The 144,179-nt window shown below is 42.7% G+C and overlaps 4 protein-coding genes and 1 long non-coding RNA gene across 15 annotated transcripts; 2 read left to right on the top strand and 3 right to left on the bottom strand.

Moving 5' to 3' along the window:
- Positions 1-1,848: 1,848 nt before the first annotated feature.
- psma8 (proteasome 20S subunit alpha 8) lies at positions 1,849-5,468 on the bottom strand. Its single transcript, XM_071491237.1, has 7 exons — positions 5,253-5,468; positions 3,851-3,977; positions 3,481-3,605; positions 3,176-3,298; positions 2,963-3,082; positions 2,433-2,495; positions 1,849-2,348 (listed from the first exon to the last, which is right to left on the bottom strand). The coding sequence occupies exons 1-7, from the start codon at positions 5,352-5,354 to the stop codon at positions 2,253-2,255; spliced, it is 756 nt and encodes a 251-aa protein (XP_071347338.1). The 5' UTR covers positions 5,355-5,468; the 3' UTR covers positions 1,849-2,252.
- Positions 5,469-6,050: 582 nt separating this feature from the next.
- On the top strand, positions 6,051-16,599 carry ss18 (SS18 subunit of BAF chromatin remodeling complex). 4 transcript variants are annotated; one of them, XM_071491233.1, is made up of 11 exons: positions 6,069-6,246; positions 6,731-6,807; positions 6,904-6,988; positions 8,002-8,158; positions 8,995-9,225; positions 9,402-9,572; positions 9,890-9,967; positions 11,674-11,796; positions 13,600-13,730; positions 14,182-14,244; positions 15,020-16,599. In XM_071491233.1, the coding sequence occupies exons 1-10, from the start codon at positions 6,178-6,180 to the stop codon at positions 14,197-14,199; spliced, it is 1,140 nt and encodes a 379-aa protein (XP_071347334.1). In that variant the 5' UTR covers positions 6,069-6,177; the 3' UTR covers positions 14,200-14,244; positions 15,020-16,599. The 4 variants fall into 4 exon arrangements, with proteins under 4 accessions (XP_071347337.1, XP_071347334.1, XP_071347333.1 ...); XM_071491236.1 differs by lacking the exon at positions 9,890-9,967 and having other exon boundaries at positions 6,051-6,246; XM_071491232.1 differs by lacking the exon at positions 14,182-14,244.
- Positions 16,600-38,581: 21,982 nt separating this feature from the next.
- On the top strand, positions 38,582-129,084 carry znf521 (zinc finger protein 521). 7 transcript variants are annotated; one of them, XM_071490838.1, is made up of 9 exons: positions 38,582-38,747; positions 46,708-46,761; positions 53,579-53,779; positions 78,186-81,691; positions 81,873-81,957; positions 82,341-82,373; positions 109,835-109,966; positions 116,686-116,801; positions 127,616-129,084. In XM_071490838.1, exons 4-9 carry the CDS (start codon positions 78,542-78,544, stop codon positions 127,643-127,645), a joined length of 3,546 nt encoding a protein of 1,181 aa, XP_071346939.1. In that variant the 5' UTR covers positions 38,582-38,747; positions 46,708-46,761; positions 53,579-53,779; positions 78,186-78,541; the 3' UTR covers positions 127,646-129,084. The 7 variants fall into 7 exon arrangements, with proteins under 7 accessions (XP_071346939.1, XP_071346938.1, XP_071346941.1 ...); XM_071490837.1 differs by having other exon boundaries at positions 46,705-46,761; XM_071490835.1 differs by lacking the exon at positions 38,582-38,747 and adding an exon at positions 38,754-39,490.
- Positions 76,390-91,423, bottom strand: LOC139628783 (uncharacterized). Of its 2 annotated transcripts, none has more exons than XR_011692858.1 (3): positions 88,588-91,423; positions 76,633-76,810; positions 76,390-76,521 (listed from the first exon to the last, which is right to left on the bottom strand). It is a non-coding gene; the product is annotated as an uncharacterized lncRNA (long non-coding RNA). The 2 variants fall into 2 exon arrangements; XR_011692859.1 differs by having other exon boundaries at positions 76,633-76,794.
- A 6,954-nt stretch (positions 129,085-136,038) lies between the features above and the next one.
- Positions 136,039-142,392, bottom strand: LOC139629800 (histamine H3 receptor-like). The gene is made up of 3 exons (XM_071492644.1): positions 141,966-142,392; positions 141,003-141,169; positions 136,039-138,573 (listed from the first exon to the last, which is right to left on the bottom strand). The coding sequence occupies exons 1-3, from the start codon at positions 142,201-142,203 to the stop codon at positions 137,821-137,823; spliced, it is 1,158 nt and encodes a 385-aa protein (XP_071348745.1). The 5' UTR covers positions 142,204-142,392; the 3' UTR covers positions 136,039-137,820.
- Between the last annotated feature and the right edge of the window lie 1,787 nt (positions 142,393-144,179).

Below are 144,179 nucleotides of genomic sequence, written 5' to 3'. Positions count from 1 at the left end.
GGGATGCAAGTGTCTGTGTGCTTCTACCCTTGAAGCAGTTGCCTTATTTGGACCTAAGGACATTCTGCGCTGACAAATTTTAAACATCCCAGGAGGGGCATACTATGAAATATGGCTACAGGGTGGCACATTAGAATGACAAAAATGTAGATCCTCAAAGTGAAATCTGCTTGTGACTTGGAAATCAGCTAGAGAGGAGAGTAATGGATATTGTTAGAAAAGGGTCAGACTATTGATGTTAGATACAACCAAATACTTAAATCGGATGTGAACATGAGGAGTGTTTTTTTCCCAGTATTTTGTTCTATATTAACTACAACATGAGAACGCCCTTTGCCCAAAGTACATGTGCATGACAGATCAAGAGAAAAAGAGATGCGGGCACTGTTTTAAAAAATCTGTTGTGTGTTCACATTAATAGTCTTTGCTATGCGTATGTGCAATTGGCCTGTGAGCTATGTGTGTGTGCGTGCATGTGTGTGTGTGCATACAAACAGTGCACTCAGTCGACAGCCCGCAGCAGCGTGCATTCTTGCTTGGAGAGTACATGTCCTCGGGCCTCGTTCCTCCGTCGATGACCTCTGGTGAAGCCATTATTTTCTGCATTAATGATGAGCAGCAGCCAGTGATGAGAGAGATGGACTTTGTCCTGAGGCACAGTAGCGCTGATTATGGGCAACAACAATGCCAGCAAAAAAAAAAAAAAAAGAAAAAAATAAATAAAAGAAAGAAAGAAAAAGAAAACTCTTCCCACAAGCACTTCAAAAGCGGCAACACAGAATAAGCTGCTCTTGCTCTATTGACAAGATGGATCAGATAACCTCTGTAGCCAGAGGATTAGCCAGAATAAACTTTCAGAAAGACTACCTATAACTAACAAACAGGTAACTGTGACAACATAATCGTACCCAATTCTGACCTGAAATACATTAGTCTGTAGCAATTAGCTTAGAGTGGAAGGGCTGAGAGTGAGCCATATAAACCCCATCTTTTATTGCCCTCCTAGGATTTAATGACATCACGTATAGGATGTAATATTAAGAGGCTTAATTGATCCTGTGACATCAGCCCAAAACACCAACCTGTAAGACTCACAAACAAGACAAATTGCAGACAAAGTGCAATTGCTCTAGTCAAGGCAGCCAGGGCACCCACTCAGGAAATCCTGGCTTGGGGAGATGACTCTAAATGAAGGACTTTACCATTCACCATTATGTCTTTGGTGAGAGTCAGAGGGAACCCCCGGGGCTCTTCAGCACAGCACGGCACAACTTTTCAAAGGGCTCCAGATTAAAGTCACTGAAAGTTCCCACTGGGGTCTGAGGCCAGGATCCCATTAAGCAGCCCTACCACACCGCCGGCCATAATTGTGTCGTTGAGAATTCAGAGCAGTGGTTGCTTGATAAGCGAATTTAGGGTGAAATAAAAAAGGAGAAGCAAAAAAGGGGTCTCATTGGGCCACCATTAGACACTTCATTTGCTCATTGCTAATTTGTTTTAAATGACTGAGGGAGAGGTGAGCACTTTATAAAGCAATCTGAGCTACCTTTTTTTTTTTTTTTTTTTGCCATTTCCAGGTCTGTGCCACAGAATGCTGATAAATGAAAAACACTGGCGTTTATAGCCACACACTACACTGCCGCTGGTGGTGTTTTAAACTGTAGTTATCTTTATCGCACTCCTTGCTTTGCTGTAGGATAATCAATAAGTCCCACTACTCTCATCTTGAGGAAACCGGTCAGTGCATCGCTAGTAATGAAAATTATTTCTTGATCTTATGAGTACACATCATCTAGTAAAGCCGACAGATTATTTACAACTACTTTTATAAATAACATAAAAAGATGCTACAAACAAGTCAGCTTTTATTGAGTATTTTGTTTCCTTGTGGTTATGAATGTTACAAACGGTTTATTTCAACATTTGAAATTCATTACCATCAGAGCCATTTGGTGAATGATATAAAAAACTTCCTGTAAGCATAGATTGAGATCTAAACCTTAAATTGAGATCGATGGACCTGCTTTTACACATCAGTCAACTCAATCGCTGGAAGTATAGGAACTAGTTATTCTTTGTGACTGGTACAGTATCACTCAAATGTGTGCAAGACATCAAAAGATCTCAAGTTATGATTCAGCTCTTTACAATGAAATAAATGAGAGTAAACCCTCTGAACCATACTAATATTTGCAACCCAAATATGCTATTGTCATCCAAGTGCAATACAGAAAAACTCTTAGTTAATTGCTTCAGGTGGATTTTTTCTGCTTCTTCTTCTCTGCCTCTTCCTCTTTCTCCTTCTCGATCTCAGCCACCAGCGTCTCAATTTCCTTGGATTCCAAAATCTGCAAACCGCCAAGAAAATTAATTATTAGCCTATAAAATAAAAAGGTAGAGAACAAAGCAAAAGATAAATATAAGAATATCACCTTCAGTGGCTGATTCCGTCTGATAACAGCAAGTTCAATATTCTTTCCTCCTGACTGGACAACCTATGACAAGACAAATACTTCAATGTGACAATACATATACAAGGCAAAATTTCGGTCTACTGAAATACAGCTTTATTTTATTTGCTTCATAAGAAAACAAAAAAACTGAAGGAAGGTTCTGCTGAACACAACAAGTCAAGTCACACATAGTAACGATTCTGGCGGATCACTTTGTGGTTCACATCTGGCAGCAGGTGGTGCTCTTTGATAAAGTCAAGACTGGATTAAATTCACTGTGGTAGGTGTAATTACATTGGAAGTGACAATTTCTCCAGCTAATTTTTCACATTTACATCCTGTCTATTTGTGATATGCTTAATATAAAAATGCCTTTAAAACATATGTGTGTGACAGTGGGGTAATCCTATTGTAAAACAGCTTCGTAATTATTCAGTATCATTATATGTAGTTCATGACAAAGTGTGCAGTTTCAAATATGTCAATGCAAACACTAAATATGACCTTACCTCAAGCAAAGCTTTGATGGCCAACTTGATTGCCTCATTGTCCCCAGCAATGGCTTCATCTGTGTAATTCTTCTCCAAGAACTCCCTCACAGTTTTTGCGCTACGGCCGATTGCATTTGCCTGATTTTTTCAAGAATAACAAAAAAATCAATTAATAATCAGTTTTATACCGATAACAGAGTAATGTAATGGACAAAGAACAAACTCACTGACCTTCCAGGCATGGTAGGTTCCTGATGGGTCTGTCTGATACAGCCTAGGAGTTCCATCGTAGTCAAAGCCAACAATTAACGCAGAGATGCCAAATGGCCTGCGCCCATTGCTTTGAGTGTAGCGCTACAAATATCACCAATATATAGACGGTTGTTAGTGGTAATTCTTAAAAATATATTAGCCAACAGCAACCAGGGGGTAGAACACAAGAGCTGAAACTGATGTTCTTGTCTACTGAATGTGAAATCCTACAGATGCCCTTTAGTAAATAGTAAACACAAATTAATTGTAAGAAGGTTAAATACCTGTTTCAGTGTAGCTATGTAGCGTGTGATGTATTCCACCGTGACTGGGTCCTCAACAGTTAGCCTGTGGCTCTGGCACTCAACCCGAGCTCTGTTTATCACAATACGAGCATCTGCTGTCAGGCCTGAAAATCATTGACAGAGGTTTAACAGCTACACAACATGCAAAGAAAATACAACAGGAAATTCACATAAAAATATCCTAATATATGGCATTGATATCTGCAGTGATGTAGTGTTTGTAAAAACTGAGAGTTCTGTCACAACAAATTGAGCTGTCACAACATAATACTAGGTGCAGTCTACTAGTCAGTGTTACATAATTAATGCATTATTAGGTTTTTGAATAAGATAGTATTTTTTCAGGTACCTGCGAATGCCATGCAGACATGCTCATCCAGCGCACATATCTTGCGGACAGTCCTTTCCTCCTGCAACTTCGCTACAGATTTCTTCTCAACACCAAGGACAACAATGTCTTTGCCTCTAATTCCCACCTGCACAGAAGATAAATTCAAATTAATTTAACTCCCATGGGCTGGCAACTGTCAGTATGAAATTAAGTAGTAAAGAGAAAACATTCAGAATTTCAAATCAACAGACTTAACAGACCAAGGCCGTGTCTCAATGAGGTCACGGGACAACTGAAATCCAGAACAGGTCTTTTAACTTCATGTTTGGTTTCTTGAGGGTATCTTGGGTTCCTCAGAATTTTCCACATAGCTTAAAAAAAAAAAGTTTCCTTCAAGCAGGCTTGAGGAGCTCTAACAGCCTCAACAGTGCCAAGGATCACCTTTCAATTTATTGATAAGGCATGAGAGTTATGAGGTGATGTAAACTAATCAACAATTTCAACACCAAACTGATCAAATGCACAATAAGACCACAGTATTCACATGCTCTGCTCTCAAGAGAAAAACTTAAACATAGAACTGCTTCAGGCTTAAGGTTTTAAAGAGGGTATTTTGCTTATTTCCATGCCCATCAGCCACACTCATGACTGTCAGGTCAGCGCATTACAACAAAGTTTATTGAACAAAATTAGCTTCCCAGTCATCAGATTACTCTCAAAACAATATCAATTTACAACTTGTTCAACACTTTTTTTGGATTTGAGAAGTTAACGAAATAAGGGAAAATTCAACGGATTTGGATGCAATAGCAAAGTCAAATGTAATTCTACCTGAATTTCCTATACAAGCTACAAAATTACACTTAATATTACACGGGTTATCTGTAACAGAGTGAGCTGCAACTACATTGATTTAGTGCCTACATGACTGACTTGAAGTTAGTAACAGACCTACCGCTGACTTCAGTGCACTTGCAGTGCCACATAGCATCTGGGAATTACATATTTAATAATAACATAAGCCTACATTTTTGTTACCTTTTAAATACTTGTATTATAATGTATTATGGTGTTTATGGATCCAACTTCGGTATGTTTCTAGAGCAACTTGACATTATCGCACTGAAACTGAAACTATTGTGAGAGTGACACAGCGACAAAATGCTCGCTAATGGTAACTTGCTCTTTTCACTTCCAGTGACTGATTAATATTTCATATATTAAATAGGGAAGTAGCAATTCAGCTGTCCAACGAGTTGGTTAAAAAAAATCACAACACTTGGGTATAATACATGTGTTAAATAACGAAATTTGCTACATACATGAGTAACATCATTGCCTGCTACTCGCTAGCTTAGCTGGTTGGCTAACTACCGCTAGCGAACGTTAGCTTTAGCATTAGTTTCATTTTAAGACTTACCGCTGTGGAACCCTTTTTTACAGCTTCTTGTGCATACTCCACTTGAAAGAGATGGCCATCAGGAGAAAAGACAGTGATAGCTCTGTCATATCTTGCCGCCATCGTACTGCAAGACACGCACAATTACAAGAAAAGGACAGAATTCAATCAAATGATTCAGCTAGTTAGCATCAAACCACTCAGTCTATGATGCTGCCGTGTGATGAATACTGCGCCTGTGCATGACCTCTGAACTCGGGCGATACCAACACCAGAGGAAAGTTGAGATTATACAGAAGAAATACTCTGACTTTTATTTGCGCTAGCACTCTACGAAATAAATAATTTTATTCCGAAAATAAAAGTATAAAAAGGTTTCAATAATAAGTTTCATTTACTCGGTCCATTTAATTAAGCTTGCGCAATGTGGAATGATGGTGCAATATGGGTGACTTTTAAACACATAATACTAGAAAAAATAAACATTGTCATCAGTTAGTATTACCTAAAATTTCCATGAATTTTATCGATATTATATTTTCAAAAGTATATTACAGCCCTGACTGTTTCCCCTTTTCATTGAGCAGTCCATTTCCCGTTGCTTCTCTGACTAGATCTAGACTGTTCCACTATATGGAAAATAGGTGGAATTGTAATTCAATGAAGCCAAAATGTAGGTGCTTCCAACTATAATAATAAATGTGTATTGAATATTTTCATTTGTTGTAACTGAATGTAAACATCACGTCTTCACGTGTAATCAAAATAAACTATACTCATAAACTAGGTTTTTAAATGTCGTGTATCCCCCCCAAAAATGGACCGCTGCATTACGAAATTGCATCCTATTCTGAACTGTTTGATCTGAGTTCTCCCGATTTGTTAAGTGTGTTAGCTACTTTTGACTTTTATGCTCTAGTTCATTTTCATTCAATAGAATATCACCATGTCGGTGGCGTTTGCACCTCACAGGCAGCGCGGGAAGGGTGATATAACACCCGCCGGAATACAAAAGGTAATTCATCTTTTTAGCGCGTCGCAGAATGGAGGCTGTAGTATGAGACGCTGCTAGCCTTTGAGCTAATCAGTGTAGCAGTGCCCATCCAAGTCCAACTGTGACTAGATCGGAAACATTGTTGCAGGGTCAAAGCGCGGTGAATATGAACCTCCCTGGAGTCAGGAGACCATGTGTAGACAATAGCTTTTAGGTCGATTTACCGAACTACCGTAGAATTTTATTTCAGATGAATGGAGGCCCGCGGGTTCGTTAGCTGGGGACAGCTAGCTAGCAAGACGCGTCTTTTGTTAGCTAGAAACGCACACTCATATTTAACAAAAACGCCCCCCCATCCTCCCCGTTCTTTTCAAATTGCGAAAGAATAACCATCAGAAAGCAAAGGACTAATCACACAAAATAATTTGGTGTCATTAATTCAACATGATGTGTTCTTACATCTAACATACACATGTGATATAAATCTCTGCATTTACTATTGCAGTTACTTGACGAAAACAACCAGCTGATCCAGTGTATAATGGACTTCCAGAGTAAAGGCAAAACCGCAGAGTGTTCACAGTAAGTTATGAAAGTTCCCTCTTTGTCTCCACGTTACAGTAATTTTAAGCTCACATTTGATTTTGAACCTGTAATGATGACACTCCATCTGCCCAGGTATCAACAGATGCTGCACAGAAATTTAGTGTACCTTGCAACGATAGCAGACTCCAATCAGAACATGCAGTCTCTCCTCCCTGCTGTGAGTATTGGTCCTTGCTGTTTGTTTTGAGTGAGTGAATTGTAAATAACAGTGTGACTTCTCTGCCTCATGTAGTAATTAATGTTGAGCTCTCCTATTAGAATATGTCACTTGGGATTAGTTTAGATGAACAACATGAGCCAAAAAAAAAGAAAAAAGTTGAGAAATAGTGATGTTGAACAGAGAGATAAGCACAATATTACATTAGATATGAAAGTGTAATTTAGGTCACTCTAGCAGACAGCCTTACATGTTTATTTTTAAGAGTATAATTTCTCACATTAAATATATTAAATACAAATATGTTATTATTATTATTAAATATGGCCTAAAATATTTCATGGCAAATATTCTGTTTACTCCACCATAACAGGTAAGGGAAATCCACCAGTTTTTAACATTAAGATAAGATTTTCTTGTGACAGCAGTATGAAATATATAAAAACCAGAATTTATGGAGCTTAACTCCTACTAAAGGTGAAAAGTCTTAATGTCTTTGCCCTTTTTCTCTTGCAAGTCCCACAACTTTATGAGTAGAGTACCCCTAAGAGAATGAGTTTCCCACAGGAGATGTTGTTCATGCACTTTAGTTTGCAAAAAAGGAATAATTGAGGTTCTTTATACAAGTGTTTTTATTTTCATATATCATGTCATATCATATGTAAAGCTACAATAGCCCAGATTGGCGTTACAATTACTTAGGTAATAATAGCATGTGTTCATTTTGCTCCAACTTTGGATTTTTTGGCTGTCAAGGCATTGTCCTCAACACCTTTTTGTAGTCTTTTATGATCACCAGGCGTGACTTAATTGGCTCTACTCTATTCAATGATTATACTAGTATGAATTGTACTACGTGAGAATTTATTTTCCCTTTTTAAATTTGCAGTATCTTTTTGAAATTTTAGTCATCCTGCTTTTTTTTCTTGAGTTTTCTCCTTTTAGTGGCACAGGCTCAGATGTGTTTCTAGCCAGCTGATGTGTGTTTTTGTGTTTGTGCTGTGCGCCTGCAGCCGCCCACTCAAAACATGCCTATGGGCCCTGGTGGGATGAACCAAAGTGGACCCCCTCCTCAGCCTCCTCACGGCCACAACATGCCCTCTGAGGGTATGGTCAGCGGTGGCCCTCCAGCCCCACACATGCAGAACCAGATGAATGGACAGATGCCTGGTAAGTGACCCCCCCCCCCCCCCCAAACATCCCTCCTTCGTCTTTCTCTCTTTTCTCTCTCCCCTTCTTCTTCCTCAGTCCCTGTCTCACTTGGGTTGCCTAGCAACACCACAGAACCATGAGGGAGGTCGCTATGCTGAAGGATGATGTCACCCATTTGCCAGCTCTGGTGGTCTTGGACTTGTACTCCATTTGATTATGCTTATGCTCTCCTCCTCAACTATCATGGTTTGCTTTGTTGGGCCCACATTTGCAATGTGGGCTTTATTTGGTTTTTGTTTGCACATTTAAATATTTCATTATGTTCTAAAAAGATAGAAATAGCTTGATAGTGTTTTTCTGTTTTTTTTGTATGGCACAAAATTTTTTGTAATTGGTAAAAGGTGAATATCTAGGGCACTTTATTAGAAACCAGAAAATGAAACCACTATATTGTTGTTTTTGCACTGGCACAGTAGTGTTCACTTAAGCTGTACCATGATATGCCATTCTTTTTTTTTTTTTTATTAAACCTTACACCACAGAATACACATTCTGGCTGACAAAACACTGTGAGTACATTGGTACCTCCTGCACAATGAAAGGTTTGCCGTCCATCAAAGCTCCTTTTCCCTTCATAACTTTCCACTGTTTAAATATTGCAAGAGAAGATGCAAACACAAATGAACTGATTAGAAAGAGGTGCAGGGAATTAATTAAAGTTACTTACAGTTGGGGTGAATCCTGAACTTCAAATAACTTCCAATTCAATATGATTTTAAATGTTTACCAAATGATTATGTCGGGTTTTTTTTTTTCAGTGGGATTCATAAATCATCTCTGCTGTTATTTTTCAGGGCCAAATCACATGCCGATGCAAGGTCCCGGTCCAGGCCCCAACCAGCCCCCAAACATGCCCAGTGGCTCTATGAATATGCCCCCCAGCAGCCATGGCACGATGGGTGGTTACAATCACACCGTCCCTTCCTCCCAGGGCATGCCAGCTCAGAGCCAAATGAATATGACCCAAGGCCAACCCATGGGAAACTATGGGCCACGGCCAAACATGAACATGCAGCCCAATCAAGGTAAAACAGCTCATTTATTAATTTCCACTTGGTTGTATTGATGTCCAGTGCCTTATCACCTGCTTTGCTGGTGCACGTTGCACATCATTCGCGGGCATTCAATAAACCATGTACTGTTTGTATGGGTTTTCTGTCTTGTACAGTTTGAGAGTTAACTCTTTGTTGGTGTACCACAGGCCCCATGATGCACCAGCAGCCTCCCTCCCAGCAGTATACTATGCCTCCTGGTGGTGGTGGACAGCACTACCAAGGACAACAGAACCCTATGGGCATGATGGGCCAAGTCAGCCAAGGGAACCATGTCATGGGCCAGAGGCCAATGCCCCCCTACAGACCTCCACAGCAAGGTATACCCCTCAGAGTGTGTCTGTTAAGTGTGCAAGTTGTGAGTGTTGGTTTTTCTTCTCCCTAACCCTCCCTCCTGCATTTCTTACTATTGTTCCTCTCAATTTCCTTTATTTCCACTTCTGTAGCCCGCAGACATCTTGATGACTAAAGATGCGACCTAAAGCCTCCAATTATAAAATTAGTCCAATGACCAAAAGAAAGCTTTCTAACAAGAACTAGCGGCAAGGATTCCATCCTCTCTGCTCTTCCCCTCATACAACCGATCCAACAACACCTTGAATCTACTTGTGTGTATGTTGTGTGTATGTGTATGTAGGACCCCCTCAGCAGTACCCAGGGCAGGAAGACTACTATGGGGACCAGTACAGTCACGCAGGACAGGGAGCCTCAGAAGGTAGGAGAACCCTCCAGTCGCTTGGAGAAACCCAACAAAAAAATGAACCCAGGAGTTGTGTTAAAACACAAATGATGCAAAGAGACTGCGACGAAGGCAAAATTTCAGTTTCTTCATTATTTTCTGGGAAATCAAAGTGACTTTGGGCTCTAACAAAGGAAAAGTGGTATTTGGTATTTGATTTTTGAGGGAAAATCCACATACCAGAGCGCACCCTTTTCCAAAAGGTGCCACAGTCCGTGGATAAGTTAGCACCCAGTGTTGTAATGACATCCCCCAGTCGTGGTTGGTGCTCTACCTTGTGGGTGTGAAAGAAAAGTCAGGGACAGAGTCTTGTGTGAGTCTTGATAGTCAAAGCTGTGTCTAAGTTGGACAAAAGGTAACAGATTGTCACAAGTGATGCCTTCACATCAGATGGCATTTTTGGAACAGTTGCCAGTAAGTGTGTTCATGTACTACAAGTGCTTCTCTGTGTGCGTACAAAAAATAAATAGTCCATGTGATTTGTAGAAGAGCAGTGCTAGTGACTTAAAAATCACCAACTTTTTTTTGAGAAATATGTTACCACTACATTATTCTACAAATTAAACAGTGGACATACTGCCAGTTTTCTCCATCTGGGTGATATAATAACATATTATTACAGAGTAGCAACACTGAAAGATTAGATTCATATTCAACAACTCCTTTTCTTTCTTTGTCCAATTAACATTTACTTTTTTGTTGTTTGTTTTGTTTTTCCCTCTACTGACTACGCTTTTTTCCTTTTGACCTTTCAAACACAAGTGTTTTCCTTTTTTGAAATGAAGAAAATCCAGCTACTTTGGGGAAAAAAAACACAGCTGTCTGGAAAACTGCTGTTACCAAGACACTGCAGTGTATTGTGCACCTCTGAAGTCTACAATAATATGATCAATTTCATCTTATCCCTCTTAACTACTATTTAATGTATTAAGTTAGCTCTGTTTTCCACATTGAGCTTATGTAGGTCGTAATGATTACAATTTGCAGCCACCATATCCTGAAGACAATGGTAGGCTTTATGTGAATTCCTCACAACACTGCTACCACTGAAATCTTGATAACGTCGTCTAATATGTGTGCTCATGACAATGCTGACATAATTTTCTTCATTTATTTATATATATATATATATATATATATATATATATATATATATATATATATATATATATATATATATATATATATATATATATATATAATTTCGATTAGGATGCCTTTTTGCTACCATTTGCTTTTGAAAAGTATAGCGTGGTAGCTAAAAACCTAATATCTAAACGTTCAATATCTTACCAACTTAGACTTTATACATTACCTGATACTTGAAGTGTTGCAGCACACTGACTGGGAATTAAAGCAATCAAAGCTTGCTGAGATATGCAGATCAAGATTCCTTTCTTCACTTTAACTTGAATGTCTGTAATGATATAATGTGTATCATTTATCTTAAATAGTACTGGATTCTGTTATACTTTTGCTGCTAGTATCTTATTAGATGCTAGATGTGTATGCCAGCCAATGTTGTTAGTGGTGCATCTTAAGAGAACCATCCAAAAAACTGGAAAATTGTTCTCTTAAGTAATGGCACAGAAACAAGCTCTATGCAATGTCTAGCTGTCTGCTTTGCTGCTGTGATGTAGTGTCAACATGTTGCTCACTTTGCCTGTTGTTGCCCCCTGAAGGTAATGCCCAGTATGGCCAGCAGCAGGAAGCATACCAGCAAGGCCCTCCCCAGCAGCAGGGCTACCCTCCTCAGCAGCAGTACCCGGGTCAACAGGGCTACCCACCACAGCAGCAGGGTTACGGTGAGTTGCCGAGGGGCACATATTTTTCCTGTAGGAGGCGCTGTCAGCTCTTTTTTTAACTGCTGCATGACAATTCCTCCTGAGTTAGTTGGTGGCAACTGCCCCTTGGAAATATGCCTGAACCAAAAGATGATATCCAGAGCAAGGAATTAAAGGAGCACCTTAATTAATGGTTAGGAGCTTGGTGGAAGAGCAATTTAATCAGTAATGGTGTTTGGCACCACATTAGCATTTCTCATGGTGCCTCAGTTTGATATGACACACTGTTCTGAGGGAATGGGAGAGGAGCTTTGGCTGATGGGTACAGACACTGGGGAAAGTGTGTGTGTCAACTGCCAGCCAACCGTTTTTGAGCTCCTTGCATTTTAACACTTTTGGTAAATAACTGAGCAATCTGTAAATAAATGATTTTACTTTTTTTTTTTTTTTTTAAATGCCTTTGTTTAAACATTTTAAGACAGTTTAGCCATCACCACACTATGGAGCTCATGACAGAAGAGGCAAACTACAAATTGTAGGAAACAGTGACAGAAAAAAATCTGAGAGACAAATATTTCTTAATTTACTCATAGCTGTTCATGACCTTTACTTTCTAACATTCGTAAGTATTTACACTGAAGTCATGGCATAGATATTTAACCATTTAATCACAATTAATACAGTTTAGAATATCTAGAAAATGTTTGACTTGTAGTTTAAGTAATGGTGTTCTTACAGCTCTTTAGGCTTTTTTTTTTTTTTCCCCCCTCATCCCATTTTTCCCTGGAACTTTCCATCACTCACCCTCTGTCTGAGCCAGAGCTGATGTTAGTAATGAGCTAGCAGAGAGGCAGAGGCTGTGAGGTGAGATCCATCTGGCACACACACATGCTTTCTCTTGCAGACCCCCACAAGGTTATGCTCAACAGTATAAGGCATTATGAGCGACTAACGATGCTGCGTGGGCCTCATTTGACTCCAGCCCCTGTCAAGCTTTGCTGGGTCCTTCACAGCGCCTGCATAGATAGTTAAAGTGTATGGGGGCTGATGAAGTGAATTTTTTTTTCTCCCCTTTTTTTTTTAATGAAGCCTGCTCCTCTAATGAAGACCAACAGAATCTCCTTGATGTCTCCTTGCATTAGGGAACCATTGCCTGGCTCCGACCTGACTCACTCATTCTCATTCATTACTGAGTCAGGCGTTGTGGAGGCAGCCTAAACAAATGGGTCTGACATATCCACATCCTCTCTTTGTCATCCATCAGCTTTTTTTTATTGCAGCCCATTAGTGATAGTAAACTAACAGGGATTCCCCAGAGTTCTCAGAGTAACAAGTAGAAAACAGAAACGGTTAATGAGCAAAACTTGGGCCATTTTTACACTTGGTTCCTTTGTTTGACACTAAAGTTCAACTGTCCCACCTCTTTCTAAGCAGGTGACAAGACCTGCATTGAAAAGAAAAATCACAATATAACCTGCATACACGAATAATCCTCCTGCTAGAGTGCAGATTGTCTTATGATTAAATGCAAACTCTCCCATGTTTATACTGGAACTGATCATTTGGGTGGGTTAAGGTCTAAGGTAAGTTTTTTTTTTTTTTGGTCCACATTACCAGACTTTTAGACAAACCGCTCCTGAATTCAAAAGAAACTGCTCAGTGTGATCAGCACCCATGTGGTTCCAGAAACAAAACATGCTGATGATGACAGATTAGAAGCAGCTTAGTTCTGAGTTTTTGTCGACAATGCTCAACAACATTTTCAGATTTTTTTTGGGCATACATCATTTTACATTTAATTGTTCAATGTTTTTTGGTTTGTAGGTCCCACCCAAAGTGCCCCAGGACAGTATCCCAACTATCCTCAGGGGCAGGGACAGCAGTATGGGGGCTATCGCCCTCCTCAACCTGGACCCCCACAGGGCCAGCAGCAACGCCCTTATGGTTATGACCAGGTGAGTATACCCACAACACAGGACAGTCACAGAGACTTGTCTATACATCGGTCATAGTTGTCCATTATTATGTTTATTGCAAGACTTAGTTGTATATTTTGTGTAATTTTCAGCGAGACCAGAGATCAATGTGAGTGAAGTTAGAAGGTTAAGATTAAAAGGTAGTATGTTGTGCATGCTGTCATCATATTGCGGGTTAATTCTGTTCTTCCCAAAAAGAGTGTATGTGTTACAAATGTCTTTCACTTGTTAACCTGAGTCTTATTAAGTTATCCTGGCTAATGTGGTATGCCATTCCAGTGAAATATGAGGGCTTTAAGAGGATTCTTCCTTAAACTTGATGCAGACTGCTCTAGTGTTGAAAGGGAGATCTATTTGTTGCCCTGTATTTCCTGTGGTCTTATGTGGGGACCACAGCTACACTTTGATATCTTTATCTTTGAATATTCAGGGGCACATGAGGAAATAAAGACCCGGGGATTTGAACCCCTGACTAGCTCTGTAAGAAGCAAAGGTAATGGTTGCTGTGAAGACCTCAACGTCCAATCTAGACGTTTGACCACCTAGCCTTAATTTGCATTTGTTATGTTTCTTCTGTCTCTTTTGTCTCTATCCTTCTTCCATCTTTCTCCTTTTCTTTCTTAAGTTTTTTTTGTTTTTCTTTCTTTCTTTTTTTTTTTTTTTTCTCTTTTGATTTGTTATTAACCAGGGGTCGAATTGTAAGTCATGAGGTCCAGAAACACAGCATGCTTAATCTGCAGTGAGACAGCCAAAAGCTAACCTGCTTTAGCTGTGTCCTTAATTTCTGCAATTTACTTCACTGGTTTTGATTACTTTTTTGCTTATAAAAAAATAAAAATAATAAATTCAGATGTTATGTATATCAGATTGTCAAATAATTCCAAATTTGTTTCCAGTGTATTTTTCCATTAATGCCAAACACATACTTCGACCCCTGTTTAGATATGCATCAATTACTACTGTTCTTACACTGAATTTGTCTCACTTGAAACTAGTGTCCACTATTTTTAATGTGGAATATTGTCCTCAGCCATGCTGCTGCTGAAACCTGAGGTATCAAGTTAGAATTTAGAGCTCACAAGTTGTGAGGCCATGCTGCCACCTGCTGGTCAATACCAGCAAATGCAGCCATAAATCATGGTTTGCAGTACGTTATGGTTGAAACCACAGATGTTTGTTTGCACCCTATTGAGATCTGTGAATATAAGCTTTTACTTTGCACTTTTGAGAAGGTGAGTAACATGTGTCTGTCACATTTCTCTCCACAGGGCCAGTATGGAAATTACCAGCAATGAGAGATGGTCACAGCAACCCACACAGCTCTGCTCTGATCTCTGTCTGAGTTTTGACCTCTGGTCATCCGCTCAGCAGACTTTAATGATGGTTGCAGCTCACTGAGATTTCTCTCTCAGACACGAACATACAACACTCAAAAATACAAGATTCCCTGTCTCTTTAGGCTCTTATCTTTGCCTGTAAAATGTATTCTGTTTATCATGTACATTGACTTGATAATGTCAAAGTTCATGACTTACCCTCTGGTCCAGTATGTCTCAAAGCAGCAATGCCTTAAAAAATGGAACTGCCTTATCCTTCAGCATTGCAGATTGTGAAATGAGCTAAAAAAAAATTTTGGATATCAGAGATGATTTAGATGTACAGTTTCAATCTACTGTGGTGCATTGTTTCTCTATCATTCAGCTCCCTCTTCATAAGAAGCAATAATGCCAGCAGTAGGGAAATGTGTGGGGGCTTAGAGATGAAATGATGCACCTGACAAACTTCCCGCTAGGCCATGGTACATGTCTTGATGTATGTGATGATGTAAAAATATATTTTATGCTTTTTAGACCAAGCTAACTTTGTATAAGACATTGGAAACTAGTACTAAAGCTGTGTTGTTTATTTCATAAAGTGTATGTGTCAATGTTTTGGTTTTTTTTTAATGATCTTTGATGATGATCCCATCCAGCACATTTTGTTTTTTTCATTTCTTTTGTTGTGTTGAATTGTATAACTATTGAATTGGATCTGCTACTTCAGTAACATGGACAAATTCTTTGTGTAAAAATGGAAAATGAATTGACATGCAGAGAAAAGCCGTGAAGGACAAATGCCAACAGCAGACCTGGAATTGGAGAATGTTTAATGTCTGAAATCATGTGACAGTTGCTATATTCTGTGTTGAGCTGCGTTTTTAAGTCAGTGAAAAATATATATCAAATTGGGATCATGAATAGATCACCTGACACAATAATGGCAGTTGCTCTTCATTCAACATGTGCTCAAAGAGGTGATATGTAGCAGATGCAACTGCAAACTGTAAGATAATGCTCTGTGGAGCCTTTTTTTTTTGTCTATACAAGCACCTCAGTCTTGTCCATTGACTGCAAAGTGGTGAATGGGAAAGATGAAACTTGGTATAATAAATATTTCTGACAAGTAGTTTGTTTTGTTAGTCTTGACAATGCTGGAATCCCTTCTCCCCTTTGAATAAATGTCTAAGTTGATGTCATTCAAATAGTGTTGTGTGTGTGAATAATAAAGATTGTTACTGTCAAATATGTAACATAAGATGTGAAAATAATGTTCTGAAATGGATTCCTTAATTTCACAGTAAAGACTGGTTGTGCAGTTTTATATCACTGGCTTGATATCTGTTTTATGGTGCATACTTTATTGATCCCATATGTACAGCAACATAAAGAAGAGGAATCCCATGTCCTCTGGTATTGTTTATATATGGCTGTTTTAATATTTTGCATTCTGCACCCCATCCAAGTGGTGGTCACATTTGTGTCATGGCAATGTATAACTGTACATTATAATAAATTGGAAGACGCTTTAATATATTTGGACTTGTGTCATTTGTAGCATTTGACCTTACATTGAGATGCTGTTAATTTAAAAAAAAGTACAAAATCATTCACCCCGATGACAACATAAACAAGATGTGCACTATTGGTGCCGTCATAATGTGACAGTATGATATAATTGTTTTGTCTTTATTGCTATCTGGTAGTCAGTTTCCAACTGATAATGACCCTGCCTCGCTCAGCAGCGTGTCTGCTTTGTCCAGATGCATCCAGAGAGGTCCAGAGCACATTTACACCCAAAATTACCTTCCGTGTCCCTCTCTCCCCTTCTGCTCCCTCCAGAGAGGGAGAGGGACTACCTGTCACATTGGGGGGAGTGATACAGATGGTGCGCCAGATGTGTGGCCGAAGCACGTGATGGGAGAGTGGTGCTGGTGTTAAGAGGGCCACAGACTTTGGGTTGCCTTGGTGCCAATGATGAGTGTTTGTGTGTGTGTGTGTGTGAATGTGGGTGAGTGCAGCAGAAGTGCTTTAAGAAAAGCAGGAATTGTGAACTTGTCTGCCTATGTATAAAATGTGTGCATGCTCCTGTGTACATTTGTGTATAATGCTCAGGTTTAGTGGCATCTCCTAGTCACCCCACCATCCTGCTGCTCCACAGCTGGCCGCCCCACCCTTCCCAGCTGCCACTGGGGCTCCCCCTGGCCCCTCTGCTTGGCAGAGCCGGCGTTTTGGGCGCTCCCCCACCAGTCCTCCCTGGCAGCTGCTGCCCTCAGCTGTGCTCTCGCAGACGGTATTGGGGTCGGACAAAGTCACTCCTCCTGTGACTGTGTCTGGGGCCGTTGGGGGAGGATGAAGAGGTGGCAAGGAGACTCTTTCCTCCTATGTAAGAATCTCCTTTAAATGCTCATGAATTTAAATAGATGGGCACATAACTTAACACGAGGCAGTGGTGGAGTTCTGGTTGAGTATTAATACATTTGTGGTAGTTTATTAATGATTAACTTAAGTAACTTAATATTACGTGTAGTCTTACAAAAAAAAGATACCTTTGGCTGTGTAGTTCTAAATGAGTTATTAAGAAAGCCTAGGGGAGAGCATTACTCCATGTATGTTCTATGATAAGGCAAATAGTATGAAAAAGTGGCAGGATGATTATCTTGTTCAATATTTTGATAATTATAATTCAGGGCACCTTTCAGAGGAGGCTCCTAAGCACTGAGGGGAAAATGACATTGTGATCATAGCTGGCAGGCAAGATGTGATCTCTCTCTCTCTCTCTTTCTCCATCTCTCTTTCTCACTAACTCTCCCTTTCACTCTCTCATACCCACACTCTCAGTGTGACAGAAAGTCTATGGGGAGGTATAAGAGGTAGTTATGGGGGGAATGCAGCAGCCTCCACAGTTTAATTGGAGATGTGTCACACTAAATAAATGGTGCAAAAACAAGCGCTGACTGGAGGCTTGAGGGAGGGGCCCTGGGGATGCAGCCTGTTTTATTGGGCAGGAGCTTTGCACCGCTCCAGGGTGAAACGGGGCTATGCACTGCTGAGATACCCTCCAACCACCAAACCACCAGGCCTTCCAAAGACTACTGTGGAGGAAAAGACAAAGGCATTCGTTTCACTCTGCAGAAAAGCATCTTATTGGTGCAGATGAGAAGGTGTCGGTGAACTTGGTCAGTGACCTGATTGCTCCTCCTGCAGTAAAGGGCGTATCGTCATCCTCATCTGCATTTTCAATTTCTGCACACTGGCGAACAAATCCATAATTGTAAAACCTTGAGTAAGTGCTGTCTGTCTCACTTGCTCCTAGATCTTATGTATGTCAATTTATGTTTTGAGAAGACGCCAGCCTGCAGCCTCCAGCCAATCCCATTTTCCTGCGTAATCCATACATGACCTCAAAGTTACCAGGAGAATGTGTTTTCCAATATTCCATCAATGTTGATATAACTGTTGTCTCGCTTTACTTATGCAGTGTATGTGCATGTGTGCGTGTGTGTGTGTGTGTGCATGCGTGTGTGTGTGTGTGCATGCACCTTAGATTCCAGAGTTCATGGCACGAGTTTTGATTTACCTCTACAGTGTGCCGCAGTAATTGGATGTGACACCATTCTCTCTGCTCTCCCTGGGGGGGATATAACAGGAATCTGACTATTATGGCCCCAGTCATGAATATGTCACGACAGCTGCAAACAAAGGCCTGTGATTTGGATAAGACTCCTCTGTATGTTGTCTCTACACTGATATATGAGATAAATGCTGCAAAGGTAAATGAGTTTTCTGTGAAGCAATTTGCAGTGTTTACAAAGAATGATTAATTGTCATTGTTTGGAAAAAATAAAACTATGGTAGAGATGATGCTCAATATTACATGTTCATCGTTATGCCTCCCAGATATATACTTGCCTCCCAGATATTTGTGAAAGCTATTATATCTAGTTTCAAAACAACTGAAAAATATTTTTTGGACCTGACATACACAAACAGGGTGATCCCCTAGAAAGACATTGTTTTGCATGCACATGACGTGCAGTGCTTTGTTTAAATCCCATCGTTTGTTGAGGGTTTAGCCATCAAATCAAATTGAGTGTGCTGTTTTGTATGTGTTCTAGCCTCATAAAAGTAGTCTCTGGGTGAAATAGCAGGTATGCTGATATCAGTATTCCCACAGCCTGCATAATTGCTGTAATTTGCTTTCCCTTTGGGTAATCTGTAAACATGGCTGTTTTGATGTTTTTGGCATCCTCCATTGGCTGAGCTCTCTACTCCTCCAGTGGAGCCCCCATCCCAGCCCAGGGTGACACAAATAGATCCTTCCCCAGAAGGCGCACGTAGTTCCACACGGGCACAATCAATACAGCCCAGTCGTCACTGGTGCTGTGGCGGTATTAAAAGCACCCCGTGAGCTGGTTCTCACCACGCCGGTGTTTTAGGGAAATAAAGCTATTGATCCTCCAGGGCCTCTGGCAGAGCATTAACCTGGGCCCACAAATTAGAACGTGCTCATCTGGACACATCTGCCTGCAATGTTCTCAAAAAGCCAGTCCCAGTGAGAGAAAAGGAAGGACGCGAGGCCTGCTGCTTCCAATGATGAGTAGAGCGCTACTTGACGCCCATGTCGGAGCAGGGGAGGCATCTGGATGCCCAGGACTTCCATTAGAGGCCCAGGATGGTGGCATCGGTCGATGTGGTAAGGTTTGGTTGGGGGTACTCCATCTCAGATCAGTGTGGTTCCTTCCCCCTGATGTAGAGAGAGGGGGGGGGCTGACCCACAGTAAACCTGAGCTCCTGACTGGAAGGACAATGAGGGAAAGGGCTACATGTTCCAGCAGTGTCAAAGACGCTGCCTCTTTGCCTCTTTTGTGCAATTTTCTATCAAAAATCAGAATTTCTATAATATCTCACAGATACATCCAGAAGAACTATTCACACTTTCATACAGATTCATTCTAAAGCACTTAGCAATCAGTAAATATTCACTGATTTATCTCCTTATTTGAAATAATACACAGCAACTGTTGGAGTTAGCACAACAGTAAGCTGCAATTTCCCATGTTTTGATTATGTTTTTATTTTTTAAAACCTTAAACTACTCTTCATTCAGTGGTTACCATGACACTATTAACCATGGATACAAATACCACTTTCTGGGGTGTCGTAAAATTCAGCGATCATATTAGACAAGGAGATCAGAGTCTGGATACACAGAGATAGGAACACAGGCACAGTTATATGCATCTACATGCACATAGTATTGTACAAGACCTACTTACTGCTATTCCTTCGTTTTAACCATGTTTCCCTGAATGCAACACAGGTATGATAGTTGACCCCAGTCTGACCCCTTCACTTTTCCTTTTGACACAAAATGTGATTGAAGTGTGAAATTTATTTTACCTTTAGAATACATTTGAATGTCCTGGACGCAGCAGAGCTGTTCTATGCTTGAGAAAGATTTGCATGATTAGTGTTTACTGATCAAGAGAATCCATGTGTCTCTCTTAACAACACATCTCACCAGCTACATTCACACAGACAGAGACGCTTTGGAAACTCTCCCTCTTTTTTTTTCTCAGCCTGCCCTAACAGTGGGAAGCTTGGAAGTTCTCTGCCCCAGTTCTCCATGTCCTTGAGAGTTGTGCCTTCGGGCCGGGGCTGGTGGGGTCCCGCGGAGCACAATGTGTGCTTCTCACTCAGGCTCCTGCTGTACTCTGCCGCCCCTGCATGGCTCTGGAGAGTTGCCAAGCTCTGAGGGGTTGTCCGTGTGAGTGGGGGGATCATGCACGTTACCACAGAACCGCTCCAAACACCTCACTTCCTTTCCCCATGACAGTCGGCCGGATATAAATCATATTCCTGGATTGGCTGACTACAGTGGGATGCTTGGGAAGACGTTGTTATGAATAATCAGACTAATTGCAATAAACAGTGTGAAGTGATGTGCAAATGACTGAGGATCTTGTTGTTCCACATTTGGCTTTTGCAAAGGTTAAACCATAGAGTAGACTGTACGATGCCAACTTGGTGAAGTCAACAAAAGCCTTTGTGTTTGCATGAAATATGAAGAAAATTGAATTCTTCCTGGTAATGTTTTGTTCAACATTATTTTACTTTTGACTGAATTAACATCAAAAGAAATTGTAGAAGGTGGTCATAATTTGTAGCTGTATGTGTTTGACAAATCTCTTTATATTTTATTCAGTACGTATGCATTGTTTTTTTTTTTCTTTTTTGTAATTAATATGGATATTGGCCAAGAGCAAAGATAAAGATCCATTTTCTAATATTTTGTCCTTGGATTGTGCACCCAGGGAATTCACTCCCCTTTTTCTCTTTCCTTTCCCTGGCTAAGGCATGGGGAATTGGTGGGATGAGAGGCTATTCCCTAAATAGCCCATGGCAAGAGGTATCCTGATTAGCATGCTGCCTGCTCTCTGGCAGCGGTCCTCCAGGCCACCAGCGCTATCACTTACGTGCTGTTTGTATTTGTAGTTGATAGTGTGTGCTGTTATAATTGGAATGAGCTCAGGAACCTCGTTTGCTTTTGATCCGCTGCCAGCCACTCAGAGTGCTACTGGGCCACAGCTCTCACCTCAACACTCCCAGTGGATTATGGGAAACTGCAACGCTTATGTTCTAAAAAGCGCCTGACAGCATCTCACTCAAGGTCGAACAATACAATGGTAAGTGTGGGGAGTAGAACAAAAAAAAAAAAAAAAAAGATGGAGGAAAAAGTTGAACAGATATTTGATGTAACACTGGGTATTGAGTCAGGAGCTGGGAAAATGGTATTTCAGACTTGTGAAAGGAAGAGTCGAATATCAAAGTAACTGTATGATTGTTTGGAGTAGTTTCAATAACACACAAGGATATGTGGCATTACAATTCTCAGAAGACCTTATAACATAATTCTGCATTTTTATGAACAAGCAGTTGATGTAGAGATGTAGATACAGGGTGAATCTGTGCACTCAAATATATAAACACAAGAAAGGGCTTTTTCACAGCAGTCATTTTGACTCATCATGGCTGGAAAAGCACTAATGATAACATTATTATGATTTCAGTCCTGGTTGATTTGGCGACACCTCTGGTTACTGATTGTAACAGCAAATGGATTTTAATAGTCCAGCAAACACTCCTTTAGCAGTTGCTCTGTAAGATACACAACAGTTTAAAGAGCAGCCACACACATTCATATTGTTTTAATAAAGAAGTCAAAAATTGGTCTTTTCCCATCATGCTATGAGCAACCATGATGGCACAAGTAGGTTTCCACACAAAACAGTGGAGTTGCAGGTGCACAACTGTCAAGAAATTACAAAAATGATCATGTCTTGTTTTGTAGACTCACTCTTGACAAACTATCATTGTCAGTGCTAACATCAGAGACAAATAAATCACTTTTCCTTTCACTGCTTCACAACAAAAGGCACAGCAAGTTTCACTAGTTGAATGCTTTTAAAGCAGCAGAAGAGAGGAAATATTGGATATTGGATGCTGGATTAACAGTAACAGATCATACAGCTGTGGAAGAGTTTACAGCAACACCAAGGTTGATATTAATGAGATAAAAAAAACATTATGACACTGGATTACGTGCGACATAGTTTCCTGTGAATCCCCTGTGTGGTAATTTGAATCCAGTACAGGAATGGTGGACTGGAAATGAAAACTATCATAATGAGAGGTAATTACAGAATGTAAATACACTGAATGATTATTGCTGAAAAATGTCTACCATAAACAGTATCAAAAATTGCCTGTGATTTCATGAAAATCTTGTTATTATTACAACTTTAGCGTGAGGACATAACAGTGTGATAGTGAGGCAGCATGTACAATACCAAGAAACTGAAGCGGTTACATGTAATTCATCCACCATTAGTTTGATTATTTATACCTGTGCTTGTCCCATACTGCGACTTGTTCAAATTTCTTCAGTGGAAAGATCTATTACAGCAAGTCCCATAGCCTATAACTTATCATGCAACACTAAACACATCATAATTCTGTGATGACTCAACAGGCATGAGCCAAGTTCACTCTTCACAGAATCACTCATCTGGAACTCACCATCAACCATAATGCCAGACGTGAAGAAGACGCTGTAATGATGTATGCCTGTGGATCATTTTCTTTTCGCTCCACGACATTTCTACAGTTTGATCTGCCGGCTCAGCACTTTTCCAGAGTGGACCAACTCCTGAGACTTATGGGAGTTTGACACTCCCTTGCTGCCAAATGCCAGCAGGCCGATGAAAAAAGATATCTGAAACTCCTAAGTGCAATATTTAATCAAGCGCTGGGTTACATTTGCTGTTTGATTAGGTAAGAGAATTCCACCTCCCAGAGTCTGTGATTGCTTTGAAAATATTTGGCCAAAAAATTAATACTCCTCTTTGAACTTTGTGTTCTCAGCACTAATACCCCAGCACCAGTAACAGTTTATTATTGTCATGGTTACATTTGTATTCTGTTATAGATGGCCCCAAGTTACTATTTTTCTCATCTTAGATTATTCTTTTTCATCAATATTATTGTTCATATTGTTCTTATTTTATTGATGTTGCTGTTTTTTCTTATTGTTATTGTTGTCCTCTTCATTATAACCAATGTTTTATGACCATAAGTCCATCTTGTCGCATCATAATCACCCAGGACTGCAGAGAGTCACCTGAGAATAACCTTGATGAGCTTGTTCCAGGAGGGCATTACCACTGGTTAAGTACAAACACCTGCTAAAATATTGGCAATTAGGACATAATTAGCTGCTAATGTATTTCTAATCCGAAGCGGGCCATAGATTTGTCTTTTTTTGCGTAGACTCCCTTTTTTAATGTTCTCAGTTGTTATTGTTTTCCTCAGGTATTTGTATCCCGAGAACATTGACTAAGTGCCCTAGTTCATCATATGCAAATGGCTTATTAATTACACATGCATTATGCCCGTATTCAGAAGACATCAAAGGGCCTGCGAGTCTTCAGATGGTCCCCCTCTGTACCACACTCAGGTTACAAATGCCTGCGTGTGCACTTTCCTGCATGCCTTTTCAGGCAGAATAACTACATCCTCAATTAAAAATTTTCACAGGAACCTCTCTCTTCTTGCCTCCCAATATTTGAGAAAGACCTCCGGTGGTCTGCGGTTGTTTGGTAACCGCAAATTGCAGATAATCATTTGAGCCTAGATTACATAGCGTTATTAGAAAGCAGTGAGACTGTGAGTGTATCTTTGAAGCAAAGCCAAACCAATATTTGCTTTACTAAATGAGAAATGTCTATAGTCGCGTGCGGCCTTGCTAACCTATTCCAAATCTTTCCATTGATCAGCTCCTTGATCAGTATAACGGCGATTCGGTATCAATGCTTCAGCCTGAGCTTCAGACATTTCTGTTCTGTGCGTCTGCATGTTTGTTCTGTCTATTCCTCCCTGGTGAGTTCTCTGTTAACAACCCATAGAGCAGGTGTCAGAGTGTGATTTATACAACCTATAATGCCTCACATTGATTAGCAATAGAGCTCTAATGGGATGCCAGCTCTCAAACTCAGGTTACAAAAAAAAGCAAAAAAAACACTACCTTGGTAATGCTGTTCTATATCACTACGCATCCTGTTTTTGCATAAAAATCAGCAAGGCAACCTGTCCAATGAGATGGCATGGAGGGAGCTGGTGTGTGCAATCACTGTAACCCTGGGCAGTCCTCTTATCAGTCTCTGGTGGCCTGCTTTGACTGGGTGCTGCTAGCATAATTAGCACAGCACTCACTTTGATGATAAAATGGGTAATAGACCATTCCTTCCCTCCCCTGCCTACCTGATTTCACCATCGTTTATTGATCCAATTAAAATAATTCAGCTGTTAATGGTGTAGTTTTTGTTATGGAAAAGAAGTTTTGATTAAAAATACTTAAGAAGATAATGTGTGTGTGTGTGTGTGTGAGCGTGTCTGCTGATACAAATCCAAAGGTGTATTTCTTGCATCTGTTGTATTGATGCTATTAGAGCTTAAAAGTGTTGCCTTAATGCTGAAAATAAATGTCTTCTGAAGTCACTCTTGAGATGATATAACATGTTCTAACTACCCAAAGCAGCTTAAAAATGTCACTGAATATTTTGCAATAATGCAGAAGTGCTGTGGATTACTGATACTGATGCGGAGCAATTTTTCCTCCTCATGCACAGGAGCATATAGTGTACATCAAAGCCACCAGGTGGGGCTGATTCTTTCACAAATGACTCCCACTTTAGGTGTTTTTGTTTAGAATCACAGTAGAAAATGCGCAAGTGAAGTCTTATTCGATGGCATTTTTCTATGGCAGCTCCAAAACTATCATTTCTCATTAGGAGACCAAACTGTTTGTGGTTGTCCTCATTACTAAAAAGGTAGAGCTCTACCCCCAAAGGTAACTTCATCAACACCAGAGACAAATCTATCTTAGGTGCTCTATTTATATTTCTGACTCACTGCCACAAAGATTTATTCTGCACTCCTGTCAATCCATCTCTCTAATGGGCAATGGCATCCTTTTTAGTTTAGATGGCTGGTGTGTGTGTGTGTGTGTGTGTGTGTGTGTGTGTGTGTGTGTGTGTGTATGTGTGTGTGTGTGTGTGTGTATGTGTGTGTGTGTGTGTGTGCGTGTGTGTGTGTGTGTGTGTGTGTGTGTGTGTGTGTGTGTGTGTGTGTGTGTATGTGTGTGTGTGTGTGTGTGTATGTGTGTGTGTGTGTGTGTGCGTGTGTGTGTGTGTGTGTGTGCACATTCTTTAGCACCAAAAAAAAAAACCAAGAAAAAAAACAAGTACCTCGAAGTCACAGAGCCCGTCTCATCTCTAAAGAGAGTCATCTTTAGATAGAGAGCTCAGATGTCATGTAATTAAGATGATAAAAAAAGCCCATTTGCACTTCCATGGGTTATTTATGTGGACTAATGATGCTCAGATCAACTATAAGATGTCTGCTAGTTATGGGGTTAATCTCCTCATTCTCGCAAAAGCCGTGAAGATAAACATCTTTACACAGAAATGGGCTCATGAAAATCCCCAGAGAACTGCATCCCAACTTCATAGGAAAGTTTGAAGGACCAAAAATAAAACTGCTGTGCAGACTAACATGGTCATTTCTGCAAGATCTTGAAACAAAGCTGAGAAACCCAGGCACTGCTAGTTAAAAAAAAAGTTTCGCAATATAGGATCCATTGATAAATATATCGTATAAACCAAATTATATATTTACATCACAAAAAATACAAATGATTAATATTTAAAATATGCAGCCAAACATTATTCAGGTCTACTGAATGCAGTCAAAATATAGGGCGGTTATAACACTGACATTTTAGGGTAACAAATTAAAGAATAACCACAAATCTACTTGAGCAGTTTTTAGATGTTTAGTATAGTAGAACTTACATTATATCACAATAGAGCTTTATATTTATAATTGAGCTTACTGTGTATTTGTTATTTTGTTTTTCACTATTTCCAGGCCTTCATCAGCACAAGACATCAGATAACTATTTATTACATTCAGGGAATCTTGCTCACTGAAACTGAAGATAGAAAGTTTTCATCCAACATCATAAGTTGTTTGTTGTCACTGAGGGTCACTGTTATTAACTCTAAATTAAAATCTTTAATGACTTCTGAGCTTCACAAATTGATGAATTCCTGACAAGGAGCCTGGGGTTCACCTGAGTGTATGGGTGGTAGAGGTCCTCCTAATACATGGGATGTGTAAATGCCATGCCTTCTGATGACTTCATCATGAATGCTCTGATCATTACATTGTCATTAGTTAGCAGACATGGCTGCACCTCGTTAATGCACACAAACAATCTGAGGAGCAGCAGATAATGTTGTGTGGTGGTGGTGTTTAATGAGGGTCCACATTTGCATAGTGGCCTCCACCCCCACTTGCATTCCCACCCCACTCTCATTTATAAAAATAAATCACATTAGAACATCACCGGCTAATAAACTCGACTCCGGCCCACATCCCACATCCCAGTGATAGCCAAGTCTCAGTGCAGGAAATACACAAAGCAGTCTCTCAGGATTAGAGAAAACCTATTATAGAAAATTCTCATATGGCACTGGAACAGTCTTCATATTAACACTGTGCTGCTGAAGTAAATTATGCCAGTTGTTGTGCATGCTACAATCAAATAATTTATCAAGGAATCTCCTTTGGAAGTTGGAGCAAATGTTGAAAGTCAGCCTATCAAATAATGCAACCACTTAGAAAAGTCAGATTTAATTACACATCCTATCACTGAAAATAGAAGTAAAATACGAGTGTTTGATTTTGAAGTAGTTTGTAATCTTGATTGCACATAATTGTACAGGATACCACCTGAGGCGAGCTAGTTTCAGTGCCATTTCTGCATTATTGAAAAGCTTTGATTTTGTGACGAAAAGATTGTGCTTTGATTATGAAACAAATGCAATTAATAGCAGCATTTTTACATTTTGAAGTCAAATAGCTGAGCCTGTTTAATATGCTTCCCTGATACCATGCAGTGCTGACTGTGAACAGCACTGCCCAAACTAGAGAGGTCAAGAGCTACAACCTTGTAAGAGTGCTTTGTCTTGTGTCGGTGTGTCTGTCCAAGTGTGCACACATTTGTGCCCCCAAGTCAAAACCCGCTAAATAAACAGTGTGTTTCCTGATGCCTAACGGTGTGCACGGCCCATGCACTGCTGATGTCAATCCACACAGGACTACCAGTGGCCCCACTTCGCTCACTTACTTACTCTTTGGCTCACTCCATCCTTCCTTCATGCTCAAATTGACACTTGGTGCAGAGGCAGGCAGACAGGGGGCCTCTCCGCCCTGCGCCTCCAGAGATGTGGCCCAGCTGTCAGCCGTCTAATCCAGTCCAACCTCCCCCTGAGCCAGGCAGGAACTCCAGGCTGTTCCCCCTCATCCTCACGCCTAGAGGCACAGCAAACAACTCAAACCTCGTCAACACTACACACAGCGGGCTGGGAGGGGAGCACTTTACTAGTCAAATCAGTCTTGCCCACTCTTCATAAATCAAGCACAACCATGTGACGGCACCCTCCAGAAGCCACGTGATGTGTAGGAAAGACAACAGGTTAATGACATTGTGTTGGCATTATGCTGGAAATTACTGCATCATATACCACATAATAATTTGACAAGAAGCCACCATGAGGAAGTTGGGATTTTGTGATATCTAATTACGTTGTGTTGTTTGTAGCACAACTGCTACTATTTCCAATCAGCTCTCACAATCTGAACAAAGAATCCCCTTTCTATGTCATCTCCCTCTAGGTGTTACTTTTGGCATTGTTACGATGTAGACAGTGGTACAGAGAAAATTGGGCATGACTGAGATACTATCCAATACACTGCTGTCTTTCACAGATACAGTAATTTGACCTGAATTTGAAACTGTATGTTAAAGTAAACGTATGTATCATATCATATTATATCATATCATATCACAGACAAGTTGATAATGCATAAAAACAGCATTTCAAAAATCTGGATTTATGTTTGTGTGATTTGTGAGTGCTCGTGGCACAGTCCTGGGCATGTGTTTTTTCAGGAGTGTGTCTGTACCTTTCGTGTTGGCTCCCCATGGCATTCCCAATATCAGTATTCCTGTAGATGTGTTTGATGTGTTTGAAGCCACGTAGCATACCTTGGAACATGACAGTAAACATGGCAGAGGCTCTCCCTCAGTGGAGCAGTGATGCACGTCACCCCTCAGAAGTGTGTGACGGGTGTACAAACCAAACCCACCGGGCCACATCGTCTCCTGGGATTATCCCTTACTACGCTGTCTCCCTGACTGGCTGCATGTTGCTCAATGCTACGCTGTTCAGAATAATTCCTACCTCAGCCTGGAAAACAAAAGAGCAGACTCAAATGGGAGACGAACACAGAGGAGAAATGCAAAACATGGACTAGTGACAAGTTATGGAACCCACTTAACGGGTTATCTGACCCAGCAGCAGCAGATGTCATGATATATCCTGTTCTAATGTTTTCCCTGTGTTTCATCCCTGGAAAATCACTAGTGTATGTTTCCTGCATGCATCCCTGGGGAAATTAAGAGGCACACTATGTATCTCGGGAGGATTCCCCCAAGAATGAGAATAAAGCAGGCAGCATGAAAGAGTAGTGTTGGTGTGAGGGAGCTATTGGTCTGGCAAAGAGATTGCCAACACATCAAAATAGCACGGGTGTTGAACAAGACAGAAACTTACACCATTTACACCTGCCACAGAGAGAGAGCGCGAGTGCCATCCTGACATGGAAAATTTTCATAGCACCGCGCATACACACCGCATGAAGTGCAAGAGTTGACGCCTCATGTCAGACTGAATTTCATGAGGTGACATGTACAACATGTTCACATGACAGAGGTGCTTTGAATGTTGTTTTTTGGGGGGGTTGGTAAGATAAGTCATTTGTATACAGCAGCAGTGTATAATGTCACACAGGCAAAGCTTTGAAAGGAGCATCCTATCATCTGGGACAGAAAAAAAATGGAGTGCATCAACAGTTTGACAAAATAGTCAATTGTCTAAAATATCACCAAGATTTTCTCACTGTATCTGACACTGAGTACCAACAGGACTAAGAGTGACTTTAGGACATAATGAGACTTTATTACTCAAAATAGTGGAAAATTGTCTCTGGTCTCACCAAGGACGTCCTGTAACAGCAGACATATGGCACTGATTTATCAGCATCCATCCAGCAACAGCTTTAAAACACTGGAAGACCTGTTTTTAAGTGGTAAACCCATCTAAATATTCATAGAGCAAAATTTTAAGTTTTAGAAGTGTCTTAATCTGGGGACCAAGAGATACAGTTGAAAGAACCTTGAGTTAATGTCCAACCAAAATTTAACTGCATGTTGTTTTCTGCTGCAGCATAAACTATATACCTGCTCTGTAAATCATATGTCCAGTGTTCTTCTTTTACAAAAGGAAAATCCAAAGAAACCAGGGAGAAGATATATATATGTCTTGTATTTTTTTTGGTTTCATGATTGTGCCCCTGTTTCTTTACATGAATCTATTGGCAATGAATGAAAACCACTGTAACAGCCTGACATCAGCCTGCTCCACAAGAGCCACAGAGTCTGAACAACCACCCACACTAGATTTCCTGCTAAAGTCTCATTCTTATCCATCTTACAAACACGGACACACATCTTGTTCAAACACTCACCAGGGAAAAGTGCACTGCTACCATCAGTTTGCAGGCTAGATATCTAAACTGATCTGCTCAGCTGCAGCACATTAAAAAGCACATTTACCTGCAAGTGTCACTTTGGTTCTGTTTTAATGCTGGTGTGGTTCTTACTCGCCATGACCACTGCAAACAACAAATTGTCTTTCCATGCTTTATTAGATGTAATGAACATTTTTTTACTTTGACTTTGTTCTCCCACTGGGACAATATTTCATATTCTAATATTCCCCCAAATATTTTTTTCTGACTTTTAATAATGACATAAAATTACAATACATTTAAAGTAACACTAACATCATTTCTTCATAACAAACAAGGAGGACTAAATCTGATTTCAGTTGGATTCTTTTCCTTTTGTCTAGGTCATAGATGAACTTTCATGCCATAAAATAATAATAATAAATAAAAATATAATAAATGATAATAATGATTTAAAAAAACAACTAATGTAACAAAGTCCAATAAGATGGAAGATCTAAATAAACATCATACAAAAGAAATCTTACAGAGCTGTATCACAAATCCATGCTGCTGTGCACAAAGAGCAAAATGTTATATTTTTCTAAACATATAATAATTATTTTTTGTATGTGGTACCTGATATGTACCTGGAGCTGTTTCACCACAATCCAATTTCTCAGTTTTTCCTGCTTTTTCAGGAGCTCCTCTATTTCCTTCATGCATTGTATTGTTGGAGAATGGTGTCCATCAACAGTACACTCAGAAATCAAGGACTTTGTAGTGTGCATGTTGAATGTTCAGAGCATATTTTATTTTGTCACTTTAAAGCAAGACCACTCTACATACTCAAAACCTGTTTATAATTTGTAGTATGGATTAGGGACACAGCCACAGATTTTGTTGTTGCTGTTTACTATGCTAAATATCTTTTTCTTATTTTCAAGATGACTTTTAATCTTTTCTATATTAACAGGATCCCTGAGAAAAAGTGAATGTGAGACAGAAAGCAAGACAGGGGGACATGAAGGGATGGAGAGGTGGTGCTGGAGGAGGAGGAGGGCAGTTCATTGAGGTCAGGATGACAGTAAAGAACAGATGAGATAGGGCGGCTGAGAAGCATTTTGTAGGTGGGATGTTGGAGGAGTGGGGTGGGTGAAGAGTGGAGGGGAGTAGAGACAGAGAGACGGGGGGAGGTGGTGGTGGGAGAAACTAGGCCAGTGTCCAGACTCAGAGCACCAAAGGCCCCGCGTCCCCTGATGCCCCGTGTCAGCCCTTTGACAGGAGAGATGGGACTTTAACACAGAGTTTTTCACCACCAGACCCCCCCCCCATCTCCTCTGAAGAATATCCCTCCTCCTCGACACGCTCACCAGTCAGAGTTTGAGGAGAGAAATGCACTCGTTACAATAAGGAGGGCACATGGCATGGGACCTGAGGCTTTGAGTGCCGCCTCCTCCACACTCTCAGTAGAATTAGGCTCTTTCCTGCAAGTACTGTGAATTTCCAAAGTTGATGTGGAGTAAATAGAATTTTTGAGGCAGGTTCACCCTGCTTAGCTCCATGACCATACAATCTGTTTATCTGCTTGTTGGCCATATAAAAATAACAAGCTTATTGAACATGAATGCATGACTCTCTGATAGCCGAATTTGAATATTCCTCCTCATCCCTGCAGTCTACTGAGCTCTCTCCTACCCCACAGATAAAACAGACTTATTGTCAGCCTTAATCAGGTGGTCTGTTACCTTGGCAATTAAAGCCTTGTTAGAGATATAAAACCTTGAGACTCAAATGGAGAGTCCCTGGCGAGTCAAACCACTGAGCAAATCCTTAAACCAAACAACCTTCCAGTGGGAACACTTCTTCTCTGAGGATAGATGTTTAATTATCTCTGCTTGTTTGGTGGGGGGGGGGGAGGTAAAACCGTTTCACTCCCTCTTGTTTGTCTTAAAAGCTCATGAGCATTTATTGGAATTAATTTAAGTGGCGATCAGTGCGCTATGTTTGATTGTCACAATGCATTGACCTTAGACAGTGAATATTAGAAATAATTTGTGAAACAGGGATAACTAAACCATACGATGAAAGTGAAAGAAAGTACACAGATTAAATTGCTTCCCTTTTTTTTCACGAATATTAAACAGATTTAGTTTTGTTCATTTACTATAATGAATTAATCTTCAAAATATTGCTGCTGTGTGATCCATTCATCATTTATTCCCAATTGATGCAAAACAACTATTTCAATGTTAGCTCTCCTAAACTAGGCCAACTATTTCCCCGAATGAATATTCTTTTGTTGAAAATAATACTACATATTTGGGAAATTTGATGTGATAATTCATCATTATTTAATGATCTCCCTCAGACAGTTACATCACACATGGTGCAGTCAGCCACAACAGCTGTGCAGGATCTTGATGGGCTAACTCTCTGAGACTCAACATCTCTGCGTGTTCGGTCTCACATAACCCTCTGACCTCTTCTTTGGTGTCCACTTTTTTCACCTCTGAAAGGCCATTTCTGTTCCCAGTCTTGTCCACTTTCATCTCACTTTTTTGTCTGTTTCTCCTTACCTCGCTGACATGCTCCTCTAAATGGGCCTGGCATGCATCCCACTATCTAACGAAGGCATGTGTGTGTGTGGGCGGTGTTTAGGGAGGTGAAACCTTCTCTGGGACACACTAATCAGCTCCAAACCAAGGTCTGGGCAGGGAGGCACTGGACAGGTGAGTGGAACCATTCGCTACACCCCCTGGCTGATACTTAGTGTGAGGGTCAGATCAGCTCCATCCTTTACGCCCTAGTCACTCCTTCATCCTGCTGTCCCCAATCACCTGGCTTCCATCCCTGGTCGCTGGGCCCTTCCTGGTTCCCTCTGAGGAAGGAAATAGTGAGCAGCTGCTCTACCTTGGGAGCAACCTGAACGCACCTTCTGCCGGGCCCTGTGTGTGTTAACCTTTTCTTTTAATTAACACCGTCCCAACTCCCCAACTCCCACCACCGTGGTCCGGAGAGAGGTTCTCGGGGCTTATGCAACTGTCAGGGATGTGGGGGAGTCATCAGGGAGCAAGGAAAGGTGGTGGGCGGGTGGGAGTGATGAAGGTGAGAAGGGTGAGGAGGAGGAGGAGGTGGGATGAATAATGCGTGCATGGCCTGGGAGTGAGGGTTCTTCTAATCCTTCAGAGCCTTCTTTATCCGCATGCCTTCACACAACTACAACGCAGCAGTCGTCCTACACAGCTGCCTATTTTCCAGGGACAATCCCGACATAAATTGGACAGGCTGATGAGGAGATGGCTGCTCTTAATTTGCACTACAGCTCATTACCCTGCAGGAGTCAAAGAGTCAAAGAACCTTTCATTTGTGCTCTAGTCACTGGCTACGCAATTGTAGATATTTGTAAAAACTCACAGAGGCCTAATGGGTGGTTACATTTAGAGCAGTGTAGGTTTGTTCTCTTGGTTACAAAAGCTATATATTCTATTTTCAAGGAGTTAAATCCTCATTACATGCAGAAGCAGTACGCACATGCCTATCGCCATGTTCTTGAGTAATGATATACATTTGTTTAAAAAAAAGAAAATGTTTTACTAATTCAGAGGACCAGTGAACCTGGAAATCAGACCCTGGTACCACACCGAGGTGAGTCTGGTGTAAAATGTTCTGAATGATAAGGAGCTCTGTAGCACAGTTACGTGCTGTAGCTTAGTGAACCACCAGCGTATAGAGAGGTGAGTAGTCTTGATCTCATCTTAAAGTGTGGATCTCCTAATGAGAGAGTGGTAATGAGCAAGGAAAAAAAATCCCTCTCATTTCAGTAAAAAAAAAATAATAATAATAATGTGTTGAAAGGTTTGCTATCTCTTCCTTTCATCTTGTGTGGCAGTGCCAAGTGGAAAATGTCCATCTTTCACTGGGAGATTTTTATGTTCGTCTTGGCTCATGGTAACACCCCCAGGGGATCCACTTTCTTGGCATGTTCATAGTGGTCACCATTTGCTGGAGACAGGCTGTGGAGGTCAAAGCCATTTGAGAAGGACATAAAACCCCTAGAATGATTTTTGATCACACTATGAAACCGTCCCATTGTGGTTGAATGGTGTTCTTCATGCCAGTAACATCTTTGTGGAGGTTATTGTCATGACATGCAATTTAAAGTTGGTCTAAAGGAATAAATCTACAATCCATAGGTGGATATTATATTAATGCAGCCAGCTGCTGAGTGAGTGTAGATGTTATAATCTAGGAATATTATCATTTCTACCAATCAGGTAGCCGATGATGTGAAATGGCTTTCAGTGCAGGATCCGGTGGCACAGGTGACGATATTGTCGCTAAAGCAACGACAACGCCCTACAGCTCAGATCGTGATGTTGCAAGTGAAGGCTACATGAGTCTAACATCTTGTGACCGCAGTTTTATGATGGAGTAAGTAAGGGGAAAACTGCCAGGACCTTCTCCTCATGAAGACCCAGAGCAAGGGCACTGTCTCCCCAGCCCCATAGATCAGCCAGCCCTGAATGTCAAACCACACAGCAGCCGCTGCAGTGCCAGGAGTCCCCCTCTCGCTCCCTCTCTGGCCCGTGATCTGCTGTCTGGTGACACCACTGTGCTAATGACCCGGTTTGGGAGTTGCTCCATGGGGCTCCTTGGCTTGGGAAGATGGAAGTTGTGGATATCCAGCTGGAAGGTCACTGTTGACGAGGACCACTCACTCCACGTTCCCTCTACTTTGTTGACATCCTTCAGTTTGAAAGGATGAGACACGGGGCCTGTCGCTGACCATCCTATTGAGACAGGCGTGCATTTACTTACTGGCATATCAGGAATATTCTAACACAAAAACAAAATCTAACACTTTTTTATGTGAACTACATACATGTGATCATTTTTTGCTCCAGTGTTTAATTGCTCAACAATTTGGATAACAGTGGAGTTGGAAAGCAGCACTCACGCCTTGCTTGCCAATTCTGATGCCTTCTGATTGTTAGCTCTCCATGTTGTTTTTGTTCTTTTTTTAATCAGTTTACTGTGAGAATATGCCTCAGTGCTCAGAGAGGGCAATGTTTTCAGTCACTCGCTTTTTTTTTTTTTTTTTTTTTTTTCTCAGCCTCAGGAGTTTGGCTTGTTGGAGCAGAGTGTAAAGTCCCCGGGGAGCGCTCCTCTGGTGATGGGGGCACTGTCTCGACCTCACTCATGCCTGGTGTGGGTGGCATCCAACTAGGGAGACACACAATGGAGAGCAAGACTGAAGATGGTGATGCTTCTGGTGGACTCTCCCAGGACTGAGCCTTATTCTCAGGGTCATGCATTCCAGCAATCTCTGTAATTATAAGCAAGTAAGAAAAAAGTTGAATCTTCTGCCTTTCTCAAAATGAACGTGCCCCACTCCTCAAGGGAAACATTCACATCTCTGAGTTCTAGTAGCTGGATGGGTTTTAATGAGGCAAGTCAAGTGTGTGTATGTATGTGTGTGGCTGGTGTACATGCATGTCTGTGTTTCTGCCCTCTTCTAACGAGCGTAATTGACCGACTGTGCTTTTAAGCCGTCGTTTTTCCACCATTTGTGAGAGTATTCTACTAAATAGCCTTCAGTGATTATTATTTCTGCAGGAGACACTTCATTGGGATTAAAACTTTCTCTGAGTTTTAAAGTTCAGTTTCTACTTGTTTTTTTTTTTTTCTCTCTTTTGGACATTGTGCTGTCGGAGCCAAATGGACAGAGGGCGAGGAGGCCACAGGTCAAGAAGAACTGCTGAAGGATCCCACCACCCAAGGGCCACAGATTCCACTGGGGAACATTTCACCCCGCTGAGAGGCAGAGTGAAATCTCTGATGCTGCGGCACGCACACATGCTGTGGCGTCTCGATGTCTAACTAAAAGCTATGGGTGGTGAAAAAAATCTCCACAGAACTGCTCAGTTTTACTACAAATACTGTGGCAAGAAGCTTGGGTGATCTGAAAACAGGCTGCGCCTTTCTGTGTTTCATGGCATTCCAATGGCTTGCAGTCTGAATGCAGAATTTCTGAAGGACAACACAGTCGACTAAATAAATCAGTAACTTCATTTTGCAGTATTAGATATTAGATATGTACGTGCTGAGTAGGAATTTGGATGGCATTGTTTTTTCTGACAAATATATCACGTTTTTTTTATTTATCTTCATTTGTTCCCTCTCCCCCCGCCCGCTCAGAGGTGAGACTTGAAACAAAAACATTATTGTTGATTTTCATTGTGCCTATTTGCTCTCAGAAAATTTATATTTGATTCTCCTTTCCATATTTATAATGTTATCCCTGAGGGACACAAACCGTGTCAGACAGTTTTTGGAGCATCATGAGCAACCTTCCTCACATGAGGTTTCTTCCACTTGAAGACAAAAAAAAAAAAAAGACAACCTCTGAGCAAGAGTGTACTGTAACTTAGAGACTGAGCAGTGCAAGCACTGAGTCAAGTCAAGCCTTTTCCCAGTTACTTTGTCACTAATGAAAGTAGCAAAGAGCCCTGGAGGACTGAAGAGCACTGTTTGTTTGTGTTTGAGAGAGCATTCGAGAGGTACGGGGGGGAGGCAAGGTGGTAAAACTTTGGGAGAGCCGCCTGACAGAGTGCTGAGACAGAGAGAGGGGGGGGACTTTGGAGCATTGTTAAGATTGAAGTTTTAAGGCAGCTGAGACCTCCTGACAGACTCCAAGCACCTACAAATAGATGTTTCATATGTGTGTGTTTACCAGCTTTACTGTAGTTTTTGAGGGCTTTGAATTTACCAAAGCACATCACGTCAATCTATGTCATACTCTGTTTTATTGATCTTTTGCACTCATTTTATGGCAGCTTGTGGGTGGGGAAATTATTTCAAACGCAATGGGTGTGGATTAAATTACAAGATACAAATTGAGCAAACAGCCTTGACATCATATGTAGGTCATATGTCCCCACTTATTATGTTAAATTCTCACATCTACCACTGATTCGGGAGAGAGATGCAAAATAACAAAGGTTTTTTGGGGTTTTTTTTTTTGTTTGTTTTTTTTTTAAAGGCTCAGGTAATGGCTGTCAACTCATCTGTAGCTCCGAATTTTCTATTACATTTAGATTACTTTGGGCCAGGTGATTACCTTAGATGTCTGTAACAGTATATGGCCTCATTATGAACTCCAAAGTAAAAGGTGGGAATACCCTATAGAATAAGTGCAGCCTTATTATGTACTCACATCATTAACTTTTATAGTTATAGTTAACTTTTATAGTGAATTTTCTTTAACAAAGTTAGATTCTGGCACAGTAAAGGCTATCAAAGGTTGTTGTTAATTTTCTTCTCCTACACCAGCCTGTATTTGGGAGTTGCCCTATCGACTGCCTCTCCTTCCCTATAGGTCTGCAGTGAAAACCTCGCTTTTCCTCTTACATCTGTCTCTGTGAAACCGCCAGAATAGAAATGCATCAAAAGTGGAAAAAGCGGTTGCGTGACTGTGATTTTTAGATGGGGCCCCTGGCAGAGGCTACCTTCAGGCTGCGGAGGGGGGAGAGTGCAGAGTGAGAAGCCCACTGCAGGACTCCTCTCTGGATCTCATTTTCACATAGCAGGGGTAGTATGGGGGGCCTGGACATCCACATGCAGGTGAGGGTGTATACCCACGCACTGTTGTGAACATTTTGATGAGGGATAAAAGAAAGAAAGAAAGAAAGAAAGAAAGATTGTATGATGTTTTTACACAATAACAGACATGCCAATTAAATAGCTTCAAAGTTTGCAGGCTGAAACTAGTCTGGTATTTTAATACTGAACTACACCTGTAATGAAAACTAGGTAAAAAATAAATAAATAAAATAAATAAACAAACTATTTCTTCAAGAACAATATTAAAGGTTAGAGGCTATATTATTTTTGACATAACCAGAAATATTATTTTAAACCTGAGAAAATAGATACTTCTTTATAAATAACACACACATAATTAGTGGGATGAACTCCTCCTCTGATTGATAGTGCATGTAAAAAAAAAAAAAGAAAATCTAATCTGTACATAAACTGATCATCCCAATATTCTCTGTGTGCCATTAGATGTCATATATGTCAACTGCCACACAGAAAATGTCTTTCTGCTTAACCATTTCTACCAGAAGGGGGACCAGTCCGTCTGCCGTAGACGGAGAGTGGCCGACGGCGAGCTGAGGCAGAGGAGACGCCAGGGTGAGCAAGCCGACTTTGGGTTTAGAGTTCGACTCCGGATCCGGGGACCAGCAGATCCAGCAATCCGCATCTTGCCATGATCCCTAGGATTTTAATCATGCCTCTCTGTCTGTGTGTGAGTGCAGGCAGGCTGACAATGATTTCCTCAGTGATTACGTACAGAGCGAGTCCCTGCGGGGTAGGGGCCCCCTCTGGAGCCATCCTGATGGCTTTGGGGGCCTTGCTTCCATTTTCCATTATTATGTGGACTACCGGAGCGACAGCGCAGTCCAAGACCTTGCAGGTTTGTGATGAGGAGGGAGCTTCCATCTTCTCTCTGCTTCTTCATCCTCTTTTAAGAACAATTTAGACGCAGACTTAGATCAGATTCCGAACCTAATTCATGATTAGCTGACTGGAGTGAGAAAAGGAAGAGTCTATAATAGTTTTGATGCTGTTAGGTGGATATGAAGTGAAAAGTGTAATTATCATTTTTCCGCCTTTTTTTTTTATTTTTGGTTTTGTTGCATTTTTTTTTTTTTTTTTTTTTTTGCACTCTCACAGGAGGCGTTTTGCTGATGTCTTTCTTACGCGGATGCATTTGAGATGAGAGGCGAAAAGCAAATATTCCGCTTTTATTTCTAAACGAACATCATGCCTGCACGCGTGTGTGTTTTCCCGGAGAATGGAAGCGCATGACGGGATAACCAGACCCTCACACTTTGCCCGATACCCAGCTCAACTACTAAATAGTGTCGCCTATATACCGATCGGGCTAATTGGATTTTATAACATCCACCTACTCATCACAAAATAACAGCAAAAAAAAAAAAAAAAAAGAACTCGTGTTGAGACCGCGCGGCAGGGGCTAAGTTGCATCTCTCTGTAATGGTAAACAGGCAGCCGCGATTTCGGCCAGTGGAATTTAGAGAGACTACACCTTTAGACTATCCCGTTTTACGCAAATTGTCAGACAGAAACTGAGCAACTTCAGCGTTTTCTATAGGATGTCGCGCCGCAAGCAAGCTAAGCCAAGATCACTGAAAGGTAAGTGATAAGCCTGTGTTTGGTGGCTCTCAGAACAATTTTTTTTTTTTTTTTTCATTTTTAAGGTGATGACAAGTCTGGACGAGCATGAACTGAACTTATCGCTCACTGAAATGTAACTGTCTTCCCTCTTTTTTTTTTTTTTTACGCATTTTTGGAAGTGTCCTTCCTCTTTATGTTTGCGCATGAAATCGACTGCATATAGCTCTTACGTACTTAGTATCGGAGGTGGGGTGGGGTGGGGGGGTGGCGGGGGGGGGGGGGGGGGGCTGGTCGCTTTCAGTTCACACTGTATTGTAATGATAGTTAAAAAGTGCAAGGGCAGGGCATGGATCATTCAGAGAGCAACAGTGCAGCGCGACGCCGGCAAACATCTGGATGTGTTAAAGACGCTCCTGGTCGGAACTTAAGCCGTCTGATGGAATGGGGTGCAGAGTCACGTGATCCCCCCCCCCCCCTCCACACACCCCCCTCCTCGTCTGAGAAACTAAGGAGGAAACATTTCGTATGTTGTGGAGGGGGGGGGGGGGTGGCTGTGATGTATGTGTACAACAGTTTAACGTGAAATTAGAGATGGGATAAGTGCTGAGTGCTAATTGGACATGTCCATTAGTAAGTTGCAAACATCTGGATTTATCAGCTATCAGCTCAAAGCAACAGTAGTAGTGTTTTTTATTTCACAGTAAATCTCAGCGCAGCATGTCAAGTATACACACAGTAGATGATACACATGATTTTTGTTCTTCTTCTTTATTTTGTTTCCTCCTCGCCTCCTTTTTGAATCAGTTGGATTGGTGGTAATTTGATTGTGTATTTGTGTCTGAGTGCACATGTGCATGTGTGAGCGGGTGAGAGAGGGGGAGGGAGAAAGAAATAGAGACGGAATGAGAGAGAGAGAAAGCGAAAGAGGGAGAGGGAGCACTCTCTCTCACACACTTATTCATGCACTACTTTTCTCTGTAGCCTTTTGGTGGGGGAGCTGCTGGGTTATGGAGGTTGAGCTCCAGTTCATCTGGCAGGCATTGTATTTTGCTCAGCAAATAATTGTCCACAATTTCACATTCCCAGCTTGTGGTCTGTGGACCCCCTTTCTCTCTCCCCCTTTCGTTCTCGGAAGTCTTCATCTCAAAGGAAGATTACATGGTCTGCGGTAGTACATTCATGCAGCCACCATTTTAAATCAATACCCAGGAGAGGGTGGAAATGTGAGTGCATGCACATCTTAAAAATTGTCACATTCTGTTTCCAGCCCTGCACTGCTCTATTCACAGTAAACAGCTCTATACATAGATTTCCTATTTTCTGAGAGCAGATTGGCATTGACTGTTTTTTTTTCTCTTTTTTTTTGTTAGTTAGTGTGACATTTGCTATTCTCAAAAGACACATCACTTATATATAATCGTCTCCTGCCAGCATGCCTGCATGCTACAAGTGTGTGTGTGTGTGTGTGTGTGTGTGTGTGTGTGTGTGTGTGTGTGTGTGAAAGAGTGTGTGTGTGTGTGCGTTCAGAAGAACATCTGTTAAGATTCGTGTACATCTATGAGTGTGACAGAGAGGGATAGAGAGTGAGCATATCAGTATGCAAATGAAGTCAGAATGATGACATTGTTTGTTTTGTTATTGTCTCTAAAATTTAAATTGGAAAAATGTAGCGCACAAAACATCCCGACTTTTATGTCTTCATTCTGACTGCTCAAGCGGAGCAGAAATGCAGATACGTCATAGATATTTCCCTGTTTTGGATCAGGCCCAAGGAAGGCCAGGCAGATGTTATTTATTGTTCTTTGTCTATCTGTTTCCTCAGGGAGACAGATACACTTATACAGATGTCCACAATAACTTTCCTTGTCATTTTTTTTAAATAGTTGCTTGACGCTGCATCCCCCACCTTTGTTTGTAGAAGACAGGAATTATCATTTTAGTTGCAGGCTTTTTAAAAACTATATTATTTGAAACAAAAGTGACAGCTCTAAATTTGTGTTTTCGTGTACATGTTTGTGTGTGTGAGCCTGTGTCTGCATGCACTGTATGTTTTCGCGAAACAGAGTGGGGTTACAGAGTTCAGGTTTCACTTTTATAGGTTGTCTTCTGCTGACTTGAAGCGGTGGTCAATGTGGATGGTGCTCTTTTTATTGCACAGAAAGAACACTTTGTTCTGCAGAAGGAAAAATAAATAGAGTTGCCGATGGAACAGAGAGGGAAGGTAGAACGGGCATCATGTGCGGCGTTTGAGGGTCTGGTATGGATAGTATTGACATGGAGTGTGTGTAGAGATGAGAAAATAATGCTGTGACAGTTGGCACTCTTTTTTTTTTTTCCCTTGTGCATCCCACACGCGCGCGCACACACACACACACACACATACACAACACACACAACACACACCTCCTCAGTCTTGGCTGCTTGTGGGAGTCAGAGGTTATGTTTTTGGTCCCATCGAGGAAAAGGGCAACATTACAAGTCCCGTTTCAATTAAGTCTGAGAGACAGATCCGGCTACGTTATTGCTTGGGGGAATAAATGGCACAGGACAAGACCATACATCATTCGCTTATATGCAAACACTTCACCCCAGCCACTGACATTTACTCAATCCGGAGCCTTCTACATTTCTCAACTGTAGGCACATTGTAATTTTGTTTTGATGTGCAGAGGCTTTGGGTCAGCACATTGCCTCAGTCAGTGGTGAGCAGCGAGGAAGGAGGATCTCACTCCAAATCCTGCATGTAGCGTGTGATGACTGCCACGTTGCCTGTCCTACAGCACTTCCTGAATAATGTGAGGCTGCGTTGATATTTTCATTCGGAGCACAAATGACACTCTCAAGCTTCAGTCCCGATGTGTTTATTGGCTGAGGTGGAAGTTTCCAGGTCTGTCATCTGCATATATAAATATATTTTCTGGGCCATTTACTTTAAGCACAGCGGTTGTCATGAAATCATTGCTGTGTCATGTATACCTTAAATATTTGATGTTTTTGCGGAGCTGAAATTTGTCACCATATGAGTGAGCACTGGAGTTTAGCTTTGCTGTACATGAAAGGAAATATTATATTTACGCTTTAAATATAAACCTCACAGATCATTTATGAAATCTGTGAAGGGCACATTAAAAACAAAGTCAATATAATAAGTCTGTTTTAGGTTAAAATTCCTCTGCTCAGACATACACAGATTTTCATGCATTTTTATTTTCCTCTGAATAAAACTGCAACTGAAATTTGACGTGTCAAGGAAAACTAAAACAGCTATGTTTTTTTTTTTTTTATCCACATTTGTCATAATTTGAAGCTTTTTTTAAAAAGAAACTTGACTGTCCGTTATGCCCACAGATGCATAACCACTCCCCCTTTCAGTCCTGACTTGTGTAAGTAAAAAAAAAAAAAGTGATGGTACCTTTAAGCTTGAGTTTTTTTGCGAGGACAAAACTACTCAAAAACTCATTCATTTCTTTATTTCATACACACACTCTAGTCATCATGTTTAAAGTTAAATGTAATAAAGGCGTCCTCTTAATTTGAACAATTACAAATGCAGAGAAGTGCCAGTCTATTTTTTCTCCCCTATTAAAATGTCTACTAACAGTTGCGTCATTCCTGGTTTATAGTTAGCTGCAGTATTCCAGTCTGTTCACAATTAATGATCTGTGGCATAACACCCATTAACACTTTTCTAATGTGACACAAAAATATGGTTAGTATTATCATTAAGGAAATTATGATGGAGCCGTAGAAAAATCCCATTAGCACGGCTGTCAGTGCTCTTGACATGCGGCTCAGTGTGTTGGACTGGGTGTCGCGGGAGCTGGCCGATATCTCTTCTTATACCATGGCATGTGTCTCTCTTGTTGTCATGGATTGTCTGCCACATGGAGAAAGAGTTCTGATTCAGAGACAATGATTGATTCCCACCACTGCTGCAAATGAAATTATACGTCGCTGGGCTTATTTGAATCTGTCTCGTTGCCCGTATAAATAGCACTAATTTATTTATTTATTTTTTTTTTTTTGGAAGCTAAATTTGCAATAATTGCGTAATGGGATTATTGATTCATGGCATTTTTAAAAATATTGCTACTAGTGGAGTGCTATTTTTTAGAATAGGTGCTCTTATGATTTGCTTACAGTATATGGCAATATATGAAGGATTACAAATATTATGCAACCTGATTAACATGCTCCTCTATTGCAAATTATTTATGACACTAATCACCAGTTCAAATAATGCTCATTAAGAAAGTTATTCATGTGCAGTGTGTGTCCTCCTCCCTCCCTTCCCATCCCTAATTGAGGAGGGTTGACCTCTTGACCTGAGCTAAATTGAGTTGTAGTCCCTGTGGCGAGCGTCTCCTTCCCGGTCAGTCAGGGCGGATTACACAGCCATTGTGTTCGGCACTGTATCGTCCAAGCTGGCTGTAACCAAGCAGATGAGTCACGCATATCCAAGAACACACTCAGGGCTTTTTTTTCTTAATGTATGAGAAGTGCTGCGAGATACCCATACACACAAGCAGACACACACACAAATATGTGGCAAAGCTCTTTTAAAAGCACAAAAGATGTACAGTATATATGCACACATTTGTGTGCGTACTGTCTACACACACTTCACTCTATTCTCTTACACAGCAGGAATTCGTTTGATGGATTAGGAAAGGTCCAGGCTGCTGAGTTTGTCATGTTTTGCTTATTCATGTCTATTAAATCATTAGTTTTTGCGGCTGTGATATTTCGTAGTCTGTGCATGTGGTGACCAATCTGTTTTATAAATTTTGTTTTGTTTAGTATAATTTGTTTTTTTCTTCATGTTTTGTTTTTGCCTCTTGTTTTTGCTCTCATATCTGTAGTCAATTAATTCATGCTGAAAAAGGAAATGTCCCGTCTTGGGGATTGTCACTCACATTTTAATGACAGTTACTACGTTCATTTTTGTGTGTGGCCAGTGTGTTAATTAGTGGCCTTTAATGCTGTGCCACTTGTTGTGGGATTATGTTTTTCCTGCTCCGCGTTTTGAAAAATCAAAGGAGCAGCGCTGAAATAGTCCCAAGTGTGTTTGGTATTGTATCAACAAAACCTAGCAGCATGATTACAGTTTGTCACCGACTGAGTGATACACTGTACCTTGTCAAACATTAATTAACTGATAGCGGTGACGCATTAATAACAGTGTGGACTGAGGTATGTTCAGTTGAAGTTAGAGTCATTATGGGGTGATCATGAGCCTTAGAGTATATTAATTAAAACTGTCCGGCTATTTGTATTTGTACTGTGTTATGACTGTTGATCAAATGTCCAGCTAGTATGAAGCATCACAGGAGTGTGCCCTTACCTGACAGCTCACCCTCTATGATCACTCTTAGCTAGCTATTAATTATCTAGAAGACAGGTGCAAATGAGAAAAGAATTTGCACCGTGATGGAGGTTGTTTACTTTAAATGACAAAACTTTTAATAAGTTCACAGTGGTGACAAATCATCACAAACTGCCGTTATGTTTAAGTTCTTATGGCATTGTAAAATAGAATTTTCTGCCTCAACTCCCTCATCTCACCAACAGGGATGGTAATCAAAACAAAAACTCCAGCTCCCACCACCAATCTCTGATAGAACCATGGGGGATTTATTAGGACCCCCTATCCCTAGCCCATTTAAATGATCCTAGATGCAAGGCGCTCAACAGTGCCGGAGAAACTCATTAAGCTCTCAGGGCGTCAGTCACTAAGGCCTCCTTTAACAGGACAAGGTTTCTGTGTTGGCTGCAACAGTCCTCTTTGGTGGCTCTGAGGGATGTACCTCCATGGTGTCCAAATATGTCTGTTCCATCACTTTTAATTGATTTAGCTAATTAATTGCCAGACCCATGACCATTTGTTTAGCATATTTCTTCAGTGAATCAATTATAATTGTTGCTAAGGGAAATATTTCTGATCAGAGACTCATATTTGAATAATTATTGACATTTCTTTGTAGAAGTTTTTTGGGAATAAAAATCCTCTTGGAGGAATTCCTCAGGAATTCAGTTTTGGCTGGACTAGGCCCGACAGCAAAACATAGCTGCTCCGTCGTTTGCCGTCTTCATAAAAAACAGCTCAACACTTTCCTCTTCATTTTTCACTGAGGTTTGACACCCTGCTTGACACTGACTCGTGCTCCCCTGAGGGATAGGCTTCTGCCACCATAGGATCTTGCCTTAATTATGCAAAGTACAGGATATTTTGTGTGATTTTAAAAGTGCGCCAGTTTCTGCTTTGGCAGTCACTGCCACACTCCCCTACTGGGAGGTCCTGTCAGACTCCCCCTTCCTCTTTGCCCAGGAAAATGAAAGGCTAGAAAGAAAAGACACAATGGAGAATGCATTTCAACTGCAGGGGTGGAACGCAGAGGCGTAAGAAGTCCTCAGTGAGACCCTCATTTTACATGGAACAGGTGGGAGACTCTTTTGTTCTCTTCCCGCTGTTAAAATCCATTTCATTTCTTGTCCTTGACATGCCACAAGGAATTCTCACCAGTTCCAAAAAGGCTCCAATGTAAGAGGTTCCTACCTTTTACTAAACAGAAGTCGTGTTTTTCAAGGCCAGTGCTGTTGTAGAAAAAGTCAAAAGTGGACCTAATGAGCAGATCTGAGTGCTGATCAAGCCGTCACCACAACCGCCATCCTGTTAAAGAGCAAAAGCACTTTGCAGCTGCTTTGGCTGTTACGACACATAGTGTGAATATATATCTTATAAATCTTGTAATTTTTTCTTTGCATTTAACTTTGGATCACAGTTTTCGGAAGGTCCATATCTGTCCTGGCGTCTACAAATCTTCTTTTTGATATCCATCTAATTCCACTAACCAAGGTACTATACAACCTTCTCACTAATGCAGTCATCAAGGTGTTTTTCACTTGGTCACTGTTGATGTTGGGAGGACGTGTCATGGGAGACGTTCATAATTCATCACGTCATTACCCAGTCCAATATGTTATTTACGTGGGTGGCTGTTTGCCTTGTTGCCAAACCTCATACATATGAAAGGCTTGCGTGGATTCCCAAACCACAGGTTGAGCTGTCGAAAGCTGTTGAAATCTCCTGGAGTTTCCATACAGAAAATCTCAATAGTAAATAATAAAAAAGAAGGAAATCTCAATGTGTCTAACTTGTTTTTCACTGTTAACTGTTTCTTTCCCTCTTTTTCTCCCCTCCACCCCAACCCCCCTCTCTCTTTTTCTGGCAGTAGAAGACAATGTGACAGAGGACCAGCACAGTCCCGGGCAGACTGCCATTCCAAGCGGTAATGCTCCATTTCATATTTCATCATTTTCGGCTGGAAAGTGGATCATGTGTCTGTGTGTGTGTGTGTGTGTGTGTGTGTGTGTGTGTGCGTGCTTGTGTGTCTGCCTGTAAAATCTTTGTTGGGTTCCGAATGATAGAAAGTATGTGTTTCCTGTTTTTGAGGTTTTCATACTGTAAACTGCATGGTTGCATGTGTTTTTGTTATCGAGGGGTCGAGCGGTGTATAAGCTCTTGTTTGTATGTTTGTGTGCGTGCATTCATGCAGGTGTGCTTATAGCTGTCCTTGTGTTTCTGTGTGTTCCTGACGTTTTTTTAGACTCTTTGTTTCCCAGCCTTCTGTATGATGTAGAATAGAGCTACCCAGATGAATGTGTCCTGTCTCCACGTGTGCCATTCACAGTGGCCCTCCAGGAACAGAGCGGTAATTCAGGTCAGGCTAGCAGAAAGCCCCCTATGAATGAAGCCTGCTCCTGATGCACCACACTGTATATTTTCATTTCATTTGTCTCTGGTAAAGGTTAAGTCTCAGGTGTGGTTATTTTAAACCCGATATGGATGGTTTTGCCCAGCAGGCTGGGGACCCTGGCTACTCCTAGGCTGCCACATTAGTCCAGCATTTACCCACAGCTTTCTGAGTGCTCCTATGTGAAATACAGGAGCTGCATGCACCACTGCAATAGATTCCTGCTTTTCTCAGCTGCTTATGACGACGGTGTTCTCAGTTTTGTTTGTGATCTCTCTTTCTGATGTGGTGTTTTCAGCTGTATGTGTTCAATCAACCCTTTGCCATATAATTGATCAGAAACTTTTCACATGTTTGCTCATCCCTGCAAAAAGCAGAGTAACACCTATCCGCTGCCGTGTTAATGTGTATTGATAGGTATTGGTGGGTGGTTCTGTGGAAAGAAACTGCCTCCTTAGCCCATCCAACCCCAGCTCAAGGGATGAAGGACTGGGCGTAAGAGGCAGACTTGCCTCGGAGACCTCCTGTCATCCAGAGCCAAAGCAGAGCTAATGAGTGTGCCTGATTACAACGACCCCCTCAGACACACGAATCTCCCCTCTCCCCATCCCTCCACCATCTCTATCTCCAGAGTGAGGGGAGACAGCCGCCACATGATCGATGTCTGCCTGTGGAGAAATCAGGAGGGCGCACAAATTAATTTCTCACTTTCCTCATTTGACTTCGTCTGACTGATTTATTTTTTAACCCCCTCTCAGGATGCAGCTTGACGAATGGTCAATGAGAAAAGAGTTGTTTGTGGCGGTAAACTTTTAAGAGGATGTGAGATTTCTCTTGCTGTTTGCCAATTTGTCACCTCCAACTTTTTTTCTTTCTTTTTTTTTTTTAAATGTTTCCTCACCGCTTGTATATCACATGGTCTTTACCATGGCAGCAGTAATCCATCCTTATGGTGTAACCATCGCTCAGACAAACCCTTTTTTCAACATCAAATTGAAAAGCTTACCTGCTTTTCATGCATTTTGCCACTTTGACGGACACGGCCACAATAGCCATTAGACTCCTGACAAGCTAAGGGCTTAATCAGACACGGTGTCAAAATCTGACTCATGAGTCGACCCCCAGTTGTGCTCTTCTGTGACTCTGCAAGTGTTCTGCAGGCCCTGCATCCTGTTTCTCATTCATGTTTGATATGTTGCAAAGGCAAAGGAGAAATGCTAACAAAAGAGGCCTTCTACAAGATAGACAGTATTATGCATAGTATAGAGGGGCAGGAACAGTGTGATATCTGAGATTTAATGAGGCAGTGCGCTTTTTTACCCAGAGAGTGTCGAGCAGGCTTAAGATCTGCAGCTTGGCTTTACCACTGCGCTGCCTGTGTGTAATTATAACCACATGCCCCGTGCTTTTTCTTCTCTCTTATATATACATCCCTTTCTTTTTTCATTCTTTCTTTCTTTCTTTCTTTTTGCTCTTGGCTATGTCAGATCGAGGCTGTTTTTTTGGAAGAGGGTGTCAGCTTTGTCAAAGTGGAGTGGACTGAGGCAAATAGAACCGTTACAGAGATCTGAAGGGGTGTCTGAGTGGCAAGGTGCTGTAGTGTAGAACAGTGTAGCGTAGTGGTGCGATGTGCGAGACTCTGGCTCTGGCTGAGGTTGAGGCTGCCCACAGATCAATGTACTGCAGGGCTCACTACAGCAGGAAGAGGAAAGGACTCTTTCACTCCACCACTTCAGAAAATCATATTCTCTATTATTCATTTCCTTTGATGTTTTACTGCACTAATGGCATAGCAAGGCGCTCCGTTCAATATTATCACTCCCAGTGAGAGAGCGAGTGAGACAGGGTGAGAGAGGGAAAGGGAGCATTTGGTATGTTCAAATGCTGTTTCTCATTCAACTGCTTTGATTTCCATTCTTCTTTGTAAGCTTATATCTTTTTTTGGTGCAGAGATTTTAATGGTGGATGATGGCGTCTGTATACCTGTGATTATATGTGCTGCTTCCTTCATGTATCGCTCTCTGTGTTGTCTTCATTGTTTGTTCTTACTCCTCCTGTAACTGTTTGCCACCTTCTCTCTCTCTCTCTCTCTCTCTCTCTCTGCTACTCTTATTTTTATCTCAGCATGCTTCATAAAATTTTCATAAATATACTGCACGTTTTTTTTTTTTTGTAACATGTAACAAGGTGGGATAACATTTTTCTGTCAGCACATCACTTTGAGCTTGTATTGTGTTTAACATTTTAAGAGAGATGGCTTTTGACAAACACCTCCACTAATCTGCTTTCAAATATCAAATGCATCAACATGTTAAACAGCAATTAGTCTTTAATATGAATCTGGGGGGGGGCTTGAAGCAGGTAAATCAAATTGCATGTCTCGACCATATGAACACAGACACCCCCCACCCTCCACTCCATACCAATGCAAATTCTTGACAATCGCTAACAATCTGGCAAGTGTCAAGCTCACAGGCTCGTCGACGGATCATGACGTTCTTTAATGATGGGGGATCAGTGGATGTGACGGTCTAAGTGGAGAGCCCCAAATCCCATCCACACAGAGGAGGATACACTCGGAGGCACATGTGGCATTAGAATGTAGTGTGACCTATATATGGCGGGTGCTCGGCAAAAGTTTTAGATTTTTAAATAATGAGGTGCCGGCAACCGTGTGAAGGTTATTCAATCTTAATGTCCTCCTATTTCTGACAGCCTCCCTCACTCTGATAAAGGAGCGTACTCACCTTTGATCAGGCCCGCCGACATGTGTCGACAGAAGCTGCTCGCTGGTTAAAATAAATTCTTAATTCGAACTTGGGGGTGGGTGGTTGTAGGGTGGGCTGCCAGGGAGGGGGCATCATAGGATCAGGATCTCTGGGAATGATGGGGAAATGAGGAGATGGGTGAGCTGGTAATAATGTTTTCGACACCAAGGTCTTTCATTGCACAAAGAAAGACTCAGGCGAAACCCTGATGGAGCTAGACGCGCTGTATCTACAGGCAAGTAAGAGCATAGCCCTCAGTGATTTCGTATTTTTCCAGCTCAGTGTTTTGGGGCTGGATTTGAATGAATTTCAGTTTAAAACACTGACATCCATCACATGTTGCGTTTCAAAAATTGCTTGTTACCCAACAACAACTTTTCTGGGTCTCTTTTCCTTGTTCTTGGCATTCAATATTTTATTTCATCTTTAAGCTTAGGGTTAGACATAAAATCTCCAGTGAGGTTAAAGGCAGGGTTCATGGTGAAAGTTAACTTTCTAAATGTAAATTATATGGAGTTTAGGATTTGCAGCTTGGCCAGACTCTTCACTTTACCTCTTCATATTTTTTTTCCCTTTGAGTATTCCTGCACAGTCATACCCTTCCTCCTCTCCCTGTGGTCAGTGTCTCCACCTGTCTCAGTGTGTGGGCCAGACAGTGGGGGACAAGTGGTGTAGGCTTCCCTGCTAGGGACCGTGGGTCCCTGGTGGGGCTAATGGAGCAGAGAAGAGAATATCAATTAAAAGGTTATAAATATTTAAGAGCAGAAATATTCAATAATATAAGGGTGGGGGGTCTAGGGGACTCCTCAACTTACAAGATGAAAGTTGTGGCATGATAAATGTCACTAGACACCATAAGAGACAGGAGTGCGCATGATGGATGGACTCGGATCCACAGACAGATATTACATGGCTCTAAAGATGTCAATCACCATTCAGATTTCCACATTTTATTAGTGTAGGACTGATTCGCTTTTAGTGCAGTAAAGACTGCAAAATTTATCCTTAAAAATCTTTCAGTCAGATCTTCATTATATTCCCCTCATGAATAATTTCTCAGTCTGGGCTACGATCGTCTTACTTTCGAGCTGACCTTATCAGAATATGGATCAGCGGTCAATGTAGCTTCCCTCTTGTCCTTACCTCCAACACTAATATTGTCAAGCTGATTAACAAAATTAAAAAGGGATGTTAGGCATGATGAAAAATCCTCACTATGCCACACATCTTCCCCTCCGTATTCCACATGTGATTGTCAGCCTTTCCAAGCATGCTGGTATTGATCTGCTGTCCAGCCTGTAGAGACTGGTAGAAGAGGATGTCCTGATCTGATGGATTACTGTATGAGGCCCAGAGGCACAGGAACCTCAGTATTGACATGGCTCTTTAATCCCAGGGTTGGACGTGACCTTGCCGTGTCAAGCCATCCCCCTATTCACGCTCCCCCAACAACCCCTCCACCCAAACATGTAGCAGTTTACACTTCCAAAGCTGCATCACAGTGGAGCACCGGAGGTCACCCAGCTCGACCAAGAGCACTGACACAGCTTGGATTCACTTGGAAGCTGGAAGTTACAGCTGAAAGTTGTCATTCAAAACAAGAGAAAACATAAAAGCTCTTTGGGTTTTAAGCGCATAAATTTCACAGTTGCTCTGAATTGTTCTTTCGTTTGGTCATTATCGTAGATCTATTGCCCGTGAAGCATTGTGAGAATATCAACTTAATATGAAAAACAGCATAAAGTGCATCTGAATTCTGCACTAAGAAATGTAGCTTTTATATCAGAAAAATAAAATGCTTAAATGTAGCCATCATTTGTTTCCCTGACAGGACCGAGTTGTAATATTAGAGAAATTAATGATTCATAAAGGCCGTTGGAAAAAAATATCAAAGTCTTAACCTCCTCCACAGGCACCCTGTAAAAAAAGACACAAAGTGTTCACATTTCAGTACATATTGTGAATTCTGTGTGTGGATGAATCATAAGTCTATATTGTGTGGCTTTTGGCCTCCGTCAGAAGTGTTTCCCCCAGAGCGAGAAAGGCCTGCATCTGTGAGGATTGGGTTGGGATTTTCATTTTCTTGAAACACCTTCTGTTCTGTTCTGCATGGTCCCACCAGGGACCACAGTGCTGATATTTTTAGAGGGCATGTTCCGAGAGCCTCAGTCGCCAAGAGGGAAGGACAATGGAGGGTGTGATGTTACATCAATACTTGGCGCAAGTGGGGGAAAGGAAAAATCCTGGGTGGCCTTGATGAGTTCTGGAACGCCTTTCCTCAAGGAATTTCACAGTTTAAGAGCACCCTACAGAAGGACTTAAAATGGCTGCCCATGTCTATATACACATGTATATACACCCACACCTGCACACATCAGTGCCACACACTCCTTGTCCTCAGGCACTGTTAACTGTGTTCCAGACTAAAAAAAACAAAAAAAAACAGGCTTCCTCCTAACGTCCCCCTCCGGAGTTTCAGGACAAACTGAGGAACACTTGCATCATGTGGGACTTAAAATGGCTGCCAGTGAAGTGCAAGGGCTCCTCTCCCCCACAAAGCCTTAACTAGGGTGACATGATTGTTTGATTGTAAGTATGGCTTTTTAATCAGTCTTATTGTGAAGTGCAATGGTCACAGCAGGGGAGAAAGAGGGCTGCAGGCCATGCTGCCTATTTATAAGGCGCTGATGCAAGCCAGTTTCGCTTTACAGTCCTTCTGAACGAAGATGTTTACGGTGAGCTGTGAGTGAACAATGCGAGATTTGATTTGTTGTCAGAGTATTTTAGAATCACTTGGAGAACTTCAGGTTTAGACTGATATTTTGAAAGATGATTCTTAGCCGTGGTTGAGGGGTAGTCAGTCGCCCACCCCTGGCACTGCTGCAGCACAAAGCCAACAAGAGACAAAACTGCAGATGGATTGAAGAATATTGATGTGCGCGACCCGCGGCTGCCTGCGAGCAAGGCTGAATAATTTAGGGAAGTGTGTGTCGTGACGACAGCCTAACACACACCAATCTCAGTTTTGTGTGTCTTCCTGTGCTACGCTCCATACATCCACAGTTCTGGCTTAGATGTCTGGATAATATGGCAAGGTCTGTCTCCTCTGATAGACGCTGACTGATGCACTTCAGCACGCACTGGCGGAATTTCATATTTCTTTGGTCCAGCCAAAACTGCAATCCAGGATTTATTGACTACACATATTCCCATCAGTCTAGTTTCATATACTGAAGTTTTGCTTGGGTGAAGCAGGGCAAACACAACGTAAAACCATTTCTAATAACAGAGCTGTGTGCATGTGTGTGTGTGTTAGATTTGTGTGTGTGAGCATTGTGCCACCCTGTCTGTGTGTGCCTGTATATCTCTCACCCTCACCTGCCCAACAGTTCTGTTATGGCACGAGTGGTTGAGTTACAGGGGCCCAAATTGAACCTGCATTTTTATTACAGCTTTTATTATTGTTTTTATTAAATCCAGAGTCTAGAAATCCATTTTATTGTCACCCAGAGGAAGCTGTAGTACTTCACTGTGTGGGTCACCCCACTGACTATGTGGTGCTGTCATTTCCTGTGGCTCGGCAGATCCGGAGTGCGCCCTCGAGAGGGCGGCGGAGGATGGTGAGACTGGGCGTCTGAGGAAGAGGCTGCTCTCTCCAGAGGAAGGAGAGGAGGGAGAGGAGGAGGACGAGGAGCCTGCACTGCACAGCTGCGACAGCTGCCGGCAGGTGTTCGAGTCGCTGAGCGATCTCACCGAACACAAGATTAATCAATGCCAGCTGACAGGTAAACAACGTTCAGCCCACCGAGCCTCCCCTCCACTCTGCCACTCAGCTCTTCTCCCACTCCCACCCTCACTCTATGCCTTCACCAGAGAATATGCCACACTATGTGTGTTAGTACACTGCGCCAAGGGGAGCACAACAGCAGACTACCACTTTCCTTGGTAGACATCCAACAGCACAGACACACACAGGCCTCACACACATAGCACTTTATTTATATGTGCTGTACATCAATATCCACAGACGTGACATACAAATAGGCCTCCATGTGTCCTTATAATAGATCACTGTAGGCTACAGTATATGTATTTATAGTATGTGCATTGTGTCCTTCCCTGTTTCACTGTAACATTTTATCCACCACTATACTAATTCTAACATTTCACTAGAATGTAACATGCTGCTACGAGGTCCCACAGTAACCAGACCACCAACTGGAAACAGATCCTTGCTCCAGGAAAGTCCCTCAGCTGGTCCCAGTGCTAGCTAGCTCCAGTAGTAATACCTAATGGGACTGAAAGAGAAGGATGCCATTGGCAGACTGTGTCATTGACCTGTTGATGGATGAATAGAGCTATAAATATCCTGACAAGGTGGCAGACAGAACTAATGATGTGAACTGAAGGTTTCCATGTGCTTCTCCTGGACTTGCTGTCCTCCTTTACACGTCCTGATGGGCCCGCGTTGAGAAACACCATCTGACACACATTTCCCAATGTTTGGGCACAGAGCTTGTCTCTTCCCTTTCTGTTCAGTAACAGAATATGATCAGGCTAAAATGTAATGATCCAGTTTCTGATGTAGCACAGAAGCTTCTGTTTATCATTTCAAAGCAAATTCAAAGCGCTGTGCAAGAGAAAGTTGGTGTAGTCTCTGTTTACATTCAAGCACAGTTTGATTTCATATTTTGCAACCGACAATCAGCAAACCACAAATTATAGGGTCGATATCCCATGAGTTTGACAAAGATTTTCCATTAACTGAAAGATGGTCTCACAGTCTTGTGTATGTTTGTGTGTGTGTGTGTGTGTGTGTGTGTGTGTGTGTGTACAAAGTGTGCACATGAGAATGCTATCATGCCTCCATTGGTGTTAATTTAAGCAGAAATGCATGCATGTTCATTGTAGGAGTGATTTCATATGTGCAGGCGTGCTTGTTTACTTGTATGTGTGCCTCGGGTGCACTCATGTGTGCAAATTCAAAAAAAAGTGACGCTCAGTCGACTAAAGGTGTGAAAATCAATGTACTGTTCACTTTCACATGACTGTCATCCAAAAAAAAAAATGCATTCATTGGGTTTGAGGGAAACTAAGTCCAGAACCTCCTGTCACCCTTTTTTTCAATATAACACCCAATTCCATCAAGCCAACACAGATTTACAGACAGTCTGTTTGGGGAACCTAGGAAGTAAAAAGGAAAGGGCATTATTTAAGACATAGGGGGACATGTCTGACTTAAAATTCTCTCTTAATTATACTTATTGCGTAGTGTAATATTCAAGAAATGTCAGTAATGTTAAAAGAGTTGTGCATTTCATTCAGGGACAGGCCTTTTATGTTCAGCATTGTTGTAATGTGGTCATGACTGACTCAGCCATATTTTTCCTATAATTAAGCCTGGCTTTTATAAATGTCAATCTTACGGACAAATAACTCTTAATTGCTCGATGATGAAAAAAAACACACTTTGGATAAGAGCCCCCGTGGAAACCAAACAAAAGAATCTAATTGCCATTAGGGTATTGTGATTGTGCAGAAACACTCTATTAGTATTCAAACACAGTGGGAGAAAAGAAACTTCTAGATGGCATACTAAGTACTTTGAATGTGCGTATGTGTGTGTGGGTGTGCGTGTGCATGTGTGTTTGTGTATTCTCTGGAATATGGGAGGAGATTTCCTATGTGGCATTATGTAGACATCCATGACCAATTAATCTGCCTTACATCAAGTCTCTACTCACAGATGGATCCTTTATTAGAACCATTTTCTAATCAACCACCAGCACCTGCTAAATCCTCCATTTTTACAATTTCAAATGTTTTATTTTTGGTAAACAAATTGCAGAGCTTGACTGGAACCAATCCACATATGGAGATTTGCTTTCTGCTTCCTAACAGAACTCAGATCGGCTTTTTCCCTCCAGCTGATATCCCATAAGCGTATACAGTGTCTTACCAGACACAGAGATGCCCATATACGTGCACCGGCTCACATGTTTATGATGGGCCTCATGAAACTATGTGTCTATGTGTCTATAGTGAAGCACAACAGGAGTGAGACAAAACAGACTAAATAAAGTCTAAACAGATTCTAGCAGCATGTTGACCACGCCCGATGGACAGAAAGAAAGAGAAAGATGTTACATGTCACTGCGATCAATGGCGGCCATTGTCTCCCCCCCGTCTGGCAGAGGTGTAACACCTTTCCATGCACTTAAGCCGTGACCACTGCAGTGCGCTAAGGGAGCGCATGGGTATGGATTGCCTCGTGTCCCCGATGCGATCGGTGCTATTGATCGCACTAATGCTGGACTGCGGAGGAAGGCGAGAGCCTGAGAAAGGGAGCAAGGGAGAAGGAGGGAGATGGGGAGAGAGAAAAAGAGAGAGTGCTGCAGGAATGCGTCCCCAGGGAGCCCGTCTTGGGCTGGGGCAGGGCTTCAGGAATGCTCCCCAGGAGATCCCAGTGAAGGCTAGGGCAGGGCTGGAAGAATGCTTCTCTAGAGAGTTGAGAGTGGAGGCTGGCTGGGGCAGGGCTAGAGGAATGTTCCCCCAGAGCACCCCTTTAACTCTGGGGCAGAAGTGGAGGGGCTCCGTGGGGGGAGAGCTCTCCCCCGTCCCCCCTCCGGCTCCAGGATGGCTGCGGATCAGGTTTCCGTGTGGGGATCAGCATCCTGCCGACAGGGCTTTAGGCTGCCCTGGGGAGGAGACAGGAGGCTGGAGGCACTGCTATTCCATAGGCCTTTCCAAAAACACTTCAGAAATGCTTTGTCTCACTGTCTCACTGTATTGTCTGTACACCCTTGTATTGTTACGGATCCTTCATGGAGAAAGAGAAACAGTGTCTGTAGTTTGACTTTTGTTCTTAGTTGGCACAAGACATGTTCAAACGCTGGATATGAGATTGCACTGGTAGGCAAGGAAACATGCCTTCAGACCTACTCGCCAAAGAAATACCTTGCTCCTCAGCTCATTTCCACTTGTGTGTACTAGCTAGCCCACACTGTAAATAAAAATAACACCTCTAGCTCAGAATTTAATTCAAAAGATTGCATTTTCACAAAGCCTTTCACTGTCACTTCTCCAATTCCGTCTCTCTGAAGGTATTTGAATAGCCTAGTGCACACATGGGCTGTCAGCCTGGTGGCCATTCTTTCATTATGGGTCCAGCTCCCTTGAGCAACACCTTTTCTTGTGTCCTTCACTAGAGGAGGGGCATGGCTGCTCCCCCCAGAGATATCCGTGCCCTGCTATTTTAACCCTCTGTGAGATGACCTTTTTAATAAGTGTCTTTCTCTGTTTTCCTGCCGGCCACTGTGCGAGCAAACAGAGCATGTCTTCTGCTTCCCTCAGATAAAGGAATCAATCAGAGAGGGTGCAACAGAGAAAGAGAGAGAGATAACTGGGCCATATATGGATTTATATTATGTAGATTTCCCCTTTCTTCTCCCCTGTAGACATTACAAAATGCACTCAGCTTCAATAAAATACATTTCAGATTTATGAGAAAAATACAAATGAAATACTAATACTCAGTGAAAAACAATAAGGATCCCCCCCCCAACCCACGATCCAGAGGAACGGTAATATGATAGAATAGTTTCGACAAATTTCTAATATGAAGCCTCTCTTTGCAACGGGTAGCCAGACAAATTTTTTAAACCCACTGACATACTGTATGCCCCCCCCCTTTCCTTCCTAACCACGACATGTTTGTTTGAAGTGTTTGAATTCATTTACATCAAGTCTTTGGGTCAGCAGCATGGAAACATTCAGTAATACCCTCAACTATGAACAGGCTCCTGGCAGTCCGTGTTTTCTACTAACTGTTTCCAAAAGGCTCCTATTGGTTGTACTGTTTTTTTTTTTTCATCTAACTTTGTGTATTGATCCAACAGCTGCTTTGTGGCTGCCAAGAAGAATGTGCCAAACTGCAAAGACTTTATTTGCTTCAAAAGGGCTCACATAAGAGGAAAGCGACATGAGCAAGACCTGATTAGCCGAACTCTGAGCCACTGCCGTTCATCAGAAATTCTGCTGTGTTTTTGCCCGGGCGTCTTGCGACATCCTGGTACAAAGAGCAGCACACTGATTACAAGGCTTTGAAAAGAGGAGAGGCGGTCAGGGGAGAATAGCTACTTCTGGCACAACGCAGCCACTGAAAAGAGACCTCATGCTAGAGTGAGCTCTCAGAATTGGGCTTGAGTCTTTCCTGTGTGTATGTGTTTGTGTGTGGGGGGGTGGGGGGTGGGGGCATGTTCTGTGTGAGTGTCTACGGGAGAAAGAGAAATAGGTAGGAAGAGAAAGAGAGGGAGAGAAAGAAAGGGAGAGAAAGGGAGTATTAAAGTAGATGTTTGACTCCACAGCGTAGCATCCCTGTGCATTTCCTCTCTGTGCGACAGTGCCAGTAACGTTAACAGGAGTGTCATTAGGAATTCAAAGCATATGCCCTCGTGAGGACGCCCTCTTTCTTTCTCCCCTGTGCTTCACACCGCACACATTATGCACTGTATAAAGTATTTATTGGTCTTTGTAAGACAAGGGCTGCATTTTCTGCAGAAAAACAATCAAAATAAGAATAGAGGAGCCTTCGTTTTATTCACGTGTGTGTGTGTGTGTGTGTGCGTGTTGGTGTGTGTGTTCAAGGTAGAAATGACAATGGCCAGCACTGCTGCTCCTTGCCTCCCTTATATTCACATCCCCCTCTATCTAACACACTCTGTCTCTCATGTACTTGCTTGCTCAATCAGTCATCCGCTTAGGCATGCAAACACACACAGACACGTATTAACGCGCACACGCGAACACATGCTCCTTCGCAGCACCTGCGTGCTTGCACTTTGCATTTTAGACGACACATAATTCATCGCCCAAGAGGCTGAACACACGCTGTGACTTTATCCAGTTGACCTCTTTCTTAAGTAGGTAGCCACAATAGCAGGGATGACATGTGGACAAAACAGAGATAATCTCATGTACTCACCCAGAACTACAAGCACTGAGTGAAAACACTATATCAACGACACTGTTATTTCCCCCTCCACTTTGTAGCATCCCTTTGAAACTACTGACTTCAGTTGTGTGACAAAGACCTGGCCATGGAGCGGTTGTCTCGGTTTCTCTTGCTCTCTTCATCTCTCCCTGGCCCTGGCTCTGCCTGCTCTTTGTTCACTCTCTTCCTCAGCCTGCAAGTCTTTTTCAGCGGCACAAGCAGAAGAATGGCACATTAAATCTTAATAGGACTGCGTCTGGCCGTGTTGAATTGCAGAGCGTGTTAAGCCGGCGCTTTCCTCCCCCTTGGCACACGCTCGTGGAAGTGGAAAACAATTGAATAAAAGAAACCGCTCCCTCCCTCTGTAGCACAAGTGACTTCGGCTGATCTGCTGAAGCTATGAGACTGAACTGACTCCGGCTCACAAATGGCTTAAGCCCTTACTGAGAAACTAAAGCATAAATTACATTAGTCTGTTTCCAAATGCAAAGACATACATGGAAGGTAGACACAGGATTTACCTGACCACCCACAATGAAGCTGTTGCATATTCCCTTCTCCGTGACTGTAGGAAAACACTGTCATAAAACTCACTACGCACAAGATATTACTCACTACACTATTTTCAGAGAAATGAAACAGAGTAGAGGAGGACAGATCTAGCCAGGAGAGATGAGTGAAATGTATGGAGACATGGGAAGGACAGACGAAGAAGAGGGAAGTTTAGAGTGAGAAATTGATAGGTAGAAGGAAGTGCAGAGAGACACACAGTCAAGGTAGGGGAGAGCCATTCTGGGCAGCAGCAGAGATGTGAGTCCAGGCCTGCTTTGTAAGGCAGTCAGAGGTGGTAATTAGCTAGTGATGAGTTGACTGGTTGTGTGTCCAGTGCACGGCACTGCTGGGTGGGGCTGTGGGAGGTAGATAAGGCCAGCAGTGGGCTTATCTCTGAGAAGGACAGGCACCAGGCCTGCCAGGCAAATCCACCCACAGACCAGCCGCATTTTATTAACAACATCATTAATGCCAGACAGGTTATGTGCGGTGGCTCGGAAGAGAGACAGGAAAAAGTAAAAAACAAATAAAGTCTCAATTCCTGCTTGGCTGGCCGGTCTAAAGTACATAGGCATCGGTTGACGTGTTTTGAAAGCAAGGAGCTTGTGGAGATGTTTACCAGGTAGGCAGCCAACGGAAGGGCATGGAGAGCGAGCTTGGATCTTACCTCTGGGTTTTGCTCACTCTCCTCTGGGTCCCCAGAATTCAAATGATTTTCTTTTTTCTCTTTCAAACGTGGGACTGCTCACCAGAATAATGATGAGGCAGATACAGAGAAACATAACTAGGCACAAAGAAAAGGCAAAAATGTATTTTAAAAACTTTATGGACATTTTCTTAGCTTGGTTTTCTAGCAAAATGCTTCATGAGATGTTGAGGGTGTCTTTTGCTCTTCTCTCAGTCTGCATGGTCCAGTCAGGTGTGCAATGTTTCAGGTTATTTGAACCATTTTAATTTAAAGAATACTGTTAATGATAAAAATACAATTTCATGTGAGAATGCAGTTACACTGAGAAGTTTTTTTTTATACTTTTGTTTGCAGTAATCTTATTTCCTTTGATCAGATGGCATCTTAACAGGTGTCTGGTGTGTGGCAAATGAGCATTCACTCGCTCTGTCTTGATTCTATAAACAATCATGTGAAGTGCGTAACATGAACGAACACTTGGTTTGTAATTAACGGTCTGTATTAGCATATCAAATGCTACTACTAATTTACACCAGCGGTTGACAGGATGTAACATGGCTTTGAGACAAAGACAAGTTCACCAATCAGCATGTACCTTATTCACAGACACCTAAAAGAAACATGCACAAGTTTTTAAATTGTGTTAATACTCCCTACTGAAAAGGTCATAGGATTTTGCTTATGTCTGCATGGAAATGTACTGAACATTGATCCCCATAGGGCTTTTTCCTTAGATGGCTTTTGCCAAACTCACCAGTAATGGGAGGAAGGGAAGGAGGGAGATGGAGGGCGGTGGAAAGAGTGACCAGTCCGACAGGTTTATGTCTCCCTGCAGGCTGAGCTCTGTGGAGTGGGCCCACAGGAAGGAGAGGAGCCAGCTGTGACGGCATCCTGCTAGCCACTGTGGTTTAGGAACTTTGGGGTTACACTATCACCGACTCAACATTTCCCCCCTCTCCTCTACCCCTCCCAGGGGTTGTTTTTGTTGGCCAGGGGGTAGTGTTTGGGTGGGGGCTGCTGTGGGGCTCTGTGGAACAGCCACTCCTATACTTCAGGATATGAGGACTTCAACCACCCACAAGGACAGGGATTCTCAAATATCATGTGAAGTAACACTTTTGTTTCTCAGTGCTAATTGCCATTTTCGGACTGGAAGGTGGGTTCATAAATTTCGTTTTATGGGCAGGATGGGTGTTGTTTAAGGTCTCTGAGGCCACCAGCTGGACTGTGCTTTGGTAGCGGGAACAGTGTGTGTCAGTACAGAACGCAGTGGCTTGACAGTAAAGCCATGCTACCAGGTAATACAGATATGTCCTCTTAATGTTAAGAGCAGTGGATAGTGGGGGGAGGGGGGGAGAGAGGGGGGGGGTCCAGCACCGCTGATAATGTAAAGGTCATCTAATCTATTCCACCTCCAACCTGCCTGGCTGATCAATCATCCTTGAGGAGTCAATCGATTTGATCAGAGAGCCTCTCCTACGAGATGGCCTCCCAACGAGGAGCTGGGATTCTGCGGCATGCTGCAGAGTGTGCCAGCTTGATACATGTCTCTGTGATAAACCAAGACATTAAAATCCCTGATTAAATAGTAACTCGCCACCTGTGGTAGCCATTCTCTAAATAAGCCACTGATTTAAAACAGCAAAGAACATCTACTGTTACTATCACTTCATCCTGTTATCAGGCTCATTCTATATGCGATGCATGTACTTTAAAATCAGATCAACAAAATCCTGCAGGACTGACTGACAGCCAAGAGAGATTGGGTTGTAGTAAACAGAGTGGTAATCTTTATATTAGGGCATTATGTGCCCCCCAGTCAAAGCATGATGCATCTTTCTCATCATGAACTTGGTTTGTAGAACATACCCCACAAACAAAGTCAACAGACAAAACCATCGAGTGATTGGATTTTAATCCAATTGCATTATTATTCCGGCCTCCCATTGGCCATTCATTACTCTCACATGGAGCCTGTGTGGGTTGTTATCACCCAATCAGGCTCAAGACTGTATTCTGGAGAGCATGCTTTCGTTTGCATCCTTTAAACCCTGTGAGCCCTCCCTCTCTCTGGGCCCGCCAACGGAATACCTAATTCCAAAGTAAACTGATTGCTCTCTCCAACAAGATTACGCTGTGATGATGTTAGCCAAATGAGACCGCTATTCGGATGCAACCAGGGCTGGCAAGGATGCTTACCGCAAGATGACTGATCAGCATGTTAAGAGAAACGAGTTTGGAAAAAAAAAAAAGAGAGAGGAGAAAACGAGGGGTAGAAATCAAAAGAGTGTGAGAGAGTTGTGCGCGTGGGGGTAAGCAGAAATGTAATTTGCTTCTCACCTCAGGCGACTGGGCTCTGAGGCCAGTAAATATGCAAACAAGCTGAGCCTGGCCATCAATATGAAGACCCTAGATGATTACTAATCTCCACTGCAGAAGTAGATTGAGGTCTGTACAGCAGCCCCATGCAACATGAGGAAAAAACAGAGGGAGGTTAGAGTCCAAACTAGATCTCCATATTGGCCCCCAACAGAGTTATGGGTATATTTGACCTTCACTTTGAGATGTAATATGCTGTTTATGATGCATACAAATCAGCAATACAGGAGCATTAAGTGTCTTAAACACATATTGCACACATTTTTGAAATGACCCATTAATCTTGCATCATTTTCTGAATATAATGCAGAAACTACTGCCATAACTTCTCAGTAACTTTGAACCTTGTTCTCAACTCGCCCCAGTCTTTTCATCATGCAGTACCCCTTGTCTGATATGAGCTCTTAGACGTGAGGCACAGTAGTTTACCAGCCCATTGTCATTCCCCATCCGTAATCCGGGATAAAAAAAACCTATGGGACATGGACCAGGCTGGAGTCATTAGGTGTGTGCGTGGCTTACCCAGACAGCCAGATAAACCAGATGCCTCGGGATGGCCAGGGGTCATCTCTCTGTGAGAACACGTTGTTGATGTCCTTGTTTCTCTCTCTAGCTCTTCTTCGCCCACACTCCTTCTCTCGCCCCTCGTCATCATTCCTTCCTTTCTTCCCTTCTCTTCCTTGATTGCTGTGCACAGTCATCACAAACACAGAGGTCCGTGTTGGAGCTTAGCAGTCGAAGAACCTGTCAGCTAAAGGGAAGAAGGAAAGACAAACAGGGGAGTAGTCTGTGGCCTTAGGTTGAATGCCTGAGGGTGTACTACGTGTGGAGGATAGTTAGTGCAGAAGGACGCACCACAGTCTGCAGGTGAATCCTCTCATTTTGGGAGACTTAATGCATTTGAATCATCACCTCTAGGGGGTAGTGTTATGACTTTCTGTTTCAGAAGGAACCTTGATATAAAATGCAGCAAAAGTTGTGTCTTACTTTATTTTTTTATTTCTAAATACAGCAGGAGGGCCATGTAAAAGGAATATATATTCTAAGAATGTCTTCCCAGTCTTAAACATAATTGACTATTCCTTGTATTTTAGAGTGTGTTTCCAGCATTGAGCTTTACCCTCTGCAGTGAGTGCACAAGGCTTGAGGATGTTTACCTGGCATGGTGCCTGTTGTAGCTGCCCTCCCGTTGAGGAAAAGCAGGTCAGGCTATAGCTTTGTGTTTGTTTGTTTGTGCATGTGAGCATTTTTGGGGGTGTGTATGAGTGTGTGTGTATGCGTATGTGTTTCTGTATGTATATGTGTGCAGTATGTGTATGAGGAGGAGCAGGAGATCATTAGGATGGAAAGGGTCAGAGAGCACATTACATTCAGCCAGGAAAAACACAAGACGTATCTCCAATGTAAGCATTTATTTTTCAGGAGCAGATAGGATGTGCAGGTATGGGGATGGTGGGTAACTGGACTCTCAGTCCAACTGAACCATCCATCTGCTCAGCCATCAATCTTCCCCCTCTCTATCCCTCTGTTCATTTACTCATCCAGCCATTTATCCATCCTTGCCCATGGCCAAAGGGCCATGTCTCTTTGTGGCCCTGATAATCTGGACCAATTTCCTCTGCAATTTATTTCCCAGCCAACCACCCACCTGGTCAAGCAGCATCAGGCTTCTCAAGGTAGAGCCACTCATCCCAGCAAGCCCCTTCCCACCAATCACATCCTGTTTTTTTCCTCCTCAAGCCTCAGATCTTTTGTCTTTTGTGTTTTGAAGTTTCATTTCAGTACTGGAGTAATGCCACCTTTCCTCATTCTCTTACTGTACTGACACCACACACCAGCCGCTGTTTACCCCCTGTGTCCTAACCCTTCTTAGTCTTTGTGTTCTATTATCATCTTCCATTTCTATCCATAGCTCTCTCTGCTGCCTCCCCTCTTTCTCTTTCTTTCTCTCTCCCTCCCTCCCTCCATCCTGTCATGGCTCCTCAGTATTCTGCTGCTGTCTTGTGTGGAGTGATTTTGCCCAGACACGTCTGGCTCTGGGTAAAGTGCGGTCCCCAGAGAGCGCGCTCTGCAGCCCCCAGGTCGCCGGCACCATGAATACATTATGATCCCCATTTCCATCCTGTTGCCACGGCAGCACTTTTAGAGCCGCAGGGCGATTAAGACGTGTGCTGTCGATACCCTGATAGGAGCAGAAGTTGGATCTGGAAGCTGGCCTTTGATCAGATTCCATCCTCCTGCCTGCGATTGGTGGCTTCAGCACAGGAAGACAAAGAGGTCTTGTGGGCTTTTTATTGGTTTGACAAGCTCACCTGCTGTACATAAGCATACCATGCATCCATCCTCAAGCTCTTTTTCCCACCTCTCTGCTTTATCTTTGTCTTTCATGCCTGAAACCATTTCCCTCCCTTATTCTCACTTCCGTTGCTCCTCCCAATCGCCGCAGTTCAGCTAAGGCAGCATTATACGCAGTCTCTCTCTGCTCTCTGATATTCTGCTTTCCTCACAAAGGAAGCAACTCCCTTACCTTTTATTGTTTCCTTTTTTTCTTTGGGGGATGATGTATAAAACATGGTGCCTCAGGTAGAGGATGTTGGGTAGGAAGCCATGTCCCCCTAAATGGCCAGCCGTGTGCATGCGCCTAACACTTCACTGAGCAATCTGTCAACATGTCAGCAACACATGTTTTGTAAAAAGCCTCTGGTGGGAGCCAGGGGAAAAAAGGCACTCCTGCCAGACCAGAGAGGAAATGCTTTTTTCTCCTCTATGCAGTGGATTTTCTATTGCTGGTGCTCAGTCCCACGGGCCCCCCACCACCACCCTCCCCTCCCCCCCACACATACACCCGTTGTCTGCACTTCAGAAATTTGAACTGGGGACCCTCGGGGGGGTTTACTGGGAGGGTGGGGGTAGGCTGCGAGGGAGGGGCTCCCTCTTTTTCAGAGCGTATGAAATTGTGAAGGTATATTGTGGCAGGTCCCCAAGCGGTCTTTTCTAATACCTGAGTTTCTGGCGAAGCTGGAAATTACCAGCGGCTCCCCCGAGGGACGGCTTTATCCACACCAGGAAGGGGAGCAGAACTCAGTGGGGAGGTTACTTAATGCATGGCTGAAATAAAAGAATTTCTGAGAGACAGAGGCTGAAAAGCTAGCTTTTTTCTTTTTCAACCCCCCCCCGTTCCCTCTCCCTCTCTCTTTTCCTCCCCAGTAGTATAGTTTACTACTCTCTGCCTTCTCTTGAAGGGTTCTAGTTTAATAAACTTTCAGAGGATCCTGCTGGTGCAGACAGCTAGACAAATACCCTTGTGTGTTCTCTTTTGTCAGAGATACAGCTTTTTGTTATGTTCTTGCAAATTTGATTTCTCCCTCTGTCTTTCGTTTTCTCTGCCGCCCTCTGTCTCTCTTCCCTTTCTGCATTTGTCTTCATCTCCCTCGTCCTCCTCTCGCTTTCTGTCTCGCTCTTCGATACACATGCACACACTACACAGACACACACAAAGTCAAACTCTGTCTCTTGTGGTTGAGTTTATTGTTTGGTCTGTCTCTTCGTTCTCCCCCTCTGTGCTCCCTTTTGTTTTCTGTATGTTTTGTTGTATTGTGCAGAGAGACTGAGATGCAGATAGAATGCAGACAGTTTGCCCTGGGTGAAGAGTGCGCACAAGCACCCTCGGTGTCTGTTTAACAAAACACATTCATCTATTTGCACATGACCAAATGTATAAAACTCTACTTTTTAAGCACAGGGTATGAGGTGTTTCTCATCAAAGAGATTTAATGTATTATGTTTTGGGGGTAATTTACTCATCCCTCTGTATGGCCTTATTTTCTGCTTACTATATGCCAGGATGCCCTTTTCCTTGGTAATCAGCACCTGTATCTGAAGTCCATGGATCATTAATCTTGCCTTGTTCATAACCTCAAAAAAACAACATAAAAATCTCATCCTGTGTATGAAATGCCTCTCTCTCTCTCTCTCTCTGTTTCTTTCTTCCTCTCTCTTCCTCCCCCTCTACTGTTGGTAAATAATTCAACCTTTTCCCTGTAACAAGTGCTGGCCTTAATAGGGAGCAGTACCTGTAGTTGGGATAAACAAGGCAGCAAGCCTCACCAGTGAAACAGAGGGATTTGGGCTTCATGAGGGCAGAGGAATAAGTCGTTTCCTTCTGAAAGGCAGAGTAGACTGGCTGACATTAATTAAACCCTATAGGATAAAGGTTATCTGAGGCCTGGCAAAGCAGAGACCGTGCATACATGCGGGATGTTATGTCTGCCGAATCCTAATCAAGACTTCTTGTTGAAGCGACATGTGTGGGCTCAGGCATGTGTAATATGCTTGGTATGTTTGCATTATTATGTTCCAAAATCTGTGTGTCCCAGGGGGGCATTGATGAAAAGAAGTTACACCATTTCTGAAGAAAGGCAATAACCTCTTTGGCCCTTCATCTTCAGTTGCAGATGCTAGCTGAATCCAAGCAGAGAGTTCTCAACACTTTAGCTACCACCTCTACAACATTTTTAGCGTTCAACACATTCTTAAAAAAAAAACAACAAAAAAAAGACTGAGGCAATTTTCTGGAGTTCCATGTTTAGAAGACATTGTTTCGCCCACCATGATCTCTGGTGGGAGGTGTGCCTCCTCACCAGAGATCTTCCCATGGTGCACCTGTGACTGAGTCACCTGACCCCAGCTTCAGCATGGCGCACGGGTGCCATGGCTCATGTTTTACAAATTACCCAGGGGGCCATGCACCACCTCTGTGCCCATATTTCCTCCCTGCTGTATGCATAGAGCGTGGGATTATATTCCCCAACGCCAACTCCTCCCTCAGACAATGAACAGCCACAGAGATGACAGTCACCTCACTAACCCAAGAACGCCAAGGAAAATACAAATTAAGAAAGGGAGAAAGCAGTGCTCTGACCTCCTGGCTGCCTCTGTTTGTGCTGGATGTATACTAGTTAAAGAAAAAACAGCATGGATCCTGTTACCAGACGGGTAGGGCTCTATGTGTTATGTGTGTGTCATCACAACTTCAATGGTAATCTTAGAACATCTCTTTCTCTCACTCTCTTCCTGACTCGTCAACTTATTTGCATGCCAAATTTAATTAAAGGTCACCTTACTGGTAATATTCTCTTGATATTTAAAATAGCCAAGTAAGATCTCATTGTCTTCCGTTTCTATATTAGTGGTACAGTAACACTGGCTTTTCCACAGCGAGAGCATGTAATAGTAATGGCCGCTCCTTTCATATATCGATAAAAGCTGATGTCCTCTCGTCTACAACAGTGCAATGAAAAGTAATTAGCTGATATGGATGTTACTGTCAGTGATAACTGATATTGGGGGACTATTACATTCACTCTCCTGAATGATGATCCTTGAAATGGCTTCATCACAGTAAGCTGCACTCTCAGATAGAAGTGAGATCTCCACATATTAGAAGGAAAACTTACAAAATTGTCACAATATCCACTTGTCCTATCTTTCTTTTTTATGAAATGATTCATCTCTCATATTTGATTTATTCACATTATGTTGTTTGTAAAGCACATTTTAATGTAAAGTCATACTAGGCGTTCAAGATTTTCCTCAAGTTTATTTGTATTAAAGGGATGATAATTCATATGGGAGTGTTGGTTGGCAGTCAAAGCAAGTTCCTCTCCTGAGAGAGACATAAATAGCCTCCCAGGTGGTGGTGTGTAACTAAGTAAATGGTTACTAAGCCAAGGAGTGCTGGGTCTATGTAAATAGGGCAAGAAGAAGTATCCGTTGAGGTGCTGGAGTGAGAGGAGGGTGGTTCAAGGGTAAGATGAACCTCAATAATCTCTTTTAGGGATTTTTCTACAGTGACCCTGAAAGTTTTCCACTAAGTACGTCAACATGCAAACTTTCAGCAAAACAATCCAGGGGAAAAGTTTTTTTTTTTCAGCTGATAAATAGATAAACAGGAATAAATCAATGTGAAGTGATGGATGAATAAGTAAAATGCCCTGTAGTCATTTGTCTGGTTGTATTCAGGCCTCATATTCCAGCCCTGTTCTGCAAATGAAGATGAGGTTGAGGGCAACGAAGGAACTGATTCATTTGGTGAGGCGCTTGCGTGTGTGTATTAGTGTGTGCACGTGTGTGTTTTCATAATACTTAGCAGTATTAAGATATGATGATGAGCTGCTTGGATACCAGCAGAAAGCAATAGAAGGGGAAACAAAGCAAACCCCTAAATCTGTCTGCCATTTGCGCTCACATACTGTACACACATGTCATGAGTATTCTGGCACAGTTACTGGGCCAGGGAAGTGCTGGTCTGGGGCCTGGCCCATTCTCCAGAGACAAACCCCCCTCCCGCCCCCCGCTGCCTCCTCCCTCTCCGCCCCCTTCCCCCTTCCTGTGCAGTCTGTGGACACAGTCTGAGGCGACAAGGTTGCACAACAGCTCACAAAACCTCCACTTTACAAACATGATCATAAAAAAACACAGCCTGCCATTAGAAATCTGTTTAAGAAGAAAAAATAATTAGGAGGACTGTGATAATTGTGTCAGGGGGGAAATACATCAGACGCATTACGGGAAGAACCAGGAAATCTTGCCGTGGCTTTGTTACTTTGCTGTTGGTTCAGTTCGACATTGATCCACCCTTCCATCTGTCATCCTTTTCCTGTGCTCCTTCTTCAACTCTCCATTTCTTTCTCTCTTTCTTTCTCCCTTTCTTGGATTCGAGAGTGGAGGAGCCTTCTGGCTTTAACAGAGAGGGGATGAAGATGTTTATTCATCTGGAGGGTATTAGAGCCATGATTAAGGAGAGGAGGGAGTAGTAAGGCTGATGCGACGTCTGCATCGCTCGTTCGTGGGCCGCCTGCGGGATTCTGGCCAACACACCAGGAAATCAAGAAATGAAGAAGAATGAAAAAACTTGTAGTGAAATTCGATTCTCTCGGGAAAGGACAGAAGTTTAGATTTTAGCCGGCTCACTCTCTCATTCTCAGTCTCTCTCCCTGTCCTCGCGGCTAAGCTAATTATTAATGAATGCGGTTTCTGTTGAACCTTGGAGAGGTGTCAGTGCTGCAGTCACTGAGGGTTAAGAAATCTTGACATTTAAGACAGGGATGCATGAAAATACATCGTCTTGCTTGAGTTGATGCTTGTTTTTCTTCCCCTCCCGCTCTCCTCTCCGAGATGCATGTTTTCTTCTCCCTCCTGGGCTGTCTCCAGTTGTTTTACCACTGACAAGCTGGGATGGCGTTGAGGAAGTATCAAATAGAGCCACAGTGTATTAATCAGGGGAACTGAGGGTCATGGGTCAGGAGGCAGGGTCAGGTTTTTCTGATAAATGCTAATGCTAAAGCTAACACAGGAGTCCATTGCCAGGGTTGTTTGTCCATATGCATGTGATTTTTTTTTTTTTCATCCTTTGGAATCAGAAAAAAAAGAGGTGTTGATACAAGACTTTTTTTATGGGCATTTGGCAGACAGACTGCCCTTTTTAAAATTATTCCCAGTGTGCTGAAACATAGATCCAAGTGTCTGAAGTTATCCTCAAAAAGTGAAATAACTCTTAGTTGAAGACAAGCCCAAGTTTTATGGGTCACTATGAGGTAGTTTGATTAAAAAGAATTAGACCCTATTTTCTAAATGCACTGGGTGCTGTGCTTGGTTTTACGTAATGGATAGTGTCTCTTGAAACTTGCAGAGTAAACCCTATTTTAATGAAGCAACCATAGGGTAACTCAGCATATTCCTATATGCACATGCAATTTTTTCTTTCCAATAGATCACATAAATCACATTTCCATTAGTAACCAAGAGTGGAGAAAAATAAAAGGGCATCCAACTAAACTCTTGTGCTGTAAGGAAATATAAGCAGAGTATGTAGCACAGTACAGCACAGCGCCGCAGCAGCTCTCACAGTGGCTGACTGGCTGACTGGCTAGCGGACTGTCCACTGGGTCCTGCGCCTGGCCTGCCGCAGTGTTGAGGGAACAGCACACACACACATAACACACAGAGGCTCCCCTGCCTATTGAAGCCCAGCCCAGCCCAGTCCCGCCTGGCCCAGCACTCCCTTAGAGCCAGTGCAGTGAGGCAGGCGGTGAAGGGGCATGCTGGGGGACAGATTGTCATCCTCCTTTCTCCCCCTGGGAGGCTCACTGTGGCTACTGGTCCAGCCAAGGCCTGGGGAACAGCCTCCTTCCTGTTTGTGCTGTGGCCTACCTGAAGTGGTCAACTGTCCTTCCTCTCCACACCACCAGCCGTTCTACAGGAGATGACACCACTGCCACCATCCTTCTCCCACACACAGACTGCTCCACCTACATTACATAGCTCCAACCGTCTTGCTTTGCAGCACCTTTAGGTCTTATCTCTGCCAAAGCCTAATAAGGCTTCTTTTTATAAAATTATGAATAAATACTCCAATGTATATACTGAGCATTTACAGTGATGTAGTTTTGTTATAGTGATAGTATCTCTGCAATTAATACACATTTATTAATAATTTATTAAAAACACTCCATCGATTAAAACACTATTACAGTACATTTCAGGTAATGACATGCATGCTGTGTATTTTGGTCCCGGTATGATTTGTGTTTAATAATTCAAACATGAGGAAAATTCAACCAAAACAATAGAACATCAACATTAGCCCACAAGCTCAGCCACTGCACTCTGAATAGTAATCTATTATGAACCCCAAATTCACCTTTCTTGAATAATATTGTAATTAAATGTCTCAATTTTTTTTCTCATCTCATTAATTTCTTTTTTCTCTTTTTGAAAAAAAAGACTTAATTTTGAAAGCAGCAAAATGAAGCGCTCCTGACAATTTAATTTCTTGTTAACCCTGACTTTGCCCTGCCCTGGTGTAACACTTGCTTCTCTCACAGAAAAATATACAGAGGAACACAGGCAGGACCGAACATGATAATACAAGACAACCTTCTCTACTATATAGATGGCTACTTTTATTGTAAGCCTTTGTTCAAGTGAAATGTTGATTTATCAAACAGTTAAATATATACAGTAATTCTTTACAGGCCTTTTCAACCCTATCTGGCACTCATGTTACAGTATGTGTTAAAGTGTGTTGCTGACCTCAGTGACCTCAATGTAATAGCATGCAGTTGTTATGGAGGATAAGAAATGTGTTACCCATCATTAAGTCATCTCTGCCGTGCTTTCAGAGTTCAAACATTGTGGTTATGGATTGTTATGTGATGCTAATTTTCACAGGAAACATAATGAGGCAGATCCTGCACACAGCACAAACATCCTCTTTCATTTTAGAGCCTTGTCGTTATTTTAAGAAATGTTATTGATTGATTAAAATCTTAAGTATTGATTTCAGGTTGTTCATGTTGAGCGGAAAGACATCAGTGTAGCAGGGACACATCTCTGTGATAAGTAATGGAATTCCACTTTTCACTGTGTCTCACTATCATGGAAAGAAAAAGCCTAGTAAAGGATGACTGGCGCCCTACTTTTCCTCCTCTGGCCTTCCATTTGTCTAACTTTCCTGGGACGCCACTGGGGCACTGTGATTTCTGGGACAGTGACCAAGTGCTCCTGTCTGAGCTGGGGGACGTGGGTAATGTGGACAAAGTAGTTGACAGTTTGCCGCTTCCCCATGGTTGAGAGACAGAGCCATGAGGGCCAGAATAATGGACACCCAGACCACAGAGTCAGGACAGCGCTTGATGTTCCAGCTCTTTGTGTCGGGGCCCCGTGTGAAAAAATCCCCCTTGACTGCAGTTTGGGTGTGTGTATGTGTGTGTGTATGTGTGTGTGTGTGTGTGTGTGTGTGTGTGTGTGTGTGTGTGCATTTCTCTTCCAAGTGTGTGTAGTGGATATGTGTTTTGTGGTGCGTGTACATGATGTTAGGCTGGAGTAACTCACTGCTACGGCACTGATGAAACCGCGGGAAGTGAATCCTCATTTCATCCACTGTTTTTCTACCTCGTCCAGTAAAAGATAGCACCCTTGTTCTCTGCTCCTCCAGTCGTCTCACACAACCCCTCATTCTCATCCTGCAGCATAGTGGATTTGATTGATCTGTAGCAAGGGGGGAGAGGGACCTGACATTTCTCAGTGATGTGTAAAAAACATATTGTGTTTGCTAAGAAGAAAAAAAAAGAGGACGAGAGAGAGACAAGCTGAGTATACACAACACACACACACACACACTCACACACAATGCTATATCTGAGGCTGAGAATGTAATGATAAATAGCAGCTACTTTAAATACTTCTACTTGTGCTTATTTCTGTGTGTGTTTGTGTGAGTGTGTTAATCAGCTGCGTGATGCAAAAAGCCATGTCTAGCCACCTGGCACTTTTGTTGACAGCTACTGGGAATTATCAGTGTTTCATTTTGACTGGATTTGATGTCTTAAAACAGGGATGTAGCAGGACTACTGTGAGTAAAGCCGAGCACTAGGCCTCTTCCAATAGCTCTGTGTCCTCTGAGCTCTCAGTCCTGAATCAACTGAGTGATTCGTTCATCTGACTGGAATTAGTCCCAGAAATTCGACATCCTCCCTCCCCTCGCTCTCTCAGTCGGGGAGATTGGAGTCTTAGCTAATGTAAAAATTTCTCTCCCCATCTCCTCTATTAGATCTTAAGTGGTTGTGTCACAAACAGGGCCGTACATGATAGTGTGTTGTTCAGACACACGTTGCTATTTGGGCATCAGAACAGGAAAAGCGTTGAGATGACACATGCATTGTCTCACGGGAAAGGCTCACTACTTTTCCCAGTAACTGTAAAAAGATCCCCTCTCTGAATATGAAGTGGGGTCATGGTGTTACATCAGACAAGTTGTCAGCTTTTTGTTTATTCAATGAATCCCTAATCCCCAATGTGCCACAAATACACTCACACAAACACATCTCTTATGACAACCACTATGTACAGATCTCTGGTACAACACACAGGAAGACAAGGTTTGGCGGCTGAAAGCACGGGCATGCTTTGCTTCACTGGAATGGCTTTTGAACAAAGTCTAGCTTGCTATAGAAGTGGAAGATGAGTGATAGCAAAAACACTTTTCTGATAAGATAAGGTCCTGGACCTGGATAAGAGTTTGGCTTCCTAAATAGAAGAGATGTATTCTGTTGCTGTCAGGCAGCGATAAGCAATTTTGAACTCCTTCCAGGACCTCAGACACGAAGCAGTGAGTTATTCCCAAACCAGGGTCCCTGAAAGGTTTCAGAAGGGAGTATAACTGTGGAAAAAAAACAATGAAATCACACATGCCTGTTTATCGAGAGTTAGCTTTGGGCAAAGTCTGCGATCAAATGTCAAATTCTAAGTAGGTAGGTAATTACGTAAGAAAAAAATTCTTTATTTTTTACTTTATTTTTTGAACTTTTCAAAATATGGTTTACAAAGTGTTTCATAATACTGAAAAGGCCAGTTCAGTCCAGGGATGGTCAGCATTATTTTCACCCAGCTGAAATAAAAACATCAGAGAACGTAAGTCTGTCGGCTGAACAGACATCAGCGTGGTGCTGATGGTTGTCAAAAGACATTTCACAGCATTTTAAAATGGCAAGACACGCATGTGTCTGGGTTTGAGAGCAAAAGAACACCTTTGATGAGCACTGTGCGAACAGATTTTTATGGTATTTTGGCAAAAGGTCATTTCTGTTTGAAGGATTTCTTACAGTATTTACACCAGATGTTAAACTGAGTATCTTAGCTTTAGCCTCAATATATTTAACATGAGAACTGATAATGCCTTTTTTCTCTGATTCTTTTTTGGCACTCATACGTGTTAGGCATTAAAGTTTTCTCAAATTCCATCATATCAATTAAATTGTTCTACCAACCACACTTTCACATATACAACTGGAAGGGGATTTTACTGGCTTTGAATATGGATAACTTTGTACGTATATTTTATTGATTGTGCTACTGCTGAGCACACCAGCCATTAATATATTTGAAGTATTAGCAATCCGAAAATCACGTCGCCTTCCTTCTGATCTTGCTTTCAGCTCCCACTACGACAGAGTGGTATCTGCAAAGAATTCAGTTGCTGTAATTCATTTCAAATTGTGAGTATCATTAAGTATTAAAAAAACAGACAAAACATTTACCACCATATGTGCTATACAGTCCAAAGGGAAACTATGTCATCAGGAAAATTAATGACTTGCTCTCTTAAAAATATATTCATATATCTTGCTAATTCTCAAATTCATTAATTGCATGAATCAAAAATACTTCAGGGGTTTTGAAAGCTATGCTGCTTTGTACAGAAACGGCAACCTTACCTGTTCCCAGTATTAAGGATCTTATTTGAACAGGAGTATTTACTCTGGGAAAGGGTGCTATAAATGAACATAGAGGAAGTGGTGCACAAAGAGTAGTTCAGACTGACTTAGAGGAAACTGAGACTTGCGTGTGGTAGGGGAATTTTTAGTGGTTACTTTTGCAGCACAAGAAAAAAGAAACACTAATTTATATAGAGCTATTGCAAATGTCTTTATTAACCTTACATAAATGGATTCCTTGAACTTATCAGGCTAAGCTTTCTTTTTTTTTATTATTTTTTAAAAAGTTTTAGTGTGCTGTAACTTAGGGTTGAATTTATATGATACCAGTAAATGGCTGTGAGACACTTTATGCCATCCCCTATAGCTGCGCTCCAAATGAGGTTGTTTTGTTCCATATAGGAGACATTTAAAAGAGAGAAGAGGCGGGGGTAGGGACAGAACTCCCAGAGAGGGACAGGCCTTAAGATGGAGGTCTTCCTCCCAGGACGTGACAGGCTGTTGGCTGGAGGATGCTCAGGAAGGCCTTGGCAGACCAACAAAGACAGCCCTTCAGCTGCAGGGTGTAGTTTTTCAGGCCCCAGCATCCCCTTTGGCAGCAGCACAGAGAGTGCTGGCGTGCACAGGCCCCCGGCCCGAGAGACAGGGAAGTAAGGCCCGTTCTTTTATTTACTCAGGCTGCTGCTGAGGCCTGGGCATTTCTTGTCTGGGTGAAGAAGGAAAAAAACAAGTCCCTCTCTCTTGCTTTCCTCTTGCGGTCTCCTGAGGAAGATTGCTCTTTCATCTACAGTTGTTCACACACTTGTTTTGGCCATTGCGCTTGTATCTGTGTCTTCTATGTGTACATGTATGTGTGCTCATATATATATGTTTGTTACTGTGAGTGAATGTGCAGTATGTGCGCTCATGATCTCTTGTGTGTATGTTACTGAGAGTGTGTGTGTGTATGTGTGTGAGAGAGAGAGAGTAAAACTGTGATAAGTCACACTGTGGGGGACAACTGTACTTGAAATGAAAATTTTGGAAATTGGAGTTTTTGCTCCAGCACATATACAGCATATTTAAGTCAGATTGGCATGATGATAGACCAATAGGTGCATCTCAAACTAAAATTAATCACACCATTGCTATGTACTATGTAATATTGATATATTGGTATCTTATCATAGAGCAGCTTCTCTAATATTTCACAAACCTAACATTACCATGGCTGTTTGGCCATCTAAACATCCATTCTGGGAGTTGAACTAAAGCAATGTTTGTGACTCCCACATGTCCCCCACAGATATGACTTCATGTGTGCGTGGTATTGGAGTAAAGACACTAAATAAATAATATAAATCAAGTAAACAACAACAAAACAAAAAAAAATGGAATGAGGTGTCCTGACAGCTTAGTAATGTCTCAAGGCAAAGACATCCTCATTTAAGACAGTAGAATTTCATTTAGCCTTGTATACAGGCCCATTTATTTGTTTGTTTTATGCTATTGTCTCAAAGCCAATATGTATGACTGTAAGGCATTGGCTGGGGTCATTCTTCTTGCACTGTCTTCTTCTCCTATACCCTGGGAGGCAGTATGAGAGAGGGCAGATCCGCCCCCTCTGTGGAGGAGGGCATAGCACTGAGTCACCCATCCTCCCTCAAACCAGAGAGAGAGAGAAAACAAAACATTGAGACATGTATGAGAGATAAAGCAAGTAAATCAGGCAAGGTTTGCTCCTTGAGTGAGATGTGTGTGCAGAGTGGGCACCTTGCCAGGGGTGGGAGGTTTCCGGGAGGGCCACGGTGTGGAGGTGGGCTCTCAATGTGCCGCTTTCAGCAGTTTGGAGGGGCAAGGGAATGGCCTCCGACCCCATCTGTTTCCTGAAGATAGGCCCTGATGGGGGTAAGTGCTCAGAGAGGGCATGATATCCTGACAAAGGGCAGATCTCCCAGCAAAAACAACAGAAAGGGGGGGAGAGAGAGAGAGAGAGAGAGAGAGAGAGAGAGAGAGAGACTTAGATTTGTCAGCTGAAGGAGAGTACAGAGGTTAGATCCTGGAAAGAGCTCATGCCTTTCCTTCGTCCCTCTCATAAATCTTTGCAGTTTCCTCTTGTTTTTCCCATTCCAAGTTTTGGCCTTTTGACACAGTTTTTTTCTGAAGGGGTTGGGATTACGTTGTTTTATTTAGGTAAGGAAGTTCACAGCACTTAGAATTCGGCAGCGGGAAGAAGTGGTCTGTAACCTTTTGAACTTGTGGAAAGTGGTGTTCTGTGTTTTCCATTCATATCACCATACAGTGAACCAGTGGAAAGGAATGTCGGCAACAAAACGATTTGAATAGGGACACATTAAAGTAACTGTAAAATGAACGGGGGCTGTATTGTCAGTTGACTGGTGTTCCCTGGTCATTTTCTGCACCTGCTTGTCCTTGAGTGAGATTGTTAGTCACTTGGTTGTCGTCTTCCCCTATCCGTTTCCCTGTACACTTGTGTCCCCCACCCACTCCCCCTGCATCAGCACATGGCACATTCATCCATCCAGTCGGCTATCAGTTGCCTCACGGCTTAGCACAAACCACACAGTCAAAATATGATAATAATTCATATTCTATAATCTGATATCTATTGACTGATGTTCTGAAAGGCCCATGTTTCATGAAAATCATCTATTTTCCAGTGGAGGGTTCCTAAAGGCTATGCATAGCTGTAGTCTAAATTGCACATTTAATCTTCTCTTTCACTCTTGAGAGCTGCTTTTCCCTGCTTTTTTTTTCTCTTGTCTTAAGGTCATTTCAAGGACTTTTGTTTTTCAAAAAATATTCTAGTTATTTTTCAGGAATAATGGAAATGTTCTCATTTACCTCATGCCAAGCTTACATCCTAAAGTACAGCCATTGTCTTGTGTTGGCTTTAAATGTCAGAGATTGTGTTTTGAGTCACAGTGGGCTAAGCAATTACACGGCCACATACAAGGTTAATTGTAGTAAAAGTATTTCCACTTATTCTGTTCTCCAATTACACTTAAAAGTGCATATTTAAATGTAACTTTTTAGATAACACCTAAGGAGAGGTATTGTTTCCACTGAAGAAAAAATGGTCTAAGTTACAAAGATTTCTAAATTCATACACCACAGCCTAATAATTACAATGACAAATAACACCACGGTGGCCCACCTTTTCTATTTCAAAGAGTGAGACAAATGAGTTGCTAATACAGTCTTACAAAACAACTATTTTACACACTCTCTCCTTCTCTCTCCATCTTTTTTGCTCTGACTTGCCCTTGATACCCTCTTTTCTCTCTTTCTGTCTTCCTCTCCAGACGCTGCTGATCTTGAGGATGACCCATCATGTTCTTGGCCAGCATCATCTCCCTCCAGTAAGGATCAGACTTCTCCAGGACACTGCGAGGACTATGATTTTGGCGAGGAGGAAGGGGGCCCTGGCCTGCCATACCCATGCCAGTTTTGTGACAAGTCCTTCAGTCGCTTAAGTTTCCTCAAGCGTCACGAACAGAGTCACGGTGATAAACTCCCCTTCAGCTGTACCTTTTGCAGTCGCCTGTTTAAGCACAAGCGCAGCCGAGATCGACACGTGAAGCTCCACACCGGCGATAAGAAGTACCACTGTGGAGAGTGTGATTCTGCCTTCTCCCGCAGTGATCACCTCAAAATCCACATGAAAACTCACGCCTCCAACAAACCCCACAAGTGCCCTGTGTGCCGCCGAGGCTTCCTTTCCTCCAGCTCTCTCCATGGCCACATGCAAGTACATGAAAGGGGCAAAGACGGCAGCAGCTCCAGCCTTTCTAGAGCTGATGATTGGAAGCTGAAAGAAACACGTAAATGCAGCCGTTGTGAGGAGGGCTTTGATATCCCAGAAGAGCTCCAGAGGCACATCGCTGAGTGCCACCCAGAGTGCTCACCATCAGAGGATGGAGGCCTGGGTGCCACCCTGCAGTGCATCTACTGCCATGAGCCCTTCAGTGATGAGGGCACCCTGCTGACTCACATTGACCAAGCTCACAGCCGAGACAGGAAGGGCCACACCTGTGCTATCTGCTCTGAGCACTTTTTGTCTGTTGAGGACCTCTATGCTCACATGGACATCCACCAGCTCCCTGAATCAAGTAATCACAGTAACAGCCCTTCCTTGCTAACAGTGGGCTACACCTCTGTCTCTAGCACCACTCCAGACTCCAACCTTTCTGTTGACAGCTCCACAATGGTGGAGACAGCACCACCTGTGCCCAAGACAAGGGGCAGGAGAAAGAGGGCTGCTCAGAACACATCAGACATAGGCGGGCGTTCCTCCAAACAGCCTAAAGTCTCCTACAGTTGCATCTATTGCAACAAACAAGTATTCTCCAGTCTGGCTGTGCTTCAAATTCACCTACGAACCATGCATCTTGACAAGCCAGAACAGGCTCATACTTGCCAGTTTTGTTTGGAAGTTCTGCCCTCTTTACTAAATCTAAATGAACATCTTAAGCAGGTCCACAATGCAGAAGACCATGCTGCCCTATTAGCCAGCTTGCCTGATGCCCTCCTGCAGTGTAACTTCTGCCCTGAGGTGTTGAGTGACCTCAATGCACTCCAGGAACACATCCGCTGCTCTCATGGCTTTCCTAGTCCTGTGGCCAAGGAGAGCAATGCCTTCTTCTGCCCCCAGTGCTTCATGGGGTTCTTGACAGAGGCTACCTTGGAAGAACATGTTCGTCAGACTCACTGTGATGGGGGAAGCCTGCGCTTTGACTCCCCTTTGGCTGTAACTCCCAAGGAGCCTATAGTAGAAGTGTACTCCTGTTCGTATTGCACCAATTCCCCCATATTCAACAGTGTTCTGAAGCTCAACAAGCACATCAAGGAGAATCACAAGAACATTCCACTGGCACTGAACTACATCAACAATGGAAAGAAAGCCCTGCGCACTCTCAGCCCCTCTTCTCCAATATCTGTGGAACCAACCATGCTGAAACAGGGCAGCTCAGCCTCACGCACTGCAAGTGAGTTCATATGTAACCAGTGTGGAGCTAAGTATACAAGCTTAGACCTTTTTCAGACTCACCTAAAAACTCACCTGGATGGCCTGCAGCCTCAGCTGACCTGTCCACAGTGCAACAAAGAGTTCCCCAACCAAGAGTCCCTGTTAAAGCATGTGACAATTCACTTCACTATTACATCCACTTATTACATCTGTGAGAGCTGTGACAAGCAATTCACTTCGGTGGATGACCTGCAGAAGCACCTACTCGACATGCATACCTTTGTCTTCTTTCGTTGCACTCTGTGCCAGGAGGTGTTTGACTCAAAGGTTTCCACCCAGCTCCACCTGGCTGTAAAGCACAGCAATGAGAAGAAGGTGTATCGCTGCACCTCCTGTAACTGGGACTTCAGGCATGAGACTGACCTACAGCTACATGTCAAACATAGCCATCTGGAAAACCAGGGCCGTGCCCATCGCTGCATTTTTTGTGGCGAGTCCTTTGGCACAGAGGTTGAGCTGCAGTGCCACATCACCACCCACAGTAAGAAGTATAACTGTCGCTTCTGCAGTAAGGCCTTCCATGCCATCGTCCTTTTGGAGAAGCATTTGAGGGAGAAACACTGTGTGTTTGAGGGTAAGGCACAGAACTGTGGTGCTAATGGCTCTACTGTAAGTGGTGGGGATGGACAGCCTAAAGAAGATGCTGAGCTACAAGGTCTCCTAACTAACAGCCATGGTCCAGGGCCAGCAGGAGGATCTGTTGTGGAGTCCCAGAACAGCCATGATGGAAGTGAGGAAGAGGTGGACACAGCAGAGCCCATGTATGGGTGTGACATCTGTGGGGCATCCTACACCATGGAGTCACTCCTCACTAACCACCAGTTGAGAGACCACAATATTCGCCCTGGTGAGAGTGCCATGATGAAAAGGAAAGCTGAAATGATCAAGGGCAACCACAAGTGCAATGTCTGCTCCCGCACCTTCTTCTCTGAGGCTGGGCTGAGGGAACATATGCAGACCCACCTTGGGCCTGTCAAACACTACATGTGTCCCATCTGTGGGGAGCGCTTCCCTTCCTTACTCACCCTGACTGAGCACAAGGTCACCCATAGCAAAAGTCTGGACACAGGAAGCTGCCGCATTTGTAAGATGCCACTGCAGTGTGAGGAAGACTTCCTGGAGCATTGCCAGATGCACCCCGACCTAAGGAACTCCCTGACAGGTTTTCGCTGTGTGGTCTGCATGCAGACAGTCACCTCCACATTGGAGCTAAAGATCCATGGTACCTTCCACATGCAAAAAACAGGTACCATGTCCGGCAACCAACCGATGGGCCGCAGCAATGCCATTTCTCATAACCAGCAGCAACAACATGCTCAGAAACTTTTCAAGTGCGCCTCTTGCCTGAAAGATTTTCGGTCTAAACAAGACCTTGTGAAGCTGGACATCAATGGCCTGCCTTACGGACTCTGTGCGTCCTGTGTGACAGCAGCTGGTTCAAAGAGCTCTAGCCCAACAGTTAATGGAGGAAGGCAACAACAGCAAGGTGGAGCCACCACTCCCGCAACAACTACTGGTGCATGGGTCCAGGGGGAGAGTCTCAGCCCTGGAGACGGGAAAGGCAAAGCCGTCTCTTCATCATCTTCATCCTCTTCCATATCCTCATCATCTGCTGCCAAGACACGATGCTCTAGCTGCAATGTGAAGTTTGAGTCAGAAGCAGAGTTGCAAAACCACATCCAGACAGTGCACCGGGAACAGGCTGGGGATAGCAACAGTGGGCAGCTCAAGACCCCCCAGGTGTCCCCCATGCCTAGAACCAGTCCCTCACAAACTGAAGAGGTATTGTTAATTAGTGTTGTATTGAATGTGGCTGAGTAGCTCATAAGAACATGCTGAGGTTCACAAATTGTTTTGTATTGTTATGTTGAATTGGTAAAACTAAACTGATTTCTAATTTGTAATATTAGCTTTTATTCAAAGTTGACTATAATAATTCCTTTTCTCTCAATCTTATTTACAGAAGAAGACATACCAGTGCATCAAATGTCAAATGGTGTTCTACAGTGAATGGGACATCCAAGTTCATGTGGCCAACCATATGCTGGGTAGGAGATAACTCTTTTTGCTTCATTCATTATGGTCTTTGTTGCACTCCTACAACAAATTCATAAGAAAAAACTGTGCTTGTGTAGTATCTTTGTAAATGTGTTTTTCTACATTTCCCAAAGTATTTCTACAATGTAGCATCAATTTAATCAATGGGGCTTTTATGTGTGTGATTTAAATGTTAGAGGGAATGATTTTGTGTGACCGTCATCAATATAATATGCAAATCATTAAGGTAAATTCACCAAAAATTCACCACAAATATTTGATCATTTTAAATAAATTCCAGATATAGTCTTTTCTATACTTTTTAAAAAGATGAATCACATATCAAGAATTGATGTGATATATGTAATAAAATATTTGACCCTGTCTCATTCAGGCTCACAAGTATCTGGATCACATCACCAAATAGGTGGAATTATTTTAATATTTTGACCATCAAATGCATCCCCAGTGTTGTGCCCATCATCTTCATTTCCCCATGCATGTGAATGGTATAATATAGTACGTGTGCATGCTTGTGGAGCAGAATCTCTCCACTTCAAACCACTCTGTTATAAAGGTAGTTTGAAGTAGTGGAAACGTACTGTATGGATTACTGAAATATTCAAATACCAAAACAGATTTTATTCAAACTGTTTACATTTCAAATATTATTGCAGTTTTCAAAAAAAAATCTTCACATTGCTGCTGTACTTTTTTCTTGTTCTTTTTCTTTTTTTGCTTGTTTATTGTGTCTCTTCACTTAAGTACTCTGTTCAGATGACTGAGATCTGAATACAACATGTGGTAACATACTTTCATGCTCTCAGCATTTAATGACGTCAAATCAACTGAAAAAATGGATTTTTGATTTTATTACATTGTGTCTCACAAAATTATTCCAAATTTCTCATTTCCTGTCGCAAGATTCCTAAACTAAGAGTGCTGGTGTAACACTAACCTCCACATTCTCGAAATGTCTTTACTTTTGGTTGTCATTTGTATGCAGGCAGAATAATTTGTAGAGAACAGACAATTGGAAAACAGGTTTTCTTGCCTGCAGTAAGTAGGCGTCTGAATTCCGGTCTCACGTTCCTTTATTCATTCATTTATTCAGCTCGTTTGGCGGCTCTTTCATTACACTGCATTATCTGTTGTCTTCAGTGGGAGAGAGACTCATTGATCTGGAACCAAACCGCCTCTCTGTTTGGGACACGCTTCTAGGCGCAGGTGAATTTAAACACGGTGGGCAATTCTATCAGGACCGGTAGGCAATTCTATCAGGGACCCACTGTTTGTGCATAAACAATCAGAAGCATGTGATTTGTGATTTTGATGCTGCGGTGTATTTGCAAAGGAGAGAGACGAGCTGAGAGTGTGTAGGTGTGTATTTTGTATTCATCTTTGCGATCTGCTCACCCACTATTCTACTGGGGGTGCCTAATACAGTACCATGCCAGCATTAGTCCTTTCTCTCGCGAAGGCAGGCACGGAGCACACTGGGAGGGTAGAAAACAAACCCCCCTACTGGTTATTTTATGTCTTTCAGCAGCACAAGCACACAGTTCCCCCATAATAGTGGAATTCAGACAGCTTAAGATAACAGGAGGATAGGTGATTGGGTTATTGTCTGATGTCTTACTTCTCTGATATGCCATTGCTTTGTATTCAACATGATCATGGTTTTCATCAGAGTCCTCAAAAGGGTTTCTGTTAGATGCATTTGTTTTGTGATCTGTAAAATATGGGGGAAACAGAAGTCGTCGTAATGAAAATTTGGTCAAAAGATGAAGTTGTCAAGTCGTGACTGCATATTGACAAACAAACAAACAAAAAGGGAATTGGATAAGTAAAAATAAAGAAAATATGTTTAACTGAAAAGTTATAGATATAAACATCAGCTTAGTTGTGTCACAAAACTAATATTGATCTAATGTTTTGATATGGCTCCTGAATAATCCTGTTTTAATGTATAGCGGGGTTAAATTCAATCCAGCGTATAATCACTGCAAAGCCAATTTGGGCCAAAAACACAAAAAAAAATACTCATTTGGAAAAGCTCTAAATACCTTCTCTACTGAAAAAAGGGACACTTTCTCCTTTTAATGGCCATCTGCACAGGAGAGGGGAAACAGGGGGCTGGGGTCATCTCCGCTCAGCTGTCAGCGTTATTAGCGTAGGTAATGGAGCAGACGCTGGATTCATAGGGGTGTTGTTTTCATCCATGCCCCGCTCCATGGTGTCAGTTCACACTGATAACTCTATATATAGTGGTGAGCCGTGACATAACCATAGTGCTAAGTGTATGGAACAACAAAACCTGAGCCTGTCTCACCCAGACAAGTCCATATTAGCTGCCTTTGTAATACAATAGTCTCCCTAAACTAAGTGCACTCAGCCTCCACCCTCATCTCCTCCCATCGGGCCGAAGTGCTCGTGGCTGCCTCTTCTGTGTAACTGCCAGCACATTTTGATGCATGGATATTACACTCAGATGATGACGTCCTAGTTCAGATATAAAGCGTAGCTCTGGTGCACAGCTACTCAACATTTACTATGATAATGGGGGTGAATGAAAGGGAAGGAGGTGGCCATGGATTCAGAAGGGTGTGTTGCAGACCAACCCCAGCCAAGCCTATGAACGGCCCCACGTGTCTTAAGATGGAGGCCGCAGCCTGCTAGGGCCCAGATGGATCAGTACACATTTGCTGTACAGCTGGTCGCTCTGTTTGGGGACCTGGTGTGATACTCCTATGGAGAAAAAAATGATATCGCCACCATCCAAGGAGCAATTTAATAGCAGGCCAGAAGACAGCTGGCCACTCTTTAGTTTAGAGTTTTTTTGGCATGGCACACTTACAGAATTGAGGGTGTCCGATTTTTCTCCAGAGACACACAGATTTATACAGCTTTCAGCTGCTGCAGTCACTATCAAACCTTTTACTGCTATTTTTCTTTGAGATTAGAAAACAAATCTGACCATCAGTTCAACTTGCCATGTTCATCTGTTGTAATCGTATTGGAAAAAAATATTTAAAATCACAGTGCTTTCACAAAGTCGTCTGTTTTTTTTTTTTGAGAGGACCTTTGAAGGTCTTTCATTGACACAAAAGCCTGTTTGGTTTTATCAGCATGCCATCATGCCACCCCATTGCTTCACTTTGACCCCACTGTAAACTATGACATTTGGAGCCTCATGGGGGGGCACGTTTGGCCTATTTATCGCACTGTTTCAAATGTCCCTGTGTGGATTTTCAGAGCCCTGACATGTTTTGAAGCACAGACTCTGTCTTAAAGGGTTTTAAAGGTGAGAAGGGTTTTTGCTTTTCTGTTGAATCTGCTTTCAATCCAATTTCATCTCACTCCTGTCCATTCCAAGCAGCTACTGCCAAGGTGGCAGTGCTCAGAAGGACAACTGTAAACAAGCAAACCAAACCACATCCCAGAAAAGTGTTTTTGGGGTCACCTCTACGGATTTTTTGGGTTGGTGACAACATAGAGCTTGAAGCCAAGTCAGGGAGGAGCCTTCTCTCACAGAGAGGAGCCGGTGGCCTGGACGGCCCAGGCAGAGGGGGGCACTGGAGGGGTGGAAAGGTTCGGGGGCGGAGAGGGAAAGGCACATTTGCTGTACAGCTGGCCGCTCTGTGTGAAGCAGGCACTGTGGGCCGTTACAGAGCTGGAGAGGAGAGCGAGTGAGAGGCCTTTAGCTCTCCCCTAGTTTCTCCTCCTCCTCTCTGTTCTCTCTTTCTCCTCCTGCCCCCTCTTTGTCCACTATCTCTCCATTTTCCTCTGTCTCACTATCTAGGGCTCACATTTTTATATTAACTGAGCTCCAACCTGGCAAAAAACATACTGTGTTGGCTCTTCATGGGGGGAACAGACAGGAGGCACACTGTAACAGTATTTGAAGCTGAAAGCCTTGTTTTGTTTCTTGCTAAGGGCCGCAAATTATCCTTGACACATATCCTCTTGTCTTGGGCCCCAAGAGCAACTTGGCCGGTGTATGTTGATTACATGGTCTCCATCACTGTCTCTGCCCTGGTGGCAACACATTCACTACCCCATTAAGCTTTTTTTTTCTCCTGGTGCACAAACAGAATATGGTATTTTCATTCTTTGTTTCTTTTCCTATAATCCTCTTTGATTAGGTATGTCTGATGGTGTTCCCTCAGTTTCTGGGACTCATTCATAGAGCACATACACATGTAATCTGCTAACAAACATGGCCAAACACTCCCCATTTGACTCCTAGGGGGCTGGATCAGAGTCAGAACTCAATAGACAACACGGCACAGGAACAGGATCAATCTTATGAAATAAGTAAGAGAACAGGCTTGGACCAGCCAGTGGAAACAAAGGAAACCATGCGTGCCATATACCGAGTGTGATATCTGCCTGCTTTTATTAATTGGTGATTAATAACACCTTTCTCTTCGTTAGCGCAGTCACCTCCCGTGCAGCCAAGTGTGTTGCTGCTAATATGCAATTATGCGCACCTTACTGCTCGTTACATTATACCTCTCCCTGACTAATGTGGCGTCCATGAGGAGAATGGAAAACAGAGTGAGCCGCAAAAAAGAGCTATCAATAAGATTCTCACATTCACAGTGTTACCTACCTGTCTGGATGGAAAACAAAAAAAGAAGTTTCTTATAAATTCCTCAATGTAACCAGGAGACTGCATTAAAAGTTTTACAGCATTGCAGAGACTGTTTTGCTCTTCCTGGTGTTTTTGTTGTAAAGCAGAGGTAATTGACATCACCATGGGGATGCTCTGTTGCTAGGCCAGACAAGCTCAGTCTGATGTGGTCCTTATCTATTGATTTTCCTGACATTTCCCCACACCTCACAGACTAGGCCAACATGTGAGAAAATATCTGATGCTCTCAGTTCATACAGCCTGTTTGTACAAACTCTGAGCGAGCACTGGCTGCCCCTTACTGCATTGCAATGGGTAGGTTGGTGTCACCATGGTGATTTGGGGCAAATTCCTTTCAGTGACTGGTTAAACTGTGCTCGTTTGCTGAGTTAATCATTTGGAAGCATAAATTACAAACTGCAAAATGCAATAATACAGATTTAGGTATAAATCCTACACATTTCTTTGAATTTAGAGACATCATCTGGTGAATGATTCACTGGTGTGCTTTTCCAATCCTCTATGCAAGTCTAGTCAGGAACTTGAGCGACCTGAATAAAGGTAGGCTCTTCCTGCGCTTCTGGCTATGTTTTATTGATATACAGGAGGGATGTCTCCTTTAGAGTGTTAATGCCAACCCTTGTTCTGAAGTGAATCCCATAAATACTGGATGATCAGAATTAACCTCTGCATTACTCCACCTCCCCATGGTCTCTGAGATGTCACCAAGGCCGTAGGTGCATGCGCACCCCTGGTCTGATGGGGTTGCTTAGCAGTCTGACTGGAGGGGGGCTTATGGGAGAAGTGCAAACAGACAGTCCTGCCTTAGTAAAGGTCAGAGCTGCAACCTACACCTCTCAAATCCCAGTCTGGCCCTGATGGGACCGGGGTTCCAAGCGTGCCTAGAGATGCTTGTGGTAAGGGAGAATTGCAGTGAGAGTGAAGTGGCGCTCTACTTCTGAACTGCATTGCTTTTAGTGGTTGTCAGCACCAATGGTTGTGCGACAGATTGTGTAGTGGCTCTGACTTGGTGTGTTTTTGGAATGACAGGCACGTTAGGACAGCAGTAGCTACCATACGCTACTGAATAGGAAAGAGTTTCAATGTTGTTCTCAAAATTGTTGTTAAGTACACTTCATAGGTGTAAAGAGGTTTGTGTTAGAATACTCCAAGAGTACAGCAAAAAGTTTCAGCTCTCTTTATGGTGCACAATGGTGGTTTTCCAAAGTACCATGTAACGAATGACCATCCTCATCGAACTTTGGCTGTGTGAATGGCAGACAGGGGAGGAGAGGGGAGGGGGATAGGGTTCTGAAAGGCCCCCCAGCGTCAAAGCCTTAATAATCATGTGAGCAGCGCTGGACTTCATTACCCTCCTGTTCGACAGGCCGAGTGCCAGCCTGGATTGCTGGCTGGCTGTGGCAAGGTCAACGGCGGAGGAAAAACCAGTTACTGTGTTACTCTGGAGCGGAATGGAGAGGGGCGGCCATCTGTCAGCTCAGGCCTGCCATACCCGCAGAGCAAATGGACACGGGCGGCCAGAGGAGAGGCCACAGACACCCACAGAGCTAAACCCAGTGAGCATAACACTGAGGCATGGACACAGATCCAGCCAAAGAGATGGGCCTTGGTACCACTAAAACACATATATACACACACATAGCGGAGAAGATAGGGCTATCTCCAAGAAATTTGGCAGCAGGTTGTGTGTGTTTATGCATGTTTGTTTTTAGTGTCAGTGCACTATTGGGCCCCTACTGTTTTAAGTCCAGATGGCAAACCATTTGATAAAAAGTTGATAAAAGTTTTGCATGGCTTGCCAACGGTAAATGTTTTAATCATAGTTCCTTTATGAAGACAAACTAAGTGCAGAAAATGTAATCTTAGCCTTTAGACCACATTTTACATTTCAGCAGGGACCACAGGCCAGATAGGGAACCTGGTGGAAGCTTATTCCTTACCACAATACAAACAGTGCTGCCATTTGTAGTATAAGTATACTCACATGTCGTGCTCTTCCATATCCTACTCTAGTTTTAGTGTTTCACCTTGCTGGCTGTTTGTCTGTGTCTGAGTCTTACCGACCCTCTCTGTGAGGACCTTTACGATGCCCTCTGGCCAAAGTGGAAGAACCCTGTGGAATGTTCCAAAGCTCTCTAATAGGTTTCAGGTGCTGCGGGCCACCGGCCAGCCCCCCCACCATCACCCCACTCTGTGTGTCTTGTGTGATAGGACTCCCTGCTCAACAGTCAAAGCACCGCCATTTCTCCTCTAAAAGAGAGAGGGCAGATCTACCAAATGGATACTCGCCGTTTACTGTGAAATCTTTGCTTGTCTTTACAGTAGTCAGTTGTTATTTATCACACTGAACCTCGTTCCTATCCTTTAACTGACATTTAATGGCTGGTGAAATAAGAGCGTAGCAGTTTCTCTCACACATGTGGTCGAAGTTTAGGCAGAAATGCAATTTACATCTCTACCATCCCACAACTCAGCACAGATAAAGTTCCTCCTTGTTTTCCTCCTCTGCACCGAGAGTACCCACCCCGACGGCTTTAGCATCAATGTGCTCCGGAAAACAGGGAGATGGTCCTGGGCGATTCCCCCTCACATTAATGGAAATCACACAGGAACTCCCTGGATGAAAGCTTTATTAGTTATTAAGGTTTAATGTTGATATCAGTGCTTATATGTTTACTGGAGTGCACGGTGCTGCTGATGTAGAATTGTCAAAGAGGTGCAGATCTAGTAAGGAATTAGTGTACACCCAGGATTTAATTAAGGGGATCTATTTCCATCTTGTTAGAAAGAGATAATGTGGATACTGCATGCATCATAGGTTACTATATTAAATGCCGCTTCATGTAACAGCATTATATTCACTAGAGTAGTGCAAATAGATTATAGAATAGAAACATGCTGTATTTAGCTGGCAGGTAGCTTTAAGCACACACGCTCTCCCTTTACATAGAAATACATTTTTATTTCAAATAACATTTTGTTTCCATCTTTTCATATGCAAACACACTGATAAAAACACAAGTGATAGTCATTAGAGGTAAAATGGTCACACTTCCACTCTTTACATACGTCTTGTTCCATTTCCAGCATGACAGTGGAGTGTGAACACTGAAGCGACATGGCCTCTTTGTCTCTCCATTTGTCCCACCACTGCCTAGAGACGTAAACCTTAAGCCACTCACTCTCTGATTAATCTTTAACATTTATAATTACTAATTAAGTTAGTAAGAGACTTTTAATGTAGTCCTCCTTCAATGGGGAGCAGAGAGGACAACAGATCATTAGCTTCAATAATGAATGCGGATGAGACAGATAATGGCCTATGATAGGTGAATACTGACAGTTATATTAAATGAGGCGAGTATATGGGAAATGCTGTGTGCGAGTGGCACTTCATGGATTCAAAGGCACAGGGAGACAAGGTGGTGAAGTACTCCACTAACTCCAGAAAGGCCTTAGAGCAGGAGCAAAACGTAGTGATAGTCTGTGCTGCTTAGAGCAGATTTCTGTGATACAGGAAAGTCTGTAGTAGCATGCAGTATGTATGATACAATGCTTATCTGCAGTGGTAACTCTGTCAGGTTTTATTTATTTGTTCACACTGATTTCATTGAGTTTTTGGTCTCCCTCATGTCTTTGGTGTATCTCATTATCACATTATTACATTAGTGTCTGCATTATCCTGGTGGCTGTAAGTTGCTGCCCATTAAAAGAGTCATTTCATCTCAGTTTTTTTACCTTAACGACGATGCTTCCCTGGCACATTTCGTGAGCTTTCCCACTTTGGGGAAGGTGCTTATGCCATAATGATTATTATCATTAAGAAGATATTAATGTGCTTAGTGTTTGCGACCCAGCTGCTCATCATGGCCTGAGTTCCCTGCCGGGGAGGGGAGGAGAGCTGCTGCCAAACGGACAGTGCACGTAGGCCACCGCCCACCTGTCCAGAGGTTTCAGGGTCGGTGGAGGTCACACCTACCTACCTCCCTGCCCTCTGCTGAACTGGAGGAGGGATGGCTCAGAACATGAAATTGGAGGAGATGAATTGTGCTATGTGTTGTGGAGTGAAGTTAAAAAGTGCGACTGAATGAATTCAAGGGGTTGTAAGCATCTTCCTCTAATGTCAGCATACATATTAATTATAGTTATGTTACTCCGCTGTAAGGGGAAATTTATGTTTTCCCTGCAGAGATTCACGCCACCTAATTATTCATTGAATTTCAATGCTGTAGCAACAGAGCGCGAATACTATTTTTTTTGCATTAAATCAGACTTTTGTATATAAGTTATTTAGCTTCTTTAATTGTGTTAATTAGCCAAAAACAGACATTGGCAAAATCTATACGTTCTTCCGTCATAGCAGAGGGACAGCGGCAGGATGTTGTGTGATGATGCCTGTTTTGAAGCATCATTTACACTCAGATACATGGTGTGGGGCTGAAGGCAGCCTGGCTCTCAGTTTCAAATTGCTGCTTCATTAGGGCTTGGAAAAGAAACCCATGGTTACATTTAATCAAAATCGGTATGGCAGACCCACATAATCAATCACAATCCTTATCCAATATGCTACGTTCTGTAACTACCAAGCTGGCTTGGAGAAAAGTCAATTATGGCCCCTCTCTCTGCTCCTCTGCCATGGTTGTGATATTATACTGTTTCTGCTGTTGTTTTCATTATGCAAACATGGAATGTGTGCATCTCACACATACAGCCCTTCCCCTATTCATACAGCTATTTCCTATTTTTCCTTTTTATTATACTGCTAGTTTTTGTATGATACATGGACTGGGGGTTTTGTTGGGGAGTATGATGTGCCATATCTGGAATAATCAAATTAACTATTAATGATTTTTACTCTCCAACTAACACTTGTGTTACACAGTGGACTGCAGTCAGTGATGCTGTTCATATTTCATATATTTTGTCTCTGTATGGATCTGTTCTCACCATCTCTGGCTCTGTGAAATCATTTACAGTTTGTTTCTATAGACATTCTACTTTCACAGCCCATATCCCTGAGTACATTTATGTCAAAGCAAACACGTGCACACGGCGCACCAAGACACATGCACGCTCACACACCAACACTGTAAACACAGTAAACACGCTCGTTTACTGTACGCGCACTCATCAATCCTCTTTTTTTTCTCTTCCCCTCTCCTTGTGTGTTCCTTCTCCCTACCTTTTTCACTTTAACGCTCAGCCTCGCGCGCAATCAACATGCTCCACATAATACACACAAGCTTGGAAACACACAGAGGCACACACACACACACACACACACACACAAGGTAGCTAGGTTGGTGGGGGCCATGGCTGCAGCTCTTCTGCGCAGTCCCAGAGTGGCTCCCGGGGCTCGGCTGCCAGTTGTTTGCCAGCGTCTCCGGGTGGAATTCATTCAAATTAAAGTGGTGGAATGAGGCCCGAGTCCCAGAATGCCTCGTCCCTCTCCTTCATCAGCATTCCGCCGATGAGAGTAATTAAAGCAGAAATTAATTCTGCTGTAAGCAGAGGAGCCACAGAATAACTGATATTAGAGGCTGGATGATGAATGCTTGGCATCAAGGGAGGTCTCAGGGGAGGAAGGGGAAATTCACAGATCTCTTTTTCTCTCTTTCTTTCTTTCTTTCTTTCTTGCTGTCTTCCTTTATTTTTCTGTCGTTCCACTTTCCCTCTCTTTGCGCTCTTTGCCTACTCCTGTGTTTTTACGTCTTTGGTTTATGTTGTCTGCATTTCTCTCTTCCACTGCATGTGTCTCTTGCTCTCTGTGTCTGCTCACTACTTGCCCCCTCTCATCTTTACGTGTCTTTCATCCTCCACGGCAACATTTGTCCTTCCGTGCCGCCTTAAGATTGCCACGGAGAGCTGAAGCCATTGGTTTTAAGCATGACTGAAGACATCACCACTAAGCTTCCTCTCTCAGCAACAGTATTTCACATTCTGTCAGCACTGGTGCTCTCATATTCAGTCAACAGGCATATTAGAGAGTACTGATGCTGCAAATGCTAGCACTTTGTTGTTTGTCAACAGAAGCCAAAATGGCATGTGCTTCCAGGTGAATTCTTGGCTGTAATACCAGGGGCATGCTATTAAGTGTCACAAATAAAAATATAAATCAATGTAATTGTTAATCAGCATGTGAGCAACCACAGACATGCATTATTATTGAATTAGACTCTGTATATGGAGTGGCTTGGAGCTAAACACTGTGTACTATTTTCACGACAGACTGCGTTTTTTTTCTCAGGCATAGTTTGAGACTGAACCTTGAAGCTCTCCAGATGATGTGATATTCTACCCAGGATGATTCAATGATCCCCCACATCCCCTGACACTTTATTTTTGGAATAGCACATCTTTAGCAAGAGCAGTCACAAGACTGAAAGACAAACACCTGAACTCTTGAAACACTGAGGCTGGATGAGGCTGTCAGTAAGACTGTTTTCTTCTCTCAGAATCAAATGGAATTGAACAAAGGTTAGCTCTTTGGGGCTTTATGGTAATGTGATATACGATGCTGCCATGGAATTTGCCAATGCATGTCTTAGCACTGTCTGACTCTAAGGAAGGAGTGAATGGTAATTACGCTGACCTCTGCCCCTCCCTCTCTTATTCTGCCCTCTGGGTAAAAAGCCTGAGGAGGTAATAAACAATAGATAGATTTGTCTTGTTTGTATTGCAGCTGCCGCACTCTTAATGACACGCGAGATTGGTGTCTATTTTGGAAATAATACATGCCAAGATCTGCAGGTAGTTGTATTGCATTTTTAATTGGTTTGTGCAAGAATATCTCAATCAGATGTAAATGAATGGAAGCTCAACCTGAGAGTTACTGACTGTTATTAAGAATTTAGCAGGCTGGCATGGAGCTGAAACACAGAATGAATGATTAGAGACCATAAAGGGCCCCGAATACAGAGGAGATGTAAACTGGAGACAGAACCAACCACAAACCTGTTGATGAGGCCAGGTTGTGAGGTTGAAAGGTTGGGAAGACTTCTCTGCCCAATAATGCTAAATGCTCCGTACATGCCATAAGGTATTAGCCAACAGAATGACTCACAATCCCTCCAATGTGTTTTACTTACATTATACATACACTTTATCTAAAATACAAGATATACTTTTTGAAATTCACCATATGAACTTCATTAGGAAACACTTGAAAAATATGAACGCTATCCTTGAAAAATGAGCAGCTATGTTACAGTATTAAACTCAACAGTAATGCATGAAGTGCTGAACCTTGATGCCAATATTAAATATGGGAGATAAAATAGGTGGGTGTCTGATATCGCAGTGAAACTCCTCAGATCTACAGTATGAAAGCACAATGTTGTTCCAACCCCCCAATCTTCCGTGTCATTTGGCTGTTTCTGTCTCCCTTTTTCTTTATTCCTTCTTTTGGAAAGATGATATGAAGCGTGAAGCAGAAATAGTAATCATACATTTCTTCTAAATTATTTAGTTATGGCATCTTTTTATAGACACAAGGTTTTACCTATGGTCCTTACTAAAAGCTTGGTACTTAGCAGCAGTTTTCTGAGTGTATCTCTGCGGTGGATCATATTGCTGTAGCGCGTGATATTTCCCTCTATCATTCAGAATGGCAATGCCGTTATGAACAGGGACGGCACATCTTGATGTCTGCCATCCTGGAAATAGCGGCAGCATTGTTTGTTTGTCTACTTTGTTCCGTACACCAATAAAAATACACTCAAAATGAAACCTTGGTGTAACGATGACCTTAAACGCAATGACACTCTTTCCCATAACATTGTCCTGTCCAATAGTCCAGAACTCCCTTAAGAGGCCTTACAGCAAGTCTAGGAGGAACCAAATGAGAGAGAAATCGATTACTTTCCTCTCTCGACTGTCTCTGCCCTGGCTGAATTACTGAAACAAGATGCTGCACTTAGAGGAGTCTTTGGAGAGGCAGAGGGAGAGAGAGAGAGAGAGAGGTGGGGGAGAGACAAACACTTTTAGGGACATGGGTGCCATTTAGACTAGGACCATCTTCTCACAGAAAGCCACTAAAAGCAGTGAATGATCCTCTTCCTGTCCCTGGCTGGGAGGTGGTTAGCCTCCTGTGGTTAGGTGAATACGGAACATACGCTCAGGTTTGAGGTCAAAGCAAGATCATTAAAAAGAATATTAATTTCTGAGGCCCAGGCATGACAATCACACATGTAACTGTACCATCCATGACTGACTCGAGCAATAAGCATGTCCAAAACCATGAGACTAGGCCACACGGACCAAATCTGATGTTGTTTTCAGACTTCCTGATGTCAAATGGGTTTTGTTTAACACCCACACCAGATTTTAATGTCTGAACTATGAAGATGAAAATGAATCCCGCTCGTTTGGTAGACAGAACGTGGTGCTTAAGGGACCCAATCCCTGTAAGTGCCATTAAGTGGAAATTGCCGTTCACATATTCCAGTGGTTTGATTAATTACACTCTCTCATGTGTTTTCATAAAGGCCCAATGAAATATGGGGAGCAAATTGCATTGTGTTCCTGTATCCTGTTATGTAAAAGCAGTTTAATTATTGACACATGTTTTGCCACCTGGCAGGGGAAAGGATGGTTGGACATGAATAGAAATCATACAATAGATATTATGGATGGGTAGAGCTAGCACTTGAGATGCCATGTGTTTCTGTATCTGTGACTCAGTTTATGTCCCCGTCTTCACCTCGCCTCAGATCTCCTGCTGAAGCGGAGCACAGAGCAGTCGTGATCAGCTGGATATGTCATAGTTGTAAGGGAAGCATTTTGTGGAAGTGACTGCACTTTAAAACCTGTTTAACTTTGTGCGGCAGGACTGCTTTTTGAAAGGTCTCTTCTAATAAATATGTAGTTAAAGGAGATATTTTGTGAAGGTTCCACAGTCTCTCTGGGGGATTAAAAGATCACTGCTGGCTTTGTGTGATATCTTAAGATAGCTCTTTTTGATCAGAGCACAGGCTTACACACTGCTTAGTTACTGACACACTGCTACTTTGAACTTAAGGAAGCAGTGTACGAAGACAACAAGCAAGTTTGCAGTTTTAACAGAAATGTCTTTATTCCCCTTTCTTCTCTTTCTCTTTGTTCCTGGGCAGTGTTTTTCAAGAGCAGTGCCCTCTACTGCCACGGAGACTGAACAACATCACAGTCTCAGGGCAGTGCTTCCCTTCTGTTGTAGCCAGTAGTACTTAGGCTCCACTCTATTCTGTATTCTACAGTGTATGTGGAGGTATTAGCTCATAAAACCCTCCTACTGTCATATGAACCCGCTGCCGTCCCTGAGCTCTATATGAACAGCAGGGCTCTGATACTTAGTCCCAAGCTGTTCCTGTTTGCCCAAAACGATCAGGCCTGGCCTCGTGCTCTCTACCTGATCTAGTTGACTGGGCTGTGTAAGTTAGGTAGGCAGTCCCTGTCTCCATCCCCCTCCTCCCTCCCAATATGCACTTGGACCCGAGCTCAGGCTGCACCTTTTGTGTTCCACAGGGATAGGGGGGCCAGATGGAGGAATTTGATTAACCAGCAGTGGAGGACCAAATGTTCAATTGGATACAGAACCAGTTGGAAGGCGGGAGGGAGCGAGGGATGAGGCGGGGTAGAGGGAGAAATCTAAAATGGCTGGTCATGTGCGCCGGCCAACACTTTCCAAAGGGGAGCCCAAACAGACACTGAGGTGTAGTAATGCAGAAGCCCTTTTCCAAGTACCAGCTGGGCCTTTTAGGAGCCTCTATCCCCACAGCAGACACTCGGCAGCCTCCGAGCAGCTTGACTTTACCATATGTGGAACTTTTTTATGCTCCACCTGGTTTCCCCAGGGGACCTGTGCCGCTGGGACGCCGGAGGCAGGTGAATTGCTCTTAATGCAAGGCATTGAATCACTGGGCCAACAACATGAGGGAAGTGCCTAGGGAGAGGAAATGGATCTGCAGAAAGACTGGCGCGGACTGGCACGACCTTGGAGCTAGTGCCTGCTGTGGAGCAGAAAACGAGGCCGCGTGACGTGTCATCGTGCCTCCACTCACCACACCTTTACTTTGATACTATCCACGCTTGTATTTCTTACTCACCATTGTGTATCATTTTACAAAGTGTTTTTTTTTTTTATGGAATGTAATCCATTTGTAGACTGGTGACTCTCAGCTTCCATTTAGAGCCTCTGTGCCACTACCTGAGTTGCTTTCCGTCTCTCCCATTTACATTTTAGCTGTTTCATTGGTGTTGTTTCACATGTTAACAGTCTATTGATGCAGATTTTGCAGTATTGGTTTTAAAAATACAGTATGACTGTATTCTGCTACTGAACTTTTGTCACAATCTAATATTTGCATTCTTTCCATGCAAATAGTAATTTTCTCAGTGACATCAGTTGCTGTGCTTCTGCTTGGTGAAAGATAGGCATCTTTCTGACAGAGTTTGAGTCCAGACCATCAGGACAGATAGGTCAGATGAGGGAGATTTTAGCCCGGGCAGTGGGGGTGTGGTCACTTTCCTGCCTGCACCTGTCTCACTGTGTCTGTGGCACAAAGCCAGAGGTCAGGGGTCACCACAGGGGGCTGTCAAGGTCAAAGGTTTATCACTCTCCGAGGGGTCCTGGAGCCATCACTCAGACCCTACAGTACACACGATCTGCCCAGTTGAGTTTTTTTTCTTCCCCCACTTTTTCTAATCCTTCCAAATGGCTCGGGCAAAACTCCTGACAGCAGCAAGAGAAACAAACTGTGGGGTGTGGAGCTCTAAGCCATCAGCTGGAGATTTCACTTTGAAAAGATTCCCTTTTACTCACTGCCCTTTCCACCAATCAGAGGGCTCGCCAGAGTCCAGGCACCCAGAGCAGCTGCCCTCTGACCCTGCCAGCGGTTGTTGGTTTATTTTGTTTGGGCATTTTAGAGAGGATGGGGCTGCTTTTGACAGGTCAGGCAGCAGGACTTGGATGAGGTCTTTAGCCAAGGCAGCCAGAGAGGGAGAGGGAGAATTTCACAGCTCAAGAAAAGACTACCTCGAGCTGGTGTTGCCGTTCTACTACTACACTCATATTGCTGAAGAGGTTGTCATATTCATTGAGACATGTGGAAAATGGCCCACTTTGGGGGGAAGAGAGGGGCCATTCATGCAAAGTCAATTCCATCAAGCAGACAGAAATTCCTCGATACCCCTGTTTATGCAGCTGTGCCCTGCGATCAAATTACTCCTTCTGCCCCTTTTTGCTGCCCCCCACCCCAACCTAATCTGAATGTGCCAGGAGTCTCAGATGGGTCTCCCACTCACTGGGGAGAATGGTGGAGGTAAAGATGCATGAGGGGGCAAGTAACCTAGAGTTCCACCTACCTACCAGCAGTAATTGGGGCAACGCCACAGAGCTTCCATGGGTCAGAGGAGGGGCCTGTCATGTGAGGGGCACGTAGGGGCAGGCAAAGGAGCCACGTCCCCAGAGAAGAAGTACTAACCGTCATGCTGTAGCACCAACTCTGACAGACCGCAGGGAATGGACCCGCCGCGTCGAGCCTGTCAGCTGTTCCAGCAGCGCAGAGCGATCGTGGAGCCCTCCACTGGGACTGTATTACTGAAGGCTTTTCTTCTCTGCCTGTTTTATTTTTTGGGTGGGGGGGGCAGGGTTGCGGGTCTGTGTGCAAGAGGGGGTGTTGAGGGGTATAATTGAGAGCACAGAGGGAGCTTCGTCTCTCCATCTTATGATTTGGAGGTGAAGACAAGCGCCCTCGGGGGCCCCCTGTCAGAGCTTTTGGGCGCACTCAGTGCAGACTTCAATAAAAACACACAAAAAGAATTCCCCCACAAGGGCGCCCGGCTGAATTGCTGACGCCAATGTAAAAGATTCCGTTTTCTGTGAATCATTTAGTACGCGACCCTGAGCTCTCTACACAACGTGACAATAACAGGAAACCCCCCTCTGTCCTCCTTATCGTGAAAAAAATGAGAATTGCAACAAACCCAGAGAACGGCAAATTATTTTTTTCACACATACAGTTTCACACATTGATCACCCCTCTGCCACTCCTCCATTTTCCTCTTCCCCTCCCACCTCTCACTCCTCTTTTCTTCTCTCCTCTCACTGTATTCCTGTCATGACAAATGTCAAACAGTCAGTTAGGAGGGTGTTTTTTTCTTTTTGGTAACCAAGAGCTTGCCAAGTCGAATGTGCGCTGGGACAAGACTGCTGCGGAAGCATCACATTGGAGCATCAGCATCAGATATTTCTGTGAAAGTAACAGAAATGTTTGAAGGTGTTGTCACAAGCTCACAGGTTCCTGCTGTTTGTGTGCACCAGAGGGAAATGGCGCCTTCTCAGCCCTTTTGTCTCCTCCCTCCCTATTGTTGTTTTTAAACTTATTTCTCTGTTTAGTTGTTATCACTTTTATTGTGGTTAAGAATCTCAGCATGGCTGTTTTTTGTAGGTTTTGACAGAGGGGCTCGGCATTGTAGTCAGAGTTAAAATTAGAGGAGTTGCTTTTCTGTGTGACTTGGAGACATGTCATCTTCTAGAAGCAGTGGGGGAGTCTGTCAGTCACAGCCATGGTGTGTTTTAATCATCTCTGTCCCACTTGGAGAAGCGCTGACGGTTAGAGTGAGGGTTCCCTCCCCTGGACAATACCAGTATGCTAGAATCTCATACACTCTGATGTCAGACATAGCAACCAGTTAAGAAATATGAGACGTCTCTTCCTCAAGTTAATCCTGCAAATTCAATAGGGGAATCAAGCAATGTCTGGTGAATTTGAAGACATATCACAAGTGTGTTTGAAGGTTTTTGTGATCTTTCAAAAGATATGACAGCTGGAAGGAGATTGGCAACAAAATAGCAGGAGTTTGTCACTATAATAAGAGAATGAAGCTGATAGAATAATCAAAACCCACGACGTGTTAGAAGCTTAATGAGCGAGGGCTCCCCCCAAGCGAGCAATAATAATAGTGTTTTGTAATTATATAGCCCTTTTAATAATACTCTAAGGAATTTTAAATAGACATTTCTTTGTAAAGCAAAGTAGGTTAGACTGTAAATTATATTTTCCATAATGTTGCAGTGATGATGGCAATTGTCTTTACAGTATGTCACATAGAGAGAGAGAGGGAGAAAACATACAGGATACAGGATACTGTACGGCAGAGTCAGGCTGCAGATTCCCTTAACCCTGTGCAGAAATGGCCACCACACTACACCCATCCAGCTCACTCTCCTTTAACCCCAGCCCCTGTCTGAGCATGCTCCCTGCAGACCTCTTCAGAGATATGGCCTCTCATTTCTGAGAGCATCCTCTGACAGTCTTAATGGACAAGTAGTCTCTCTACAAGGCCAGGAGAGCTCTCGCTGAAAAGACCACTCTGGGCATGTCTGGGATAAGTAGTGTTTTCTCCTCTCTCTTGTCTAAGGTTGTGTTTATGGGTAGAAATTAAACGGAGCTGTCAGACGGGAGCAGACACAGAAGAAGAGGAGGATCTTTTGATGCTGTGTTTAACTTAAATAACACAATCTGTAGAAACGTGAAATATAATCTGTAATTATGGCATAAATATTAAGACATCAAGTCGTGAAATATGAATCTTAATCATAATACTCTACTAATTGTACTAATTGCAGTTGGAGTTTAGAGATTTACATACATTTTAGGTATTTAGTGTTCGCCAGAGTGACATATACCACTAAATTGAGCTTTAAACAGAAGTACTTAGAAAAATATTCCTATGAGCCCCCAAGCAATTAATCCAGCTCCCTGCCTTTGTCCACCTACCCATTGTGTTCTTTGTAAAAACCATTCTCTTATACCTCCACTTACTCCATCCTTTGAGACGCCATTGGAAATCCAGGGCTCTGAGTTGAACCCACAGTTGGTTTAAGTGTAATGAAATGTATGTCATGTCTCTGGCTCTCTCCCTCTGGCTTCCCCTCACCCCTGGCCCCCTGAAAGCACTGCCTTTGACAGGAAGGCCTCTGTGGCTTCTTCTGCAGTGATCTTTAGCCCCTTCAGGTCCCATTGACTATTTCAGGACGTCCCTGCGATTTGAGGGTGGACTCAACCGTTCACGCATGCTTCAGAGCATTGACTGAGGAGAAAAATAGACAGAGCGATGGAGTGGAAGCCTCGGACAGCTAAACCGGCCCTCTGGGAAATCCTACTGTGATGCCTGGCCGCATTTTTAAATAAATAAATAAATAAATAAAAACAGATAGCCTCTGCTCTGATAGTATTTATTAATGTTGTACAGTATGCTTATTGAAAAACACCCGGTTGCTTTTCTGTTAGGTGTGTTTTGTCCTACACGGTACATAATCTGGCAACAGAAGTCAGGTGCCGTTTCTGTAAAAGGACCCAAGCTGAGCCATTCCAGATGATGCACATTTAAATTTGAACATGTATTGACTCAGTTCCTAGTACCTGTTTATTTATCATAGATTCAATCTTTATGCAGATGAGGGTGAACAGATCATGCATGGAGCACTTACCTTGCATCTGTGTGTGTGTGTGTCTGCTTACGAGGCTGCGTACGCGACTCACCTGAAGCTTTTGTGGGTGTGCGACTGTATGTATGTGTGTTTTCCTCTTCCCTTGTGTGCATCTGTGCGTGGACATGTGTCTGTGCATGGGTATTGCAGCTTTCGAGAGAGTGTGCATGTCCACTATATTAGACGGGAGCTTGCGAGAGGTGCCTCAGCATGTGTGTACTGCTGTCTGTTCGGAGCTCTCAGCGCCAGCAGGGTGCGCCATTCCAATTTACCCATCAGCCACAGAGGTAGGGGGTAAAAGTGCGGGGCATCGCTGTTGGAGATTTCACATTCGAGGGACAAGATTACCAGTCAGGGGACCCCTGTGTGGAGATGATGAGGGAGAGAGACTGCAGGGGCAGAGAGTGGGGGAGTTGGGACTGTTGGTATACGGTGGAGTGGTGAGAGCAGGGAGAGCAGCACGACTCAACACCACCCTGGAATCCGTGGACTCTCTGTTTTCTGGGGAGCTTAGCTGCCAAGCTGCACATCTGTTTGACACCAGGCGCTGTGGTATGGCAGTCAGGGGCTGTCTGTCCTGATTCACATCTCTCCGTTTCCTGGTTTGCTCTAAGAGTCTAAACAACTGCTGAAGCTCTGTCTCTTTAGAGATCTTTGCAAAACTGCGTTGTGAAGGTTTCAGAAAAAGAAAAGCAAAACAAAAGGTGCAGCATTCTTCCTTTCATAACGGCAAATTATCTATCCTCATGTCTGTTTTTCATTCTACCCGCTCTAACTACATGCACAGGAAAGATTTGTTTTTCCAAAACACTAATGCATAATCATGGCATTGTAAAATAATCTGGAATAGTTACCTCAGACCCAGAGACCCAGCCTCGTCAGCCGTGCTCACTCAGCCTGTGTTTGAATGTCGGCCAAGTCAGCTATGGCTGCTCCAGAGGCCCTGAAGCCTGTTGGGGAGACGGGACATTCCAAACAGCATAACTCATTCTTTACACCCTCTCCGCTGCCATTAGTTAATTATATGCAGGTGTTTTCCTTTCTCAGGTTTTGCGCTGTAGATCTTATAAAAATGTAACCGTGAATTCATAAAGCCAGATAGACGGAGAAAAGGAAGGGGAAAACAGTGTGGAGGAAGTGGCTGAATGTGCTGTGTGAAGCAAATTATTGCCCCCATGTAGATTCATCAGTTCTCCCTGCTGGATTAAGGAAGGGCCTTTCTAATGAAGTTCGCCCCGTCAAAATGAAGGGACTAATTCTGATTTAGCTGAGGTAATGAACTTCCCCTCTCCTAGTGAGAGCAGCACCATGGGGCGAGGAGAGAGGGGTGGTTGTGTAGGAGGTGGGGAGGGGGGGGGCAAAGGAGAGTGGTAGCAAGAGAGAGGGAGGGAAGCAAGACGAAGACAAGACAGGAGAGAGACATGGAGTGAGGACAGAGAGATAGGAGGGCTAGACGCAGCTAGGTGGAGAATGAGAAAAAAAATTATGCAAAACGCCTGTCTCGTATTTGCTGAGATATATTAAATTTCCAATGCGGGTGCCTGTGTTATATAAAATTATGCTAATGTCTCGTGGCCCGCTGCGAATGGCGGCTTGCTGGTCCTGAGCATGCGTGGCTGGCCGCTACACGGAGTGCGCTCAGTGGGACTCAGCTTTTCTATTAAGGAAAACCTCTAGACACCTGATGATGAATTCTCTCTCACCAAATGTTCCCCCTTTTTTGTGTCGAAAATATGAGCGCTTTTCTAAATGACTTTGGAGAGCCCGGCGTGGCGCTCGGCGGCCTGCGTCGAGCAGGGGGGGAGGGGGGATGGGGTGGGAGGGGGGGGTCCCTCTGCAGCAGGCTAAGGGAGTCAATTAAGGCAAGCACTGATAATTATAAGCCGGCAGAACGCAGGGGCTGGCTAATTGTACAGTGTTCCATGCCGCGAGCCCAGCCAAGGGGCCTCTCCGCAACGTTCTCTTTCCCTGCTCCTTTGTGTGGACCACAGACTCCACAGAGCCACATACCTCAGCCTGACAATGCCACAGTGAGGCTAGTGAAAAAAGCCGGGCATGTGCCCGTAATTAACTTTTTACATTCAGGCCACTCACTCTTTTGAGACCTGAAAGAGATTCTGGTTATATTCACACCTCATTTCTTCTCTTCTCTTTGCTTGCCAAAAAGTTTTCCTTTGCCCATTTTACTGTTGCTTTGCTTTTTTTTTTTTTTTGTTTGTTTTTTTTGCACAGTAACTTTCATCGAGCACAAGAGTCTTCGAAAGTCAGGGCGTAGTCACTTGACCTTTATTTCCTTCGAACAAGAAAAAGCCCAGCAGTTTAGAATAGGCATGTATAGAGTAAATTAGAGCACTTCAGTGCAGAATGGTGTTTGTGTGGCTGCAGGGGGTCCGGCGCTCCCATGCAATCCATCTCAGCAGCCTGCACTGTTTGTCCCCAATGGACCTCCATACCTGCCTGCAGCTGCAGCGCCTACACATCATTCGTTAACAAGTATTCAGTTCTTGCCTTTGTTGTTGTGTATTTCTCCCTTCTCTTTTTTTTTTCTTTTCCTCTGCCTCTGTGACCTACCCACTGTTCATTTGACCGAGTTTTAGCCATTGTGGGCTTCAGCTGTAAGAATAGCAGGTAAAGTGGTGAAGGCAAAACACAGAATGGTAGACTATCCTTCAAAGTGCACGGTAGCACCAGATCCTGCTTAAACACCAGCTTCATCTGGCTTTACTAGCTACTTTCCTTTTGGCAGTCAGGAGGGTAATACAGTTCATTCAGTGCACTTTCAAATCTAAAAATACATGTGTGCACAAAATCTGAATTGTACACAGTAATCTGGCTAACTTCTAACTGAAAATGTTTTTCTTTGTCTTTCACTGCAGATTTAAGACCCACTGTGTGCATTTACTTATTCTACACTACATAATACAGAAATGTCCACGCACCGTTTATAAATATTATTAAATGAGATGTAACAGGCGACAGCAAATGTAAAGGCTCAAATTTACAAATGGAATTTTTCCTCTAATTTTGTGTGATATTATGCGGCTGTTTGCCATGTTGCAATATGATAGTTGAGACAAAAAGTATGTATATGCCTAATGTAAGCCACACACAGATAAACACAAAGCACAGCAGGTTCTTCATAAATACCAGACTCCATGTAGGAAGAAGGCACGTGCATTCATTTAGTGTGACCCTGTCATTCATACGTCCGTCTTCAGGCCTTCTGGTGTGAAATTAACATACTGTAATAATGATGCATTTCATTTGTCTCTTATGCCTTTTAATGCTCCAATAAAGGCTACTGGCTTTAGACTCTGCATTTTCCGCTACGCAGTGAAAAAGAAAAAAATCTGAATATCGCTGAACACATGCACAGGGACTCTTGGCAAATAGCTCAACTGGAAATGTCTGCTCAGTGCGTTTATGTTAAGGAGAAGGAGAAGTGTCCTTATGTTTTTGTCCCCCATGTTTTGTGAACTCCAAAAGGTGTTCTAGTCGACTAAACCTTTTGTAACATCCATTCAAGCGTTACGCATGTTTATCTCGACACAAAAACCTGTCAGTTTGGTGTTTCTACCTCTGGCCCAGCAGCCAGGGGAGCTGTGAGGCGGTTAATGTAGGCGCAGAGTGGCTGATCCTAGCAGGAGCCTAGCCCTGCTCTGATTAGCACCTCCAACGAGCTGCCATGCATCAGAGCTGACATTCTCCCAGAGACGTGTTCCCCCAGAATCCTTTGCTCTTGCTGTGCGAGGGCGTCGCCACTGACATGTCACAGGCAACAATCTCACCTCACCACTCCTTCTCCCTGCGGAGGCTGGAAAACAGCATCAGGCATGCACCGAACCCAGGACCCTGACATGAGGGCTTTGGTACTTCGCTTAGCTCATCTCTCAAACACGGTATACGTCTTTTACATGCCCACTTCCCTACAGGCAAACTGGAGTAAAGCTTATCCTTTCATGCTGTGGTAGTTTTCCAATCTCTTTGATTTTATTGGCGAGGAGTCAAACACATTTCAATCACTGTTCGTGTAATATATTAACTCTTTGATAGAATGAGGTGAATTTTCCAGGTGCCGTGATTAAATCTTGTACTTTAATTTCAACATTTTGCACTTGATTCACTCTGTCCTACTCAAACTGCAAAGGCAGGAAATAGATATTAGTAATGTTTCCCCCCAGGCACCAGTTCTCCAATCAGCTTTGGTCCAGGGGGAGTCCATCCCTTTGCGCTCCCACCCACCACCTTGCTAGCCCCATCCTCTGCATTCTCCAGGCCTTTAATGGGCCTTGTAGTATCTCTGAAATGAGTTTGTTCCTTATGAGCAGTGCTTCTACCTCAAGAGAGCACACCGCACGGAGGTGGAGTCAATTTGTATTCACCCATAATTCCCTGGGCCTTAATCACTCTGATTTTCCCCCCATTATCTGTTAATGGATAGTTCCCGCGGAGAGAAGAGAGAAGTAAACCCACCTACTGTTTACAGGCCTGAAGCTGTCTACTCTGCTACCATCCACAATCCCGTAGTGGGTTGTATATACAGCAGTGAGTCTGCTGAAAACCAAATCTTCCTGGTTTATTAACATACAACTAAAACATTAGGTATGAGACAGATGGTAGAACTGAAAGCAAACTCCTGCTAAAGGTGGAATTCATCATAAAGAGGTTCACTACTAGCAAGCATTTCCATTTTTATGGCAGGGTTTAGCAGTTTAGAGACTCAGTATTTCATTGACCTGTTAATGTGACTAGATTACTATGGTTGTCCTGTCTGTGGCTTTTCCGCAACAACCCATTCCTGCCTGCTAAATATTCTCAATTTGTTCTCCCACTTGTTTACTCATTACTTTCAGCAAAGAACAGCCTTGATTGATGTCCTTAATATCATTTGTTAGAGTGTGCTGCTTTGGCGACACAATCAGCATGGGAGTGAGCTTCAGAGAACCATTCACTATGCCCCAGAGAGGAGTGTAAATCTAAGTATCAGATTTTTCTCTTCCAAAGCCAAATGCTACAAGTGATCCTGAATTCCCCTCCAGTTCAAACTGCTCCTCAGCAGAATTGTTTAAATAGAGTAAGGGGCAGTGGCGGTGGTGGTGGGGGGGTGGTGGTGTTGGAACAGAATAAGCTGAGGGAGTGTTTTTAATTAAGCAATGCCCTACGTTATACTTAACTACGCACACTTATCAGAAAGTTAGACTTTCTTGAGTTACTTTAGTTTCAGTCTTCCACACTCTTAAGGAAAGTAAGACGTCTCTCTCAAATTCACTGACACCTTTACCCCCACCTCAAACTGACAGAATTCAATATGCTGCAGCTGTGCCATTGTTACATAAAGAGTTCACTAAACTATGCAAGACAAACCTGTAAGCCCCAGTGTCCCAAACAACCTTCAACGGCACATGAACTTCAGCCCGGATGAAGAAGTAAACAGCACGGAGAAATAAAGACCATTCTTTCTGAGAGTAGTTTTTCCTCTCTCCCTCTCCTGTCCTCCACATGGGAGAGATATTAGGCGTTTGTGTTTTAAGGAGCTGTGAAATACATAAACCATGAGCCACAGGAACGCGAGGCCCTGTGGATATGCAGATGGGCTTACTTTGCTGGTGTCAGGGATGCTTAGAGGGAGCAGGCACAGGAGCAGTTCTCATCTAAAGGATTTTCTTAGGAGTGCAGGGGGACAGGGTGGTGGCAGCGGAGAACACTCGGGAGACTCGGAAACAGAGAGTGGGAGGAGGGAGAGAAAGAGAGAGAGGGAGATGAGGATAGAGAGAGAGAGCTGACAGTCCCCTGTGGCCCTGTAACTATATCCAGAGTCTGCTCAGTGCATAGAGAGGGGTGGGGGCTCACGCAGGGCCATGCTGATTGGGCAGCCCAGGAGAAGGGCTGGGGTAGCGACAGGAAGTGACCTCAGCCCAATGAGGCAGCTGTAGGGGCGAGCGAGCTGACTTCCTCCCTTGGCTCTCACTAAGAAACAGGCTGCCAGCCTGATTCAACCCCTGTTACACTGCTGAATAGAAACCAAGCCCTGCACAGACTGCTCATGATAGACTCAGAGTCAAACCTTTTTTCTTTCCATCTGTTTATATTTATTTATATGTTACACAACACTCTTTTAGTTTAGGGTTGCATATAAACATAAGAAGCATGTAGTTGAATTATATACTATATACTACTCCAGGATTATATATTTTCCAATTCCATTCTTTTGTCAATGAATCCCATTAAAAACATTGAATTTATGTGACTAACAAGTGTCAGTGTAGCTCATTCCTCTGTACAACAGACTGTTTTTGCCCAGAAACATATCAATTAGCCACATGCACCATCCTGCCAGAGCACCAAATGTGTATTAATCTGCAAAACGTAGTTCCCGACAAATATGCAGTTTACACATGTTTTAGTCGTGATTGGTAAAAACAACAATGCCTAGCTGTTTTTGGAAATTATTAAGCCTTTTTTAAATTAAACTTTTTTTTAAAGGTTTGCATCTTCAATATGAATGAGTGGGCTTGGAGCCAAGAGCCACAGTATTTAGAGAGAGACTAACACACTGTTGGTTTTGGTGATGACATTAAGAAAAATATAGAATAACATTAGCCTTATTCTTCAAATTTGAAGCACACTATATTTATATCTTTTTGCCATTTTCCCCCGATGCACCTGCTCACAGACATAAACACACACACGCGCACACACAAGGTCAGTCAGGCAGGTGCAGAGTTATCTGCATAATGAAGCAGGCCAGGTCTCCAAAGGGACAGCATTGTGCACTGGGGTCAAATGAGGGCTGCACATATGGCAGAGGAACAGATCTGTGAACCCTGCAGCAAGCTTGACCTTAGTGTACACCCTCACACAGATAAGCAAACAGAATGGTGATCAAAGAGGGCAGTGATCCTCTTGCACGGCTATATGGATGCGTGTGTGCTGTACCCCTCCCCCTCTTTCACTGATGCCTGCTGCTACACTCAGACTCACATGTAGGCTACAGAATATCTCACCTGTCGAATGCACAATTGCAGAACGCGCCGTCAAGTCTTTCCCTCTCAGACGACCATGAGTTGCTTTGATCGGCCTTTACTTTTTTGCCAGACAGTCGTGAGGGAATGTAGTCTGTGAGCTTGACAAAGTTTGTTTTTTATACTGGAGACACCACTTTATGTGATATACCATGCCATATGTTTATGTTATTGAGAAAAGCTTGTAAAAGGACACGTGGTGATATGTTACAGTAAAAAGTTCAATATGTATACACCCACGCTGTTTCTTTTGGCACTGCAGAATATGTTTCCATTCCTTGCTCCTCCTAGAATATCAGAGGTCACTGGGTTCCATTTGTCACTATTACTCAGTATCAGTAGGTGTAGAAAGTGAGATACTGTACTGCCAATTTTTTATACCTCTCATCAGGTGACAAAGCCCATCATCCATATGGCAAATTAAAAAATAAAATAATGATTAATATAAGCAACAACAAAAAAAATCACGTTCTTGATAAAGTCAAATTTTAGAATATTTTATAATGCAGTGATTTAGGTTCATATCAGGTGCAAAAGAAATTACAAAATATATATTTATTTTATATATGTATATAAAATAAAGTTGTTGGTGAGTGAGCAGACAAGAATAAGGAGGAGGGGGTGTCTTGCAATGTTTTCCACTGCACTTGTTTTGCCAGATTTGCCTAAAGCACCTTCGATTAACCCTCTGCTTTGGTTCCTCCTGGACGCGAGCCGGGCACAGCTGGTTAGGTGGATTGTGAATTTGTGCTTTTTGGTACCCAGGGCCTATGTGGTGGGTACTGGGCTGTAGAGACCTGGGATAAACTCTAGATGAGTCCCTGGTGCATACACCCCACCCCCCTTGCAATAGCTGGCCATAATGTCGGGCTTGGCAGGAGCTTGATCGAGCACTAGTCCTGCCCCATAGCAGAGTGTACGGGCCGTTTATTGACGCGCAGGAGATGGGCAGTTCTCTGGAAGTCTTAGTCAGCAGATCATTGTGCTGCAAATGAGCGTGAAGGTTCACAGTCTGAACGACATTTATTTAAGCTATCTCTGGCCATGGCTGAGGTAGTTTAATGTCAAGATAGATGCGTGGGGAATTCTAATGCCAAGCAGATAAACTGGGACTCTGTCTTGCTCTTGAAATAACTGTCGTATCGCTGTATTAAAAATGTTGACATGTGAGAACGTTGAAATGGAGAGAATGTTTTGGCAGCCTTGACAGTCAGTTTATGCACACTGATGAAATGATGACATGATTTGGAAAAACTATTTTTCAATCATTTTTTTGTCCTCTCAGAAATAGTAATTACGCACTGCCCTGTTTTAAATTTGTCTATTTGCCTATTCTTGATATATATTTTTGATTCATCTCCTGCAAGGCACAAATGACTGGTCGTTCATTTAAGCTTTTTTCAAATCTGTTTTAATTTGAAGACGCTAAAAAGAATTTATTTTGCATGTATGTTAATGTTTGAAACCCTGACGCTCGCCATGTTCAAAATGAGAGCGATTAGGACCCTGGCTGGTCACCCAATTTATGTCTGATGGGAGCATATCACACGTCATATTATTTCCTGTCTGAGTCATGAAAATGGCAGGCAGGAGTCCTTGCCACTAATTTGTTGAATTTAGAAAAAAATGAAAGAAAAGAAAAGAAAGTACAAGAGTGAGACCTCTGCTATTCACACTCTGCTTATTTTCCCTTTTATGATTTTGTGGGGTTTTTTTGTGTGTGTGTTTCTTCTCTATAGAGGAAGGATTGAACCATGAATGCAAGCTCTGTAGTCAGTCATTCGACTCACCAGCGAAGCTTCAATGCCACCTGATTGAGCACAGCTTTGAGGGCATGGGAGGAACCTTCAAGTGTCCCGTCTGCTTTACAGGTGTGTATTCTGCATGTATTTAAGTGCAGGCCAGTGTGTGTGTGTGTGTGTGAACTGATAAAAAGATAAGAAACCAGATTTAGTTTTTTTGTACATGATAACTTTCCTGAGACATTTATATTCTCAATATGCAAAGCTTTGCATTCCAACCATCTTTATTTTCCAGTGTAAAAAGGCAAATGGTTTCTAAATGAGTTGGTAAATGTCAAGCAAGCAGGTCGGCTAAAGCTGAGAGTAGTTTGCTGCATGTGGCTTTTTATTTAGTCAAATTGCCTCCAAATCAAGGCCAAAGAAGTGTCATGAGGTGAGAGGGGGGAGAGAGCAGGGGGGAAGACAGTGTGAGCAGAGGGGAGATGGGGGGGGGGGTGGAGGAGTGGGGAAAGAAAAGGAGATGTGCTAATTGTGGATGGCAGTGGTGCTGATAGCTGTAATGATCTCATCTGTCTCTGTGCGTGGAGGTGGAAGGACCGGACTCCTCCTGAGAGGATAGTGCCCTCCTTCAGTGTCAACAGGGTTAACTATCTCTATAATGAAATCTGCAAAGTCGTTAACTTCAGCTCTTCACTCTTTTTCCCTTCTCAGCTCTTTATTCTTCCTCGCACTTTTTGGGTCTTCAGCTCATTTCCCTCGCTTTTGCTTCCTGCCCCCCCCCCCCTACACCCATGACCCCCAAAAAACTAATTTATCTCTCCTCTACTTGTTATATCAATTAACATCATTACCTCACATTGTGCGTTTTGCTCAAATACCTGTGTTCGCATTTTCACCTCTTCATCCACCTCACAACTGAGCTCCATATTCATTTTCCTCATCTCTCTTTCTCTCCACCCCCTCCCTGTACTCCGTTCTACTTCCCTCATCACTGTTTTGGCCTTATCTCTCTTTTAGCAGAGGCCTATTGATATATCCCCACCTCAACGCCCCCCTCTCTCCCCCACCTCCACCCCTCACAGGGGTCTGGGCATTTAATATACAGAGCATGCCTCCTTCATCTGAGCCTTCATTTTCCACCGCCGGCTTTGACAGACAGGTCCCCCCTCTCCCTCCGCGTCCATATCGATCACGGCACATGAGAGAGAGGGATGCTGGGAGGGAGAGGGGAGGAGGGAGAGACAGAGTACACCCTCAGGACAGTGGTCGCAGAGCAGACAGACAGATGGGCGAAGGCCTGTGGTAGCAGGGAAGGCAGGCTAGGATGGACTGAAAGGCCTCCCTCTGTTGGGGATGCAGGGGACAGGCAGACTGAAGTCAGAGCACTCAGAGGAAAAGGAGGAACTGAGAGATTGGCTGACAGCTGTCCTTGAATACATTTCTTCAAGTTGAGCCTGGCATAAATTAGAGAAAAGACACAAGTTTAACACCCTATCATAAACAAAATAACAGTCTATTGTGTAATAAATGTATGCAACGTTAGCAGGCTTCTTTTTCATAATTATACAGGAGAGTTAAAAGACTGAGATTGTCATTCAAATTTATACACAGCAAAGTCTCCCAGAAATGATACTAATATGTTCTCAAGGAAACGTAAAGCTACACAAATTGAGGTTTTTATCAACACAAAAACAAAATGCTCATTAACTTATCTGGCAAGTTACATAATGTGAAACCTGAATGCTTCAGAAAAATGTGCTGTAGCTACTTCATTAGTTTTCCCACAATATCTGCAACGAAAGCATAATTAAGTTTTTATGGTTATGTTTAGGCAATCACAGCACTTGGTTAAGGTCAGTGAAAGATGGTGGTCTCTATTAAATATTGAAAGAGTCAACACTGACTTAAAGCGCAAGACAAGACGTGATTATTTTATTAACACAACCAAAACCACAATCATTTGTGTAACCCTAACCACATGCAGAACTCAGGATACCTGACCCCAGTCTCCCTCACAGTATAACTAGCAAAACACATTAGTAGTATATGAACATGATTTCTGGGAGACATAATTCAAGTAAAAGTATTGTCCAGAATTAAATATAAGATAAGAATATAAAAAATACTCATTACATAGATTCACTTTCCATATACTGAATACACATATTTATTATGTATATTATTGGATTATTATGCATTAACATGTAAACAGCATTTTATGTCGTAGCTTGCTCAAAATGGTGCTAATTTAACTATATATATTGTGTGGTAGTTAAATCAATAAAAGAGAATCATATTCTATAAGATGATCACATTGTATTTATGTAATATGCAAAGTAATTAATATTTGCACAGTAAAAACCATGATATTTGTCCTTAAATTGTAGAGGCGTAGAAGTGTAAAGCAGTGTAAAACGTTTGTGTTAAATACATTACTTTCCATTGCTGGCCATAAAAAAAAGGTGTTTTCCGGAGCCTGCTTCTTGTAATTCACTAAACAATTCCTCCAACCTAAATGACCATGTGTGTCGCTTGTCCTTCCCGTCTGATACAACCCATAGGAGCGTACCAGAGGCTGGCATACCAGATCAATAACACACCGTAACAATAACAAACACATAGTTAAGGTCGTGGAATGGTCACCCTTTAGTTAGGTTTAGGAACAATCACTAGTCCATTAGGTTTAGGAAAAGATCACAGTTCATTTAACTCCCTAAAGGTTAGAGGACCTTTGTGACAATTATACACATGCAGTTAAGAACGCTCATGCATAAAAGATAAAAACAAGAGCCATCAATGTCACACAGGAAACCAACAGCGGTCTCCTGTTTGAAAGTCCTGTGTTTTCTCAACAACCTCCCACTAACTCGGACTATGTACCACTTCACCTAGCTTCCTCATTTGTTCCCATCATAATTACTATAACCGCTAGAGGTCGCCTAACAAAACATAACTCTGGGTTGTTATATGCCGCGTGTACAGACGACCTACGGGGTTGTTTCTTACATGAGGACGTGTTAATTCTTTATGAGGTCTCTCAATTCTTGTTTAGCCAGTTTTGTTTAGTCGGTGGGGGTGCCATGCTGTTGATGAATTGTTGCGTGCACTATTCCAGAAATTTTATTCGCAGAGTTAAAAGTTACCAACATAATGAATCTGATCATAAAAGCAAAACTTTGATCAAACCAGGTGGCAGCAGTGATAGTGTTTGGGTCATTGAGTTCATACAATTAACAAGGTTACTCTTTGTTTAAAAGATCATGATCATGTTTTAGTCTGATCTGCCCACCCATGACCTAAAACTCAGTGGGAGGCAGGAAGTGACTTTCATTCTTTGACATACCTGATTATCCTCAATCCGTACCAGAGGGAACGTAGAGAGGACAAATCACACCACAAAACAGACCGGAGGAAAGTATGGGGAAGAAGTAAGTCATCGACAGCAGATGAGGGGAGACAAAATAGAGGAGAAAAGGAGACAAAACTTGGAGGAAGCTGAGAAGGTTGCAACTGGCAAGTTTGGATGTGAGATGAAAGTGGGGAAGAGGAGGAGGAAAAGAGAACTGTGTAGGGGAGGGAGGGTAAATGGAGAGAGGTCCATAAGCCCCTGGATGATGAGAGAGAGGCTGACTCTCTCAGGACAGATTTGACAGGTTTCAGAAGTGGGGGAGCCTGCAGCTAGAAGTGTCTGCCTGCACCCTTAGGAGCAGGAGTGAGGGCTGGTGTGGAAATTGTGATTGGGAATATGTGCTTAAGACAAACAAAACAGAAGAAAGTGTGCCTGATGAAAGTCGTACGTGTTTGTATGTGTGCGTGTGTGTGTGTGTGTTTTTTTTTTTTTTTTTTACTTATGTCACAGCATGAAGTACAAACTTGAAAAACTACAGGATGCACTGCTTTCAAATCTGCAAGAGTCTGACAAACACTGTAGTTTAATTAGTTTTTTGTTTAGTTGCTGCCCACATTCTGCTTGTGTGTGATGTTAGAATTATGACAGCTTACATCCAAAAAACTGACAGAGGCTTAGCTTTAACTCAACATTAGTAGTTTTCAGCTTATAGCACCAAATCAACTTACACAGCCGACTTGTTTGTGTTGCCTCAGAAACCTTGGATCAGCCTCTGCATTGTGAACTCTTAGATTAAGCAGAAACGAACACATGTAGGCTAGACGAATAAATAAATGAAAAGGAGAAAGGGGGAAAAAAGGATAAACTTTTTTTTCCTCCCTGCACAAACAGCTTAGTATTGGTGCAGTGCAGCCTGCAGAGAGCACCACCCTGCCAAAATAAAGATGAGCTGGGGCCTGTAGTAAAGGAGACGTCTGCCATGGGCGGCCCCTGAGATCTAATCAGAGGGCTTAATATCCCCCACAGCGAGGAGACCTTGGCCCCTCAGCCCCCTCAGCCCTGACACCCCTGACGCTCAACCCGGCTCAGCGCTCTGTTCAGCTCCGCTCTGGCTCCATGGCCAACAAACTCCACAAAGTTCTCTCTCTCTCTCTCTCTCTCTCTCTCTCTCTCTCTCTCTCTCTCCCTCTCTCCCTTATTCTCTCTCATTCTCAGCAGGGAGAGACACAATGGCCAGCCACTGATCCTGTTTGGATGTGGTTTTGGATTATTTCTTCCCTGTTTCTCTATGTCCTCATTTTAACCCTCTAGGAGGACATGTCTCTCTTCCTCCTCTAAATGGGCATTGCAAGAGCATTTTTCATATATGACTCATGCTGTCAAATGCCAATACACTGTCCCTCATTTTTCTTGTCGCAGCTTATCTCTTCATTACTAGTTGTATGCTAATTTGAAGAACGATGATGAAGACAAAGAAAGCATCTAAACTCTTACCACTAATGAAACAATTACCACAGTTTATATCAGCAAACTGAATTTTGGAATCATCTTTAGCTCTAGCTTTTAACGATGTCAAAACTGGACTATATAAATTAGATAAAAGCAAAGTTGTGGAGATCCCATTTGCATCTTTGCCTTAGTCTAGCCAGAATTTATTGGTCTTGCAGGAGACTTGAAGGTGCCATTAATGCATTTTAGTCTCTGGCACTCTGGCACTCCGGCTGTGAATATAATTTGATAAATGCACAGCTGATTAAATGTTTCTCTTTCTGGAACTGGACCAGATACACGTGTAAACAGGGAAAAACAGCTAATGTGACATCTCAGTTGCGTTTAGCCCTATTGTACAGTATTTGAAGGCCCCCCAAGTCTCAAATCCATTTTTATTTTTGCTGTATTGACTTTTTTCTCCTCTAGCCAAAGACATAATGAAGGCTTCCTGCAGCTGCTGTGACCTGCTTCCGTACAGTATATGCAGATAAAACAGAGCTAAAGAAAAAAAGCTATTGTTTATCAGTGCATTCTTTCCTTTCAGAGCGTGCATTCCCCACAAGGAAAATTGTCACCGTTTTTGGAGCATAACAAATACACATGATGGCCGAGGCCTTAACCTTGAGCTGAAATGTTTTGTAACAGACTGCAAAAGCAGCCATCTATCTGCAATTATGTTTGTCTTCATATTGCTGTGGTCATTAGTTTCAGAAATGGACCATGGAGTTGTTGTTTGTTCATTAGAGGAGGGTTTGTTCATTTCTGGTTAACAGGCTGCCATGTTCCAGAGACAGCTGTCACCCAGGCATTAGCAGTCTGAACGCGTCACCACAGTGTGTCTACTTTGGATCTAAACTTTTATTTCCCAGGTCAGGAGTGTGACATTCAATGAAGCCGAGTGCGTCTCAAGTGTACGCAGCTCAATAATTAATAACCGCTCTCCCAGGTGAGACCAAATTGGGACACGTTAATGTTGCAGAGCCCCGCCACGGGGCTGCTGCGACCCTAAAGCCATCTCCAACAGACACCTCACCTTTTGTGGTTGTGCTTTTTTTTTTCCCCTCCCTCTCCTTGTGGCCCCGCGGTGCACGCATTAGAAGAAAAGTTATTTTGAGCTGTAAGAAATTCAAATGAAGCCCCCACATGCTAACTTTTCCAGAGCATCCAGACCTTTGAGATTAGACAGCCATCCTTAAAGCACAAGGGTCTGGGATAACAAACGGCATGTTTGAAGTGCTCCTTGGAGAGTGCACACACACACACACACACACACACACACACACAGAAACCCACACATGCAAGACACACACACTCAAGATGCACACAATCGCATCCCCTTAGCTTTCAAGCGTGGACTATGGCTTAATTAAAGCACAAATGTATGGTATATGTTTTAAGTGCCAGAGAGCTGTGTGTTTATATGATGGTGAATGCAGTCTGGGTCTGCATGAATAAGTAGTGCAACACCATGAATATTTATATTGTCAATATAATTAGCGATGTAGACTAATGGAGGCCATGTTTTGCACTTGAAGCCATGCCAAATTTTTGTGGTTGTTTATTTTCTGGCTTGTTGTCCCCACAGTAGAGCTAAATAAAGAGCATCATTATTCCCAAAACATTATGCATTCGCTAGCTCTAGTGCCATGAATATGACCACTCTAGTTTCACTGTGAACATCTATATTGTTCTCCTTTTTTCAATTATACATTTCATAACAATGTTTTGGTTTTTTTTCTATTTGATTTGTTTGTAATTAAGTAATTGTCCTTGCCATTTTACATAGTCTTTCTTCAATTTTTATTCAGGCAGATGCAATTTGATGTTGCCCTTGTTCCCTTAATGCAGGCAAAAAGGCCCAACTCTAATTTACTGCAGTCAATAATAAGAAGCAAAGAGCAGATGCATCTTACAGTGACATATTTTGAAACACAATACCTGGTAAAAATTTGTATTAACACTTCTCCATTCTCCATCCCTGTGTCTCCTTCTCCCTGCATGTGAGCAGTGTTTGTCCAGGCCAATAAGCTCCAGCAGCACATCTTCTCCGCCCACGGCCAGGAGGATAAGATCTACGACTGCTCGCAGTGCCCACAGAAGTTCTTCTTCCAGACAGAGTTACAGGTGAGCCTCGGGGGTTGGTGGAGCAAAAAATAAATTAATAAAAATAAAAATAAGGGGCCACCAGCAGAAACTGCAACCGCTAATCACACATGACAGCTTAACAAACACTAAACACCACTCACTCCAGCTATCCCCTCCTATCCCGGCTGGGGTGAGAGACTCAGAAGGAATTATTTCAGACCGTTTCCAAAACTCATTTGTGATGTGCAGATATGATTTGATTTGCTTATTAGACCAGCAGAGCACTAAAATATCTGGAATTAGAGGATTAGTGGAATGTTCGTTTTTGAAGCTGTAATTACATACAGTGCAGAGGCAAAAACACGGTTGAGTCAATATGCCTGCATCTCCCCTCCTAATCACAGAGGAGGCCTCATGGCTAAATATGAGCTTTGTCCTCTGGGAGACCGTATCTGCCCTTCAACAAAGTTAGTAGTTGGACTTATGAACTCGCAATGTTAGAGAGATAATCCATTTTCTAGCAATCTTTTTCTGCGGTCCTTGGAGAACCTGAAAAAATGAAACAGACCTTATTATATTATTTCACTGTGGTGGTGTTTTCAAGCAGCTCTGTTTTGTTTGGGGGATTCTCAACCGTACACATGGCACACTTCTCATATCCAGATCTTTTTCTATTACCTTTTGAAACTACATCATTAAAATATGAGTAGTCTGTAACCATCGTGTTCAATCCAATCACTGAAATTATCCTTAATTTGCCTAAAGCACGGAGAGGAACTCAAAGCTCCTGACCACGTCTTCTAAGTACAGCTATCTGAAACTTGGATTAGCAGCACTATGTATTAGCAGGTAGCCAGAGGAAGTACCCAGGGCTTGGCTGCCTATTGATCGGCAACGATTTTCATATTGAGATTCAGGTTGTAAACACAGAGGCGTGTGTCTGCCAGGAGGAAGGTGAATGTGATCATTATCTGCTGGTCATTTGAGCACCGCAACCATGAATAAAACACGTCCTGATCCACCAACATGCAACTCCAACACAGAGAAGGTTATTTAACAAGCTTCGCACTCCACCAGACTACCAACGTGGAGTCTTTTCATTCATGCCAAGGCCTCCTATTTATCACATTTTCATCCCTCATTGGTACGAGTGTTCTCTATATAGCAAGGGTTGTTGCAGATACCTGTAAACAATCTCAAATAACCTGGGGATGTTTTCCTACTTTTTTTTTTTTTTGTTTGACATTTTTGGGAATGAAGTGATCTCCACCTCCCGCAGGTGTTGTTTCATGCATGATTATATTGTTTTACACTCTGTGTGAAGAGACAAGAGCAGAACATGAAAGACCTATGGCACTTTGTTGTGAAACAGGGGGTTATGAAAGGAGAGCAGGAGCGAGCTTGGGGGATAAGAAGATCATTATGCTCAACCTGTGCCATGCTCTAAAGGCAGTCCCATGTGAATGAATGCTCACACTCTCTCCTACTACTTCATAGTACATATAGATACGAGTATGTATACTGTTTCATGTCACGTTCACATTCACAGAAAAATCCACAATGTCAGGACTTTTTTATACTGTGATCAGCTCAAAGCTATTTTAGGTTTTGGGTTTTTTCACAGGTCCGTCTTTATTTTAGGATGCAACTCCTGAACTTAGTAATATTAGATTTGCCTTTTGCTCTATCTGTAGTTAAAGTCTTCAACAAACAGTTCAGGTTGGAGTCTTGTTTTTAGTTGTTGTTTGTTTGCAGTTGCCATTTCCCATGCATCACACTTCAAAATGTCTCACTGACACGGGGCAGTCGTTTGTCAGTCTGTCTGAAGTGGAGCTGTCTTCCAGCAGCGAGAGAAGTGGAAGCTCTCTCTCTTTGCTGGGTCTTGAGTTTGGAGTTTCTCCCTATTTCTCCCTGACACTCTGGCCCGCTCGCCGGCTGCCTGGGCTCCTCATCTCTCACAGTAGTCGGAGGGGTCAAAGGGCCAGTGCAAGCTGGGAGAAGGAGCGGCGAGAGGGAGAGCTGCCACGGCAGGTAAAGGGAAGCAGGAACGATATTTTATTAATTTGCTGCTGAGATCCTGAAACAGACCAAAGGCTGTGACAGGTATCCAGTGCACCGCTCCACATCCTCCCCCACCGCCTCCCCCCGTGAACTCTACCCTGCGAGGGGCTAGCCAATTTTCGCCAGCCTGTCGAGATGGATGATGGGAGAGCATCCGTCTAATCAGCCCTCCTAGGACCCCCCGCCCAGCCGCCCCCCTCAGACCAGCCAGATTGACTGACTCCTGGGCCTGTGTGCCCCAGAATCCAGATTCCAAAGGAGAATAATCTCTCTTGCTCTCCCTCTGTCTCCCTCCATTTCTCTCTTTCCTCTTTCAGACAAAAAAAAAAAAAACACTGAGATGCATAGACCACCATTCCCCTCAATACTCTCCAGAGGACTCCCCTCCACCATCACACACACACACACACACACAGTCATACAGCCTCCACCCTGCGCATCCCTCTCCCTCACCCCATTAAAATATGGAGCAAAGTCTAGATATTTCATGAGGTGCTGATGGGGAGGGCAAGTGGGCTGGCTCTGCAGTGCTCTCTCTGACCCTCAACTGCTGCCCACCCCTTGAGCAACTACGAGGCAAAGCTTCACTATATACTTTATTCTCACCCAAATAAACCCACTGTCCTCTCATTTTAAAGGCAGCTGTCCCCTTATGAGAGGAAAAATGTCCCTGGCTTCTTGCAAAGGCCACATCACAATGTGAAACTTGATAATAAACTTCCTCTTCCCTCTTCAGATACAGTAACTCTTCACATTGCAGAAGGAACCGAGCCACTGACAATGCTGCTAGGCTGGATTAATTAACCAGATTCATTAACTGATGGATGCACAGTATTAGCCACAGCTTAAATCTGACATTTCTCTGAGCACAGTTCATTTGTGAGGAAACGCACAACTTCGGCTCCTCTAGCAGCGCGGTGTACTGGAGAGCTGCAATAGGAGGCTTCTCTCCCAACGATCCTAATTCCTCCAAAGACAAGACAATGAGATTGAAGTTACACAACAGCGAAGATGACATTTTTCTGTGTGAGATTCCCTTGTTCCTTTTAAGCTGGGCTGTCTTTTATTCCCTTTATCCTCCAATTTCATTATCATTCCTAGGAAGTGACATGAGATTGTAAGTCATGTGTTAAGTCGTGCCGTGATCGACGGAGGAGTGGAAGGACTGGGGTACTGTATGACTTCTCCCTCTCCTCAGACGCCCGCAGGACATGTACCTTAATTGGAGTGTCTTTTAAAAGGATTCCTTCAAAGACAATCCAAAGCTCCCTGGCCTTAATGAGTGCTGAAAGTGACAAGAGCACATCTGCATCATGTTCTACTTCCCCACACAAATGAGATTCTCCTCTCCCCGTGTGATAGCCATTATTGCCAAGCTGTGACCAATTCCACTGTTTTAATTAAGCATATTTATAGGCTTCACGGTCACCAGGTCAGTGTAAACAGCTATGCATGTCATAACGTCGGTCCAAGACAGAGGAGAGCGAGAAATGGACAGTCTGAGAGGAAAGAGGGAGGGAGAGAGAGCAACAGAGGAAACAAGTGCATGAAATGGGTTAAACGTATCCACAGAAATCAGTGTAATGCATTTAATGACGTTATTATAATGAATTTAATTGCTAAAGTTCATTCTATTATATATCTTCGATATAAAGACTTAATTCCCCAAAAGTTTTTCTTTTTTTTTTCCTTTTTTTTTTTTCTTTTTCTTTTTCATGAATTTTAAAATATGCCCCCAAAAAACGCCCCAGCTGCCCTGTGTCCCAAATGTGTCGTACAAAAGCAAAGCTTCATGTGTTTGTCCCTAAGTGGCTCTCAAACACCCCATTTCTTCTGAATATCTTGATCTGCCAAGTATGACAGCTCTTCATGCTTTTGAAAGTTGTATATATATTTATTTCCTTTTATATGACAACTTGTTTTTTTTTCTTCATCACCCCAGGTGCTCAGATTTCTGTCACCATTTCAAAAAGTTCCACTACAAAATAAAAGAACAGTGAATTAGAAAGAAAAAAGGAAAACAGCTGCTTGTGAGGCAACATCATTAATATTTAAGCTTATTTATAATTATGTGCAGCACTGTACACACACTGCTTCGCACTGTAAATGGGGACATAAACACCCTTAGATGACTAGTGATGTATCACAATAGTAGTGTTCTAGTTTTGTAGGTGGATCAGAATTAGACAGCATGACAGACCTAATGATCCTGGGAGGATATTCTCTCTCTCAGTGTGCGTTTGGTGTGTGTGTGTGTGTGTGTGTGTGTGTGTGTGAAAATGTGTTAGTGTGTATACATCTGTGTGCGTGCTGTATGTATTTGTCTTTGTCTCTGTCTCTCCCAGGGTCTGATATGTGCATGCAAACACATTGTCTGGAGGGAGACATGACAAAAACTCCCAGAAGCCTTTGAGCTGTTCTTTTTTTCTTTTTCCTCTGTTTCACCACTGGGGAAAGTTAAATCCAAACAAAGAGGAGACGCTTGGTGTACAGTGCTAGAATCCATCACTGGATCTCTCCCTCAAACATGTCTCCTTTACTTTTCTTAGTTGACTTTTTCAGCAACTTTGATGAATACCATTTTTAAGCGCTTCTCAGGAAATTCACTACAGGTTTAATTTACTGCCTGTAGTGATTTGATTTTCAAGTGTCTCTTATGCTGTTGATGTTAACAAAATGCAGCAGAGGCCAAAATAAACAACATTAGAACAATTATTCCCCCTCGAATTTTATATTCACACATCGCGACACCAAAGTAATTTAACTCTTCAGTTTTGGAAAAGGCTGTTGAATGATACCGATTGAGGGACAATTAAAAGCTAATTTTCTGAATCGCTCCTCCATTTCAGTGGGAAAAAATGAGAGTGCAGATCAGCTCTGGCTTTCTCATAGATGCGTGGAAACGCAGGAGAAAATTTAGTCCTCAAAACTATCCGTATTTGTGAAGTGGCACACAAGGGGGAGGGGGGGTTGCTCTGTAACATCCCTAGTCAAGGTCTGTCCCTGACTGAAGTGGTTAAATGTGAGAGTAATTGTGTTTTGTTTCTGGGACTGACATGTGGAACCCCATGGACCCCATCTCCCTCCCAGTGACAGGCAGAGATCCTCCCCCCTCGCTCTGTCTAATTAGAGGATGTAGCCCAGGGCTCATGTCCCAGGAAGACCCATCCCCCTCCCAAGATGGCTCCCCAAAGAAAGCCCTTAATTGGGTTCTTTAGTCATAGTCTTCATTTTGGCTGGAAAGGCATCTGTGTGTTGCTATCACCTCAGAATACAGTTTGTATCGCTCTCTTGTGTTTTTTTTTCTTCCTTTCTTTTCTCTCCCTCTCGCTGGCCCTCTCTCTATTGCCCCCCCCCCCCCCCCCCCCCCCCCGTCTCCCACTCTCTCCTCACTTAATGAGGCCCCATAATAACACAGCAGTTGTGCAGTTGTTTTGCTACCTCAGTCAAACAGCAGGATCACTGCATAGTGTGTTTCTAGTACCATTCACTTGTCTACTTAGACAAGGTAATGAGTATCATTTGGAGCTACAAAACACTAGCCCACAAAAAGGGTGGTCCGTCATCTCCGGTTACACCTCAGAAGTACTTGGTCGGGGTAGTTAGACATCTAATCAAAGCATTTCAAGCATTATGGATTTATTATATATTTTTACAAGCACTGAGAGTGAATACGAGCTGACATAAAATGACACACATGGAAGACATCGAAATCTATTGCTGTTGTCAACTCCACCATTGCCCAGTGCTGTTACTGTATGACCATGACTCCCCGGGCACCTCACTTCAAACAAGACAGTCTGTTACCAAGGAGACAGGGCCGGTTGTGGCACAACAGTGTTTGGGGTCAACCCTCCCTACGGCCTGATAAGTGATGACTGTGGAGAATGCCAACTGCTGTATTATTTATTTATTTGATTGTGTTCTTCATTGGCTAAACTAGCCAGCAGTAAGCCTGGCCTGAGGTCAAAGCAGGAAAGGATTACTCCCTCAGTGGACTGGTCAACAGTAGGGAATGCACAAAGGGAGGATTGAGTCAATACTGGACCGAGTTCAACACACCATTAAAAATCAAGGCAGAATGAAGCACTCTTGTCTTTCTCTGCAGCAGTTTCGAACGATAAGAAAACACTTTACATGTCGGCAGGATTTTCACAGAATAACCCAAGTTGCAGTGGGGTCATTACTGATTGAAGTCCACTGTTCATCTTTCAGTCATTACACAAACATAAATGAGCTTTAAGATTTCCTTACTTAAAGTCACCCTACAGTTTGGAGCCCTCGAAGAAAGACCACAGGTTCTTTGTTTTAGTATCATTAGGTGACGTTCTGTGGTGCGTTAATTAAATTCCTGAGTGATGACTACGGGTACGCACAGGTCTCAGTGGTTTTGTGCACACTCCCCACGCTCCAGATGCAGCTATGCAGACTTACTGTATTTCAGCTGCGCAGGGTAAGAGCGAAACTTGGGACTGAATGATAAGACCTTTAATCAGAGCTGAGAGGGGGATGTTTACAATTTTAACAGTTCTTTCAAATTTTGATAATCGATAAACTAAATAAGACACTTTTAGCTGCAGGGGTTAAAATGAATGTGCTTAACTCTTCTAATTAAATTGTTTCACTAATGAGTAATCTTTACTGTAAGTAACACTCACTTGACTCACTCATGCATTACCGACTGGCATGTCAACAGACATAACTATTATATTTGACATTTCGTTATAAGTTTTCCTTTTGTTAGAGCTTCCTTTCTCAGTGCAGGAAAATTTACAATTACATTCACAGCAAATACCCAAAACTGTCCTTAACTGGGACATTTGCAGTATTATTGCTATTTTACATGCTATTATGGCTATGCTCGCACTCAAGGACTGTTTTATTTCAAGTGGTCTACGTGTTTAAATTCACAAAAATGAGGCATTGTAAATAACTGTGTAATAATCAGCTCGGCTCAATGGTTTCTTCCTGTCTTATTTCTGGCTATTTTTACACTTAAGGATTAAGGCAGTTTTATGATGCAGCGTGTATGTTTATTAGTGAAATTACACTTTTTGTGCTATTGCTGGTTTTTATTTAATGTTTGTTTTTGTTTTGTTTGTTTTTTTTTTGTTGTTTTTTTTGCGTTAGACCTGACATAAAAAGAGCTTGTATGTAATTAACATGTAATTACAGCATTTCTAACAGCATTGGTAGCTTTGTAAACATTTGTGCGTTTATTTATCCTATTACCATGTGTCAGTTGATACACTAATATTAATTTGGCAACATTCTTATGCAGTAAACATAATACATAATCTGCAATAGATTGTCATAATTCAAAGATACGGCACATGGAACTTGGAGCTACATTATGCGACAGACTCTGGTCAGTTTACTGGTTTAAAATGCACAGTTTCACAGTTTAAGGCCATGGCTTAAAAAGCTGTTCTTGCTCACTCAGCTCTCTCACCACTCAATAAAGTCTGGGTTTAATATTACATACTAGATAACATAGGGTGCACTGAGGTGCAGACACAATGTACTTAGCATGTGCTCTGCAGGTATTAACAATACGCTAATCAAACATATTTAGCGTTGAGATTAAGCTTTACATCCTCTCTCTGTGATGTTGGACAATGTGAAGATTGTCTTTAATACTGCGAGATCAGATGAAAGAGCGAGTGAGTCCGCTAGTCCACCAGTCTTCCTCTGTAGAGCTGATGTAAGAGATGCACCTCTGTTGCCTCACTGGAGACCGGGTGCTATCGATGGAGACCAGAGCAATGGGGAACAACATAAAGAATGATTAGTTAATAAATCAACTCCCCAGCCTACTTGCACTTTCCCACTCTCTGCTCTTCCCCAATCGTTCCCCATTTTTTTCTCACCCTCTCCCTGTCTGCAGCAGCGTTAAATTCCTAAGACATATTGCACCTGTTTGCATGGGTACACAAGACCCCTGCCGGGTGTTCTCCCTCCTCTTCCACTACCCCTGAGGGCGTTGCAGTGGGGTGATGTAATCAGATGAAAGTGGTGGTTTAATGGTGGCACAGAGCCGGTGAGAGAACAGGAGAGGAGGAAGAGGCTCGCTCCGAGCCAATGCAGCCAGTCTTCATAAGGGAGAAGCGGGTGCACATTATTGATCAGAGCAAAATTTAATTTAGTGGAGAATTGACTGCTATGGTTTACCTGAATACTGCTGCTAACTGGGCCCTGCAGCAGGCCTGTGTGGCCAGCAGGTGGTTGAAAGGATCGAGGAGGAGATTAAGGGTTGGATAGAAGGGAAGGAAATGGATGATAAGGGGAATGGCAGAGTTTCTGGGGGAATAGGATGGCATTGAAGGAGGGAGTTAGGATGAGAGCTAAAAGGCTTAATGGAGGGCATCTAATCCTAAATTGCAGTGATTCTGGTGTGACACCATTAGTGACATCCTCCTAGATGGAGCGCTGGACATTTTGGACAATTTTGTGCGCAAGGTGTGAATTGTGTGTTTCACATCTAATTTGACATTTGCGGGTGCGTAGTAGGTATTAAACTTATCCAGTGTGGGTGCAGAGGTACCTGAAGAACTTGACAAGGATGAAGATTGGAAAGTGCATTTGCACCCTGCCTCCCCTCTCCCTCCCTTCTACCCTCTGTACTCATACACAGAACAGTTTATAACTACTCTGCGGAGTTCAGTATCCACAGAGATAAAGGTATCAGTTTCATTTTCTTTCAACATTTTTTCCCCCTCTTTTCCTCTATTTCCCTTTAGTCTGCATGGCTGCCACAGCCACTGAAGTCGTTTAACACCGTCCTTGAGAAAGCCCTCAGTGAGAAAACTCCTGGCATGTTTAAGGAAAAGGTAGAATGCAGTGTGTGTCAGACAGAGCTGGGACATGCAGAGGGGGGGAGCCATTCCCCAGAGGGGTTATTTTCCCCTCTAATAGCTGTTACGAGCCCTACATTATATCCAAGGAGCTACGTTCCTTTGGGGTCCACAGACACACACACACACACACACACACACACACCTAGATGCACTGGCACACTCACACAAAGGCATGCACACTCAGTTGAGCACAAATTTTTTCTCTCTGTTTCTCTCTCTTCCACATACACACAGGCACACAAACACACACGGGCACACACACTCAGTCCTAGCCGCTTTGCTCTCCCCGTGTCAATATCCTGCCATTTGAAGTCACGTACTGCAGGGGCTTCTGGGAGTCGCCGAGGAGCCAGGCTGACGGGTAATGGGCCGCATTCATTAATAAGGTTGCCGTGCTCCTGTCCCTTCTCTGCAACGCCAAGGATGTCTTCACCGGGGGGTAGGGGGTTGGTGGAGTGTGAGGTGGGGGGAGGAGGTGAGGTGGGGAGAGAGAGAGAGAGAAAGAGCGTCCCGTGGGGAGTCTCCTCCCAGACTCACTTAAAGGAGCTTTATTTCAGCAAGAGAGGAGAGAGGAAGGCAGAGGAGCTGTCCGGGGCCACCTCTTTAAAAAAGGGAGAGCAGGGCCCAGGCGAGCCTCGCTAACCCTTACAGGGGTCACACTCCTGCTCCCCGTCAAACAGCTTATTACCCCACCTGTCGGGAAGTAATCGCCCTAGCTGAAAGGAAAGCTGTCGAGGTGTTTAAATGCTTTATATGGAAGCAGCTGAAGGGGTAAAGAGGGAAGGAATGAATGCAAGGGGGGGCTAATAGTCATCTCCTAGCACTGCCCGAGGGACTCTGCACCAACAGGACTGAAGGTGACTGCTTTGCTGAACCTTCTCACTGAGGTTGCAGTAATCATTTTAGATTGTTGCTGTCTCTCAGTTATATTTCAAAAACTAGTAAAGCAGTAAAAATGTCGTTTCACATGCTCGTCTACTTAACTTTGTACCTATGTGCAGGACAAAATGTATGTGTGCACTGAGGTGTGTGTGTATTTGTGCATGCATGCGTGCTGATGACTCTGTGACAGGTGTGTCTAGTCCATGCCAGTTTAGAGAGTCCAAGGCCGTGTTTTAAACAGAGCGCAGCAAGTGGGGCATGTAGTTTGCATTAAAGGGATTAGCAGTCACTTCAAAAGATGACCTGGATTCAGCCCACCAGGGACACCAGTTACACACCCCCTGGTCCACACTCCCTTTAAAGAACCTGGCACAGCTGCCCCACTACAACCACTCTCAATGGTCTGTGTGTGTGCCTGCATAAATTTGGGAGATACAGCAAAACAGAATGATGCTGTCAGCTTGTTATCCCATCATAGTGAATTTTGCACCGTTACATATATACACAAGTGTGGAGGATCAGAATGTAAAAAAGCCTCACCGCTGTTTCTCAACTTTTTTTCCTGCACTGTATATTTGCAGCACGTTTAATACATGTAGGTTCTGGATAAACAAGACTCCAAGGAAGATATTCCATCAGGTGTGTCAGTGCCTTGTTATGGATTTGTTTCCATGGACACAGCCTTTGATCGGGAGGCATGATTTCTGAGGAGTAGGATGTTATCTATCAGTCAGGTCTTGTGCCTTTGTGTTTGACCAGGACTTAACAGTTCATAATCCCAAAGCCAACTGCTATTGATCCACAGACAGGTTTGACTCCTGTGCAAGTTAATTAGATCTGGATAATGAAAGCCTAATAATGATGATGTTCAAATGTCAAGATAATCAAAAGACGGTGCGTGTCAAACCTAGCTTTGTAAATAAATTGTAAGGTGCAACATTAGTGGCCTTGATACAGATGATGTATGATGTCTGTTTAATGAAAGGCAGGAAGTGATGGCGAAAATTGCATGTGATCATAATGTTTCCCGTGTTTCTTTTTGTGTCCTTGCAGAACCACACGTTGACTCAGCACAGCAGCTAACATGGCAAAGATCAGCTCCGTGGCCGAGACCAAGGACCACATGACGCAGAGAATAATGTCTGACCACCAATTACCGTCAGTGCAGTTTTCCACTGACTGTCTTGCACTGAACTTTCAATTCAGTCACACCACAAGGATCCACGCCACAGCAAGAAAAAAGAAAAGCAAAGAAAAATAAAAGAAAGAGGGGGAAAGAACATAAAAGAACCCTCTCCGTTCTTTACTGACCATTATTTCAAAAATAAAGAAAAAGCCAACTTGTTTGTACATAGAATTCTTCATGTGTTGCTTAACTACAGCTATATTGCAATCTTATACAGTATTTGCCAATGTACAGTTGAAAATGTTTGTCCAAAAAAGAGAAGAAGGAAAAAAAAAGATCAATGACATTGTCAATCAGACCAGATGGGACTCAACCAGTTGTGTAAAGGAGAAACAGGGTGCCACTGAGAGTGTAGGAAACTGTAGGAACCGGCAAGTGTTGTCAGGAGGACTCTTTTCATCAGTGCCACTCCTACTGCGCAGTATGTCACTCTGTATCCTGACATGGTCAATCATTATGGGGTGGAAAAGCTTGATTCACCAGCATAGGCTGAGATCTTGTCTGTGTGTCTATCGTAACATGGCTACCAGAGGACCAGCTGAGAACAGCGGTGCGACTAATCTGCACTGCCTACGCTGGGGTTCAGATGAAAAGGGGAAAAAAAAAAAAAAGAAAAAACAACTCAGAGAACAGAAAAACAGGACAGGATGCTGATATATGCAAACGCAGTGACACAGATTTGGAAAAGGCTAGTTCCTCTGGTTGGCTCATGAACAGAAGCTCCCATGTGGCTCTCAGAGCATGGGGAAATCTCCGGCCCACTGACTCAACCTGTACATTTCTGTTGTTAATGTTTACTGCTCTTTGAAGCCTGGAGATTACTGGAATTTTTTTTGTTTTGTTTTGTTTTGTTTTGTTTGTTTTCTCTACATATTTTTTTTTCAATGGGGGAGTAAACCCATTTGGAATTTGGGGTCATGAAGATTGAATGCAATTTCAGTCTGTCTCGGGGATATACCGAAGTTACAAAACTCCCTGGCTCTCCTGGAGAGTGCCCGAGTACTCTTCTTGTTTCTCTGCAGTATCCCATTGCTCTCTGCTCAAGCTGGAAGCCACTGTGGCATCATACAAAACTTTAAATCATTCTGTTATGTAAATGTTTTGCATTCATTGAACCTGAGATGCACTTTTGTATGAAACTTTAATGTTTTGACATTTTGATTGAGAATTGTTCGTACACAGTTTACAGGAAATCACCATCTCCTGCAGCTAAAGGACAGTTATCTCCAATGTTATTAAAATGTATTGTACAAATATGGAGTTCTGTATTTGGCAGACCTCGTTTTTTTTGTGTTGCACATGTGATGGAAATATTAAAAACTGTATGAGGAAATGGCTTCGATGTGCCTTCATTATGTATCTAGAAGGGGTGCGTGTATCTGTGTGTTAATGTGTGTGTGTGTATACAATTAACCCATCAGACAAGACCTATGACAACATAAACGCAATCATCATCAAAAGCTTACACCACTTTTTTTTCATTGTATCAAATTGCATCCTATTTTTCCTCACTCCCTCATGGCTCTCACTAACGAACATCTGAGCATCTTAAGGGAGGTCTGTGTTATTAATGACTCCATTACCCATCACCCTGTGCGGTCCCATTCTACACACCCTTGCGCTAGGTCTATTTAGGGAGCCTCCAGCACTCCGGGAGACCGAGGAAAAGATTCTTCTGCCTTTGCCGAATGGGACAAAATCCATGCAACAACATCTGTCTGTCCCAGCAAATGATTCATCAATGGTGACACACGAGCAGCATAACATTTGTTGAAGCTTTCAGTTTTGTTTTGAAAAGCGCTCAGCGCTGCAGCTCATAGCACTGTAACTAGGTTATACTGTGAGAAACAAATCACTTTAAACTAATGCTTCATTTGAAATACAAAGCAGATACTGTGTTTCATTATAAACTGTATATAGGAAATACTGCATGCTTTACCATACATTGTATGCCTATTTTAACATAAGTAAGAATAATAAGAGAAGCACAGTGATATTCCTACATATACTGTTTTGATCCATTCTGGGAAAATCATACATAAAACCATAGATGTGATCCCTCTGGATGATAATATTAAAGCTCATTTGTCACAAGGAATGATCACATACAGTGTTTTATAAAGCAGTGTAATGGGGTTTCGTGAAGCTTGTCTTATTGAATTTTCTCATTTCAAGCGTAACATCAAATGTGCATGTTGTCTGTCATCTATTAGCTTTTATTACATTACCATAACGAGGATCAGATGAGGAATGGGCAGGGCCTCATGCAATGACAGACTTCCACAATGAAGACGCAACCCCTCGTCCACATCAGAGATGGTACAGCCCAACATTAACTGTCACACTGAATGCAAGCTGGGCATCCATTAAACAACTTTGCTAGCATCTCCCCGTGCCAGCCACTTTTAATAAGCTTCAAGGGCATTTGAACGGGTCCAGAACTTTGGTTTGCCAGAGATGGACTGGCCCACATCATCCATTACATTAAATTGGGTGGCGGCCTCCAGCTCATATTTATGATTTAATTAAATTCACTTGTGAGGCGTATCAGAACCACTGCGGCCTCCCTTTTTAAAGCCAGCCTAAGCAGCAAAACACACACACCCACACACACAAACACACACACACACATACACACACACACACACACACACACACACACACATGGCTACACACATGAGTGCATACACAAGTGTTGTGTTTCTGACACTCGCCCAAGTGTGAGACTTTGTGGGCACTTTGGCAGAGGCATTCTCAGGGGTTCATTTAAAGCAATATAATTACACAGCCCCCAAGTATTCTTCCATCAGAAAGCAGCAGAATGGATGGCTTGTTCAGAGATAACTCAGCCTGGCTGATCCCCATCAGTGTCGTCGCCTGAACGTAACCTCAATGCAATTGGCACTCAGTGCTGCTAAGAGCCTGGCCAGTCCTTAGTGAAAATGGGCAGCTGGGCCAGATGTTGGGAGTAGCTGAAATGCTATTGTTCTTGTCCAGGTTGTGTGTGAAATGACATTTTGTTTTTTCTATCTGACAGACTATAATTCCCATAATCCTCTAGAGGAAAAATGGCAGCCTCATGTTAAGACTTGATTAAAGAATTATGAGATCCTTCAGAACCCGTGCAGCATGTTGCTCTCAAGGAGGATGAAAATTTATATAAGTATGCATTCACTGTTCGTCCCTTGTGTTCCAGTGTCCTTGCTGTCGCTCTTCTTTGGTGCAAAATTTAGTTTGGTGAAAACTCCACATTGTTAGGCTGTGCATTCCTCCCACTGAAGGAGACCTCAGAGACCTCTTATGGCATTCAATATGTGCGCCCAAGCATGAGATCCAGATCCATTTGGCCGGGAGATCCGCTGGGAGTGTCTGGGGTAACCCAATCTCTCACACCGGCACTCCACATCCAGAGAGCCATCTTTTCACTTCAAAACTGTGTCAGCAAAATGGACGCCTCCACCTAAGTATGTAGCCCTGCGACAGTGTTTATGGGTCGAGCACAGGGGCCTTTGCTATTGTCTTTTGTGTATTCCCTGTGTAATTTTGTGTACACGCTGTTTCTATCTTTGAAATGTGATTGTAGTAATAATAGTAACAGTAAAAAGACAGCTCTGAAAGCTATGCATCGTCCTGCTCAGAGTAAAGTTACTTTAAAGACATATTTTCTGAAAATGTATGGATAGCAAAGACAGTTATCAGGTAATAATTAGGAAAGAGGGCCTGGAGATGTGAACATCACTCTCATCATCCTGCATTTCAGACTGCACGAGTACAAAACCAGAACATGTAAATAAAAGTAGATTTTAAAATGAAATATTTATTCAGAGTTGATTTGTGTTGGGAAGATGCATCTTTCATCTCTCCATCCATTTTAAAAACCATTCATCCTTTTCAGGGTCACTGGGGACTGGAGCCTCTCCCAGCACACACTGGGCAAGAAGCAGGGTACACCCTGGACGAGTCGCCAGTCTATCACCGAGCTAACACATATATAGACAAACAAACATTCACACTCTTCCCTCTTCTATAGCCCCTCCTAATGATCCCCCCTGTCTCCTGAACTGGGAGAGCTGAAGGTGAGTATCCCCCTCCAGTCATCTCCCTCTGCTTCACCAAGACAGACACTTGAAATAGACAAGGCACTATATCTTTTTTTTTTTTTTTGGATGGGATGGGGGAGGATTTTCAAAAATGTATTAAACACCAAGCAATAAAATATAGACCAGGTGGGGTCAAATTCACTGCAACTCTCCAGGCTCCACAGCCAGAGTGGCTGTTGTGATGAGATGAGGACAAGGGAAGAGTCTAACAAGAGGAGAGAAGAAGGGAAAGAAAGTATCAATAATGCAGCATACACTGTATACAGCTGACAGAAAAATGGAAAACACACTGCCTGAGAGAGAGGACGGCACTCCGAATTCTGGACTCAGTCCCTCGTTTCTAAGTGCCAGAGCATGAATTCATTGGTTAAATGATTTGAGTTTATTGTAAGCAGTTCAAATGCTTCAGTGCTTTGGGTGTGCGTGACCACATGAGCGGAAATGTCAAGATAGATTTATGCACTATTTAGAGTTTTAAATCTATTTAGTTACATTTTAAAATGAGCAGAAATGAGTGTTTTATGTTAGTGCTGTCTGTCATGTGTTTATTTATTGAACACATTAAATAAATACAAAAAAAAAAAAATGTGGAGAAGGAGACCAAAGTAGAATACAAAAAAGTATTTTTGTTAATGTTTATTTTATTTATTTTGGGGAATCTAGAAAATCACTTGAACATGTTGCTTCATGCTGTCAGCTTCACATTTACTTCCTCTTGTTTGCTCGGTGGTGATGAACTAAAAAATGCTCCATAATGGAGCCCCATGGGAGAACAAGGGCCCCATCCTCCTTGTATTCTCTCCCCTGTTTTCCTCTTTTCCTTTTTCTTAATTTCATCCCATTCTTTTTTTTTTTTTTTTTTTTAATATGGGGCTTGCCGGTCACTCTTGCTGTCTTTCATATCCTTCACTCTCATCACTCTCTCACCCATGTCAGTCTTCCTCAGTCTCGCTCTTCCACCACCCCTCCTCTCCCATTGCATCGCTTGTATTGTAAACAGCTCACAAAAGCATGACAAGGTCTCTGCTCATGTTCCCCCTGCCTCCCTCCCTGTTCTCCCAGCTATTTGTTATTGTCTCCTCGCTATCGTTTGTGTTTGTCTCTATCACGCTTTCTTTATTCTGTTTTTCCTCTGCGTCAGAAAAGCAAAAGTTAATTAAATATGGAACGAGATGGAGCAGCATCTCTTTAAACCATCATGTCATTAAAATGGCATCCCTGGGAGATCAGCTTAAAAGGAGTCGGAGAACAATGTCTTCTCAGTCAGATATTTATGGGCCTGGTTATGTAAACATGCTCCCTTTATTCTCTATGTATATTTCATGTAATTATCACTTTTTGTAGCACTTTCCCCTGGAGATTTGTAGAGGCAAGAAGTTACTAGGGGAATGTCATTAGAACAGACTATTGTTACAGCGCAGCTATGATACTGTGCCAGGAAAAAGGCTACATTCTAGTCCTGGTGAAACCTTTTATCTATATTTGACTTCATCATATAAAAATCATCAATGTCTTCTTACAGCATATCTGCAGCTGAGACTCAAAACTCATGGCCCACTCTTTGCAGATGCCCCTCATTATTAAAACCAAGAAACGCACCGACTAAAGCATTCATCCTCCTTCCAGCCTGCATCTGATCTGGACACCAGGTTTGCAAAAACCGCGATTGCCTCTTACTCAGCCCGCCCATGTGTCCATGCGTTAGAAAAGCTGAAGATCTGGAGTGAACTGGATTCCTTCAGCAGCAGAGGCCAGTGACTGGTGCTTGAAGGCCTGGGTGCCAGCTGACGGAAGCTGCTAATTAAGAGGGCTGGAGAGCCGGTGGGGTGCCTTATGAAACAGGGGCACCTGGGTTTCACAAGAGGGGGGCTGGATATCCATCACAACTCATCTGTGTTGCACAGGGAAGACTATAGTTTTCTCCAGCCCTGTGCCACGTAGCACTCTTTCGCTCAAGCATAATGTCAAATACGGCTCACACAAAAGCCCACCCCCCTCCCCCACCCCACCTCCGCCTGCGCCCTCTCTCAGCTTGTTTGCCATCACAGAGGGAGATGTTATTGCATGGCATGATGAAATTGTACGTGTCAAGGTGCATTTCATTCAAGCCAAATGCGCTTAAATGCAGATGCAAAAAGAAACAGCTGTGTATGCACACACAGTCAAATACACACGTGTAATGTTTAAAAAAATAAAATAAAATAAAAAATCACTCGCACAGGATCTAGACTCCCACATGCATAACTTAATGCCCCTCTCCTTTCCATTGTTCGTCGAGTCTTCTTCGCTGTAGGGTCAAGATGTCTCTAAGTAATCTAACTAGCTCAGACTTAAGGGACAATATAAGGTCTGCCATGAGTTCTGTCATTACTGTTTTACCCACCAGAGGCAGATACAGCTCTCGACCACCACTGAACCTGCCATATTGCTATCCAACCTGACCCCATAGATGCAGTAAACCTAAGTGAACCACAGTTTCTAAAGTCGACGGCAATAACCACTGCAGAATTGCTTTTAATCAACGTCTGAAATGAGGGTGACTTGAAGCGTCGCCCCATGCTGATTAAATGTAATTGTTTAATTGCCAAGTGCTGGGAACCCATCCTAAGAGGATTCCAATGGAATTATTTAATCTCTAGTCAGGAAGTACACTGCAGGAAAAAGCAGAGGGAAAAAACGGAAGAACGGAAAAAGGCAAAAATCAAGCAGAAATAGTCTGTTTTTTTCTTTTTGAGTATGTCCCTCATGAAATATTAACTGTGGTTTACATTTCGTTAGCTGAGAAAGTGAACAGCCTACGCAGGGGAAAATGTACACTAAGTGATGCTATATTTTCAAAGGAGGTCAGAGTTTTGACCTGTATCTGCAGATTAAAGTAGTCTTGTCTGCAGGTTCACTTCTATGTTCCAGCTTTGTTCCAAAATACCACAAGTGCATCATATTGGTCATTGCTTTGTTGTTTAGAGTGTGAACATGCTGCCATCTTTTGTGTTCTTCCTTATGCCAAACATTATAGTGGCTTCATTATACATCCGTCACCTTTTATTATCTATTGCGAAGACCAGAGGTGTTATTTGGTTTTGAAAACAAGAGATTTCAGCATTTAGTCATCCCAAGAAAGTGCTAAAGGGGAACCTCTAAGAGTTTAACTATGCAGAGATTCTCACAGGGAAGTTATATAGGCGCTCTCCCCCCTCTGATCACTGACTGAGTCTCTGCTAATAGGGCTCTATAAACTTAAGGGGCACAGGTGCACTCCATTTGGGGTCACAGCTTTTAGATACATTGCTTGGGGTCATAGAATTTCAAACCCCCCATAAACACTCTCACATACACACGCAGAATAGGATTAAAAAGGAACACACAAACACATGAGCACAAAATTATTATTTCTCATTTGTGTTTTTCATAGTGCTTCCCTTCCTAGACAAGTTGGCGTGTTTCCCGATACACCCTCAGCCAGTAGCCAATCGGTTTGGCACACATGCCATGACATTTCAATCTATCAACCAAATCAATAGCAGTACTCCTGATATAACTGCACACAGTGCAAGCACTCCTCACGGAGATACGGCTCTTGCTGTCGTATTTGGATACACAGGGAGTAAACCCTGGCTTGCCATTCTGCTGATAAATGCAGTTCTGTCATCCCACGGGAAATGTGCCTGCATCCCTCTGGTCAGAAGTGTGCTTCTGTCCCCCCACCACGCCACAGGCAGAGAGGGAGCGAGAGGAGGGGGTTGGGCGGCAGAGGCCTGTTCCCTGCAGCTGTGCCCTTATTCCCAGCACCTGACCAGGGGCCCAGATGTGCACACAGGCAACAGCAACAATTTGAGCAATGTAAGTCCCCTGTGGGACCCAGACACCTGCAAAATGTAGCCCCACTATCTAAGATGATGGTGTAATTACAGGTTTAATAAGTCTACATCTGGAAAGAACTTGTTTAATCTATCAAATCATACCTACCTAGACTGGGGAACAATACAAAAATGGTATTGCAGTCTCAGCATTTCATCTGCACATCAAACAGAAGCCACTCGGCACTTGGCACTGACCCAGTTAGCCGTCAGGTAGACAGCAACCACAGGTCATAATGCTGCCATGTATGTGCTTTCATTTATGTGCTACAATGCAGCACATCAATAAAATGTTTTTTGGTTTTTTTTAATTTCATGTCATAAAGACTATCAGCCAGTCACAGAGATGTGTTTATTTTTTAAAAATTCTAAATTAAATTCACTTAAAATAAAATAATATTTCAAGTATTCATATAATAATTTTCTTTTGAGCAAAAAAGACAAGATTCAGGCTTCTCCTCTGATAAATCATTCATGCAAACACTTACATAAAATTAGCATAAGAGCATTTCAGGAGTATATATAACAATTGCTAAAGCATAGGACATACTGAAACTATAGTCTTTTTTTATTTTTATGTGACAGTAAGTAGTGAAATGATTCACTGGGAGTAAATCTGAAGAGAGCACCATCCCATTTTATAGACTTGTGGTTATTAGGTTATGTTCTTCGATTACAATCTAAATCAGTCAGGGTGCAACAATATTTAACTGACAATTCAAACACAAACAATAAAGGAAAAACAGTTCATGGAAACCATAGAAAATTTCAAAGACTGTCTTCACTCCATGATGAATGGAAGCTTAATCCTAAAAGCACAGCACACGCAGGAAGCTGTGAAGGTTAATGGTGACATCTAGTGGCACAAGGATACACACACCTGCTCCTCACAGTCATATGGTGTTTTGGCATTTTTTGTAAACAGGTTACATCTCTCTCTGACAATACAAATACTTCCTGTCAAACCAACTAAAAAATGTAAACAAAAGAAAAATAGTAAAGGTGGTGGTGGTGGTGGTGGTGGTAGTGCTCTGGATTGGCAATATGATTGATAACCAATAGTATATTCAAGTATAATATAATATAATTCAAGTTCAAATAAAATGAATATTTTGTTTGCATCATTTTCCTACATTACTGTAAAAACAAATTATTTGTGTATATGGAGTGATGAATGTGCAGAAAATGTACCGAGTGTATGAAGAAAATTAAGCCTTTACTAATGTAATGTAATGTAATCTGATGTAATGTGATGTAATGTAATGTGATGTAATGAGTAAAAATAGCCACTTCTTAGGCTTTGGTGCAAAATTTCATTTTACATACATGTATACTAAATAGCGCTTTGTGTTTTGATCACCGTACTTCTGAAATAGCAAGAGTGGTAAACTTTCTAACAGTAGAGGGTGATAGTGATCTGTTTCCCCTCAGCTGAAGCAAGGATGTCCCACTTCTTATGAACATAAATGCTTAATATAATTCATACAAATGTATTATGTAACCTGCTTAACATAAAGAATTAAACATAACCAACGAATTGCTATTTAGCCTGCAATGGTTGTGTTTCATTTTCTATACTATCATATCTCTGAGGGGACAATGAACGTGCTAAGGAATGTTTCTTGACCTTATTTCAACAGATACACACAGTACAGTACATAAGACACAGCTGACAGATCTCATTATTACATTGTCTCAATGGTATGTATCAATACGCCTGAAAGAATGGTTCTGTTTCACTCTTGGTTTTCCTCATACCCAGAGCCAGCACAGCACGGGTGAACTTGTCCAGTTTTACAGTACGTGAAAACTCTTATCATATTAATTACTGTAAAACTTTTGTTCAGATTCAGATCTTTTCGGCAGGATAATTATTTCCATGCTTATTTTAAATGTTTAATACACAGTGACAGTGAATAACATTATACTGTATAGTACCAATCTTACACATCCAAACACAACTGAGAGCCACAAATTATAGTCTATATGACAATCTGTGTTGCACAGTTTAGCTTCACCTGCTGAAACTGTGGGATTTATGGGTTAGGTTTTGAATGCTTTCACCCGTAGCTTTGGCACATTGTTTGTCCACATATATCCACATCCATCCGCTTGTCACTGGCCAGCACGAAGGACAGATGACGGGGGAGTTGTGTGCCTCTTCGGGCAAAGAATCTTGCTAAAGGCCCTGCGGAAGCTACTGTGGCAAAGCGGGTACAGGAATGGGTTAATAGCAGAGTTGAGCCACAGGAGCCAGAAGGTGACCTCGTACCAGTGATGCTGGATGCACCGCCCTCTGCAGGCAGCACGGATGATCATCAGTAGGGTGTACGGTGCCCAGCAGATGGCAAACACACACACTATGATGGCCAGGGACTTAGCAATTTTCTTATCCCTGGACAGACGGCTCGGCTGGGCCGCCCTGCTGGTTGAGGGATCTAGTTTGCCCAAACTGGGAGAGGAGGTCTGCGAGTGGATAGAGCCTCTTACAGCCAGTTTCATCCCAAACCCCCAGTTGTGGGACAGGGGGATGCCTTCCCCCTGGGCAGAGGCAGGCTCGCTCATTTGAAGGTGTAGCTGGGCCTCCCTGCTGTGGAACCTCCTCCTGCGTATGCTGAGGTAAATGCTGAGGTTGAAGAAAGCCACCGAGATGAAAGGAGAGAAAAACTCCAGCATTGAGGCACTCAGCAGGAAGTACCAAGAGTAATAGAACTCAGCAAAGCACTCATCCTTTGGCACACGGCTTTTACCCACAGCCAGCTCCCAGAATATGATAGCTGGGCCGTACAGGACAAAGGCTAGCACCCAAACAGCAATCATCTTGATTATGGCTTGATGAGTCATACTCTGCCTGGCACGATAACTTACCTGTAGTAAATACAAGCATAAATCAGAAAATATATGTTTAAACAATGCTTCAAGTGTGGGGTCACTCTGGTTGTGTTCTCCTATTATTGTAAAAATTTTTACAGGGCAAAGCAGCAATGAATTCTCCTGCAGTGCACCCTCTTTAGCCATAAAAAATGTAGGTAATGCTTATTTAATACTAGTAGTGCTACACACTGCATTACAAGTAAGCTCCTGCATTCAAAATATTACTAAAATAAAATGACTAAGCTAAAGGTACTTACTTACATATTGTGCAGGCAGAACGGCTCCTGTCAGTGTTTTATTATTATTTGTTCTAAAACTGGATTGCTATTAGTGATGCATTAATGTGTAAACAAGGTTTTCATGTTGCAAATGGTCAGTTAAATTCAACTACTTTACATACTGTTAAGCAGTTTAATCTATAGTCGTGTATCATATTTCATAAGCTGATCATGTTTTGTATGTACAGTTATGTATTAATGTATTAATACAACAATTGCCCCTGAAATGTATCAAAGTATATAAAAACAAAAATGGAAGAACTAAGGTACAGTTCAATTGCTAAAAATGATCCGTAAAGTTCTTAAGTAGATGTGCCTAGTTTAATTTGAGCACTGTTTACCACAACACTGATCTCCTTGAACTGAGCAAAGCACAATGGTACAGTGAATATAGAAGCTTGTCTCCACTCAGATAAGCCATAAGTCACCATGTCTACAAAATCATACTCTGAAACAGTGAAACCTTTCATCACCAGGCCTCCACTGAGCCCACAGCTGAGAATTATAGAATATAATCAAGTATCAAGCTCATATCACTGGAACATATTATCCGCATCCAGATACATAATTATATGTTTGTCAAATCAATCATTTTGATGCAGAGACAAAACAAATGAACACACAATGTGTCCAACACCCTGACAGCATGCAGTAAAGAAAAGTGTGTGAATGAGTGTTAAGTCAATGAAGCACCTCTCATGACCACTTGTCTCAATTAGTGTCACATCCTATGTCCCTGTCCGCATTCTAGTTCAGTGGGCAGTGTACTCCACAACCTCTCCAGCTGCTCTGAAGATTATGCCACTGTTCTGAATGACGAGAGACTAACTGCAGTTCTTCTTCAAAGAAGATGAGAAATGGCTCAGTTTATGTTTGTATAGATTAATTGGTACACACTAACTCAACAGAGAAGAATCGGGTGTCCTCATGAATCCAATCTAAATTTTTAACATTATCTTTTTAAATTGTTGGACTCCTCCTGAGACCCTGTGGGATGGATCTTAGCTGAATTTTTTGGTAATGAAAACTAACACATAAAATATGATCTTTTCTCTTTATTACTGTGCAGCTAGCATTTTGTAAATGTGCGAACATTTCATCTAACTGCCAAATATATGCATCTAATCTGACTCCATCTTTTCAAAGACAAACTTTGTCCTGTGACTGTTGACGATGCTTTGTTTTTCAATGTTCAGAGAGAAAGGCTTTTAGGAAAATGCTGCTTGGCTGCCGGTGGTCTCTTTCTGCTGTGATTGATCTCTCCAGGTTGGAAGGACCATGGCACGGAGGAGGATCTCTATGATCAAAGCTAGCTAATTAAAGAAGAGGCTCTCCCTCTCTCTGGTGTTATTTGTATTCATTGCTCTGATGTTAAGTGTTTGCTTGTGAAAGGAAACAGAACACTCTCTGTCTACCATACCAAGCCTCATCCCACCTTTGAGTCAACACACTGTGTGCAGGATATAGACTAATGCACAGACACGACTCAACAAAAGATTCAATGAGGCAAACAGCTGCAGGTTTGGAAATATACGCTAACTATTAGATACATGCCAAGATGGGCAGAAAATAAAAAATCAACGTTGCTGTCGATGTACAGTTGTATTTCAGAAAAATGGAGCAGTGGAACATAGATTAAATATTTTTTACTTGATGAAATGTGTTGTTTTCTGCCTATTTTCTGCAGCCCAGTCTGTAACAAAGTCGAAATGTGACTTTTTTCTTCGTCATGGGGAAGGACTATAATTAGGGGTGGCAGTGGGCCTGAAGGGGTCAGGAATGATTAACCTCTGCAGATGGGCACATTTGAGAGAATGAGGTGGCCCTGCCCCTACCAATGACCTGGGAGACTCACCAGTCAGAAATTAAGCCACAAACCACAAGCAGCAAGCATGTGGACAGCTAGAAGGGAAAGGGCTCTTCAGCTTTTAACATTTACTTGCTACACAGTTATTGAAACAGTTAGTTTTATCTGCTAGGAACCAAAGAAGGACAAATTATACAAAGCAATTAACTCTAAACATACTAGTAATAATTAGACTAGACAAAATGTCATTTCCCTCTATGTGGCGGGACACTGTGTGTCACAATCCTACATTCACACTGTGTGCATTACAGGTGCGTGGTGCAGGAGGTTCCACTCACTGCTCTGGTGACTGACAGGAAACGGTCATAGCTGATGAGGACAATGCTGAAGACAGACGCAGAACAAAGCAGGTAGTCCATGACCAGCCACAGTTTACACAGCCCCCGGCCCAGGGTCCACCTGCCTGTGAGGATGTAGGGGATGTAGACTGGGATGCAGAATGCCCCTACAGAAACAGGTGTTGGAAGGAGATCAAAAACCAAGGCATATACAGAACATTTTCAGCAATGTGCATTTATCAGCTTCAGATTTGCTCTTGTATGATGGAAATCAGTGACAATACAGTAAAGCACAGCTGTAATAATGTAAAATCTTCATAGATGAGTTAACTGTACATTAATAAACACTTAAAAATGTTCTCATATCTGCTTATAACTACACCATAGTGTGTTATAAACCATTTATTAAATGAATATATAGTGCTTATAAATGCATTTATAGTGCTTATAAATGCTAAATAACTGCAATTAAAGTAAAGTGTTACTTTAGTCTTTACTTTCATGTGGATCGTGACACCGATTCAAATCTTAACTCAATATTTCAATAAGCTACTGGACAATCTGAATTTCCCCTGTAAATTATTTCATCTATCTATCTACCTAAAATCTATTTTTTACCTTATTGAACTAAATGAAGGAAGGAAGATTACAAATACTGATGAGTGAGTGTGAGACAGCAGATCACAGAAAGATTACCTGTCTGCAAAAGGTAAACAATGCCATTGACAAGACAGGAAGGAAGGAAGGAAGGAAGGAAGGAAGGAAGGAAAGAGATTTGGAGCTGCTGAATTTTTGAATGTCCACCTATTCAACAGTAGTATTAGCAGTTGGTAATGAAGGCATATACAACAGCATTAAAGACATTTTAAGGATTTCAAATCTACCTGAAACCCTTTATTACAGAAATGTGAAATTCACACTTTATTATCTTATTCCAGTGTCTATAAAAAAGGTTGAACTCACCTACGAGAAAATCTGATACTGCCAAATTGAGGAAGTAGTAATTGCATTGTCTTCTCAAACTCTTGTCCACTTTAAAGGCCAAAATGACCAGTGCGTTTCCCAAAACTATCACAACAACCAAAGTCACCATCATCACCATCAAAATGACAAATATGGGTCCTGAAAACACGAGGCTGCTCTGGACTGCACTGTCAAAATAGTACCCACTGGAGTTCGAGTCAGCTTGCTCCTCCGACATGGTCCTGATGTGAGGTGAACGACGCGGTCGTCAAATCCTCAGTAGACCAGCGCTGATCATTAGAAGCCAGCAACAGGTGCCAGGCGAACGGACACTGCATCCGACACCCCCATATAACCTCAGATAGCCTCGCTTTCTTGTTGAAACTGAGCACAGTGGCCAAGAAAATCCACGAGAGAGCGCGCAAAGCTCTCCATAAAACGCTGCCCGGACACTTGATGAACTGCGCATTTGCCGGTGGTGCCGGGAGGGTAACGCCTCGCTGCAATGAGATTACTTCCCCCAAAAAGACCATGGAATAGATTTTTTTTTTATCACATTTATAGTGCAAGATCTGTAAATCGTTTCCATGATCCATGTGATATTCTATATATGATGAAGTGATATTCGCACAATAAGTTTTGTACAGTTTACACACACAAGTTTGGTTTCTCCTCATTACTGAGAAATGAAAGAAAGGATGTTCTTCCCGCAGCATCCCATACTTTAATGAGTGGAAAGATTTCTGCAGCACAGCAAATCAGATTATTGCCAATTTGTCAAAATGTCTATGTCTTTCTCTCAAGATGTGATGCTGTGAATCAACACGGTGAGATGATCTGCTTGTTTAATAGTCTCATGTCAGATCTTGTCCCCACTGAAACCCATTCTCGAAAACCTCATACTTGATTCACAGGCACACACTCCCGGAGCAGCAGCCACAATTGAATAAGCTTGCACACAGGCCACCATACGAGCAAGCAGCCTCTAGTCTACCACTCTTAGTTGCTGCCTCACAACAGCATGCAGTGGGACAAAATACAGGACATTCATGGACATGTAAAATCAAATTTGTCATTTACAGCTGGCATATGGATGCAATCTGTATCTGGACACATGATCTGGATCAGGATAAATATATAATGCAGGTGTACATGCAGAGAACCATGGACCGGATGGCACTGTCCAGGTAAATTACCCAGATACAGATTACCAGTTAACAACCAGGTGTAAATGGGGTCTTACCTCATCCCACATTGAACACGGGTATTGAGAACTTTCAATAAAAAAAAATTGAAATTCAGATTGTTCTGTTCTTTTTTAATTTCATTTCAGTTGTATTGCTCCCCCATTGCCTGGAAAGCTGTGTCAAAGCTGACGCAAGTTTGACACTCAAGGTTTTCACCCAACACCGCTTGTATGATTCGTAACCTGGGTTAGAGTCATTTTTTTCCTAAAATAAATCTCACATTTTTGTTAACGCACTCGTCTTTTTTCTCCCACAGCCAGCACCTTCAGTATGACTGACAAGAAAACCTGTGCAAGCCACCAGCAATATGATGGCCAAAATAGGAGTGAGTGGGAGGCACACATACTGGGGCTCTTTCACTGAAGCTCTCAGCAACGTGCCTTGTAAGAATAATAGTTTTACCAGTTGTAGGCTTATAAAATATTTAGCAATCTCGCCTATGGCACCTCAAAGTCCAGTACATTGGAATTTGTATATTTCATGTTCCTGTTTAGCAACTTCCTGTGTGTATATAACCTCCCAGTGGCTCACACACAGTGGAAGAAGCTGTAGGCCTTATTTGCATTCTGATTCTATCCTGTCAGTCCCCCAGCTGTGGTCCAAGAGAAATGAGAAATGCTGCAGAAGTGACTGAAGGAGCTCAGCTTGAATTACTGTTATTTTCTCCCAAATGAAACCACCACCATCTCTCAGAGTTATTCACGCCGCAGTTGCAACACAGGAACCGGTGCACGCAACGGCACATGGCAAGCGTAGGAGTTTTAATGCCGCTTCTTTCACACTCCTTGTTGTTCACAATAAGCTCAATTAAAGTGAAATGTACGTCCTAGTCAGCTTTTTAGAATTTTGACGAGAACTGCTTTTGCAGCTTCACCTTGATTTGAGTCATCATATGCCCCACTTTCCACTCCCAGTGTGTCAGCTTTAACAAAAGATAAAGGATTGAATGCTTTACCATGTGAGAAAT

The sequence above is a fragment of the Trachinotus anak genome, unplaced genomic scaffold (assembly GCF_046630095.1).
Source record: "Trachinotus anak isolate AG129_WGS33_773 ecotype Australia unplaced genomic scaffold, CSIRO_AGI_Tana_v1 ptg000012l, whole genome shotgun sequence".
In the NCBI taxonomy this organism is placed as follows: Eukaryota; Metazoa; Chordata; class Actinopteri; order Carangiformes; family Carangidae; genus Trachinotus; species Trachinotus anak.
This window is presented reverse-complemented; position numbering and strand designations above follow the sequence as displayed.

Excerpts from the sequence above, each read along its gene's own strand:
- znf521 (XM_071490834.1), top strand. The coding sequence starts at position 39,451 with ATGTCGCGCCGCAAGCAAGCTAAGCCAAGATCACTGAAAG. Across the intron at positions 109,967-116,685 it reads GTGTCCCGTCTGCTTTACAG|TGTTTGTCCAGGCCAATAAG; the intron begins GTGTGTATTCTG and ends GCATGTGAGCAG. Across the intron at positions 116,802-127,615 it reads TCTTCCAGACAGAGTTACAG|AACCACACGTTGACTCAGCA; the intron begins GTGAGCCTCGGG and ends GTGTCCTTGCAG.
- psma8 (XM_071491237.1), bottom strand. The coding sequence starts at position 5,354 with ATGGCGGCAAGATATGACAGAGCTATCACTGTCTTTTCTCCTGATGGC. Across the intron at positions 3,083-3,175 it reads GAACCTACCATGCCTGGAAG|GCAAATGCAATCGGCCGTAG; the intron begins GTCAGTGAGTTT and ends TGAAAAAATCAG. Across the intron at positions 2,349-2,432 it reads GACGGAATCAGCCACTGAAG|ATTTTGGAATCCAAGGAAAT; the intron begins GTGATATTCTTA and ends GGCGGTTTGCAG.
- ss18 (XM_071491232.1), top strand. The coding sequence starts at position 6,178 with ATGTCGGTGGCGTTTGCACCTCACAGGCAGCGCGGGAAGGGTGATATA. Across the intron at positions 6,989-8,001 it reads TGCAGTCTCTCCTCCCTGCT|CCGCCCACTCAAAACATGCC; the intron begins GTGAGTATTGGT and ends GTGCGCCTGCAG. Across the intron at positions 9,573-9,889 it reads CTACAGACCTCCACAGCAAG|GACCCCCTCAGCAGTACCCA; the intron begins GTATACCCCTCA and ends ATGTGTATGTAG.
- LOC139629800 (XM_071492644.1), bottom strand. The coding sequence starts at position 142,203 with ATGTCGGAGGAGCAAGCTGACTCGAACTCCAGTGGGTACTATTTTGAC. Across the intron at positions 141,170-141,965 it reads AGTATCAGATTTTCTCGTAG|GGGCATTCTGCATCCCAGTC; the intron begins GTGAGTTCAACC and ends CTGTTTCTGTAG. Across the intron at positions 138,574-141,002 it reads TCCTGTCAGTCACCAGAGCA|GTAAGTTATCGTGCCAGGCA; the intron begins GTGAGTGGAACC and ends TATTTACTACAG.